This window comes from Ptychodera flava, chromosome 11 (genome assembly GCF_041260155.1).
Source record: "Ptychodera flava strain L36383 chromosome 11, AS_Pfla_20210202, whole genome shotgun sequence".
Classification (NCBI taxonomy): domain Eukaryota; kingdom Metazoa; phylum Hemichordata; class Enteropneusta; family Ptychoderidae; genus Ptychodera; species Ptychodera flava.
In genome coordinates, this window is record NC_091938.1 from 21,433,263 (window position 1) to 21,535,436 (window position 102,174).

At 37.7% G+C, this 102,174-nt stretch overlaps 2 protein-coding genes and 1 long non-coding RNA gene across 5 annotated transcripts; all 3 read right to left on the reverse strand.

Moving 5' to 3' along the window:
* Positions 1-31,679: 31,679 nt before the first annotated feature.
* On the reverse strand, positions 31,680-60,877 carry LOC139143806 (fibrillin-3-like). 3 transcript variants are annotated; one of them, XM_070714369.1, is made up of 19 exons: positions 60,795-60,877; positions 57,106-57,489; positions 56,074-56,196; positions 54,859-54,975; positions 54,531-54,653; positions 53,975-54,097; positions 53,349-53,471; positions 52,579-52,701; positions 51,287-51,412; positions 50,685-50,804; positions 50,303-50,413; positions 49,740-49,862; positions 49,133-49,252; positions 48,237-48,359; positions 47,833-47,955; positions 47,245-47,367; positions 42,861-44,229; positions 42,165-42,318; positions 39,231-39,904 (listed from the first exon to the last, which is right to left on the reverse strand). In XM_070714369.1, the coding sequence occupies exons 2-17, from the start codon at positions 57,452-57,454 to the stop codon at positions 43,121-43,123; spliced, it is 3,159 nt and encodes a 1,052-aa protein (XP_070570470.1). In that variant the 5' UTR covers positions 57,455-57,489; positions 60,795-60,877; the 3' UTR covers positions 39,231-39,904; positions 42,165-42,318; positions 42,861-43,120. The 3 variants fall into 3 exon arrangements, with proteins under 3 accessions (XP_070570469.1, XP_070570470.1, XP_070570471.1); XM_070714370.1 differs by lacking the exon at positions 60,795-60,877 and adding an exon at positions 58,371-58,392; XM_070714368.1 differs by lacking the exons at positions 47,245-47,367; positions 47,833-47,955; positions 48,237-48,359; ... (11 more) ...; positions 57,106-57,489; positions 60,795-60,877 and adding exons at positions 31,680-32,811; positions 33,895-33,944; positions 35,670-35,831 and having other exon boundaries at positions 36,041-39,904; positions 42,861-44,204.
* A 13,437-nt stretch (positions 60,878-74,314) lies between these two features.
* Positions 74,315-77,968, reverse strand: LOC139143807 (alpha-2,8-sialyltransferase 8B-like). Its single transcript, XM_070714371.1, has 5 exons — positions 77,713-77,968; positions 77,085-77,407; positions 76,247-76,357; positions 74,994-75,572; positions 74,315-74,647 (listed from the first exon to the last, which is right to left on the reverse strand). Exons 1-5 carry the CDS (start codon positions 77,728-77,730, stop codon positions 74,392-74,394), a joined length of 1,287 nt encoding a protein of 428 aa, XP_070570472.1. The 5' UTR covers positions 77,731-77,968; the 3' UTR covers positions 74,315-74,391.
* An 8,593-nt stretch (positions 77,969-86,561) lies between these two features.
* LOC139143077 (uncharacterized) lies at positions 86,562-90,311 on the reverse strand. Its single transcript, XR_011554518.1, has 4 exons — positions 90,048-90,311; positions 89,757-89,889; positions 88,899-89,007; positions 86,562-88,086 (listed from the first exon to the last, which is right to left on the reverse strand). It is a non-coding gene; the product is annotated as an uncharacterized lncRNA (long non-coding RNA).
* Between the last annotated feature and the right edge of the window lie 11,863 nt (positions 90,312-102,174).

Consider the following 102,174-nt stretch of genomic DNA (forward strand, 5'->3'; position numbering starts at 1 on the left):
GTAATGTTTTGTTTGTGTGGGGAAAGCTTATGGCGAGACGCAGCCGGACCTATGTTGTTACAAAAGTTGATAGAGTCGCCCTTTGACGCTTGCGTTTCGAAACCCGGTTGTGGTTTCTCATCAGTCGCGGTGTAGATTCTTTCCTTAGTTTGTGTTTGTGAAAATTTATTTTAATGCATTTTAGTGGTCTTGCTTTTCGATTAGCGAGGCAAGTATATTAATTTTTGGTCACGTTGTGAGTCCGTTTGGTGGTTCGGTTTGTTTGTTCTATGTTTCTTTACTTCGGTAAATTTTGTTTTGACTGGTGTGTCTTTTAGATTTTTGCGGAGGTTTGTGAATTTTTAGGCAATAAGTACCACTGGGGGTACGGATTTTATGTTTATTGGATCAAGATACTCACAAGTATCCTGGTTGATGTGCTTGTTCTCGTACATTTTGATTCATAGTTCGTTTACTTTGTTTACTGTTTGTTCTGGCTTGTTGTGTATAATACTGAGTGTTGCGTAATTGCCTTTCGCATTCGAGTACGTAATCGTTTGTGTTGACAATGACGAAAACCCGACCCTTGTCGAGGGTTTTTTTTTCCCGAAATTTGTCTATTGTTTGCAAGCTGGTTTATCGCGATTCTTTTAGCACGCGACATGTTTTGTTTCCTTGTTTGAAAGGGTATCTCTAGAAGTGCGAGTTTAGCAGCTTCAGATAGCTTTCAAGTTTTTGGTGTTTGTTGTTTGTGGAGCCCAATTTGACTTTTCTTTGAATTTGTGTTGTTGCGATTGTTTGTGTCTCACGATGTAGCGTAGTCACATTTTACGACTTTATTTGTTGAAATCCTGAGGTGGTTTTATTCTGTTTGGTTTTGTTGGCGTCCGAATTAATTTTAAGGCCTTTGCCTAGTACTATTTTTTCGGAGTTTCATAGTTTGAGCGATGATAGGTTGTTGTTGAATTTCATGTTGTTGTCGGCTTTTCTTTGGAAATAGCTGATTTATTTCCACGGCCATTTTTTCTGTCACGTTATTTTTATGTGTACGATTTTTGTTATTTCTTTTAAGTGTTTGTGTGTTCTATGTCATTTTATGGGGTTTTTTGGGTAGTTCTCTTTTTGGAGTGTTTGGTGGCCCTGAAAAGGGCCGCTTGGTATGGGTTTTTGTTAGCGCTTGGCGCGTTTGTTTTGGCGATGAGCCTATAGCTTTTTTATGCTTCTTTTCGCCGATTCGATGTGCTTGGTAAGTAGGTGTTTGCCGCCTTCTTGTCACTGTGTGTGCGTACATGGACAGTCTGCATAGCCCTTGAATGTGGTCTCGATTTTGATCAAACCAAGGAGGTACCTCCATGATCAAACTTACAATTTAGGAGTATATATCAAAACTGATAAATGATTTATGTTTTCACATGGGTTCACAAAAAGTTTCGTCCCGGTGTTCATTTTTGGCCCAGGAATTCCATCTACCCACCCTTTACAGAGTAGTAAGCTTATGGGGCAAGTAAATATGGATGCGCCGGTGCGATTCAACGATCAACCTGTATATCGCATCGAAAGTCAACAATTTTACGGCACGGACTATGATTTTATAAGTTTATACACAGTCCCTCGTGGATAGAGAGACTGTGGTTTATATAAAAATTATAAGGCGCGGGGTATTATATATTGACTGATTACTGTAGCTATAGATAGGCTACATTCAGGACGGGCAGCGACGGGCAGTAATTAGTAGGCAAAACCACGGTCCCTCCACAGAGGGACCGTGGCAAAACAGGTGGTTTTCACCGTGGCAGAACTCGGTGCAATGATACTGAACATTAATAGTTAGCCTGTCACCTTGAAGGTAATGCTGTAGGTGAAACAAGTAAGCTTACTTCAAACGCACGATGGTACAAACATTCCTACCTCCATGCACAGTCCGGACTGTGCTCCATGGTACAAACAACACCACAAGTGAAACGTACACATAGAAATACACGCGTTCCTACGTTGTGCCCACCCGGGCCACGCGATTAAAATATGACTGATACTGCTGGATAGTGTTAATTGGGTCGGTAAACAGTCAACTAATAGTTTAATTGACTACCTGGGTGATTGGCAGGTCGTGTCCAACGACGCATATGCAAAGCAGGCCAAAAGACAAAAGCCCCCAAAGTTATTGGCCAGGGGTCACCATGAATACGTAATGAAGCTTCACTACGCAGAAACTGCGTAGTCAAGCCCTTCTTAACCGGTCAAACTCTCTCGGCATTTTCCGGCATGTACTGTGCCAAGGTTTGGAAGTGTACATGCAGAGCTTTTCCAGATCTAGGCTGGCAAAGAATTGACTGGAGAAGAAGAAGGAGAACAAGAAAGAAGAAAGAAAACACCAACGAAACAAAATGGGGCGAAGCCGATAGGCATGAATCCCTAAAATGTTTAAATTACATAGGAAATCCCGTTTTTACTAAATTGTGCGTAAAGTACCTAACCGCATGACAGTGATTTGGTACATCAATGCGCCGTCGATGATGAAAGTGGTTCTACTTTTTTCAACAGATTTTCGTTTAATGTTGAAATAAATCATATGATTGTCACTTATACATGTATGTAAACCCAAATTTCTGAGTGAAAACTATATAATAGATGCATAGACCGAACAAAGGACTATGTACCCCAGAGGCAGGAGACCATTTGCCTGACGTAAAGAGGGCAAATGGTAACCTACCCTCCTGCACATAGTCCCTTGTTTCGGCTGTAATAGTAAAATGTTTTATCACAAATGAAAATATATGGATGGTGTTTAATTCATTTCAATTTTTTTAGTAAATTTAGTAGTATTGCGGCTACTACTATGCTGCCAAAATGTATTCTTCTCTTGCACTGCCATGTCGCATACGTATCGGTGAGCTGCATGCGGCAGACTTTGGCGGCCCATTGCTTGAGCTAATAATTATCTAATACGCAAATCGATGAAATTAAACAATACTAGGATGAAAAAAGAGAATCAGATTTGTAAATAATCAAGATAAATAAAATGCTAAAAGAACATGACAATTATAAAGTGTTAGGGAAAAGATCACAAGGAACACAACATACAGAACAGATTTCTATTGTAAAATTTACGATAGACATGCATCGGAGACTGCCATAAGTGATAAAGATAATTAGCGAAATTGTGTACGTATTCATGGTTACATCTACGATGAAGATTGCTAGCATATAGTCAAAATGCAAAGCAACTACACTACAAGTAGCATCCTTTTAACCGGTACTACGATAGTCTGGGAGCACATGGATTTTAGTACAAGTACCAGTAATTACATGTAATGTTACTGGGGAACATTGTTCGCGAAATCGCATGTCAGTACCGCTTTGATTGATATTATAATTAGGCGCACATCCTAAGGCCTTATCGCGGATATGTCATACGATAGCCTTTCTTCTGATGTTTCTCAATATTGAATGGAATCCTGTCACCATGTAAGTGCCTACATTGATAAACACACTATTTTACTTACCAGGCTGCTTCTCACATACGAATTTATGTTTTTCATCACAGTCTCTGTTAAACCAACGGCGAGTATTGGTTTCGTCCATACGTATTGCGACACATGTATCTAATATGAGCGTGTATCTTCTAACAGGCTGATTCACTCCCCAGAATGACGTCGTTGAAAGTGTCAATGAGTCAACCCATTGCCATTCCCATGTGATTCCGTGCTGTAATACAAGTTAAATTCAATTGTTCTTGTAGCAAAGACAAGCAGGCACAATATTTTGTGAGCAGAAGTAACTTTAGTGCACAGGGTAAATATTTTAATACCTGTTGACACCTATACAGTTAACTCTTTCCATACACACATAGACTGTCGAGAACGTTGCTCGACTGTCTATCATACACTGAACTCACATAATTAGTCATATATTCTATAATTCACCAACGGTTGCTGCAAATATCATACAGAAATGCGTACCCTTTGTCGGGATTGACAGTCATTGTAATAACATTGACTTCCCACTCGACGCAGGAGCCTGAAGACATTCGCCACTTACTTATAGTTGATAGTTATTACTGTAAATATATTATAATGTCATAATTATTATACTAGTTATTATAGTTATTGTAATAACTTTGACTTCCCACTCGACGCAGGGAGCCTCAAGACATTCGCCACTTACTTAGTATAGTTAATCGTACGAGTAGGTGTGCTGTTACAGTTCTAAATACCACACTTATGGTACCCGTTCTCGGGATTGATAGTTATTACTGTAAATATATTATAATATCATATACTAGTTATTATAGTTATTGTAATAACTTTGACTTCCCACTCGACGCAGGGAGCCTGAAGACATTCGCCACTGACTTTAGGAAAGCGGTAGGCTCATCTTTTTTTTCCACACTTAATGTACCCACCTTACATACAGCCACATCATACATCATTTGAAAGCTTATTATCTCTACTTCAAGAAAATTGACGATGTGGAGCTACCAAGAAGGGCAATAACCCCCTAATCTGCATAACTTACATGTGTACCCAATTCGCATTAATGTGATATAAAATTAGGAAATTAATTGTTAATACTCTAAACTCCTTTTAAATTATCGAGTGATATATCACATGAAGGTATTTGCATGTTGACTACAAAACGGATATCCAAAGAGATATTTAAATGATTTTACTAAAATATGTTCGTATTAATGTAGACCATTATATTTTTCCCTTTTGAATAACGATATTTTAATATTTTTAGCGCATAGAACCACATCATTCAACCACATCAAACGTCATTTGAAAGCCTATTATCTCTACTTTAAACACGATTGGAACTAATTTGAGATAATTGGATGTTGAAGTAATGTCGATTTAATCTGCAAATGTAACCTCATCTGCTTTTCTTTTTAAGTTACACACTTGTTTTCATGAGTAATTTGTAATATCGCAACATTCAGCTATTTTTAATAAAGATCCAATTATTCCAAATTAGATCCAATCGTATTTTTACGATGATTGACGATATGCAGCTGCCAAATAGGGCCGTAATTCTTTAATTTGTATAATGCATACGGTACCTAATTGCATAAATGCGATATAACATTACAAAAATACATCGTTAAGTACTATAAACTTATTTTTAAACTATGGAATGATATATCAAATGAAAGTCATTTGCATGTAGAATAGAACTATGAACTCCAACTGTGTATTCAAAATATTCCTATCGAATATTTTCATTTAAATCGTAAATATGTTGACTTATTTTTATATTTAGAAAATTGTATAGTAAATATGAATAATGCCAACATTATGGAGATAAATATCTGAATTTGTTTTGCAATTGATTTTTGTTTATTAAGGATACGCAGACTGGAACCTTTCCCTACCCAATTCTCATATAGCTGAACAACAAGAATATATAAAACCAATTGGAACTAATTTGATCCTCATATTTTTCAAATTTTACTCAAACGTATTTGATGCTCTATAGCTGAGTGTTGAAATATTACAAATTACTCTGAAAACAAATACGAAGAAAAGCAGGTGAGCTTAAATTTGTGTATGATATTGTGCACATTGTCAGTGTAGATTATGTTTGGCTGTTTCATATAAGGTTGCATTGATTAGCCATGGCGATTATTCCAGTTAACACCACTTTCAAGTAGGCAGCTCATACTAAAAATACAAGTGCACAAAATGCACCAGGAAATTAGTTCGTAGGCCGCCCATTATAAGAGGATGATGCTGTTCAACCTTTCGCAGATCAGAATTGCCTATTTTCTCAAACAAATCGTGGAGAGATAAACAATATACATCAAAGATACAACAAATTTTACACGAAAAATTGAGACATTAAAGTTCCGGCAAATGCGACTGTGCTGCGGCATTTTGTAACACTGACGTGTTTTGTAATAACTTACGCAAAATGTAATAGGGGGTATCAGCATTTTGTAATAAAAAATGTCTTCGCATAATGTAACAAGGTATCAGCATTTTGTAATACTTCACACTTCGTAATAACAGTTAACGCATTTTGTAATAATTTTAAAAACGTTTCCCAGTTTTAAAGCATTAACATATATTTTATTGACTTTGGAATGGTATTAAAAAGTGTGTGTATACTCGTTAAGTAAGTACAAAAATTGATCGCTCCCTGACTTCCATTTCAATTAGAAAGATTTAATTTTAGATAAACTTAGCTGTCAATCAATATTTTACTAACAGATCATCCGAGGCAGGTAACTACTAGATTTTGACAGGTTTATTATCATATATTTAAGAGAATCATTGGTATACACATTCAGTTGATTTATTAAATAGAGGATAACGACATTGCTTCTGATGTATTGCAGACAACCAGCAATTAACAGGTAGATATTCAGATAAAGTAAAATATAATAACATAAAATAAATTATTATACATCTGCCTTCGCAAACAATAGAATCGAGCTTCCGCAAAAACGGACACGTAACGGGCATGCAATAACCCCTTTACTTTCATATTTGATGATGAACATTGCGTCATTGAATGGCTGACATGGAGGAAACCCCTAGCGCGACGTCTGTCACCGGCAGGCACCGCCATGTTGTGAGCGAAACTCCATACTGTACTTTGAAATAACTTCTGATAAAAGAAACAGAAGTAAATGAATATCGACTGTTTGAAGGTGAAAAATGTTATGAGGTAATAACGACAGTGTTCACCTAGACGCACTGTACAAATATGACACGACATCGCTGCTTGGCTCGTACATCGAATGTTTGGAAGAGCGCGCGGTGTAAGCAAAGATGGTGCTTACCCTTAAAGTGTATGGACTAATGCATCGGAAATGGCGGGTGCATATATTCTTGATAAAATGTATAATAATAATTATTATAACATCTACCTTAGAGAACAATAGAATTTTGCGTGCCGAACGCCCGTTCCGTAACACATACGGTTTCAAGGCGCCCCATCCCCTGCAGCTGTATCTGCGCATTCACTGTTTAAACGGTTTCAAGGGATTCTTTGGACACGTGCCAGAACATGTCTTGCGAGCGCTCTGCATGTACGTGTGCAGTGCACACACACTATTCAGAACTTGCAGAAGCGCGTTCGAGATAACGTTCCACACTTGCGCTATAAATCGGAAGAAAATTATTGACATTGACACGGTCATTGCTCTGACAATTTGATGCCCCAGTCACAAATGTAAGATGTATAATAATAAGGTTATTAAGAAAATACCGCTAAGGATGCACTCGGACATTGGCTTCGCGTCGGGAGATACGCTAGGCCAATGTCCTTGTATTGTGCATGCTTTGCGGTATTTTCGTAATAACCTCATACTATACTGAAGTAATCTAAACTAAACTAAACTAAAATAAACTAAACTCAACTCAACTCAACTAAACTAAGCTAAACTAATTAAACTAAACTAAACTAAACTGATCTAAACTGAACTAAACTAAAACAGTCTGAATAATCTGATGTTTTAGTGATTTGACTTGTTAGCTACTAAAGCGGAAGCATATCTGACCTATTGAGTATATGCATGCATGTATGTATGTATGTATGTATGTATGTATGTATGTATGTATGTATGTATGTATGTATGTATGTATGTATGTATGTATGTATGTATGTATGTATGTATGTATGTATGTATGTATGTATGTATGTATGTATGTATGTATGTATGTATGTGTGTGTGTGTGTGTGTGTGTGTGTGTGTGTGTGTGCGCGCGCGCGTGGATGGATGGATGGATAGATGGAAGGATGGATGGATGGATGGATGTGCGTAGGCCTATGTATCTCAAACCCCCTTATCTGGCGTTATTATGATAGCACTGGTAGTGAGATATAATCTCGACATCATTATATGCATTTCTACGTATTCAGAATTCGCAAAGCATTTTGAAATACATACAATATCGGCCATGTTAAAACACCACAGAGTAACATTGACAGACTCGCAACGGGTATTGTTTAAGGCGTGAAGCAGTTACGTAACCCATCCATGTCCGCCTCGCGTCAGGTTGCTCTCGCCTCTCTTTTCCGAAGAGTACCGACCATGCATCCTTCGGTAATTTTCGGATTTTCGCCATTTGTTAAGCAAAAGTATGTTCGGCAAAGTTTGTGCTGTTGTTGTCGTGTGGTGCTGAGCGGACTTGGCGTGGCTCGCGAAAACGGGAGTGTTTTGAGCTTCAGTAAAAAGAGTTTTTACCGTCTTAAAAATTCCTCTCATATTTTACGAATATATAATGAGTGTGTTTGAACCAAATTTGAAAGTCTTTTATCGATACTGTCTGGTTTTACTCAATGGTTTACGGTCAGTCATACCGTCTTTTACACGTGCGTCAAGGAAGGACATGTTTATGAAACTGCTGGCGTGTTATGTTTTGATTGGCGTAAAGCAGTGTTTCTCGCCTGAGAGCTCACAAAGTAACTATGGTTGCTACGCAACTGGCAGTACGATGCCATCTCGTCGTATTTTTCGCATAATCTCGTGCAATTATCAACCTCAAACAAAGCCTCCAAAAAGTTTAACACCTTTGAAGCTCATTTTAATATGAAAAGCCAATAGTCTACCGAGACGACCATGGAACAAAAGGCATGCCGCGTTTTTTCCAGTCTGTCCATAATTGTCTGTGAAACAACTTAGGAGGATTATACACGCGCAAACTGCCCTATAAGAGAAGCCGCTTCTACGGAAGCTCATCAAATCCACGATGTGTAATTCAACTTATAACCAGATGTGAACTGATTGTGCTCACGTGTTTTACAACAGGTTCATTAAAGGTACACGGTCACCGTAAATTTGCATATTCCATATATGGTAAAGGGATGGACCTTAGCGTACGCACCGTCGAGTTATTGTTGTCAAGGACGCCATTTTCTTCACCGAAAAGTTTAAATGTTTTCGTCAATACGATGGACCATGGAGTAACCAACAGTCGGCTATAGCCCTCAGGGATCGAAATTAACTTTTTTCCCTGGTAGTCCCATTGGAAACCATTTTCTGAAGTTGGTAGCCCAGTGATAAGGTCTGATAGCCCATGCATGAATGAAGGTTTGTTTGTAAAGGATATTTATATATATATAGACAATGAAAGATTTATGTTGCATGATTCTATCCAGGAAGTGAATTTTCTCGTCATGTAACATCAATACCTCAGATCATAGCATTAGGGAGAACGGTATAGCATGTGTAGTGGACAACGGTGACGCCTCAAAGTTTGAGGACCTATTCACATACGCAGAGCTTATATGCAAATTTTGATGTTCGTCATGACAACGACTTTTCACTTAGCACGTGTAAACATAGCATGGCTAAAATAGATTGGCTATGAATTTCAGGATGACAACTTGGTACAGTCATGTTCCCAATACTTTCGTGGCAATTTTGGCTATATTTGGCTATATTTCTCCACCATAGTACACTATCATGGGATGATCTCGTAAACTTCGGAAAGCGTAATTTGTTGATGGCCCGATAGTTTTTTCTATGCAGTTGAATAATTTTGTGTTTAATTGTGATTGATACATTGTGATTAAATAACTATGAAAATGAATTTTCATTGGCCATCATTTCCCAAGCCTGTCATCCAAGTACATCAGTTCAGATAATGATATTTTATTGAAAGTTTGTCGCAACAAATTCGACTGCACTGTCGCCTTTTAACTTGCATAACAAAGTCATGGTCTTGACTTTCTGTGTCCAGCTGAATTGACTGTATGAGCGTCGGTCATCTCACAGCGATCAACATCATGTCGTCCACTAAGTAATTTCATGTCCCAGGCTTTGGTAGTCCGTGTGGGCTACCATTTCATGGGTTTTGGTAGCCCCAGGGAAAAGTTGATAGTCTGTGGACGCGGGACTACCTCTAATTTCAAGGCCCGGCCCTATTTAGTGCAATTGAAGCCAGTACGATCGACGTAAATGAGGGGGTAACGAGTTGTGACCCAAATGTGGCAGAAATCCAGTCTACTTGTAGATGCAAGGGAACTGTCGGTCCTCCATATTTCATACGTCAAAAGTCATGCAGACGACTCTGCTAAGTATGCCATGGCTGGTAGTGACGGGGCGCCCTTTTAAAAAGCGGCCACCAGCGTAAAATCTGTGATTGGCTATTAAAAACAGGTGACCGAATACCTTTAATACTAGTACGTTTCACAGAATAATCAGACATCTGTTATATCATTATATGTAGCAGGTTTCATCAACTTTTGCAAAGTACTCTCAGAGTTAAATCACTAAGTACAAGACTTTATATAATGTGCAAATGAGCTGTTTATTAACTTGACATTGATCTATGCTTCATGGGGCAATAGATATCTATCAGATCGACATATGTAGCACGTTTCATCAATTAAATACTTTGATTTTGCAGTAATATCACTAATTATAAAGTTTATTAAATGTGCAAATGAACCCTTAACTAACTCGACACTACTCAATGCTTCATAGGGTAATTAGATATCTATCAGATCAACATTTGTAGCACGTTTCATCAAATTAATGCTGTAATTTAAAAGTGATATCACTAATTCCCTTAATTAACTTGATACTGCTCATTGTTTCATAGCAAAATTAGGTATTTATCAGATCAATATCTGTAGCAGGTTTAACCAAATTTTGTGCCGTAATTTTAGAGCTATATACCTAATTACAAGGTTCATTAAATATGTAACAAAACCTTATCTTACTTTACACTACTAAATGCTTTACAACAAAGTCAGATATCTGTCGGATCCGAATTTGCAGCAGATTTAAATAACTTTGGTGCATTATTACGGAGTTATATGGCTAATTACAAAACTTCATAAAATATGCAAATGAGCTATTTATTTATTTATTTTTCTTTTGAAAAAAACAAACACAAAGACTACAGAAAAGACCAGAGGAAAAAGAAAGACAACATAGATAGAAGAAAAGCTAACCATCAAAAAAGTTCACAATATCTCCCCATTTTTCATGTATCCTTTGTCTATCTTTTGACATTGCTACATACTTATCTGTTTTATAAACAGAATTCACGTACAATTTAAACTGATAAACATTTGGCAGTGTGTACTGCGGCATTTGTAATACTGACGCATTTTGTAATAACTTACGCAAAATGTAATAAGGGGTATCAGCATTTTGTAATAACTGACGCATTTTGTAATAACGTCTGCAGTATTTTGTAATAAACCAGTATACGCATTTTGTAACAAGGGTATCAGCATTTTGTAATAAAAAATTGTCTACGCAAAATGTAACAAGGGTATCAGCATTTTGTAATAATTCGCACTTTGTAATAACACTTAACGCATTTTGTAATAATTTTAAAAACTTTTCCCAGTTTTAAAGCATTAACAGATATTTTTTGACTTTGGAATGGTATTACAAAGTGTGTGTTTACTCGTTAAGTAAGTACAAAAATTGATCGCTCCCTGACTCCTATTTCAAATTAGAATGACTTAATTTTAGATAGCTGTCAATCAGTATTTTTACCAACTGATCATCTGAGGCAGGTAACTACTAGATTTTGACTAGTTTATTATCATATATTTGAGAGAATAATTGGTATACACAGTCAGTTGATTTATTAAATAGAGGATAACAACATTCTTTCTGCTGTACATGTATTGCAGACAACCAGCAATCAACAGGTAGATACTCAGATAAAATAAAATATAATATCCGATGCATTATTCCATACACTTTAAACCATTTAAATTTACATTTATTTTTCGATACGATTCAATATGGCCGCAAGGTGGCCATATTTTTGCGATTTTTCATGTCTTTGAGCCATAACTCAAACATCCTTGAACCGATTCTGTTCGAACGCACAAAGGCATAACACTATAGCCTACATATGCATGTAGAATTATATTGCGATACGATCCAATATGGGCGTGAGGCGGCTATTTTGTTGCGATTTTTTCATGTCTTTGAACCATAACTCAAACATTCTTGAACCGAATTTGTTCAAACATTGCACAAAGGCAAAGCACTATGGCATACATATCCATGTATCAATTAACCTTGCGATAGGAGCCAATATGGCTGCAGAACTGCCATTTTGTTGGAATTTTGCATGTCTTTGAAGCTTAATTCAAAGGTCATAACACCGATTTTGTCCAAACTTGGCACAAAGATCATACACTATGGCATACATGTACATGTCAATGTACTTCGTGACATGTTCCAATATGGTTGCCAGATTGTCATTTTTTCCCCAATATCGCTGCTAGATGGTCATTTTTGGAATTTCGTCATGTCTTTGAGGCTTAATCATATGCAAATATTCCTTATCCAATGTTGTTGAGACTTGGTACAAAGATAAAGTACTATGGCATACATATGCATGTCTACTAATTTTATGCTATGATCCATATAGTCAATAGACAGTCATTTGATTTCAATTTTGGTGTGATTTTTTATGTCTTTAAAACATAAACATAGGTCACTGTCCTTCGATGGACTGATTTTGTTTAAACGTGATATGGCTGCATTCTTGTGCACATTAATTTGTTTCATTCTATGATCGAAATGGCTAATTACAACAGCATACCCGATCCCATACCATTTCTAAAATTCTCACCAAAACATGTGTATAGTATGTGCCATCATGACATTAGAGGCAGTGAGGGCATCGTTATGTGTGATATAATCAAAATTTCTTCAATGGTCATTACCGGCAGAGAGGGGTCAATTTTATTGAACGTTCCTCAGATTACTTTATTATGCAAGTCAGAGGCCTGATGCATCCCGCATCAATATCATTCCACAGCTACGTAGACCACAGCTGCCTAGACACCAAAGATTATAACAAAATGGACAAGCGGGGACTGTGTAATCAACGATGACTTGTTTAGCTACTAAAGCGGAAGTATATCTGACCTGTTGAGTATGTATGTATGTATGTATGTATGTATGTATGTATGTATGTATGTATGTATGTATGTATGTATGTATGTATGTATGTATGTATGTATGTATGTATGTATGTATGTATGTCTGTCTGTCTGTCTGTCTGTCTGTCTGTCTGTCTGTCTGTCTGTCTGTCTGTCTGTCTGTATGTATGTATGTATGTATGTATGTATGTATGTATGTATGTATGTATGTATGTATGTATGTATGTATGTATCTATGTATCTATGTATCTATGTATCTATGTATCTATGTATGTATCTATGTATGTATCTATGTATGTATGCATGCATCTTCGTGGGCAGGGAGGGAGGAAGGGAGGGAGAGAGGAAAGAGTGCCTGAGTATGCCTGTCTATCTATGTATCTATGTATCTATCTATCTACCTATCTGTCTGTCTGTCTGTCTGTCTGTCTGTCTGTCTGTCTGTCTGTCTGTCTGTCTATCTATCTTTCTATGGCTGTTATCATTTAATGATAATGGCAGATGGCAGGTATAACCAGTAGGATAGCGAATCAAATTTAGCTTAATCTTAGTATCGCAGGGCAGCTTATCCTAGCTCGTTGGCTAGACAAATTTTACCATAGGGCGATAGCATAGATTCAAAGGATGAAGACAACGGGAAAGAAATAGATCTATGAAAACAAAACCATGGCTCAGTAGATATGAATTGTCACCTTTTACATACAAGGAAAAGTGGCTGGTCTGTCGAGAGAGCTTTATTTTGTACTTGTTTATGGGATGATTAAAATAAATGATCATTCAGTATTTTAATTGACTGCTTCACGTCAGTGTTTATTTCAGTATATTTTGAAAAATATCAGCTGTCAGCATTGACATATTAACGTGCCCCTCCCATCTTATTACCGTAAATTATCGACAATCAACTTTAGAGAATCACATATCATACGTATAGAAGTTGCCTAGAATACTGCAATCTTTCGTACGTTATTTTCCACACCAAGGCCCTGTGGTGGAGTTGACATTTGGAAGTACCATCTAGCATGACGTCTGACTTCTTAAATTAACAAAGACTGTCCATCATACCATGATAATTTTTAAAATCACCTTAAAAGACTTGTCCAAAATATGCAAATTATGGTCACGTGACCTAATTAAGTATTCAAAACGGCCGCCAATATATAAAATATTGTTTTTTTTGAATATATTTCTTTATTTTCATAGGAATTCCTCATTTATTCATCATTTTCATCACGAAACCTTTTTCTATCACGTCAGCATGGACTGAAATGAAATTGTGACAAACATTTTGAAAAAACACTGATAATTTGTATCATTTTGACCTGCTAAGTGTAATGAAAACAAAGGCTCTGTATATTAAGTGTTAGGTCGGTCAAAGCATAACGTAACATAACATCCAGCAACTAATATTATGAAATATTTCGCCACAGTAAGTATGTATATTTTGAATGACAATGACACATTTGTCCAAAAATATGCTACTAATGGTCATGTGACCTGATTAAGTATTCAAAATGGCCGCCAACAATATAAATTTATCATTATTTTTACATGTTTTTCCAATATTCCAGTAAAAGATAATCGATATTGTATCATATCCCAATGCTTAATCACTATTTATAGTGCCATGACCATGGACTTTGATGTAAACTTTTATATATTATGAAAACTTTACACAGATTTGATAAAAACTTACACAAATTTTCTTGTCTTCACTCATAGTGAAGAATTACACACAGCGCCCTTGAATATGGGAACAGACAGGTCAAGGTATCCTATTTTATAACATCTGACTATTGAATTTATCAAACTTTGTCCACAATTACAAGATATTTTTGGAATGGTTCTACTCCGGAATAAAAAGGACGCGATGCGTACGCCGTTCTACATACTCAGTACGCCCAAATATAAATCACGTGATGCCGGTACAAACAAACCCACATGTGTTCTGAACGCGTATGGAAATACACGTACGTCTGTGCGCGTTTGCGCACATGGCTTTGTTTGTACCGTGGTCGATTCGAATTCCGGGTTTGGCCTATTGTTGTATTACAATTGCCCCAAAAATATGCAATACTGGTCACATGACCTCATTAAATATTCAAAATAGCCTCCAGTATTCTAAATTTACAATGATTTTCAGATATTGCTTCTCTTTCTGACGACATTCTAAAGAATTTATCCCTTCCTATTTCTCAATTATGTCTAAATGTATATTAGATTCCGTTGTCTACAACTGATGGTTCCAGGAAAATGTTTGTACACCGTCCCTCCACCCTACAGCGATTTTGCTGAATAAACTTGTCGATATTGTAACACAAACGTTTCGATATTGAGGTGGGAGCCTCAAGGTTCTTTCACATTTTTATACATAAAAATTCATTTCTTTTCAAAGCTTTTGCGTACTCTTTTGGCCTCCAAAACAAATTGAGCTTGCACGGATTCGCCGCTAGACAACTGTACGCGACCGTACCTCTAAGTCTTAAAACGGATAAACAAAGACACAAACAAAATCACTATCCCCAAAATCATCGTTTCGGCGAAAAAAACATCAAAATAGGAAGTGTCTCACCATTCGTAAAATATCGTATATTTAATGTTCAAAGATTGAAATATGCTGAGTTGAATTAGATTCAAACATGGAAGGGAGGAAAAAACTTCGTGACCGAAGAACCAACGTGCGCGATCAAAGTTTCAAAATGGCGTCGCGACAAACTCAACAGCATTCCGAAACATCGAAAGCATAAATTTCGAGTAATGTTAGAATGAAAATCGATTCTAGAAAATAAACTTTTAGGAAGGTATACACCTCGCAAGTCAAAATTCATGGGGAATTTTACGGGTTGATTGCAATTTTCGTTGTTCAAAAAACGCGTGGCCGACGTATGGTGGCCGCCATCTTGATTTTTAACAACAAATGCATCGTCGAAAACTCGGGCGTTTTCTGCAACAGAACAGAGTAAACGACAAAAAAAGCATACTACCAATTTTAAAATCCCCATCACTGATTGATCACGCCAAATTCGCTTCGATTTATTCTTATTTCTACAAGTGAAAGTGAAAATTTGGTGGGCGAAAATTCGACGGAAAAACACGAAAAATCATAGACAAAATCTAAAAAGAAATTACTCTCAATAAACACAGTTTCTCAGTTGTAGCAGAAATCCTGGCTATGTTAACAAAGTTACCTGAGGAGCAAAGACATGACAATAAATAAAAATACTCCGCACCGCAAGATGTTGCCAAACGCTACTGATGGCGTCCCAAGGCAAGCATTTACATCCGTAACGCGCTTCGTACCAACGGTAGAGCAATTATAACACCTTTAAACAATAGCGCACGTGTCGCGTTTCCAGACCGGTGGGTGGAGGGACGGTGGTTTGTAACATCATTTTTATGAACCCAATAAAAGCTTCGTTCAAATCACTGTGTACACTAATATTACAATCATTTTGCAAAACTCAGAATTTGATTATTCGAGTTTTGCAAACTTCATCCAATATACATGCAAAAACATAAGATACACAATTTTATTGTAACCAAAAAAATATTTGTTTTTCTTTTGTAAAAAAAATAAAAATAATGTAGCAACGCCCTAAAAATCAGACCGAAACCCTCAAAATGTCACAAGGGAACCATTTCTGGATAAGGTTGGTGTTGTTGCATGTACATCATTAGTATAATAACATTAGGTCGTAGTATAAAACACTGTCAATGTTGATGATGTCGCTGTCTTTTATCATATTCTGAGCTCTGCATGTCATCTTCAAGCCTTCCTCTTTCCATCCACCAACAGTAATATTGAATAAAAAATTCAGAAAGGTCTGCAGTATATTGTCTTTTCAAAGTACAGTACTGTATGTAAAACCAACAAAAACTTTCTCAGTTTGTTTTCTAAATTATAAATCGCATAATCTCATTCTGTCTTCAATTGCATTTTGAATGTCAACTCAGACCCCCTTATATGGCGTTAATATGATAACCTAGCACCGGTAGTGAGATATAATCTCGATATCATTATATGCTATCACATTTTTACGTATTCAGAAACCACAAAGCATTTTAAAATACATACAATATCAACGGATGTTTATAATTATTACAAAATGCGTTAACTAATGTTACAAAACGCGTTTTATTACAAAACGCTGATACCCTTATTACAAATCGCGTAAACAATAATTTATTACAAAATGCTGATACCCTTATTACAAAATGCGTAGACCATTTTATTACAAAATGCTGATACCCTTATTACATTTTGCGTAAGTTGTTACAAATGCGTCGTATTACAAAATGCCGCAGTACACAGTGAATTAGCATTTTTACATCTAAAATTATAAAAGCGTACCATAAGGAAGATGAGATTATTTATAAGTAAACTAGAACTCGAACACGAGTCACCAAGTATACAGTGCATAAAGCGTTATGGTATTTTGTGTAACCATTTGAAACCACTTCTTACTGAAATCCAAAACCTATTTACATAAATGCAATCCCAAGATAAATGATAATAATCCTCTTCAACCTCTTTGCAAAAATTACACATCGGTGAATTAATTAATCGCCATTTATAAAGTAATCGATTTGAGGGAAGAATCTTCATTATCAACTTATATTGACAATTCCATGGCTTAATATCACTAGTTAATTGGAATGGAAGCACTAACAAATTTTTCAGAAATATTATCTCATCAAATAAATCGTACCAGTAACCAACTATTGAATGTGTTAATGAGCTATTTATTAACACGACACCGCCCAATGCTTCTCGGTACAATCAGATCTATAACAGATCAATATCTGTAGCAGGTTTCACAGAATTGGGTGCTGTAATTTAAGAGTTATATACCTAATTATAAAGTTCATCAAATATGCAAATGAACTCTCCATTAGTATTACTTAACTAAATGCTTTACACCACATTTAGATATCGGTTGGATCAGTAGCTGCAGCATATTTCGTCAAATTCGGTGTAGTAATTTCGGAGTTATAAGAGTAATTACAAAACTTCATAAAATATGCAGTGAGCTATTTTTTACTTGACACCGACCAATGCTGCTAAGTGCAATGAGAATATATCAGATGAATATTTGTTGCATGCATCATCAAATTTGGTGCAGGAATTTCAGAGTTACGTCACTGATTACAAAAGTTCATTAACTATGCAATGAGCAGATAATTGACATGACACTCACAGTATCATCATAATGTTTTGAGATTGTCATCTGTTAAAAGTTTCATGAAATTTTGTGCAGTATTTCTTGATATACGTCGACATTGTCTTTACTGTCTCCATAGGAAACCATTACATGAAAAACCAGTTATGAACTGAAGGTGCTCACGTGTTTTACAACAGGTTCATTAATAGTAGTTCGCTTCACAGAATGTTGGATATCCAGTAAACAGACTCAACAGTACTCAACAGAACAACTTGACCTACTAATGTGACCCCTGAATGGAAGAATGACTTTGAGTTTGACAAAATTAAAAAATTAGTTATCAAGCATTGAAATTGACTTCTGATGACTCGACATGTAGTGACACTACTGGACGCATGAAATAATACAGTATGACAAGAATTACTGCATACTTTTTGACTGTTACGAAGTTGTGTAAAACAATTCTACCTTTGACATGTCTCATATTAAGTGACTGACAAACAACGAGGAGATGTTACGCAACATTTGCACACCTCAGGATAATCACTAACCAAAACACAAGAACAAAGACAGACATTCTGACAGCAGTTCAATTGAGCACACGACGCGGAGTAGAAGACAGACTTCTGATAAGACTAGACGTGTATACGGTCTACTGCCAGAGTAAGCATCTCTGACGAGGATTTATTGTATTATGTTTTTCAATATTCCTGTCAATAAAGCCAATTCATACCAATATAATCGACACTCGTGTGAGGCGGTAATAAGAACAATCAGATATCTGTTATAACATTATATGTAGCTGGTTTCATCAACTTTCGCAAAGTACTCTCAAAGCTAAATAACTAATTACAAAACTTTATTGAATATGTAAATGAGCTAATTATTAATTTGACACGCCCAATGCTTCTCAGTAAAATTAAATATTTATCAGATCGATATCTGTACCAGATTACACTGACTTGGGTTCCTTAATTTCATAGTTATATACATAATGACAAAGTTCATTAAATATGCAAATGACCCTTAATTAACTTGACACAACTAAGTGCTTTACACCACAGTTAGATGTCAGTCAGATCAGTATCTGCAGCAGAATTCATCAAATTTGGTGCAGTTATATCGGAGTTATGTGACTAATTATAAAACATCATAGAATATGCAAATGAGCTATTTATAAACTTGACACTGCCAAATGCTTCTAAGTACAATTAGATATATATCAGATCAACATTTGTTAAACGTATCATCAAGTTTAGTGCAGGGATTTCACAGTTATGTCACTAATAACAAAAGTTCATTAAATATGCAAATGAGCAGATAATTGACATGACACTCACAGTATCATTATAATGTTCTGAGATTGTCATCTGTGAAAAGTTTCATGACATTCGGTGCAGCATTTCTTGATATATGTCTACACTGTCATTACCGTCTCCATAGGGAAACCATTTTACGGAAAAAATGATATTGCATAACTTCATTAATATGCAAGCCACACTAACCAAAATCTAATCAGTTCTTGCAAGTAGCATATGGTACCTGTGTACCAAATCTGACTTGAGTCTGTTCAGGCGTTTTTGAGTTATCGTGTAAACAGACAGACAGACAGACACACACACACACACGGACAGACAGACAGATATCGCTATGACATTAGCTCACGTGTGTGAACACTTGAGCTAAAAATGAAGTTGGCGATGAACAAGACCGTAATATCGACTACTCTTACCAAGGGATAATCAAGTTCTCCACCCGGAAAGTAGGCATCTTTACCAGCGCAAATGTGCGACATGGCTTTGATAGAAGGCATCACACTGGACATTCTGGCAAGGTAATTTATTCTCTGACTTAGACATCTATACTTAATACGAATGCTGTACAGTTATAAAATTAATTTCATTGTTCACTATATTTTGTCGTGTGTGCGGCAATATCATAGAATTTCTTCGACTGCTCCATAGACGTAATAAAAGAGGCTGTACTTATTTTCATGCTATTTGTGACATATATTTTGTGTTTGACAATTCCAGGTGACTGCGGCAACATCTTTGTATAATCAGGGATTTGATGAGCAGCTTATAAAAGAAGGAACAGGTTACAGATAAGGTGACGGTTCAAGCGCCTCAAGGGCGTAAGTCTACAAATACATTACCACTTCAATGTAGTGTTAAATCAGATGAATCTGTAAGTAAACCAGTTTCGCTAGTTGCTGTAAAACAACATGACAAGCGAGAGTTGGTCTAACCCAAGAAGACACCGAAGGGAATCCGTAAAAACACAATTTGCCCTTTGAAGTGCATATGAATGAACCGCAAACAAGGACATGGTGTTCTCAAAATCTTGCCTTAATATAAAATGTACAGTGTTAGTTTCAGTTGCGTTACATGATACACTAGATTTCCTTGAGATAATTGCTCCGGCAGAATTATGTGGCCCAGTGCAGTGAGGTCGATATTTTAAGACTGTAATGGTGGCGAAGTCGTCGTATATTCACATCATATTGATATTTCATAACGGAAAAATATTGAAATGTCATTACAGAACACGGATATTTTGTGGATGTCAGTGAAACAGGAAATTTCTTGTGTACATGTGCTTTATTCTCAGGGAGACTTTGCCATAATATGACAGAACCCCATGGACTGTGAGTGCAAGCGCGCCGTACTAGCGGTATTTGTACGAGTGGTGTGGTGTATTCGGCGGCAGTCCTTTCACGAGCGAGACAGCCGGATACACCGCAGCACGGATGCTAATACCGCTAAGACTGCCCGCTTGCACTCACAGGCCAAGGGGTTCTGTTATTATTACATATGTTCAATATTTTATTTGTGTCATTCAGCGAGATATCCACGATTAGTCGTACTACTTGTATGTCAAATCCTAACGAACGTTACCTCGACCCGTGAGGAGTTACATTAAGTTGACATTACCGAAATGATGCATTGAGTCAGCTTTCACTTTAATTTCCATCGGTCAATGTCGCCACACCCACTTTTTTGATAGGCGAAAACCAGTGTTTACTTGATTACCAAGGATGACCTCAGAGGAACGTCGGAGAGCTCGCCTTGGTCTGCTCACACTCTACCCCACTCGTGCATCTATACGTAAGCCACAAACGAAATAACTTCGAATACGGAACACTTTTTCTCACATTCCTGGCTGCTGGGAGTGCGGGATCGAGAGTGTGGGATAAATCGATCCCACACTCTCAGAAACCGTCCCACACTCTGCAGTAAATATTACACGACCTCTGATTGGATGATAAGCAGTCTGTTTTGTTCCACTCCCAAAATGTTATCCAATGGCACGACGAGTAACACACGGACTAGAACTACAACGTAAGCAGGTCAAAGTACAGCGGCAGACGACAGAGTTGTCACGATTTTGATAATATTGTACGTGTCCAATATGAATTTAACGCATTTTGTGATCATGTGAGAAAAAGAATCTCACACACCAAGGACCTGGGATCAGATTTCTCACACTCGTGGGGATATTTGTCTCACACTCGCCTGCGGCTCGTGTGAGACAAAATATCCCCAACGAGTGTGAGAAATCTGATCCCAGGTCCTTGGGGTGTGAGATTCTATTATTCCCCTTTTGAGCTCGAAATCCTTCTAAATAGTCGATAGAAATCAACACTGAAAAGATTAGGTCATCCATTCATTATAAGGTAAATGATACCTTGCAACAGCCTCCGAACTGATATGAATAAAAACTTGCAGACGACAGGTTTGTTAACAAACAAAAATAGTACTGGGTCAAAATTGGTAAATACTTATTAACATAAAAAATGACATAATGTTTTTGGTATTGCACTGCCGTGCAAATAGCGGTAGTACGCGCGCGCTCCAGTGCAGGAAACCTGTGGTACATATGTAATAATATTCAAGCTAAGATTGTTAGAGTTTTAGGTATCCTTATGTTGTTATTTTTAAATTCGTCATTTTCGAAATATAAATTTGAACCTCATTCTCATAATATGGTATGAGGATTCTTTCTCTGAATGAGTTTCCATCCTTTTACAAAATGTGTGCGATCATTTTTCCACCTGTAAATATTCTTTGCTCCTGAACGTTATTTTATTCAGAATCTTTAAATTCAAATTAACCCTACTCGTTTCAAATTGTTTATACTATTAAATAGTTAACTGATATTTTATATGAATTACTAAAGATAGAAGTTCAATACTTACTTGACGTACGTACGATAATCCAATATACCAATCGCCCGTCTTCCCCTCTTCCTGCATGGCAATTTCTATCCCATTCTGGCTATGGAAATTGTTTAAGATTACCAAGTGCGATGACATTTCTATACAAGAATGTTTTGCTTCTTGCCATTTTTCACTTCCTTCACTGAAGAAGTAGCATGTGTCGTTTGTATCTGCCAATATCCAGTTATCTGAGCAACCTTCCCCCACAAAAAAAGATAATCAAAATTAACAAACAAAAAGGAAAATTACAGCAATTTACACGCAAAATACATCATACTATTACGATTATGAATGAGTAACAACAAATAATCTTCCCTCTGATTTTGCCTGTAGGGAGTAGATACTTAACGGCAATACAGGTTTGTCCGTATCAGGCAGGCATTACCTTAAGCCGCAGAATACGGTTGAGTTTGAGAAACTGTCTTTCTTGATTATTCATAGAGTGTTTCATATCTTTGGACCTGGCCAAAAACGTGAAAGGCATATATGGGAGGTTGGATTTGTCAACATACAAACTATTTTACATATGAGTTTTACGAGCGAGCTTGCTGAATTAAACATTTCAGACAGCATTCAACAGTCAGAAATATCTTCCCGGGGAAAGAGCGTTTACTAAAATATTCTATTCCCGATCGTATGATATGATGAAGGTGAGAATATATCACTCTGACACCAAACAACATATTAAGTATTGTGAGAAAGAAAACCACTTCAGACCATTCTTCCATTATCCATCACATCAGTGGTGATGTTCTTAGCAGAGGAGGATCTGAAAGAAGCCCGATAGATGGCTTGTATGAGATCTAACTGTTGAACGAAATCATTCCTATGAGAAGTCCTTGGCCATAGTGTAAATTCAGCTGCAAGGTTAAATTAGCCTCAATACTATAGAAAGCCCTGTCACTGAAATGCGTTATGTTGTAGATATACGTGCGCTCTCCGTGATGATCTTTTCGAGTTTGACTTAATCTTGAAGTTGCAAACCTGTAAACCTATAACTGACTAATAACTTGCCACGAACGTGTACATATCTTCAGGAGACGTGCTCTATTTGTGTTCCAAGCTGTTCGTTTGAGCTATGACTAATCTTGTCGCCAGAAGCATGATGCAAATTACAACACAGTCTATGGCGCTGTGAAAAGTCAAAGATAAAGTTAAGAACTGCAAATATTTTTAATCTATGCACCAAATCTACCCCTGGTAAATGGAAAATTCTGATAGCCTGCATGTTTTTACAGAATAATTCCAAATAGGATGAATGGTTTTCACAAGAGGCTCCTCATTCTTTGTTCATGTTTCAAGTGTGTTCAAGGTGACAGGAAATCGTTTGATTTGCTTGTCATCGAGGGCGCTGAATGCCCTTCCACATTGAGGCTCTCTTATGGTTTTAAAATGTGCAAGTTTACCGAACAGTTTGTCAATTGATAAGATCGACCATTGTCACACATCATTAATAAGTTGCTCTATTTAAAAAAGAGGGATTTCATCATCGAATTTTATATTGAAATCACTGTTATGCGGTTTATCAATTTTTTCGCTTAATTCTGTAAAATAGTATTTCTGAATAAAACATAATTTGACAATTTTTTTTAATTCATCAGTTGTCAAATAGAAAATAGTTCTGGTTCACTTTCAGTCAAGTGATGAGTATGCGGCCCGCGACGTCATCAATGGGTTACCATCGAATCATATGGAGCGAGCAAAGGTCGATATATGAGGCATGTAATAATGCTTCATGTCATTGTCAAATACTGCATTGTCAATGATATCTGGCCTTTCAAGCTCCGGCAACTGCATTCCTCATTGTTCCGTTGGGTTATGTCCTGCCTAGCTATCTGTAATTATATTAATTTAGATTATGACATCCTCTTGGTATGTTCTATGCGTCAGGAAAGACTGCATTACTTGCATGGTACCTGAAACCTGGGTCCTTGCCAACTCGGGTGACAAACAGAAGACTTTTAATCCCCAAGGTGTGAATGTTCCATTGCTGTTTATCTTATCCAGCTGGTGCCATTGTAGGGAAGGCAGGTCTGTGAAATTGATTCTATGATAATTAAGTAGGGAAGTAGGGTATTCCGAAGTTAATGGAGCTTTCCCGTGATGTTACCCCAAAACATTTATTTTTCTGCTACAATATATGATTTCGTCAGCTGTGCCATTAAACACTTTGCACGGGCAATATACGCAAGTCCGATGGATGCGCAGGTGGGATGCACACAGACTGATCAGCCGCAGCATTACTTTACCAACAGGTTGTACTATGAAAAATCGCTTCTTGTCCGCCTTTTGTTTAGTTTGTGTTAGTTGAATATTTTAATTTTTACCTACGATTAAAGGTAAACATACTCGAATGCATCCCATTCCCTAAGGAAAGTGCCAAACCTAGAGTGCTAATTGGACCCAGTCGGGCGGCACTTGCCTAAGTAGATCGTACATGACGAGCTCAGGTCCCATTGTTTCCAACAGTGTGCGGTGATATTTTGCAGGTTTTAAAGTAAACATAAAATGTTCATACATGTTAAATTATAGAGTTAACGATGATGTTGCAAATATGCACATAACAAGTGCAATGTTGAAGTAGTTCCCCTGGAGAAGTTCAGTACCGACTAACTTTAAGTAGGAAAGAAGGCAAAGGGGGATTGATTGAAAATCTTTTGGCTGGTCAATGGGGTGTGCAAAATGTTCTCTTATGACTTTCAAATTTGCAAGTTGACAGAACCGTTTGTCAATTGAGAGGTACGACCATTGTCACACATCATTAGTAAGTTGTTCTAATTACATACTGCTACTTAAGCAAAACAATTGACATTCTATCAAAAAAACGGAAACAAAATATTCACGATTTTTATCAAAACGATTAACTGCAGTAGAGTTATCCTCCTTACGCTCGATGTAGACATCATGCTTACGCTCAATGTAGTGACATCACAATTCATGTCATCGGGAAATATCGCATTGTTATTAATGTATGGCCTTTCAAGCTCTAACGACAACATACATCATTCTTCTATAGGGTTACGCCTAGTCAAACACATACTGTACCACCTACACACTGGACTAAATATCTGATATTCACCGAATATAAGAACGCGCAGATATCAGTCAAATGTTTTTGGATAAAAAAGGCTCAATGGTCAGCTCAGAATTTTAATCATCAGTGTTTATCGATACTGCACTGTTGAAAGGCAATATAAAAACACTCTTTAGGATGCAATGAAGTGCAATGATATACAAAGTCACCGAATCGAATGCTTTATAACAAGTCTCCGATTGGAGAGATAATATGCAAAACGTGTGCAATGAATGCATCGAGTTAAAAAAAGGAGCCTTAATTCTCGTTTCTCGCGTTGCTTGGTTCTCCTTAAAGTCTAAAACTCAGTGAATGTTCATCTTTTAAATGTAATACCGTTATTGAACAGATTGATGAACTTTATAAACATAACATTTACTACCTAAGTAGATCATAGATTATGAGCTCAGGTTCCATTCTTTGTAAAACCTGTAATGTTTACCTTCATTTCTAGTTTTGCTTGTAATTGTACAGAGAGCACTAATATTGTTTGTCGAGAAACTTATAATAGCCTAAACATCAATATTATATATATATAGCAAGTTTGGTAGCGGGAAAATATTTCATAACTAGCCCTTAGACTACCATGAGGGTAAATTAGTATTTTGGGTGAATTCCAATATCATATTAGTTATTCCCGTCTGCTCTTCCAAACACCCTCCAAAAATCAAATTTCTTATGCACACGATCATATATGAATGCAGAGTTATAGCTTGTTATGTAGAGGATTGTCGATAGTTTGCACTATAGTTCAAATGTATTGTGATTGGACAGTTTTGAGTGAAGCACTATATCGGCCAAATCTTTCCTTCGTACAGTTGCGATATTTGCGAAAAAATGATGACCCTCCCCAAAAGACATTCGTGAAATTTCATGACCCTTCAAAACTGCTTGCACAAAAACGGCGACAATACCCAAAAAACCGGCCCTAACCCCCCAAGTAATTTTTGTCCAGTCCCTCATTAATTAATCCAAAACACGTATGAGCACTTTTCCACCATTAGCCACAACCGTTTTGGACGGTAAGAAGGAGTACTTCGTGACTGAATGGTAAGAACAATCATCATCACAATGGATGTTTCTGATATTATATTATAATACCGCTGATAATTCAGAGATTGTGTGAATTTTAATGTTGCTGATCCTGATACGTAAATTGAGCAGAAAATCACCATGCGAGTATTACTTGACACGAGGATATTATAAGATATGGATGATAAAAACGTTTTTTGCATAGAAATTAATCTGTGTTGGTAGCTGATTACTGTCAAGTAAAAAGCGTTGTCAACGTTCTGCAAGTTTTTATAGTCGCACGAAGATTGGCTTCCCAGTCGACTCTTTTCTTCTGAACTATACCTTTCAAACTGTATCGAAGGAGTAAAGGCTCCACTTAGGTTCACAATATACAGCAGAAGAGGCTATTTTACATTTTCTATTGCTATTTACGAGTCAAATATGGAAATGTTTGGATAAGGAATAATTTTCAGTGACAGACATGTAACGAACTGCTCAAACAGTAAACTCGCATCGCGATCTTCTACCAAATTCATCCTCCAGGCGTTTCACGGCAACCGACGATGCGAAATGACCATCCGTTGTACCTTCTTCAAAATGTAAACTGGGATTAATCTTATACTTAGTCAAGCTTGAATCTACCAACAGGTGTTCATAGAATAGGGTTTTTCATCGAAAAGCAAGCATAAGGCGCAATCTTTGAAGTGTTTCGCGTAATGGCGTCGCCATGACATTGATCCTAGTATCCGGACTCTGCTTTTTAATGATTTTATAACGTTAATTTCTTGTCAAGACATAGTTTAAATTTTCGGTGGATGTCAATTAATGCTAAAGGGAGCGTTTTTATAATTTTGTAAACTCATAATATAATGTACATAATGTACGGATGATGTGTTGTTATTGGTCAACCAAAGAGAGTATTTTTACTCTCTATACCACAAAAAGTAGCGATCAACTCTACAGATTGTGCTTCACGTCAGTGAATTTCAGTACAACAGACGAAACCGTAGGCTACTGTAGCTTTGCTAATGTTGCATTGTATATCGTATTTATTCTGATTTATCATATCAGCATGACGTGAAATCGATATGTTACTGACAGGTAAACTAGCCCTACTGTAAGACCATATTCTCAACAGATATATTATTATGAAAGGAACGATTTATTAGGCACCAGCATTTAAACACATTACATGGGCAATTCGCTCCTATACAGATTTTAATTTAATGGGTACAGTTACAACTCTGTCAACACTGCTTCATCAACTCTCTGAGGTTTTGCACTTATTTTTGTTCGAGGGCAAAGACAACTTACGGCTGTTTGCAGCGCAGAGGGATGATGAACGCCTTGTTTTGTTTTCGACATGTCTTAACGGCGAGTGGAGCAAGGTAAATTCGTTCAAATTGAATAGCCTTAAACCTTCTTCATTGACGAAGTTCAAAACGTGTTTTCAGCTCAGAGTTGACAGTTGGTCTTTAGATGCAACACCAAATTTGCGAACGTTGGCCAGATTTTGCTCGGAGTTGTTCATCATGGGCTAAAATTTACAGTTGTTAAAAGAACATATGAATCCTTACATCAATATTTAGAATAGAATCCTCAAACTTACCGTAGTGTTGCAATTTTGACGAGTGAACCAGCATAAACACGCAATATGAAATCCGGATGATATTCATCGTGGGTACGAGTCGGTTACTAAGTTCGAATACGTGCAGCGCGAAGGTCTCACGGTAAGTAAAATGGAAGGCGTGGCTTACACAACTACATGACAGTCTGTCTGCATTATTAATGATATGAGTAATCAACTTAATTAGTTATCTCGATGAACGATCGTAAAATGCCACCTCAATTCCAATTTAATGACAATCGCATATAACCTTTTATCAAGTGTTGAATAGAGTTATATAAGTTTTTCTGCGGCGGCCTTACTTGTGACGTTTATCATCACTTTCCTTCTTCCTTTAACAATTCAATCTGCTCTGTACAATGCGATAGCGGAAGCATGATACATTTAGAATCTAACATGTGATCTGATGTACGGGCCATCATTGTTATGACTGCATTCAGACGGCCTGCAATCAATAATTTAAAATGAATAACCTATTCAATTAATTTAACGATTTCATATGCTCTATACCTCCTAAAATATTTTTCTGAGACAATATATGGTTGCGTCAATTGTATCAAAAGACAAGTTTTGCCGAATGAGCCGGGGAAATTTAAGCAGGATGCGCAGGTAGATGCACATAAACTCATCTGCTGCAACTGTACAAACAGGTTGCGCTGAAGTGTGAAATTTCATGGACTCGCTTTTTGTCCGCCTTTAATTTAAAGGTAAAGGCGGTCGAACGTATCTCATTTTCAAAGAAAATTGCCAAGCCTCCGTGCTAATTAGACCCAGTCGGGCGGCACTTGCCGAATATCGTCGAATATCGTCTCATAGTACGCAACAAATTAGGGTGTGGTCTGATGACTTTAAAAGTAAACATAAAATTCTCACAAAAATAGAGAATACACGACGGTGCTGCAAATATGCTCATAACAAGTGCGACGTTGAAATAATTCAGACTTGACCTACTTGAACAAGACCAAAAGCAGGAGGGTAAATCTGTTGCTACTGTAATAAATTGCTAAAAAGTATAATGCATGTACATCGATATATGGAAGCAGCATGGGGCATTTTAAAGCTCAGACCACAGGTAAAATAGGCCCCTTTTTAATAAGTTTACAGTGACGCGTCAAAAATATCTGCCGCTATTAATTCTGGCAAAAGCATACTTGTATCAATGAACTCGTCCTCCGGAGATGAGGTCATGATTGGTTAATTGAATGTGAAAACAGCTTTTTTCGACCTTTGGCAACAAGCTTAACAGCCGGAAGCACTTGTCATGAAACAATATGCGCCATAAATTGGTGTTGAGATGATGAGAATAATATATGTGTAAGTCTACCGAAAATGATAGCATTCCGCCAAGAATCTGGCATCTGGTTATAGTTATAGTAAAATTTTAGATTTCTACACGATGTGTTATGGCACAGACTTGCCAGTCGTGATGTACGTAACACATTCAACAAAAGGTGTACGATTGCGCTCCCCTTAATGAACAGAGTCACAACAGAACGGTACAAATACACCATTATCTTCTCTGTTAATATTTAACCACTTCTCCTCACAATATTGTCAACATTTTCCCAACGATTAAGGCACATAAAACTGTAAATACGGGGCCTCTTATCGTGCAACAATCCTTGGATATTGCTGATTTTAAGAAGGTGTGTTGTTTTCTCCCGACGCAAACAGTGTAAGAACAAAGCGCCTACCCATGGATGTTGTTGATTTTAAAACGATGTGTCATTTCCTCACAATGCAAACAATGCAAGAACAAAGCGACTTTCAATATCTCATTTTCCCTGATACATGCATGTGTTTACATTGCCCGCTAAAAGCATTAATTTCAGGGTTTTCTTAGCTCCGCAGTCAGCACAGGCGGCCAAGATACCATTGATAAGCTTATAATTGAGTTTTTCTCACTGTTTCTCTATCATTTTCTCTCCTTTTCTCATCACAGTCCCTCTATGGATAGAGCGACTGTGTCTTCATCGTCTGACTGATCGGAATCAATAAAATAAATGGTTATATTACCTAACCTAGCCTCTTGACTCTTTATTTGACACCCCATTACAAGGACGTTTATCTCTCATATACACATCTTTTAATTAATTAGTCAACACAACCAATTATGCTAATCCCTTGACTTATCAAGGGTTAGTCAACATAAGTAATGTAATGAAAAAGTTTTAGTAACTTTTCCTATCTTTCGCAATATTGACCAACCCATAAGTCCACTCAAATTGTGCGCAAATATGGAAATTTGTATGTTTCAGGCAATGTTTGTCATGTTTGGTCAAAAACTTTGTTTCACCAAACCGCTTGTCTGACAGCTGTGATATTTGGTACAAAGATTCATAGGGATGAGAAAATGTGATATATTCAAATTATGAGAAATCTACACATTTTTAATATTAAGGCATTTATTGCCAGTTTTGTTCAAAAAATTTGTTTCTCAAAAACTGCTCATCTTATAGCTTTGGTTGACATGTTCTTAGGGATAATCTTAATGACACATGTTCAAATTATGATGAAATCTTCAATTGTGTATTTTTGCAGCTATTTTTGCAATATTTTGTCAGGCCACTGAAATGAGCTATTAAAGATTTCCACCTTCTTTATCAACATGTGTCAAAAACAGTTAATTCTCCACATAACATAGCGCAACTATGTATCGGCCGCTAGGTCGCTTGTAATATTAAAGAGCTACGTGTTCAAGATTATCTGTCAGAGCATCACAATACTGGGGATTGATATGATATTGCGCATGTGCAGTTTCAGTGAACAGCAAACTATCCATGGTCGAAATCGAACAGCAATCAAACATTTTTACGTTTCTAAAGACAGTACCCTCGAGGACGCCGAATTTTTTTTGCGAATGCCTTCCTTTACATTATAAAATGAGAGCCGGTATTTGATAGCGGATGTAAGACTTCTCTTCGCACAAATTAGCAAGTTTGCGGTAAATACTGAGCGGGGCGAGGTCATCAATGACGCTAAATAGTATGCAAAGTGATTATTCAATCTCCTGGATGAGCGTCTCATATCCGCTACTAAATACTGTTATACTATACTAAATGCCGGGCGCAATGTTTGAAACACTGATATAATGACGAAATGTTAAAAGTTGGATAAGGGTGTAATTTCAAACAATGTCTTTCGAGACGATACATTATTGGCCAATTACCCCTCTTCAAATATCTTAAGTGTTACCAGTGATAAAAGCGATGGTAACGGGTAAACGTCTCTCTGTCGCTATACATACGTAACTGCATGGACAAGGTTTCCTAGCAGGTTTCATTGAGCAGTTCAAAGGTAAATACATCAAAACTGATCAAAGGCTATGAGTGTTCAAGTGTCCGAATTTCGATACCATGCTGAGACAATTTCCATCATGCTGCAGCAATGAAATTCTTAAATATTCATATTCGGTTTGTTACTCATCATTGTACACATACTGTGTCTATCAATATGATTGAGAGAAGTCAAGAGTTGATTTGCATAACCGGGAGACTCGGTTCTAACTTTAAAACTATCGTATCGTCATGTGGAGGAAAGCACGCAAGCCTAAATCTGAGAGACGTAACCATTCTAATGAATTTAAGCGGTCCAAATGTCATCGCAATTAGATTTGTAAATGCTTGAGATATTGTATAAACAAAACGCACGTCCTCATGCCCTAACACAAAGACATCTTTCAAACATGAAAGTACGTCCATGTGTCGATAAATGGTTGAAAAAGACTCAGCTGCATAAGGGTTCATTGATTTATTATTGTTTTATATCTCTTATGGCAATTTCAAAAAATCTAAAAGCAAATAAACAAAAACAAAACGACCGGTTGTATTAGTTTCAGTGTTCCAATTGACATTTCATGATAAGTAGAAAAATCCATTGGTAGATGCCTGAAAAACTAAAGCTTTTGCTTAAACTTTTGAAAGGAAACTTAAAAGCATAGTTATTTCAGATCAAGAATGGAAATCAGGGACTAATCATGCAAATTTGTAACCGGACAAAGAAATTATCCGACTTTGTCGGTATTTGGAATTCAAAACTGCCGCAATCTCCACGATAAACCTATGAGGAAATTTAAATTTTCTATCTTTATACAACTTAGAAAGTGGAAAATTTACTCCTAGAGCTTCAAAGTAAACCCCGCAAGCTGTAGGTCAGAAATGTTTTGGAATAATTTAACAGTCTAAATATATATCGCAAGGGTACATTCTTGCTCAAAGCATTTTTTTTCATATGACAATAAATGATGTAATATCATGTATACTGAATATTTTTGTGTATACTTTTTTGCCGAACTATTTTTTGTGCAATCGAGACGACCCAAACGTTCTTTTCCTTCTTCGGGATAATAATACAATCAAAAGGTGGTATTTTATTATTTGTTTAGATCTGTAGCTAACGCTGTGTTGCTGTGTTCAGAAGCACAGCAGAAGCTTCAGAATCACCTCTTATTGTGTACCTGTTATTTAGTCTAAATTGTAGACTATACAACAAATAAAATTACTATTCATTCACAAACAAATATTAAACTAACATCTAACTAAACAAGCTAAGATACGAACTGATGAGACTGGGGAATAATTACTCATTAAATCGTTAATTAGATTAAAATATTTGACAAGTACAGTAAAAAAACAATTCAACCGATGGCAGAGCTTTAGAAAATTCAAACAATAGTAAATTCTTTCTGCTGTTGCACTAGGATAAGGCGTATCAGCAAGAAATCTGTCATTTTGTGAGCAGCAATTACTGGTGGAAGCTCAGGCCGGTGCACCGTTTCTACATCCATGTTAAACATCTGACACATGTTGAGAAGCCACAGGTGGTCTTCCATGGTTGCAAGAATCACTTGCCCAGCATATGTCGGTTCCTGTATAAAATGGTAAATTGTAGAAAGGGATACGTTATCATTCACACATCCTGCCAATACGCCATTTCTGATATTCCTATTAGATCATACATCTTATCATATAAACTCTACCACAGAATATACAAGGGCCATAAACTCGCATATTAAGATTTCGCAATGTAAAAGGGACAGGTGCAATATTTCGGATCTGTTGCCTTACTCTCTTGTCATGTAAAAACAAAGACATGTATAAAATGACAGCGGACGGGAGGCTTAAATATTTGGCTAAGAATTTGTGTAGATTACTGACAATTTCAATTGACTTCAGTTCTCTTAATAAATGTTCTGAAAACCTCTTGCCTGCCCAATTATTAATATTTTCGCTTAGCTCTCAATTGCTCAGTGGTGACATACTATGTAGTTGTTTGTTCATTTTTCAATGTTGATCTAAGAACTCAATTCCCCTCCCCATTCTTCTTGAAGTTACTGGTTCTTTGACAAGATCTCATTCAGATTTGTTCAAACTGTTACAATATTATATAAATTCTGCACTTTTGTGCTATTTCAGGTTTAACTAACTCCAGAATTCTTGTGGCAAAGTACTGTGATATTTTGCTTGTAGTTCCCAAGGAAAAGCAAATTACGGCGGCAAAATCAGCGTTATCCCTTGTGACTCTTTTGGTCAACTTTTGGTTAGAAACTTTTCGAAAGCTTCTTTTTTACCTTTTGTAAAAACTTACTTCCACTGGGTCGGTGTTTGTTTTTTGGGGGTTTTTTTATCTTTTATTTTTGTTTTGTTTTTTTACACATGCAATTCAGAATGACTTTGAAGGATAATTACCATGGTGATCAATTTGCCAGAATAAAATCTTGCATTCATCTTGGATAAAATCGGCATATATCTTACTTTCGAGATTGAATCTGATATATTTAACAGGCTAGTGTCTGTAATAAGTTTTTATTGTCAGTTTGAAATATTACGTGACTCATAGTTCACACGTATTTCTGTGATGTGTATGTGGCGGGCAAGGGAGGAATGTTACCTCTACCCGTTTGACAGCTGAAATATGCGTGTAATACGCTTGTATTATGAAGTTTGCTCACCTGGCTTTCTGCTGTGTTTATTACACTCGGTTTAAGGATTGGTGATATATCTGTAAAAAAGGACAAGACATAACTTCTTCAATCGCATCATTTAAAATCCATGAACTTAAATCTATCGATGTATCTTTTTCAAACAATTAAAGCCGTCGATCTCAATTCTTGGTTCTCGCATAAGTTCTTGTTGCAGTGAAAACCATCTGAGAACGAGTGACATGCTTGATCTAAATGTGTCGCGCGTGTATAATTCCTCTGAGAACTTGTTTCTGGCTTTGCCAAAGTAGTGCCACTTAACTAAGGAATGTATATTGACCCGTAATAAAACGCACACCTGGGAGTATACTGCCTGGTACACTTTAGATTTAGGCAATATTATAACATTTAATTGCTATGCCGCCACATGTCAAATTATATAGCAGATGAGTCAGAGTCAAGCTGTGCTCTTGTCTTTGCCTTACATTTCTTGACGGCATTTGCGCCCTCCCCCTCCAAAAAAAACGTTCAAGTTAACATTGAAAAGGGACAAATTATTTAACCAATGGTCGAATAATTTTAACCATTAAGTTTCATTTTCCTCCAGGAGACTACAAAGTCACACACATTAATCAGTTCCTACCGGCTGACAGTATTCACTGCCATATCTAAATAATTATGAAAAAGCCTCAGAAACGACAGTATTATCCGTCAGTTGTTTGCCGCAAATTAACTGCAAATACTAGTCCTGTAGTAAAATTTGAAACATCTTTACAAACCAATTACACATATAAGATGCCGTTCGGATCAAATTCATATTGTACTAGCCCTTTGCTTACCTTCGACAGTTTTTAATTATCAGTTTAATCAATTTGCGATGAGGTTGACATTCAACCTACAGTTTTAAGTGGATGACTTCGCATACATGTATGTGTTATGTCCAGACAGCCATCAAAATACTCTACCCCATGATTAAACCGACCTCATGGGAGGTGTGAAGTTGGTTTAATTATGAGGCTTATTTGCTCTCTAGGCCTAAAACAAACATGTTTGCGAAGTCATCAACAAAAAAATTGGATTACTTCGCATACGTGTTGTGTAAGGTCAACAGGGGAATCAAAATACTATAGGGTGCCTTTGGGCGTACCGTTCTCAACATGAGAGTGATGATCGGAAATGCCGAGCGCGCTCGAATCTGTTCGGTATATTTTAGGAAAAGGCCGATCTTTGTTCCGAGAATGGAGAATACAATGCTTGTCTGATCTGGGAGCAGACGAGAACAAGATGGCGGAAATCAGCCGCGCCGAAATGGAAATGTTAGTATGATGACGATATTGAATGAAAAGCTTGTCTTGATACATGTCCAAATAAGAGACTTATTATTTTTACTTTGAGCTTTCGCTCATGTGATATTTTTTGACTGTTGTCGAGAATCTTCGAGAGTAAAATGTTATACAATACTGCAATGACTTCAACGTAATATTGTGTATTTGTGGTAAGTCTGTGTAAACGATAATTAAAATATTGCGCTAACACTAGTAAATAGGACCTCCTTCGTGATAGTCGCCTGTCGTCATCACTGTCGAATATGGATGTACAAAGTTCTGCCTAAGCTAGGCTGTGTCGTTTGTTGGTACAAGAACAGCCATCGGAAGCTTACCCTAGTCAGAAGTTCTCCTGACTGGAACGGTACTCTCAAACGCACCCATATGCACCATGATCAAACTAACCCCACGCGTCCTATGAAATCCGATACAACCGCGCAAAAGTGTCTTGTTCATTAAGTAAATTGGTTAAGTACTCACCTTTGTCGACATCACCTGATCCTGTCGGAATTGATGTCAGACCACAGGGGAATGGAATACAGGAGGAGCTGCACATGCTCGGTTGATAGGAACCAAATGGGCAAGGTAGACAAGTCGAAGAACTGACTGCAGCAGGTCTGTACTGTCCGGGGCCACAACAAACTATTCGTACCAATGAAATGAAGAAGATGCAGTTAACCACTACCACATGATAATTTTAGGATGTACAAAGTGTCAGATGAAAAATGTGAGGGCAGGTTTATTTTTCTTTTATTGCTCGTTATACTGATATCAATTAATATCAGTGCGGCTCGAGTACTGCTGTAACCATATACTCAAAAATGATTGCTATTTACAAGAATGAAACTTACCGCAGAGGAAGTTCTTTGTTTCGTGAACTCGATAACCAGCAGGGCATCTACCTGACGGCGCAGTTAAGTTCATAGTCCCACTCTTAAAACTGGCACTGCAGCCATCTTCTCCGAACAGCACTCTTTCTTGGAATGATGCTTCTTGTAAAATGGTACCGAGTAGTGACAGATCCTCTTTGCCGCTTCTGTAAAAAGACTCAATTCGTTCGTAGGAATTGTCGGCTGTAGAAGTGTTGGTAATGTTAGCAGCTATAATGCTTACACCAACTTCACCATGGATACCATCTCCCTGCGCAATATTTGTTACTCTCCAGTCAAGAAACCTATCAACACCAATGCCAAGAATATTTTGAAGTTCGCTACTTATTGTTTCTTTGAGATTATTGACAAATTCAGTGCTTCCTCGTGTGATTGTGTAACATCTTGTGATATTCATCTTGTGGTCTTCATATAGTACGCCATCATAGAATTCAAACGAGACCGTCAATTCAGGCACAGCAGCTGATGTTCCCACGATCGTTACTTTAATTTCCTTTGACGTATCCTTGCCAACAATGTTTGAGGCTTCACAGGTATACGAACCCGTTTGACTCACATGAGGTTTAACAAGGACTAAAGAGCCATCGTCAACATCAAGAGACGTGTTAGTAGACATCGTGGAGGTGAAGAACCACTGAGTGGATGGTAGAGGCCATCCTGTGCTATTGCAAGTCAAGACAACCGGTGGCTCCTCACCTTCCAGTACCAGTTTACTCTCTGACACATTTGTTATCACAGGAGCTGTGTGAACATCAACATATACCTCCACGGATGTCATATTAGCAACATGGTTGCCTGCCTGACAGAGATACCATCCTCTAGAAGATTCAGACACAGAACTGAGATATAGATCTCCCGTCACAGCCGGTGCGGAAATTAGGTGTCCGTCTTTATACCATGTGTATGAAGCCGGGGGATCCGCTGCTGCTTTGCAAAACAAAGTTATGTTATTATTTTCCACTGTCGTCAGATTTGATGGTTGAAGCGTGATGGACGGTGGAGTCGCACAGAATATTTTCATATCTCTTGACTCCTGCAGAAGATCCAAGACCCCAGCTGCCACAGCTTCGGCATCTGCTATCCGTAGACTATCGTTCCTTAAAACTGCGAAAAATTGCTGCTTTGCATCAGTTATCAAGGATCTCATTGCCGTGGTGTTTGGCAGATCAACATTCTCATACAGACCGTATATTTCATCAAATGTATAAAAAAGGCAATCTTCGAACGAGGCGCATTCGTCGTCTGCAAACACCTCAGTCGTGTAGTTCATCATCACTTGTTTCCATGGAGTAATGATGTGGTAGTCAGACGCGGCAGTGATTTCATCCAAAGTGATGTCCTTTACAGTGAAAAGGGCGTTAATAGATTCGTTAACAACCAGGTTTTCGGTGACATTCAAATCCATAACCGCCAGTGCAATATCTTGTTCTGTTAGATTGTAATTAAAGAATGCTTCAGTCATGTTGATACCAGTGTTGTTCTTCTCAATGTGTGTAATGTTGTATATCATATCATCGATACCGTTCAGCGCATCTGTTGCATTTCCCATTCCCGCGTTGGAATCAAACGCTATGTCGTAAAGGACTGTCATTGCTTCGATCAAGTAGTCGGCCAATTCTTCAAATCTGCTACACTTTTCGTCAAACATTCTTATCCTGAATTCCATTTCTTTGTCCTCGGAAACGACACTACTTCGATTACCGTCTTCAAATACGTCATTGAAGGGCACCTTTATATGTATAGTATCATTGTTGGAATTGCTCTCATTGTAGCTGTTACTGGTGTCATCAGGCCCACCTTCTATGGCACGCCTTCCTCGGATTGGGATCAGAGAGTAAGCGATGTTCTTTATGATAGCCGCAGCTGCGTTCGAGATGCTTTCTGGATAATTTTTAAAATTTATCATCACTGATAGTTCCCTCGACCCAAGCCGGAAAAAATCAACTTCCATGTAAACTTCAAATAAGAATACGTCAAATGTGGACACTTCGAGTTCAAACCAGGAACGCTTGACGTCAACAACGGCCCCTCGACCATGTCGCACGATAAAATTGAATACTTCGAGTCCACCGGCAACTAGGCGTGTAGTGGTTTCCATGGCAAGTTGAGCGCCTCTGGAAGCTTCTTGCATTGCTGTAAATGACCCTTTAGCTAAATCGAAGCCAACCTCTGCCGCTTCAAGCACAACTCGTGATTTGTCAACTACAACTTGCGCACCTTGGACAAGAAGTTGCGCCTGATCGAATGTAACCATTGTGATACCAATGGCTTCTTCTGCTAATTTTAGAGCCGTAAATGCCACAGCCCGGAGACCAGCACAGATCACATTTGCAGCGATGCATACAAGGTTCGGAACTTTTACCATGCATTTGGTGAACCCGCAACATGGGTAACGAACTTTTACACCCAACACCTTTTTACTACAAAGTCGGCATTTTATCCCAGGAATGCAAAGCTTCTTGCAAGTTTTTATTCTGCAAAGTTTATCGACATCCCGCTGTTTTTCCCGCAGCCAGTCCCTTGCCTGCTCAACTTGCTCTTGCATGGATTCTAGCGAATTTTCCACCCGGCTGAGGGCATTCACTGCAGAATCAAACAAGACCTCAGCCTTTTCAACGTCCGCTTTCTTTTTATCCAGCCAAGACTTAGCATCATCCAATTTTGCATTGTAAATTTCAAAAATGTCCTTAGCCATATTCAATCTCTTATTTGCCATTTGCCCAAGGTATTCGCTAGCCCGTGTCATTTCTCTATTCATCGCCGCTGGGAACGATCGCAGGTCAAATTCACCGGAGACCGTCCACCACTGCTGTCGCCAGGGGACCGATACACTTGCCCTAGCATTCACAGAGGCATAAGACACTCCCCAAATTTTCCCCTCCGCTTCAAAAAAGATGAATTTCGGATTGATGAAGAGATTAGGTTCGGAACTTATCAGTCCGAGAATTTTAATACGGGCTAGAAAACGAAAGATGAAATCATGCCTCTCCAACGATAGGGCAAACTCATGTCCGACTTGCTCAATCGTGATTCCTGGGTATCTGTAGTAGACAGGTAACACCACCAATCCCCTTACTGCAGTCTCATCACCTAGATGCTGATACACATCACTAAATCTACTGCATTGTCCCAATTTAGATGATGCAACTAATTCAACTTCCACAAGACCAAACTTTAATCCAAAAATGTTCAACTCTGAAGCAAATCGAAGACCTACACCTGAAAGACCGTTTTTAAGGCGTAAAATATGATCGATGAAATTCTTAACAAGATCATCGATGCTCTGTTTTGCCCTATTAATATACCTATCAATGTAAAGCGTTAGATCAGACTCTAGGTTACGTGTCTGTGAGATTATCTGGGCTTTCAAGTCACCCCAGTCTGTTTGAATGTCATTCATTGATGTCGTGATTGGCGTGACTACATCAGGTATATCTTTCAGCGTTCCTGTCGAAAGACCTAGAATGGCATTGTCGATTTTGTCGTGTAGCTCATTTACTCGCGTTTCTAAGTCAGAGAGTCTTTCAGATATTGCCTCGTCTATCAGAGTAAGCGTTGATGTGGTGAAGTTTGTGATCAAATCGGCTAGTTGGCGTATGTCTGGTTTCAGTGCATTTAACAGTGGCGTGATCACTGCGTCACCTGATGGCGTGCTTCTTAAAGCGTCTGAGACGTCATAGTTCAGGAATGCTGACACGATTATATCTGTACGCGGTTGGAAAAGTTTGGCAAATAAAGAATGACCAAAAGGTTGTCTCGCGAACACCAGGTTAACAAACACTCCTGGTGGATCAGCAGATGCTCCACACCATTGTCTTCCAAATCCTGCAATTTGAAAATGTGTAAGTGTGTCAATAGCATGACTGTATAAGTCAATATGTGTGACGCTTAACAAAGATCACAGTATGAGATCGCTCGTTTACGTATAGTGCCACCAATAATATGAACGGATGATCCATATAATGTTAGAGTGTGCCTGAAGGACAGATATTCCATTTCTCAAACTTCATAATATATTTTTGCTCCATCACTTGTCAGGGGTTCATTTTGAAATATTTGGAGTAAATAAACTTTCCATCGGTTTATCTTGGTGAAAATCGAAAATTTAATTTCGCCTATGGAGGGATTGTGGCCATTTTGAATTCCGAGCGACGTAAATATTAGACATTTTTTATTTTAGCTCACGTGTGTAAACACGTGGGCTATTGTCATAGCGATGTCTGTCTGTCTGTCCGTGTGTGTGTGTGTGTGTTAGTGTGTGTGTGTGTGTGTGTCTGTCTGTCTGTCTGTTTACACGATAACTCAAAAACGCCTGAACGGATTCAAGTCAGATTTGGTACACAGGTACCATATGCTACTTGCAAGAACTGATTAGATTTTGGTTAGTGTGGCTTGCATATTAATGAAGTTATGCAATATCATTTTTTTCCTTACAATGGTTTCCCTATGGAGACGGTAATTACAGTGTAGACATACATCAATAAATACTGCACAAAATTTCATGAAACTTTGTCACAGATGACAATCTAAGAAATTATGATGATACTGTGAGTGTCATGTCAATTATCTTCTCATTTGCATATTTAATGAACTTTTGTTATTAGTGAGATAACTCTGAATTTCCTTCGTTAAACTCGATGATACTTGCAACAAATATTGATCTGATATATATCTAATTATACTTAGAAGCATTAGGAATGTCAAGTTGATAAATAGCTCATTTGCATATTTTATGAAGGTCTGTAATTAGTCATATAACTCCGTTATAACTTCACCAAATGTGATGAAATCAGCTGCAGATACTATTCCGACTGATATCTAACTGTAGTGTAAAGCATTTAGTAGTGTGAAATTAATTAAGGGTTTATTTGCATATTTAATGAACTTTGTAATTATGTATATAACTTTGAAATTACGGCACCCAAGTCAGTGAAATTAGGTACAGATATTGATTTGATAAATATCTAATTGTACTGAGAAGCATTTGGCAGTGTCAAGTTAACAAATCAGTAATTTGCATATTTTATGAAGTTTTGTAATTAGTGATATAACTCCAAAATAACTGCACCAAATGTGATGAAATCTGCTGCAGAGACTGATCCGACAGATATCTAATTGTGGTGTAGAGCATTTAGTTGTGTGAAGTTAATTAAGGGTTCATTTGCATATTTAATGAACTTTGTAATTAGTGATATTACTCCAAAATTACAGAGTTAAATTTCATGACACTTGCTACAGATGTTGATCTGATAAATATCCAATTGTACTGAGAAGCATTGAGCAGTGTCAAGTTAATAATTAGCTCATTTGCATATTTCATGAAGTCTTATAATTAGTCATATAACTCCGAAATAACTGCATCAAATGTGATGAAAACTGCTGCACATACTGATACGACAGATATCTAACTGTGTTGTAAAGCATTTAGTAGTGTGAAGTTAATTAAGGTTCATTTGCATATTTAATAAACTTTGTAATTAGATATATAACTCTGAAATTTCGGCACCAAACTTTTGTGAAACGTGCTACAGATATTGATTTGATAAATATTTGATTGTGCTATGAATCATTGAACAGTATAAAGTTAATTTAGGGTTTATTTTCATATTTAATTTAACTTTGTAATAGTGACATTGCTCTAAAATTACAGCATTAAATTAAATAAAACGTGCTACAAATGTTGATCTGATGGATATCTAATTGTCCCATGAAGCATTGAGCAGTGTCAAGTTAATTAACAGCTCATTTGCATATTAAATAAAGTTTTGTAATTAGTGATTAAACTCTGAGAGTACTGTACGATGTTGAAAAAACCTGCCACATATAGTGATAACATCTTATTGTTCTGTGAAGCGTACTACTGTTGATGAACCTATTCGAAAACACGTGAGCATATTCCAGTTCATATCTTTTTTATTTTAGTACCAAATTTTGCACAATAACAACTGATTGTAGCGATTTATTTCATATTAAGTTTGTCGCTATATCTACTGATACTAACAGCATAACTATAATAGCATCCCTTAAAGGAATTCCTAATTCTAGAATATGTTTATACGCTTAATCAAAAGTAATTGGTTCTTACCGCCAAGTGACAGGTACCCAACGGCCTTTGCTCTAAGTTGTTCAAAATAAACACCAACTTGTTGCCCGAAAATCTTTAGTCGAAAGTCAAAGTTGAGTCCAGCCTCAAGTTGTAGAAATACGTCCCAGCGAGTCACATAGACATGAGTTAAGGCCTGGATAGATTTGCAAGTGAAAGATAAAGACTGATTATTATAATCACGATGGCAATTTATATAAAACGAGATAAATATTAAAGGGACAAAGTCGGGCATTTTTCATGAATTTTGTCTGATACGAGATACTGTTCATATTCAATTGATTGACATGTTGAAAGATACTGAATAAATGGATGACCATGCATATATTCGAACCTGGTTTTAGACACGATAAGTGAAACCATCGCGAAAATAAATTAATGGTCATGACCATTATTTCATTTTTGCGATGGTTTCATTTAATTTGTCTAAAGCCGGGGTCGCATATATGCATGGTCACCCGTTTATTCAGTAGCTTTCAACATGTCAGACAATATAATTAGTATCTCGTGTCAAAATTCATGAAAAATGGCCGACTTTGTCCCTTTAACTAATAAATAAGATTGTGGTAATGTCTACATAATTGAGGAGTCCATTCATTAATTGAAATCGCATTCTCTTTCTCATTTCCAAATTTTCATACAATTCTAGAACAATTTCTTTGAAAAACATAACGCTACCTTGTTCAGATCTTGAACCGACAACATCAAAGTCAGTTGGCCGTTTATAGAATATCCCATCGCACCGTCATTGTCATCGTCCTTCGCAATATATATTTTCATCCAAGCATTGTACCCGGGTGGTTGTTTATATGAGAACATATGGTCACCGTTCCACAGCTCAACATTGGTTTCAATCGGACTCAGCTTTCTGCTGAAGGAAAGGCCAAGACCCCCAAGCGTCATTCTCCAATTGTAATCGGCAAGGAAACTCAAGAAATTCAGTTCTGAGAGGTCAATCCTTGACCCTCTGGAAACATTAAAATTACAGTCCCGAGGAAGTCGTTGCAGGCATCTACGAGGACACAAAATTTCCTTCCAGCGAGAGGTTCGGGGAGTGGCACCGTGTCTCCAAAGATGGACACCATTGCGTTACTTTTGAACTGAAACGCGGTATACAGGTCATCTGCGTACACGGGAGCGCCTCGACAGGAACCAATCCTTTTCAGGTCCTTGCCTTGTCGGATTGTCGCAGAAATGTCACGAAATGACACATACTCTCCTCCACGGTCGTTTAGTTTAATCCAGTCTGGCAATTTTTCGTCCAACCCATCAAAAAACGTCCGTTGGAATGAATTTTTCTCGATGAAGTCATCAACATCATACTTGGTGACATTGACATTAGGACATTCGGTTTCATCACCTTGATCCCAGTCAATCATACGCCCGTCCCTTTTTCCTATCGTTGCCGGTAAACTCTGTATACTAAACAGCGATGTCTGAATTATTTGAATACCCTTTAAAGATATGGGTAGCTGGAAACCACTGATGTCGAGGAATACTACTCCAAGAGTGTACCTAACGTTTCTATTTCCTTTCCGCTGATACCACTCTGATGTCGAAGATAATGCCAGGGACAAAGAAGATGGGTCCGGACATTGGAAAAGAAACGCGCTATGGCAACCCTTAGGTAGTGAAAAGTCCGGAATATTAAGCTTTTCGAATGCCGAAAGCACGGAAATGTCTAATTGGGTCGGCTGGAATGCGTCAGCACTGGAGCCAAAGATTTGAAGTAGAGCTGATAATTCACCTGACTTCTGTGGTATTACAGTAGTCTGCACAGACGTTGCTTGTGACGTAAAGGTTAAGGTCGGTGGAATGAATTCTAAGTGGTCGCTAGTAGGAACAACTGTGAGGTCGCTGTCCGGTCGGGCTTCTATGGTGACGGGGTATGTTTCACCAGCGATCAGTGAAGGCATCTCTTGTACAGTAATCACTCCCATTTCACAATGTTCACCTTCATAGCCAGAATCTGAGCAGTCACACGCAGGGTTATTATCTTCTGATGGTACGCAGTTGCCATGGCGACAGGAATGAGTTGTACAAACATCTAGAGCGAAAAAGGAAACACTTGAAGTTGTAAACTATGGTAAGGAAAAAGTGATCGAACAGACCAGAACAATCATTTTTGTTTCAGGGTAATTTTTCACTTTCGAGGTGGGGGAACTCATTACGGTTGCAGTTCATTGAAATACATCCTCTCTCGCCCGTTATTTTTACCTTTCCTGCAGAATATTTCACATCGTGACTTGAACTAGTGACAAAAACATACTGAATAATTTTTATATGTAAGTCTTATATAATTGCCTTTTTTCCTCTGAAGAAGTAAAAACTGAGCTGCCTTAGCAGACTGTGTTGGCCCTGGCCAGCCAAGGCAATATTTGTTTTCCGAAGCCAGATATAACATTTGTTCATACAAGCGGTACACATCACTCCCTTCTATAACCTTTTGAAGCCCAAAACTTATGGCAATGATGATGATGATGATACTGATGATGATGATGATGGTGATGATGATGATGCTGATGATGATGATGATGATGATGATGATGATGATGATGATGATGATGATGATGATGATGATGATATTATTATTATTATTATTATTATTATTATTATTATTATTATTATTATTATTATTACAAGTTTAGGGGCTATAAGTATTATATAGAAATCTAATAACAGTTCATTGAAGCTGTGGAATTCTGAAAAGAGGTGTTGTTTATATTAATTTTGTCAATAGGGGTGATTCTAATTGTCGTACATATATTCTCTCCGCCCAATTGGTGTTTATAGGTGGCAGTCGTGGGCGTGCACAAAACAAGGCACAGCGACTGTGGAGAGTCTATGCCAGTGTAATTGGCCTTGTAAACGTATCTTCAGCGTGGCATTTGTAGTTGTGGCGAAAACCATATGCTGTCGTTGTTGGTTTTATTTTGTTCATGTGCATTAAATGAAAGCAATCAAGGAAGTTTTGGGATTGAAATAGAGCAAAGGCATGAGTTTCCGTGAGATCTGTCCTACAAATATAACTTTACGCATGCGCACTCTTGCCAGTTTAGTCTGCCAATATGAGCATGCGCAATTGAGTGAACGAGCGCGTGAATGTGTAGTCTGTACACTACGTCTTGTGCTATAATCATGTCGTTCAGCTTTGCATGTTGACAGAAACTGGAATTACTGCAGAGAATACTTTTTCAGGACATCACATGTGAGTCTCTAAGGTAACAAGTAGGACGTTTAGGAAATCCTTTCAGAAAGTTCACGCCGCCTGTGGCCATTTTGTGGCGTATAAGCTTACAGTTATACGTACCTGGAGCACATACAGTATTTCTACTGTACACAGTACAGTGTACATATTGCCGGATAATATGCGATGGAATTTTGCGTTTCACGTCGTTCAATCATTCAGATGGAAATGCCGCCCTTCTCCAAACTTTGAAAAAAACAGGGTGACAGATTTGGAATGCTAACTCTTGTATATCAAGAATGACGTAATTTAATGAGAAGACATTTGTATTCGAGCACGGCTACAGTTTTTGATTCGAGAACTCTCATCATGGACCGTGGTTGTATTCAACAATCGAGAGGGCTAGGGTGAGTCGAACTTTTTGCTAAATGCCTGTGGCACTTGTGCAAAAATAAGCGAATCCACAGGCCTTTGGCGAATCAATAAATGCGTTTTTCACCAAGCTGAAAGGTTGAAAGATCCGTCCGTCACTTTGGGACGAGCTAGATAAATGCAGTCAAACCCAGCTGGGCACATAATGTGACTTTGTTCTGGAAATTACAAAGACGACCGGCCGTGCGGTGGAACTTTGCAACAAAGTTTCAATATCTGAACTGACGTACTTGAATGACAGGCACAGGAAACGATGGCCAATAAAAACGCATTCTCGTTGCATTTTGATAATAATGTATCAATCACAATGACACAGAAATTATGCCTCCTCCCGGCAGAAGGGCCATGGCAAATTTTTAGCCCTGCTACAGTATGTCTCAGTGCTGAAAAGGCCATGTCGTTGTCAGGTTGTCATGGCGACATTTAAAATTTGCATACAACTCTGAGAGTGAAACGGGTTCATACGTCACAAAACTTTTGAGTCCCACTGTCGTCCATTATACCTGTTTCCTCAGGTATTAAAGGTGTGCAAGTATACACATCAAAAGACTAGAAAATTCGTTTCATGGGCAGAATCTCGTAAAATAGCCTTTTCTTGTCTGGTTAACGAAAAAAGATACCCCTGATCTAAAATATGCATGGTTTTAAATGAAAAAAACTGTGGTTACCTAAATGGTTACCATGGCAACATGAAACAAAAATGAACATGGAGTTCATGCTGTGATATATACACTTAGGAGAGCATAGTAACTGGGATTACTTTTAGTGGAATTTGGAAAAAAATTGAAATGTTAAAACGCAAATAGGTTACTATGGAAACACGGGGCAGTAAAAATGGATATCATATATCCCTTTGGTATAATATTTCTGTTGATTACTGGATTTTTACACTGGATATTTGGTCTTTCTAACCCAAAATATCCCTTTGATATAACATATTCTGTTGGTTACTGGATTTTAGGTGGAATCTTTGAAAAACTGGTAATTTTTACTCCTGAATGGTTACCATGGAAACATCTCACATTAAAATGAGTGTGATTTTTTTGGTGTGCTAACAAGAAAAAACCCTTATTATCAATTTTTTTACATCAATCAATAGTTCTTTAATAGGAATTAGGGAAAAAGTTACATTTTCATCCCAAAATAGTTACCATGGCAACTTAAAACAATAAAATAAGTCTGAGTTTTGTGTTCTCTGACCCGGACTCCCCCACTAGATGATGTTCATATCAATTAAAGTAACTTTACATGGGATATTAGAAAAACTGAAATTTTCAACCCCTAGAATGGTTACCATGGAAACATGGGACAGTGAAATCGATTTATTGTATTTGGTGTTTTCGACCCAAAATACCTTTATTGTGAAATTTTCACGGATATTTAACCTATAATTATTCGCATTATCATTTCTATAAAATACTGATATTAAATTTTATTTCTTACCTTGACACGTCTTGCCATCTTGTGATAAGATAAAGCCAAAGTTGCACGAACATGAGTAACTACCGATTGAGTTATGACAGGTTTGATCACACAGATTTGTGCCGTCTGTACATTCATCGATATCTGTCGTAGAGCGAAAATACAATTAAAATCGTCCACAAATGCAAGAACATTAATATTTAAACCAACAGAAACAATGTGTCAGAGAAAGCCATTTTTGTATGAAAGTTCGTTAATGCCGTCATAATATATTATGCAAGAATTCAAGACGTTCATTGAATCGTGTGTAGGTTTTCGGAAATTTCATTGGCATATTAAATTGAAGTCGATTTCCCTGTTTGATTTTTTTACCTTTCAGGTAAATTCATCGATTTACAGTATTCATAGGTATTAAGTTACAGCTGACGATATGCAAACTTTAAAACAGATTCTTCAAAATTAATTAAATTTGCATTGTTTTTCTGGTGCCAATTGTCAAGTCATTACTCATTGATCTAATTAAGAATATTTCTTAAAATGTTTACCGTTTGATCTTGAGCCTTGAAAGGCAATCCATAAACTATAGTATAATCACCATACAATACAAACCTGTACACGTCCGATTATCCTGTGTCAAGGAATACCCGGGGTTACAGGAACAGCGAGCTCGTCCGCGCAAACTTTGGCAAATATGTTCACATCCATGGCTACCATCTTCACAGGCATCATAATCTAAGAGAAAAGGACAAACATATGTATGTGAATGTGATTCTGATGTTATAGCATCCGAGCAAATGGGCTGAAGTAGAAATTACGCCAACCATCTCATGGCACCGTGTTTCATCAGTCTAGGCATTTATGGTCAATTTTATAAATAATGTAATATTGTATAATTATGTTGTTAAACATCACCAGTCACCGAAAGGGTAATGATGCATATTCATCATAAGCTAATAATTCTGATGTACAGTGATAGCAATACAGGACATAAAGTGAAGTTCTCTAATACATACCTGAGCATGTTCTGCCATCAGAATCCAGTTTGAAACCTTGTTGACAACTACACTGGAAGCTGCCTGGAGTGTTAACGCAGCCCTGTTCACAGGCAGATGTTCCATTGTGGCATTCGTCTACATCTAAACATAATTCAAAGTCTTTCTTAAAGGGACAGCAATTTGACATTATTTTCTGTTAATAGGACAGTCACAAAGTATTCGCCTTGCAAACAACAGTTGGTTCAAGTACAATATGTATTGATATTGTTTCAAGTTTGTATGAATTAGTTCAAAATGAGTCTGCATCGAAAAGCTGAACAAAAGGGACTTCAAAATAAGTATTGAAAGAAAAAAAGGAAGTGGTTTGTGCGATCAGAACGAAAAAAATGGAAAACACAAAAGGTATTGTAAGTTTTAAGATATTCCATTAAAATCAAAAACTTTTGGGAAATTATGTGCCTGGATGTGATGTTTTAATATTCTGATTATAACCGCATTTATATTTCGCTACAAGTGTTACGTTACAAAGAAAGTTGTCTTTTCGGAGCACATAGCATACTTTCTTAATGTATCTTTGTAAAGCATTGCATGTTCAACATATTCATAAATTAAAGGTATTAAAGGTTCCGTATGTACGCAAGTCAATAGACACGGACATTCAAGGAATTCTAGAAAACACATACAGGGAATTTTGCCCCCTTTGCATTCCACATTATATACACTTGTAAAATCTTTCATGATATTAGAAGTTGGTACTATCTTAGGTTACAATCTATAAATGTGAAATCACCATCATTGCGTAGGGTTTTTCTTTCTGGTTGTTTTTAAATAGATTTTCCTTATTATCACTTAAGCTTATTAATGTTCTTCTCACTAATGTCGCATGAACACTAGAAAACGTTTTCAACACATACCCTGACAGTCGACTAAAGGATCCCCTTGGTAACCAGGTAGACACTCGCATTTATATGTTCCAGGTAAGTTCACGCAATGTTGGACGCAGTCACTTTGACCGTCGGAACATTCATCAATATCTATTTCATGATAGAGAATATACATAAAATGTACAATGTGCGTTTGTCTAACACAAATATAGACCTCGGTCCTGAAATACAATTCAAAGCTGGTTCTATCTTCCTAAAAACTACATATACTATTACACATACCAATCTAATGATTTCATAAAACCACAAACTTTGATTTCGTAAACGATCTTAGAAGTACTCGTGAACAGTCCTAAGATTGATGATGTATACTAGATCAGGTCTGGAAACTGATATTACCATACAGGTTTGACGACCCATGTGAGCCCCATTCTAAGTCCAAGAAAAGTCTAGTTCTCGACCCTTGCTAACGAAGGTTTAATGAAAACAGAAACCATCGCATTTTTCTATGACAGAAGTCGCCAAGCTATGTAATTAAAAGTTAAATCGCAAAATTGTTACAGGACAAAATATGTCAGATTTTATGCATTTTCTTTGTTTGACCGATTGACTTATGCTCCATAGCTTCATTACATACCATTGCAGAGTTTTCCATCTTCTCCAAGAACATATCCACTTCTACAGGAACAGTTATGGCTACCAACTGTATTTTGGCAATCATGATCACATCCACCATTCGAATTTAAGCATTCGTTAATATCTATTGAGAAAAGTACACTTATTTATTTATTTATTTATTTATTTATTTATTTATTTATTTTAGATAATTTGTTCTTTTTGTTGGGTTTTGTTGTACATCATTATTAATCATTGAACAGAGACTAATGATCCTAGTCATTGAAAATCTCGCAAGAGAAGTTGGCAGAGTTCAAGAGAAAGGGCTGTTTACCCAAAATTCATCGCAGCTATATGATTGCATTCAATAACTGCATACGAGAGATAACCACATTACATACAATAGGAGGATTTGGGTCTTGTCACAGAAACTGACATGCGTCTGTGCTAAAAGTGATACAAATTTCTGTATATGCAGCTACACATAAAAAACGACCCACACAGACTCCCACGATGACACGGCACTCCAGGGTATTTGAGAAGGCAATTGAGTGACAACAATGATATAGTGACGCAATAACATACCCGAGCAGTTCTGTCCTTCCATGATGTATCCACTATCACAAGCACATAAGTATGAGCCCTGAGTGTTTACGCACACTTGTTCACAAACGCCAAAATTGCATTCATTGATATCTAGGTTGGGAAAGAGAAAAGTTCTATCAGGTGCTATTAATGTTCATTCCATGTGCAGCAGAGGTGATACCAATATTTGGCAAACATCGACGTTGACATCGACATTTTATGTCGATTTTTATATTAGGGAAACCAACAAACTAATACTTGTAACAGTCTACTAATCTAATGGTCGAACCATGAACCAATTGAAAACTTGCTAAGAGACTAAAATAGATTCTTATCAGTGACAAGACTCTCCTTCACACCTCAGCGATTCAGAGATAATTACCTTCACAGAAGTTCAGATCATCACCGAAGGAGTAACCGTCTTCACAGGAACAGAAGTAACTCCCTATCGTATTTGTACAGATCTGATTGCAACCATGTGCGTCAGAACATTCGTCGATATCTGCAATAATATACAAACGACAAACTACCAGTGAAGAACGTCAACCCATGCAGAGAAATGGTTTAAAGGTATACTGTCACCTGTTCCAATTTTGCCATACAGTTACCATGGAAAGAGAAAATCTGACCAATCACAAATCTTAAGCGGGTGGCTACTTTTTAAAAACAGCGCCCTCACATGGGCATTTTGAATACCAAGGAACGCCCCTTTGACCATATATGGGCATATTCAGATAATAGGTGACTGTATACCTTTAATCTGTTCATCCCCCATTCCCTCTAAACAGGACCACAATGCCCATTGGTAACAATGGTTTTGGGCCAAACCATGGCTATGAATGAAAGGTATACAGTCACATTACTTGTGTCACAGCCGTATGATAACATGTATGATTTACCACATTGTTTACACAGTTTTTACGTATCGAATTGCCGAATGCAGCAATAGATCCAATCTTTCGTAGAAGAAAGTCGGCAACTCACCCTGGCAAGACTTTCCGTCGTCGGGATCGATGATATAGCCAGCTTCACATGAACAAGAGAAACCACCTTCTGTGTTTTTGCATATATGTTGACACCCACCGTTGTCTGTGTCACACTCATTGATATCTGCATATAGATAAGCGAATAAATCTAAATCATGCAATTCGATACGGATATGAAAAGTCAAACGATAACTTCATTAGATGGACAGAACTGTTTGTCTTGGCGCTAATTTGGCAATAGATTCTACATAAAATCTCTTGTAGTCTGTTGCTCTCTGTCGTAGGTCTGAGAGAAGAATATTTCCTACTGATTGCTTGCTTTGCCTGCTCCCCATTATTGTCTGTAGACATTGCGGCAGCTCTACATGGATGTGCGACGGCTTGTTTACCCGATAGTACAGTGTTGGTAGAGTAAAGAGAATAGAGTCACATAGATAGTCTACATCGGGGAAAGTGTATGCCGATATACGTGACAAGTTTCAAACGAACTCCAAACATAATAAATACGAGGCACTTTCTGAAAAATAATATTCACAAACAACATAAACTCCCGTGTGCAAACACTGGAGCAAAAATAAGACGTCAAAAGAGCTCTTAGAACTCTTTTGGAATTGTCGCCAAACGACAAGAGAACGCATGGCGTCATGGTATAGGCCGATTGTAGCTCGCAGAAAGTGATGACTTAACCGTTCACATTTCGTTTCCCGTCATGCATCTCTTCAATGACGTACGCGTACACATTGAAACAGAAATATAACTTATCCGAGTAAAGGTGGGAGACAGTTCATACAGTGAATACATTCAAACGACCGATTCAAGTCATGATATCTATTGAGCCATAGTAAACGCCAAGCTATGAGAAAATGAGACTAGTATCTACCTTGTAGCTTTTACTTTAAGGTAGTATGCGTCTCGAAAGTGAAAGACTTCAACTTTTGCTCAAACTCTCTTCGAAGAATCTTTCAACAATTCTCTTTCAAAATCTAGAATTCTTTCAAAATTTTGAATAAAAATTGGGGATGACCGTGAAAATCGTGGTACTGGAGAAACAAATTACCCAAGATTTACCGATATTTGAAATTAAAAATGGCCGCCATCCCTCTGTTAATTCTATGGAGGAAAATAAAATTTTCGATTTTCGATAAGAAGACAGTAAAAATTTACACCAAGGGTGGTGGATTAGGAAAGGATTGGAACAGTTTGGGAGTCCAAATATTTGCCCCCAAGCCGCATACTACCTTAGTTTATTAATGTGTACTAGCTTGGAATAACTATAAAACCGAATATTACCTTCACATTCATTTGTGTCTGTGAGTAGTTGATATCCCGGAAAGCAAGAACACTTAAAACTGCCAAGTGTGTTCTGACAATCTTGAGCACATCCTCCGTTGTTAGTCATACATTCATTTTCATCTGTAGGAAAAAAAAAGAAACATAGATCCCCATTTGTTTCTAAAATGAAACATGCACCGGCAATCTTACATCGGATACGCTGAATCTTCGCAAAAAGTCATACATACGGCTTGCAAAGTCGAAGTGATACTAGTTTGGAGTTTCTAAGGATATATTTAAACAAGTTTTAACGATAGAATATGCAAAATAATTAACGAGGAGTAAATATATTTAAATATTCATAAAATCTTTGTAGAATCACGCAGTATTTAAATGAAAAAGATAAAGTTGTTCATTTTTGGCATTACATATTTGTGGTAATATGAGTGCGAATTAGCTGTTTTTATGTTTACAATAGACCCTCCCATCTTATAAAAATGTAAAGTCGACGAAATAATCCTTTACAGTCCCCACTTGAGATTACCAAAAACAAATCGGTGTCCCATCTCTACGGTAGGAGGGAGACATCGGGGTATTGCTGCTCATATGAAGGAAAGATATTGAAATAATGTTTTAAAGTATAAACATTTCCCCTAAGTCAAAAATATATTTGTGCGTAGCTTAGTCACAAATATTTGCGAATTTTTGTATGTTATAAGGGTGTTTGGACGCTATTTACAAATACAGGTTGATATAGTTTATTCGCATTGCAGAGTTGTCGACATTACCTTGGCAGCCTTTACCGTCCGGAGCAAGTTTGTATCCTGAATGACATGAACATAAATAGCTCCCAGCAGTGTTCCGACATACATGTGCACACCCACCATTTCCAGTACTGCATTCGTCAATGTCTATTGAGAGTGAAATTATAAATACATGTTAATTGGCAAGACAGAAATTGACTAATGACAGGGGATGATAACAATGCATTTTCAAGTTCATTGGCCGCAAGTTACAACAATTTTTCCATGTGACGATTCTGTGAATCAAGTGCTCTTTCCTTTGTAAATCCTTAAAGCGTTGTGAAATACCTAATATGTAATTCTTGAACATACATCATATGTCAGCGTGGTCATTGTCATTGTTCAAAATGTAATTAAAGACCCACAATTCACTTCCTAACAATATGGTCATAAAACACATAGCTCTGTTGAAAACTCGAACACTGAACAAGAAAATCTGGTTGCTTTCTAAAATGAAAACAATTGAAAAACAGTCACAACTTACAGCCGGATTTCACATACTGATTTGAAATTACCGCACACCCAACTAATTTAATATTTGCCGCAAACATGGTAGATAATATCTCTTGGTTCGTTTGAATATTCTGGATGTAGAACAACTAACTGATTACCTTGGCATGAACGTTTGTTCGACAGCAGCTGGTATCCATTATTGCAGTGACATACGTGACTTCCCATTGTATTCTCACAAGTGTGCTGACAACCACCATTCGAAGATTGGCATTCATTTATGTCTTTTGTGACAGAAAAAAAATATGATTCCTTATATATTGTTTGACAAGAAACGTGACGAGGCTGCACAAAATATCCAATCAAAACTATCTCGACACAATCTCAAGTCTGAGTATTAAATCAGCGATTAAAAAGGTCGAACTACTACACAGATCAAAGAGCATTTTCTTTATTTTGTGCCACGAAAAATTTGAACGTTCTCGATGTATATTCTATTTCAGACCTGTAAAACTAATATTTTAGCTATATATTTTAAAGTTGGGATACCAAGGGTCTACTCATATCTTGGTTCGCAAATCAGAATGCATCACAAGAAAGTTTGCTTTTCTCTGTCTTCTCGATTTAGAAAAACAACTTAATGCAATGCTACTTTTTTGTCTCCCTGAAAACATGGATTTGGTAATGTGTCATATAAATGGAAAAAAGATATCATACCTTCACAGGATCGCCTATCGGTTTGAAGACGATATCCAGCCGAGCAAAAGCACTGGAAACTACCACCAGTGTTGATGCACGTTTGCTGACAGCCTCCATTATTATTCTGACACTCATTTATATCTGCAATGCCAAGGTCATTTTATACTACATGTGATCGATCAACATATGATTTTTGGTTATGTACAGTATGTATCTCTCCTAGCGGATGAATTGACAAAGTAGTAAATAAAATTGATTAATGTTAAAAACTTTTTTATATAGAACTTGTCGATATGATACGTTGATACGGTACATTTCAAGATGATATCACAATGACACTCTTTACCTCGACACGCGTATCCATATATAAGCTGATAACCACTATTACATCTACATGTATAACTTCCAACCGTATTGACGCAGACGTGTTGGCACCTATTAGAAGATCGACACTCGTTGATATCTGTTGGGAAAACGCAGAAACATCCAGTCGACTAATTACTTCATAAATGCAAAAAAAACTTTTAGTCTTACATATGTGTTATGAATGCATTGAGTAATTGTCGGCTGTTTATTTTTTAGTCATTTGCTTTCTGGCGTCATAGTGGTTAAAACTCTTTTACTTATCTGTGTTACCTCAGCGCAATAATCCTTGTCTTGTTTTGTTTGTTAATATTGTTGTTTTTTCTGTATTTAGAATGTTTTGCTAAATAAATCAAATCAAATCAAAAAGAAAATTCCCTAGAGCCATTAGAAATGTGGCAGTCGATATCAGATTTTAACCTCCGTAAATTAAAGCCCCAATAGCTGCGAATGTGTAATAAACCGATCTCAAAATATCATCAGTTTTCCAAGGGTTTCCTTTGAATAAGACCCATTAAAGGCTGAAAAAGTGTTTAACGCTGTCACAAGTATTGAAAGTGGAATGTAAATTCATATTTTTCACATTATCTTTTAGATCTCTCGTCATTTTCAAAAACTAATCACGTGACAGATAAAATAAAGAATACTTCTACGAAATGTTTGTCATCATGTGTTGTGCATTCGAATTAATAGCATAATTTTTGTTTCCCTTTATGATCACGGTGTATATGTGCAGGAAATACTACATTTTTGTACTTTTCCGTGGGGGCGCCATTTTATGAGTGCGGCACCCGTTTATTATTTAACCAGGTACCTGTTAAAACGTGTAGGCATGGTCCAGATCAGGGAGCAGTGATACTTCTATACATGTCCTTCGGTTAGCACATTTGCGCAAACCAACTTTGGTTGAAAATAAAATCACAAAAATAATGCAAAAAATTCGCAGCTATTTGGGGCTTTAAAGCTTTGTGCCTCAGAAAAGCCACTGAAAAAGTTATCCTTTGCATTTTATTTTGGTTTTACTTATAGACTACATTTATAGACCCAGGATACACGATACATTATCTACTAACTTAGTCCCACATCTAATGACAAGCGTTCTTGGGTTAACTATTTCATATAGAAGCTGTCAGTCATTTCAACTTTGTAACTTATCACATTTTTAGGACCTAGAAAAAGCTGTGCAATTGATAAATACCTTGACATGATCTCCCGTTGGACGATAGTCGATATCCAGTTCGACATTGGCACCGAAAACTTCCCCATGTGTTCACACACACGTGGTGACATCCACCGTTGGAAGACTGGCATTCATTCTTGTCTGTATAGAAAAAATACAGAGACTCTTTTAAGGAACAGCAATGCAATATTTCACAAAATGTTTATTGCCTTTGTACGTTGTCTATCCCCCTAAAGTAAGTTGAAATACGCGGTATAAGCCTTACCAACTCAATGTACTATGAAAATATGAAATGATGTGTATCCTTGTTCGATTTAACATTCAATGCATACGTAAATGTCTTAATAGCTTAGACATTTCTACATAATTTGGGGAGTACTTAGGAAAAAAAGCTTTACTTTAGCTATTGAGACAAGACAACCTACCGAAGCATACTCCACAACTCACAGACAAGGGAATCTTAAATTCTATGCCATAATGAAATGCAAACAGAGTTTTACTCCACCGTTGAATAATTTCCTCAGTTTCTTTCTTAATAAGGGTGGTTTTATCCATAACTTTGTGTATTACACTAAAAATAAAAAATCGTGTACATTGCTTCTACCTCATGACAGAACACACATATTTTGGCATGCCAATCACGACGTGGGAAATCCGGTTATGAATATATTACACTCTATACGAACAGCTTTTATATCGATGTTGGTGAATTTTTTATAATCAGAATGACCCGCATGTGTTAATCAGAGCGGATGATAAAGATTACATTGAGTTTATATGGACTCTGCACTCAAACCAGATGATGGGCCCTCTGTTCGCTCTCAATCCCAGTGAAGCCCTCCATGTTGCGTTATCTTTCGGGCCCATTGTGATTTGCAAATGGTCCACCAATGTTAACGCTGTTGCTGTTTCCGTCATAGTTTTCGCACCATTAAAAGAAAGAGATTGCCATGCCATCCATCAATCAATCATTTAAATATGAATAGAAATGGTATCACTTCCTGGTAATCATTGACCTTACATGATAGTCTGAGGGACAACAAAACTCACCGGATTGACAGCAAGTTCCTTGCCAACCAGAAGAACACGAACAGGAGCGAGATAAAGGCGAACCATGGCCATTACATCCGGGCACGTTGCACGAGCGAGAACCGGACAAGCTGTAAGAGCAACTGCCCCCGCAACTGGCTTGTCTGGTAACGCGTCGACTTCTCGTCTGTCTTCCCGCAGTGCCACATTGTGTCGAACATGACGACCAGCTGCTCCAACTACTAACTTCGCAGTTGACTCTATTACAGCGCCGCCGACGTCGACGTTTCCAGAATGCGTTTGAAGAACACAACATCATCACCAATAATATACATGTCAGCACGATGACTCTTTGTCGTTTCCCCATCATGGTTGCATTTAATTTTCAATGTAGTCGTCGATACTCTTTTTTTCAAAAATGAGACAACGAGATCAAATGAAAGTAAATAATTCGAGATAAGAAAATATGTATCTTCACATATGTGTAAGACAAGCTTTTATTCAATGAGTTAACATTTGTTATTTTCAGTACACTGGAATAGAACAAATTTTGTATATATTTAGGTTTGGTACCAATCAAACAAACGTGCTTTGAAGAAGAGGAAGTACTCGGTGACAACGAAACCCTTTATTATTTCTGTCCAAGGGACTGGTCAGTTTCTTCAGCCTGGGGGTTGATTCATTATTTGGGGGTGTTCAGTGTGTTTTTGAATTATAACAGGGGCTCACACTTGCTTAAATACATCGTAGCAGCCAACGTTAAAAGAAAAGTTTCTCTCAGATACTGTGCACATCAAATTTGGCGACAGATTATAAAAATAGTTTTCTATGGCTATTCAGAATATAATTGGATGACTGGCAAATCTACCAACAGTAGTTTTCGACTTACTGCTGTTCTCTCTTTGATATTTATGTGCAACAGTTGTGGACATCCGGTTATGCATAGCAAGTGAAATACATTCACAGCTCGTTCTATTCAAACTTTAAAACTGACACTTTGAAATTCCTATCTTACGTTGACATGTCAACTTTCACAAAAACACAATGACTGAATGTTTCAAATCTACCAAAACAAATTATATATATATATATAATATATATATATACATATATTATATTATATTATATTATATTATATTATATTATATTATATTATATTATATTATATTATATTATATTATATTATATTATATTATATTATATTATATTATATTATATTATATTATATTATATTATATTATATATAAAGATATTATATACAAAGTATATTTCACATTTTGTTTTACCTTTGTCGCGGGGGTTACCCAGTTTTCGAAAGTTAGAATAGGAGGTCACCCTGTTTTCGAAAGTTGGAATAGAGGCTTAGCTACTTTTTCCACCTCCAGGCCGAAGAAAGTGACCAGTCCCTAAGTCCTTTACATGACAAAATCCATATAAGGCGAGAGAAAAAAATATCGTGTTCAACGGGTCGAATCAACCCGGATTTGGTCCATGTCAAAAATTATTTTTATCCCTTAAAATAGTTAATCAATATACTGCCCGTTTATCGCTGAAGACAGCAATAACAGTGCGCCAAATTCAATATTGCTCAGCTTCCGCCACATACTTGTACTAGTTTGTGACGGTTATTGAAGATCGATACAATATTTTGATTCCCGCAATTATAGGACTAAGCATCAAACAAAGAGATTAGGTGATGCTGAGAAAGTTTCATGCCAGTGGTGAATTACTGAAATTTCTGTGCAGTATAGCATAGCTTATATACGGATGTTAGTAGTCAACATGGGGGGAACATTCAATCCAAAAGGCATTTTGCAAATGAGCTCCGAAAAGCAAAGAAAAAATCTAAACGATTAAAAAAGTAGTACCGGCGACCTGCCTACCAAGTTTGAAAAATCTCGCCCGTTGAACAGATTTTTGCCCATCGCCTAAAGTATGGTTATCTTTTCGTTACAGTAAACCATCGCATTGTATTGTATTGTAATTAAATACCAGGCTAGACTTCTGATATTAGTACTGTATTGCAAACAATTTGCTGCTAATATACTTACAAAATCATTTTAAATTGTTATGAAAAGCTGGGCGGACAATGAACTTCACATCCTGTTACCAAAAACACGATAACAAAACCGGATGTCATCCGATTTTATTATATTCATCTATATTATCTCTTGAACTACAGTACTGTATCTGTCAAAGGGTAATATCAATATACATACATGTAGACACTGGGGTAAAATTGAAACACGTTGGGAGTTTTCTGATTCCGCTTTCCTGGTATAATATGTATCCTAATTGTTCGTCCCTACATGTCCTCGATGCGTTTTGCATATTTAACGTCTTGACCCCGGTGACCCTAGTTATTCAGTGCAGGCTACATATCAAAAACCAGAATGGTCGAATGAAATGAGCGCACCTCCCCAGAGTTTGCAAAGGATATCATTTACATGTGACGTCGATAACAAATGATGTCGTCATAGGTTTTGTCTATTAAATTTCTTTTGCGCACAGCTGGCCTTTCGCGAAGTTGAAGTTAGCATCGAAAACAAATAGGAAAAGTCTTGTGGGGTTTCGCTCCAGAGATTGCTCAAAAGATTGAGTTCCAATAACGTAGACATTTTGATCGTTGAATTTAGATTTCATATGGCAACAAACAAAGATGAAGTTACCCTGATTTTTTAAACTGTGGATATGTATTAATAAATCCTCCTTTTTACACTGAAGTTTTGTATCTTGGATGATGAACATAATCATTCACCAAGTTCGCTCCGTGGAAAAAAATGTTTTGGCACAGGCCTACCTTAGAAACTTACATCAGCCTGTTTGTAAACAACTTTCTCGTCTGCAACTACTGGACTGAAACTACAGAGTGATGCAATGGAATTAAAGCGGATCATAAAAAATCATTAGTGTAAATTTAAACAAGCTGTAGAATTTGGTGTTTGTTTCAACATACGTGCATTACTAATCCATTTTCAAAATTTGTATGGTGATGTAAAACTAATTGTCAATGGTCATTGTTTAGTAATATCAGTTTTTATCACTTCTGAATTAGCAGACGGTTTGAGAGGCTTCGTTCTCTAGATGTAACCGGGAAATTAAGTGACTGTCAATATTTCAATCCAGTCATATTATATCATGATACTACCATGCGCTACTATGATTGGACGACACATCATTCCACCGATACTAAAATATTGTTTATCACTGCTAACCAAAAACGTAGAGGGCATTTAGCTTGCAAGAACATTTTTGGCGTAATAAATAAAATGGATAAATGATGCGACGGTACAGAGTGAGAACAAATCTATTTCTGTGTGTATGTGTTGCCAACGTAATCCCAACTTTAAAACATGTTCGGTCTGGGCGCTGAATTTCCGAGGTCCGTTTTCTGCATTTTGGGCTTAAAGTGACGAGGATACTCCGATAAGACGATAGAGAAACATAAGTTGATATAATAATAATAGCAATAACCCCGCTGCAGTCGGGTATACACTCGATCGATTTTGGTACAATTTCATACATATAACACGACCCTATCGGCTCGTGCTATATATGTCACGAATTGTACCAAAATTTCGTGTATACCGCGCGCGGCGCGGGTTATTGCTTTAATAAATGTTGACAAACACAATGAATTTCGGCGAAACCTGTTGCAGATAAAACATTTTGATATACCAAATGCCGTCACTAAAACTGATTTTACTTACGGTATCGCGAACGATTGTGTTCAAAGCGGCCTTGACGATTCGTCTGATTCAGCACTGGACCTCAAATTGGAAAGCTGAAAAAAACGTCCCTAACTCATTAACTCCTCACCTTCAAGTAACTTTGAGACGATTCGCGTCGGCAGTTTATACTCCGTAAATTGTAATTCGACCCCTTTGGAAAGGCAATCTGATTGGTGGCCCGCCACGTCATTTAACCACTCATGTCGAATCAGAGGCCTGTAGACATTACTCTTGATGGACCAATGCCAACACTCGTCATGTACACATACGTAATGTCAAATTCGCCGAACGGCTAGCTGCTGCGTTGCCGCCCCTTTCCACCTTTCCTCATTGCTATACTATCAGATTAAAGGAACGTTTTGCTGACCACTAGTAAAGTTACTAGTTATCCTGTACGTCTGCTGATAATGCTGTTTGTGATATCATCTTTATAGCAGGAGGATGATATTATTTCCCGAATATACAAAACATCCCCCTCCGGCTGCGAAGCGGATACTATTCCCGGAAGTGACTCCAAAAATGCGAATTCAGCTACGGGAATATAATTGAAAATATTCCTTTTTGTGTGCGTTTTTAGGTTTTCATTGGTGATCTATATTCCCATTTTGTTGTCCTGTTACTTCAAGTTTGATTAAAAAACACCTTGAATTTGCCATGAATAAATTTGGATACGTTACAAGCACTTTTACAAGGCCTCGTACATGGGGGTATTAAATCGAGAAGGGGGACAATGGAATGAATCAGAATTACTTTCTTGTAGGAGCAAGCAGAACAGAATAAATAAAATATTCAAAAAGTGTTTGAAAGAGCCTTTTAGACGTAAGTACAAATGACACAAGATCAACGGGGTTTGCGTGACATCGTCGTATGGGGTTTTGGTGTAGGTGTTGCGGCTACCATCGTTATTCGACAGTTTTGAAGGGTTGCCAGAACATTCAGTAGCGTTACTCACTAGCATTTCCTTTGACACCAAGTCCTAATAGACAGGAAACAACACACCGACAGTAATTATCTAGATGTAAGACGAGCTGGGGTCACATCGCATACACCGGACACTTTTCAGCGAAACGTTCATTTCTCGGAATTGCAAGTGCCGTTGACCGATGTTGTGGTGCGATGTGATAAACACACGCACTGTCAAATAATCCGAGGTAACAATGAATACGATGTACATTTGACATCGGTATAACAACATTGGAACATATCCTTGCATAACAATATTCTGCATCGATTTCATTGACTCGATTTATGACTGACATTAAGTTGCCATATCTCAAGAAGGGGCGTGTCCGTCTGTTTCTGAGTTTCGTATATTTTGAACAAGCGTCGGGGTGGGGGCGATGTGTGTAGTTTACGAAGTAGTGTGACCTTCGACGGTTGGAAGTTAAACTCGGGTGAACCCGGTATTCCCTTGACCTGATAGAACTCCGCGCCTTGGAGTGCGACCTGTACTACTGCAATTTGTGGAAGTGCCATTGGTTTCTGTGGAAGCATGACGCTTGGGTATCTCAGGGGAATCGAATTTGAATTAAGTCTTTGGGCGGTGATATACATTCCTGTGTTCACGCTATGAGTAGAAATAAAATTGTCGATTTTCAAAAAAACTAAGACGGTGAAATTTTTTTTACACAAGAGCTTTTAAATTGAGCCCCCACAAGTGGTAGACCATAAAATTATTGACAAAAAATTGAGAGCCGGAATTTTGTACCCGAAGCGCGATCTCCCTCAGTGTGATATGATTTCTTTACATGACAAAAGCGAATTTGGAAAGATATGTACAGCAGCACAAAGTTGACATGTAACTTTAGCCTACTCTTCCAACATAGTTAGATACACGTGCCTACTTTGAGTCCGTCGATCGATTCCAACCGTCGAAGACTTTGTCGAAGTTACCAATTTGAAAGAATGATGTCACTGGGTCAGTGGTTGAATACAGCAAGTCATTAAGGTGTGACGATTTTTTGATGTGTAATCGTCATTGCTTGTGTTCTGAATTTTTAAAGTTAAATGCCTGTTAATTGTAATGATTTTTGCTCCGATAATGGAGCCAGGCAGAAGTTATTGTCCTTGAGATACACTTTTTCAGTAAACATATCCGATGGGGCGATGACTGTTAGACCTCGTGTTCCAGACCTCAAACACTTAACTCCTGTTCTTGACCTCAAACACTTAACTCCCTATCTTAATGCACTTGTAGCATCCGGATATGTTTGTTGTTAGGGACTTGTTTGAGGTCTTAACAGACGCTAAAGGCACTTAATGTCAGTGCAGTTTCATTTGAAATCCGTGAGTGCCAGAGTTACGTCAACAATCCTGTACATATATAAACTTACAGCATTGTACAAAGTATAATTTCAAGCGAAAGTCGAAGTCGTGTTTTCACCAAACAAAAATCAGATTATACTCTATTTCTTCCCAAAATGTCACTTCAGGACAGATTTAAACCTATTAAACGTCTTTAGTCTACATTTGACCTCATTGAAATAAGTGAGCACACTTTGACGTCATCGGTTCGCAGCTATTCCACTTATTGAATGTTGTCTGTTACTGTACACCATCTGACCTTTGATATCATGCGGGATGTGACCTTTGACGTCATCAGTTTACGGCTATACCACTTCTTTAATGTTGTAAAGGGTAGCAGGGAGGGGGATACCCCACTCCTAAGAAAGAATTCTTCTGAACATGTACCATATTTCGGAGCAATTCATTCACGGTTTAAAAACCGGGAAACTGCCAATAGGTCGTGGTAATCAATTGAATACAATCTTTCCATAAGGGCTGAAGGGGTAGAAAATACACGAGATTGACCATAAGAAAACATCGAAGGCACTTCAATCCGTAGAGCCTAGAAGGCAATTACAGCGAAGTAATCTTATGTAGGTACTAAAGCCCTGAAGAGAAGCAGGCGAATTGTTATTGATATCAGTCAATATATTGATGTCTGTCAATGGCAACTTGCTAAAAACGTACGAACATACTGGAATGTTGTGTAAATTGTCGAAGACAAATAAGGCGCCGTAAAATAATTCTTGAATTGTTTGCCGTCCACGTGCGGGTAGTTTTTTTTGCCGAAATCTGCAAAAAAACACAGATTGTCTGTTCGAAATACAGCGATGACACACTCAGAGTGCCATCATGCAGCAGTAAAAACGCAGATGTCGTGGGATCATTTCAATACAAATCAAACTGGCAACATTTTACAAGTGATATAGCCACAAACTGATGACGTCAAATATGTGCGTACTTATGGAAATGAGGTCAAAGGTTACGTTCTAAAAGGGGCGATAAATTATTTTGGGGGTTAGGAATAGGGGCTTGGAAACTTAGGGGGAAATGATTGAAAAGAAGGGTCCCAATGTTATACCATCTTCACTGCTTTCCCTCATTTTGTAGTATCCTATTACTCTATAATGATTTGAAAGTCTTTTACACATTTTCCTTCTTCTATTGAATTTATGCCTCTGCATTGATTGCTTTATTGCCTGTCTTTATTTTCCTTACATTGACGTGTCCGTTGTGCATATTTGTTATTGTTTGAATATTTTTTTTTTTCATATCATTGGTGTATTTGTACAGTTAACGCATAAAATTGTCACTTTTTAGGGTGTTCTATATGTTTAAAACTTTGTGTTTGATATTTATTATCGAGTTTTGTAATTTGCTGCTTTTTTTTACAATACGAAATGTGTGTGTTCTGTTTTTGACAGGATAAACTTTTATATAAAAGTGGTTCATCGATCAATATGTATGAAATGCAATATTTCATTGCTACTGTAGATGAAAACGTGAACAATAATTCGTTGGATATGCCACGGAAATAACATAAAAATTCCACCATCGACGAAGTGAATTAAGTAAAGAAGCAAACGAAATTCGCTGCCAATATAATGATTTAGGGTGCATATATTGTCACTAGCACGAACTTCGTCTGGTTTGTGCATTCCCAGTGTCACACATCAGCGGCAGTGGCCTCCTGAGTTGTAAACGTAGGCGTGATATTAGATTTTAGACCGTCTCAAAACATTTGGCATAATAGGATGTTATGTGCAGAGTTGCAATGAATCGATGAAGGGGACTGTAAACTTGAAGAACAGAGAATTGAAATATGTTGAACAAGTAAAATCCACGCCTTAGCTTTATCGCCGAAACGCCTCTGCTACATGAACTCATAAAAGTCTATAAAGACAAGAATAGTAAACAAGTTGAAAAAGTCTGAAGGTGTTAAGCCAATCCAAGTTCGCATGCATGGCATGCATCCACATGCCTTAAAAGGTGTTGGTTTGGGCGAAGGTTTGAGGATCCAAAAAATGAAGACAATGATTGGCGATGAAATGAGAGAACTGAGGAGACTTGGACAACGAAGAATAAGCCCCCTATCATTCATCGGAATAATATTGGAACCTGTAGGAACAAATCGATTGGCAGGATTGGCAATACGTACGCCCGTCAACAGACATTAAAAAAGCAAGCACAAATATCGCGACCTATGACTCCAATCACCAAATGTTGTCACTGTGTCGACTCAAGCTGTATTTAGATTTCCGGAGCTTGAATTCATTTTAGATGGGTTTTACATCCATGCATTCATAAATTTCCATATACAGCATTGCCAAAGTCTATTTGGAGGCATTATCGCAAAGACAAAGAAAACAAATTTGTGGACAAAAAATTAAACCAATCAATAACAGAGTTTGAACTAATGTACAGGTGTGATTTTCGGTCTGTAGAAGAAGTAATGCAAATGAAAACATACAAAGATTTTTGGCCGTCATATTGATTATTATTTGCATTTGAATGAACTCTGAATTCTGTTATGTAACTATGTGCCGTCTTTGGCAACGGCTATATTGAAAAGGGGTCAATATGGCCATTGCCGTCGGGGTCAGTTTGTACATGACAACAAATTTGATGAATAAAACGTTAGAGGGGACATATTGTACCCGGAATGAGACGGAATTATTACCGCGATCACATGAACTAACTAACCCTAACCCTAAAAAGTCTGTGATGGTCTTCATTTGCTTGATTTTGTGTTGGGTGAAGCACAGTGGGAGCCAGAAATTGGGGTTAGCTGACCAAATTGTCGGAACTCCGCTCGCTTCGCTCGATCCGTTCCGACAATTTGGTCAGCTAACCCCAATTCCTGGCCCCCACTGTACTTAAGCCAATACAAAAATAAGCAGTCGGAGATTGTGACAGTGATTTGAAGAAAGTGCAAATTTATATTATTTTAACCTTATTAGTTAGTCGGTGCCGCAATTACGGGGGCGTCTGTGTTTTGTGTACGGCGATTTTGACGCCATCAGTTTGTGGCTATACCACTTGTAAAATGATGCCAATACAAATCAAACTACAATCGTAAAAGGGCGCATCAGCTGCTGTACGTAGTGTACATCTGCACGTCCTGTTGTAGCGGACTAGTATCCCGACTAGTACCGTACGGTCGATCGACCGTTTCAAAAGTTGATTTCCCCCCCTCAAAGTTTTCATGTCGGCGAAAGGGCGTGAAATTGTTTTGGTCCCCATAAAAGATAGATCAAAAACAATTCTTGACTGATTTGGCTTCAATAAGGAACGGAACTGAATTTCCATCAGCTTATACGAGATTGATTACATCATAGTACAGTTGCTTTATTAGCTTTTAGGCACCGGCCCATTGCTTGGAACATATGACAGAAAATATTACATATCTTGATTACACCAAATGTTATCCAATGTAAGGAAAAGAAAAAAGAAAACAAGTCATCGAACGGTGCATTGATATATTGAAATCACTTTTATGCGGTTTGTCGAGTTTTTTCGCATAATTTTGTGAAAACAGTATTTCCTATGTAAAACAAATCTTCTTTTTTAAATCCCAAAGTTGTTAAGTTGAAAATAGTTCCGGTTCACTTTCAGTCAAATGATGACTATGCGGCCCACGGAGTCGCCGTCGAGTTACCATTGAATCCTATGGAGCGCGCGACTTTCGATATACGAGGCATGAAATAAATTATGTAGGACAACAAAAGCACTGGCGGCGCCTTTTAATGATTGCTACCGCTGGCGAAACTTTCCAAAATATCGCCCTTTCCATCATTCTTAACAAGCAAGATAACTGCTCTCCATTTGCAAAAACACACAATAAGGCAAAAATGTGTTTTAACTTGGCATATAAATGTGTCATTGCATTCCAAGAAAATCATGAAGTTGGTTTTCTAAAGCGAAGTTCACGCAAATCGATACGCTACATGCGAAAACATTCATGTCCCTTTCGTTCAGTCACTTTTGTAGTTACAGTAGGTTTAACTCTCTCCTACTTTTGGGTGTGGACTATATGTCAGTCAAACTTCTGAGACGCATTCTAATCATAATATGACTTTTGGGAGAGGGGATATTCGATACTGCCGCGGACTGAACAGCAACAGTGTATCAATGCCGACAGTTGGATGTCACTATATTTGTAATTCCTCGCACTGTTTATCCTGTACGTCCAAAGATAATGCTGTTTGTGATATCAAAATAAATGCTCTTGCAGGGGTGATATTATTTCCTCAATATAAAAGGCATCCTCTCCGGCTACGAAGCGTATATTGTTCCCAGACGTGACTCCAAAAACGCGAATTCAGCCATGGGAGAGATACATTCCTTGAAAATTATCCGTTTTATGTCTTCACTAGTGATCTGTATTCCTAGTTTGTAGTTGTCTTATTTCAATTTTGATTAAAGAACACCTTTAATATGCTAAAGAGTAATTCGGAAACGTTACAAACACTTTTACAAGACCTTGAACTAGTGTATTAAATTAAAGTTTAGAAAATAATTTATTGCATTGTCCCCGTTCTCGACTTAATAATCAAATCGAGAAAGGAGACATAGAAATAAATTGTTTTCTTGTACTAGAATAGGCACGAATTACAAAAAAAAACAAACAGAATTGTCAAAATGGAATCTTAAAAATATTGAAAAAGCTCTTAAAAGGGTCTTTTAGCCATAGACCGTTTTTAAGGTCTATGTTTAGACATAACTACAAATAACACATGAAATCAGCTGGAATTAATGTCATCGTCGTATGGGATCGTGGTGTGTTGTTGTTGTCATCGTTATTTGATAGTTGGGAGGGTTGCCAGAACACTCGCGTTACTCACTAGCATTTCCTTTAATACAAGTCCGTGTAGACAAGAAACAACATACTGACATTAATGATCTAGATGTAAGCCGACCTTGAATTTTATCGCATATACTAGTCACTTTTCAACGAAACGTTCATTTCTCGGAATTGCAAGTGTCCTTGACCGATGTTTTGGTGCGATGTGAAATACACACGCACTGTCAAATTATGCGAGGTAACAATATTAATGATACGATGTACATTTGACATCGGTATAACAACACTAGAACACATCCTTTCATAACAATATTCTGCATCGATGTTTTTACTCTATTTATGAGTGACATAAATTTGCCATATCTCAAGAAGGGGCATGTCCGTCTGTTTCGGAGTTGCGTATATTTGAAACAAGCGTCGGGGGGGGGGGGGGCGATGTGTGCAGTTTATGAAGTAATGTGAGCTCGACGGTTGCAATTTAAACTCGGGTGAACCCGGTATTCCCATGACCTAATAGAACTTCGCGCCTTTGAGTGTGACCTTTACTACCTCAATTTGTGGAAGTAGGATTGATTTCTGAGAAAGCGTGACGCTTGGGGATCTAAAGGGAATCGGACTTGAGTAAAGTTTTTATGCTGTATTGCGTTGGAAAAAAATGAAGAACTTGAGTTGAGAAGAACAGTGTTGTTACGGAGGAAATTTTCTCCACGCCATTAAAAACGATCTAAAGAAGGAATTTCCCTAGGCTTTCTGTGTCTAATCTTCCGTTTTTTCAAAGTCTGTTTCCAGGTTGTTGTTAATGTATGATTTTTGCTTTCTTTAAAATTGTCAATGGTTTATGAATTACAATCATGCGGGACGCATTGCTTGAAAGACGGAAAGTGTTGCGGAGAAAGTTTATCCCACACAAAGATTAATGAACCTAGCGACCATAGACACCAGCAAAATTATTAATTAAAACAACAAGATCTCAATTCATATTAGTCGATATGGATTCAAACGTTTTATGGGGATGTTTACGAAGCCCAGACGAAAGCATGAATATGTTTGAATTATTTTAACAATAATGAAAGTAGTCAACACTCAATAATATTAAGGAACAAGGGAATTTCATGTGATGGCTTTGCAACCTGTCACAGTGACGTTTGAATATTAATTGTGATAGGTAAATTTAACCAAGACCTGAATTGATGTTTATTATTAGATGTATGATCAAGCCACACCTTAAGATAACGTTATGTTTAAAATCCCATTCTAAAATAATACGGGAAGATGTGTACGGCAGACATAGAGGCAAAATAATACGAGAGGAATACAGCAAACAAAGTAAAAGTTACAACAGACAGGACAGAACGACCAACAAGGGATCCAAGACGTTAAGACCATAGGAGAAGCGTATCTTGGGCGATGGCACCTGTCAAGCTCATCTGTTGCGTCTATGTATAGTAACGAACTCTGACGTTTAGTCAATACTTTGAAGACTCTCTGAGTACCTCTCAACAGGCCAAGACGAGCCCACCAGAAAATAATCACAAAAACCCGAATAGTAACACCGTTTGAAATTTTTGCTGGGGTTTTGAAGATTGACTTTGGAGCATTATTCCGCCCCCTCCCTCTCCCCGCTTAACTTGGAATTATTTTTCAACTGTGCGAATTCTAGCATTTTTTGTGCGTGAACGAGCCTTTTTTTCTAGTGTACGCATGCCCGTGCTGAAATGTCTCCTTTTGGTTAAGGTAGGATGCACCTCAAACATGAAAGACTTACACTTTTGATCAAACTTTCCACGATGAAACTTTAAACTATCCTTTCACCAAATCAAGAACAAAATCAGAGGTCACCGTGCAAATTTAGGTACTAGAAATTATTCAACATTTACCGATCTTTGAAACTCAAAATGGCTGTAATCCCTGTGTTTATTCAATGAGGAGTAATATTTTTTTTTCGATAAACTTAGACGGTGAAAATTCTACAAAGAGCTTTAAATTGAATCCCCCACAATCGGTAGTCTAGAGAAGTATTGACAGAAATTTGACAACCCGAATATCTGTCCCCGAAGCGCATTCTGGGTAAAGATGATTTCTTTGCATGATGACAGGACAAACGTAAATTAGGAAAGAAATGTACAGCAGCACATAATTGACATTTCGATGTATAAATGCAACTAACATTAATGTAAGTGTACATACAACTGAACTGACAGCAATATAAGTAAGTGTACATGACACATACGTAGATTGTGTTTATAGGCTGAATGCTAAATATTTCAACATGGTGTAAAGCAGGAGATTGGAGATAATACAAAAAGGCAAAACTACTGGAAAGGATCAATTTTATGTGTGTAATAGTTTTGCTTGAGGATGTACGATCAGAAAAAATTGTAACCGTCAAGTTGTTGCACTTCTGAATTAGGGATATTTGAATTCTTGTATCTTAGAATAATCAAAAATTAAAGAAAACAGATAAGGTCACTATACTTGATTTTTCTGCACACATACGATGAAAAGTCGCCGTTTGTCACGAAGATCACTTAAACTCAATATATAACATCAAAACCATTCATTTCAAGTTCATGCAGTGAAGGTAGTGTCCACATTCTCATCGTACAATGATATGAAATTAAGACTTTGAACAGCAAAGATTCTAATTTAAATGAAGAAGTTTGTGAATAAATGATAGTTTTTTATTTTTTACTAAATTTGTCATTATTACACCCAAAATTTCAGAGATTAAAATTTTTATTTGATGGAATATTTCGACTTCCAGTATTTTCAATTGTTTAAAAATCAGCATCTAGGTCATTATGTCTTGAACTTTTTCTAATATGTTTTGGTAGGTCATCGTGCTCACATTTTCACTCGTAGGAAAAGTGTAGCCAGGAATTCACAATTTGCATATTCTCGCATGATCACCATTTTGAGTGCCCTTCAGCTACTTCCATTTTCTCGAGTCGGCTTAGACTGATAAATCCAAAATGTCTACTGATGCATTTAAAAGGAATCAATTTAAGAAGTATCCTCAGGAATATGGCTGTACAAACTGCTGACATTTGTATAACCACTACAGAATATTCATGTGTGCGTAAAAGAAGGTTGTGTCAAACATCTGGTAGCAGAGCTGCGCAATATATGTTTATGTTTTCTGCGCGTTCATCTCTAATAAATAGTCGACTATATGATACTTTGCGAGACTTGAATTTTTTTATTATATATTATACATATGGGTGATTTGAAATTTTGGGAGGGCATTGCCATTGAGGAGGGGTCGGAAAAAATAAGATTTCAATCGCGATTGCTCCAGCCCCTCTCACCCTTATAAGTGAATGTTGCCCCTAAGCTAACGTTTCTCAAAACAGGAAGAAGCGGGTCTCTACACCGGTCAGAGTTCAAATCTCTTGACATCACCCCAAGATCAGAGGCCGTCCTCGAATCGAATCGATCTTGAAATCCAAATCAAAAAGACAAACTCATCCTCAAACTGTTGTTCCAGTGTTACTGAACATTAATATGTACATTATTTCTGTTGAGAAATCTTGTGCAGAAATAGCTACTTCTTAATTCCTTGACAATAAAGACAGACTTTCATCTTGTCAGTTCCTTCCTAATATCCTGTGTTCGCTGGTCTCGGCGCCAAAATCAATGTGTGGCATTGTTAGGTGAAGTAGGTACGTGTACGTTTTATGGAGACAGAGGCGGTGGCTTTATTTATTTCTTCAAACTGTATCACTCTACATCTACGTTGAACTACTCTTACAATTACATAGTGTATCAGTAGTTGGGTATGAAACACCATGAGATACATATCGGTGAATAGCAACTATATTCTGTGATGTTACTGACAGCATACCTGAATTGTAAAAACGTGCACGAAAAAGAAAAAAAGAAAATCGACGGTTGGGGCGCTCGTCACTGAAGCGTAAATGTTAGCGCAAGCGCTCTGTGACAGCTTTACCTTGTTTGTATTTTGTATAGGGTCTGAATTTCGAAATTTAGTTCCGGTTGGGTTTCATGGGCACTCTTCGAGGTCATATTATAGTTTCAGGAGAAGACAGCAAGATCGCTGGCGGCGCCTTTTGTTTGCTGATTTTTGCTAGCATTTTTGACAAGCAAGATAACTGCTGTTCATTAACAAAAATACGCAAAATAAGACAAAATGTGTGTTTTCACTTGACACATTAGATGTGCATGCCAAGAAAATCGTGGACAAGGCTTTCTAACGCGAACGCAAATTGATGCGCTACGAGGCGAAAACATGTCCCTTTTGTTCAGTCACCTTCTGCAGTCACCGTATGATAAAGCAAGAAATTTACCTTTTTAAACTAACAATTCTCTAGTGCTTAATAAGCTCAGAACCCCCGTAAATTATACATTTTCGAAAAGCGTAGATATAGGGAAACATTTTGCTTACCATAGTGTCACCATTGTTTACATAACTATCACGTGACAGGTAATTTGCATAACCTTTCAAAAATCGGTTTTCCCTATGTTTTGTTTCAATTCTTTCAGATGATTAGCTGAAATTTGTATGAGTGCAAGCTGTCCTAAGGATCTTCCAAAGTATGTCTCAGAATTTCTTTAAACCTTCTTAAACAATTTTTATGCCAGAAAAACTTCCAGAGCAGTGAATATAACCATAGTTGATTTCTTTAAAATTGTTCTCCAAAAAAAACTAAGCAAGATATAAAAAATCTTAGACACGCTTTGGAAGAGCAATTTGACAGCTTGCATTCAGGCAAGTTTGAGTCAGATATTTTGAAGTATTGAGACAAAACATAGGGAAAACTGATTTTTGAAAGGTTATGCAAATTACCTCATGACAACTTTTCCCCACACAGACTTAGACGGGGTGGCTGAGACCAATCTCTATTGAAATTGGTCTTAGCCACCCGTCTATTAAAATTCATGAGTTTACTTTTCTTGTTTACGTACATACCTATATCAGATGGAAATCTGAGGATTTGCGATTACATCAGGTTGACAACCCCCCACACAAGAGCAATGAATGTAAAAAGTGTGAAAGAGGCTCCCACCTAACTATCCAAAATGTTTTTGTGTCGAGTCTGTGTTTGATTCGTTTCAAAAATGTGTTCCTACATTCTTATCCGATTGTTTGTGTTAACAAAAATGTTTGTTTCGCCTCGGATATTTGTAGGGAAGTTTGGGTCAGTGTGTACGGTAATGTTTTGTTTGTGTGGGGAAAGCTTATGGCGAGACGCATCGGACCTATTGTGTTACAGAGTTGATAGAGTGGCCCTTTGACGCTTGCGTTTCGAAACCCGAGAGTGGTTTCTCATCAGTCGCAGTGTAGATTCTTTCCTTAGTTTGTGTTTGTGAAAAATTATTTTAATGTATTTTAGTGGTCTTGCTCTTCGAGTAGCGAGGCAAGTATATTAATGTTTGGGTCTCGTTGTGAGTTCTCGTTGGTGGTTCAGTTTGTTTGTTCTATGTTTCTTTACTTCAGTTAATTTTGTTTTGAATAGTGTGTCTTTTAGAATTTTGCCGAGGTTTGTGAATTTTTAGGCAATAAGTACCACTGCGGGGTACGACTTTTATGTTTTCTTGATCAAGATACTTACAAGTATCATGATCGATGTGTTTGTTCTCGTACATTTTGTTTAATAGTTCGTGTACTTTGTTTACTGTTTGTTCTGTGTCGTCACTGGCTAGTTGTGTATAATACTTAGTGTTGCGTAATTGCCTTTCGCATTCGTGTACGTAATCTTTTGTGTTGACGAAGACAAAACCTGACCCTTGTCAAAGGTTTTTTATGGTAATTTGTCTACTGTTTGCAAGCTGGTTTATCGCGATTCTTGAAAGGGTATCTCTAGAAGTGCGAGTTTAGCAGCTTCAGATAGCTTTCAGGTTTTTGTAATTTTTGCTGTTCGTGGAGTCTAATTTGACTTTTCTTTGAATTGGTGTTGTTGCGATTGTTCGTGTCTCATGATGTCTCCGGTGTTTGGCTTAATTGCTAATGAAACTTTTAATGTTAATTGTTTTCCAAGTCAACTATCCAAGCATTTTAAGAGGGGTGATCAAAAGGCCAGAACAGCCAATTTGACCAACCGGGTTCAAGAACCCGGGAAAGGTGTTTAAAGTGTGCGATAGATGTGTTTACGACATAAACATTACGAACAGTAGGATTAAGATAGGTATGAATAATCCAAAGTGCCCAGTTTCTGTGTGGGGAAAAGTTGGAATGCTGTCACGTGATAAATATGTTGAAAATGGTGACACTATGGCTATCAAAATGTTCCCCTATATCTAGGCTTTCAGAAAATGTATACTTTACAGGGGTTCTGAGCTTATTAAGCATTAGAGAATTGTTAGATTAAAAAGATCAATTTCTTGTCTTGGAACCTTAACTTGTCTTCCTAGGATGTGGACTTTTGTGCTGGTCAAACATTTCAGTGCCATTCTTGTCATAATGTAACTGCGGGGAGAGGGTACATTTATATTCGATCCTGCCACCTACTGAACAGCAACAGGGAATCAATGTCGACAGTTGGATGTCACCATGTTTATGATTCCTCGATCGTTCAGCTCTCGCAGAATCTCGCTCTCTCTCGGCATGACAGCCTTTCTTGTATACCGAGATTTCTTGTCGTAGTAGTGATGACTGATATGCTTTCCCGCGGGACTGGAAGGAAACGGCCAGAAACCGTAGATGTTGATCTTCTCACAGAATAGAACTGCCACCGTGAAAGCAAGAAACCCTTCGCTAGTTCCTCTTGTCGTATTCCAGAACCTTTGAAGTTGGAAAATGAATTAATTGCTGTATAAATAGGGTTTTTGTGTGAACAAGTAGTGTAGATTAAGTACTATTCAAAAAAGACTTTCACTTAAATTTAACACAATCCGTTGAGTGACTTACTGCCGAATGACATGTTGAACAAAGGAGGCCCAGGCGTTACTGACGTCAAAACAATGATCGATCGACGTCATAAATTGCGAGTCGAGCTGATCGGCAAAATTTATCCAGTAAAAATATATATTTCTCCGATGAAAAAAATAAGAAAGACGGAAAGATAATATCAACACTTTCCTCGATGAAAGATGCTAGACTACTTATAAATTCAGAAATGCTTGTTTACCTTTTCACTATCCGAGGCCATACTGGCAACATGGAATAAGCAAGTGTGAAGTTCAAGTTCGTTTTATCTTTTGCGTGATCAAGGAGATATTTAACATCGGATTTTGCTTGATTCATGAGATAAACTCTCTCTGTAAAATTGTATCCAAACCATAGTATTGTGTTGTTAGCCGACAATAACGAATCGAAATAATACTTGTTCGACTGTATCTGCCATTGGTTTTCCGGGTGCTTCAAGTAAAGGACCAGGCCGTGGAGGGCGATGTTGTTGACGGCGGAAAAATCTGTTCTGTGGCCGACATCCTTCTCGTAGCCCTTGATGGGCGGCAAGTTGACACGGAGGACAAAATCGTGAGAGTCAATTTCCCGGCCGCATCTGCTGCGCAGTAGAATTCCGCTGCTACCAACTACTGCGCATGATCGAACGGGCTTGATAGTGTGGAAGTGTTCGTCGTAACGGGTGCCTGTAGGCACTTTCTTTTGGCGCCAGTTTTGGTGACAGCATTTACTACTAAGATTACGATCATCATTGAACATAACAACTGTTGACTCGAGCCTAATCACTTCTGAAAGTGTTTTTCTGAAACAAATGATCAAAACAAAATTAAAGAAATAATTGCTGAAGCTTCCGATTATATTTTATTATAAAATGTTATATGTATGTTGTATATTACAAATACTATTTTTGTGTTTGCTCTATTATGTTGAAAAAAATCCTCGTGTCACAAAAACTATATAAACTGCTGTTTTATTTTGTAAGTTTTCCCATTACAAACAATGAAAAGGCAGTCTCAAAATAGCGCAGTCACTCTCAGAACGAGTGGCTTCTTAATTTGTTACATTGGGATTGACAAGCGTTGGCAAAGAAATCTAAAATACACAACATTTTGAATTGCATCACTATTTTTCAAATCGGAAAGATATGGGACAGTTGTTTATCAGAAACAGAATCATCGATTCTATGAAATTCACCAAGAAAATATCGTACTTAAGTTTCAATTACAAACTCTTTGGAACTGTTTGGAACTGCCACCGAAATTAGAGCACTGGGACAGAGGATGACATTAGAGCGGGAAAGAGGTCCGGGCTAGATCGAGAGACGTGTCCGACAGTGACGCATACGAGAACTTCAGACACATAGACAGACAGATGAAGGGTAAACATTTAAATAGAAAGATGGGCAACAGGACGAATGATACTGAGAGGAAATGGCAAAATTACACCAAATATAACAAGGACATACTTTGCTTTTACCTTAAATCTTGTAAAGTCTGCACCATTTCTAAACGTTGAGGGCAGTATTCACAGGATGACAATCCAGTTCGCTCTTTCGCTACTGATTTTATACTGGATGAAATTTTAACCCTGGCAAACATAACGAGAAGTCGAATTTTCAAAACATGCCTAAAGCACGTGTAAAACAATCCTGAAGTCAAATCATTCTAAATATGTAATCAACAATGGAAGGCATGAATTCGTCAGTACTTTATTTGAGACGTACGCTTGATTCATGGAGGTCAGGTCAGGTCAGGTCAGGTCAGATCTATGTAAACCTCATCGCTGTCATCTCGGATGTTTAAACATCATGTCGAGTTCGTCTACTACGTCGGCGATAAGGAGAAACTATTCTACCACACTCTTGTCTTGTTTAAACCAAAGGGACGCGTCGTCTTTCCTGAAACTCCAGAGGTGCACGCAGAAACTGTACATAAATGCTATAGCGCGCTCGTGCTGGTCGAAGCTTGAAGGCACAAAGGTAGTATTGACATGAGGCTTCACCTTCCTATGTTTATAGAACACCGATGGTGTTTTATATAAATTGTGGGAAAAACTTACTTTTAAGAAAACGTTATTCTTACATGTATTTTATGGAAAGTCAATATTTCTAAAAATAAAACCAATTTTGTTCTTGACACCTATTGCGCTACATTCATGGGCCCACTATAAGATTGAATGTGTTAGTTTAAGTACCAAAATTTGTCATACAGCAGCTGCGTGTCGCGCAACAGGACATGCCTCTGTGGTTTAAACCTGCTTAAAAGCTGAAATAAATCTGTGATCACGTAACGTTGAATATATTACTAATCAGCACCTTGTCTTTCTGATTTCTTGTCGGCCTTTCTGATCATGAGTGGCATGGTGCATAATAGACGGCCCTGCTACGGGCTTAACATACGATCTTGTTTCGGTCCGGGAGTACAGGAACAAGCAAAAACCACAACAACGAGCATTATCCAGAATAGTTGATAAAATCGCGTTACTGTTGCCATAATTTAAGCGACGTAATCGACGAAGCTGTCTGTCTCTTTCTCTTTGACCTGCTGGCGACCCTAGGAGAGTCTTCAATGCGAACATACAATCTCGATATCTTGGACGTTCAACCCATTTGTCATCAGGACACCTGGTTAATGGACCCTAAGTGCAGGAAGGATGACGTAAAATAACAATTTACAAAAGATAGCGAAACGGTAAATAATCAAGTTAAGTTTATGAAGCAAAGGCAGAATTATTTATTCGGACAAGCTATAATCTCCGAGGCACGAAATCTATTTTTATGCAATACCTGTCGTTCGACGGTCACATGTCGGAGGGTGCTGTTCAGAGAAACTTTATCAGACTGTCGTTTTCTCTGATCATAATTCCCAAGTGACTGTTGAGAACTATGGAAACTATACACATGTTTAAAGCCAATGCAGTGTTTATCGTGCCGGCCTGCTTACCTTGCTCTGCTCCAGCATTCGCGAGTATTGCGTCGGCTTCGCACTTGTGACACAAATTCAAGCGATTGGGTGTAGCCTTTCTTTAGTGAAAATCGAACGCTTTACTGCTAACCAGCCGCTCAAGTATGGAATGAAATGCCGTAGGATTTGTCCATGCTCTTGAAGGTCGGCAAAAGACTTGCCAGAGGAGCTACACTAAGAAGAGAATTATATAACTCAAGTGGCACAGGGTTTAACCGTACAATAGAAAGTCAATGTTTGGCATCTTAGGGTTAAATACGGAAAGACGAAAGCCACATGGATTTGGCCTCATTACGTAACAATAGTTTAAAGTGAACTGCTGTGATTCGTATGATGTCGTCATGGCAGTTTCATCGCCTCATAAATCGCAAAACAGACCGACCATTCTCTGTAGGTTTCATACCGAAGCCGTACGATTTATCAGGTGCTGCCAACAAAGCTGTACGTGCAAAAAGGTGTTCGTGCGTAGTTTTTCAGCGGGCGGGCAGATTTAAAAACTAATCAGCGGGCGGGCGGGGACAAACAAAACGATATTTCCTATGGGCGGGGAAGATATTTCATTGTTCAGCAGTGGGCGGGGAGGAAAGTTTTGACAGTGGGTAACGAAAAATACGTAGAGGGAGAAGAATGCTGTGGTTGATAAAACTTGAGGGAGGGATTAAGCGGCTAACTTAGAGGGGAGCAATGTTCCAAGGGAATATGTTTATCTAGTGGGTAATGGGGAATTTCGGTAGTAGAGAGAGGGCAGTGGGGAGCATGAATTGTTCTGAGGAATGGGGAGTGGGCAGACCATGGATACTGGAGGGCAGTTGGCATCAAAATTCAGTGGGAGGGCATATTTTCCGTATGCAAGTGGGAGGGCAGTTACGAATAGCGCTACTTTCCCTCCAAATTTTCGGTCAAGGTAAAAAAAAGAAGTAAAATCGGTATATCAGATTTCAAAACATGTGTTGTGACGATTTTGCGAAATTGATGATATTTACCACTTGGCGGCACCTGACCGTTTCACTGAGTGTCCTGAATGGTCAGTTAGTCAAGAAACGAATCTCGTATTACCATATTTGGTTATTCAAACATCATCGTTCGTGACACATAGCTTGAAATGGAAGTGCACGTAGTCATGGAGGCAGTCCGGCTCTCTTTCTACCTCCATGTTGTAGAGAAATTCTTACCCACATGACACGCAATTCTCTTGCTAACCACAAAGACTGGAGAGATACTTTGCTTCTACACCGAGAGCCTTCGAGTCCATTTGATCGTAATATTGATTAGGTGTGACCTCACCTTCGGTTCAGGTATCAGCAAAATTACGGTCAAGAGCACTATTGGGCAACAAACCGTGTCGAGGGTAGCACGTTTTATTATTTATATTTAGTGTGTTTTTTTTAAAGAGATAACCCGATAGTGTTTGAACTCAGCGGTATAAATTTCACAATATACTGTAGATTTGAAATCTATTCACGCAAGCTTCTGATACCGGTCCGCAAACAAACAACTATTTCATGTAATTGGCTCCCACCAAGAAGCAACACGGCAGTGAGCACGCCACCCGGGGAGACATGCTGGTGCATCCAAAGGACAATTATTTTCATATTCTCGTTGTTGATATCGAGGGGTTTAAGCAGTTTATTCGTCCTCGTCCCCATGGCTCCCCACACCATCGCCTTGGCTTTACTTCCATGATAATGGCGTCGTTCACACACAGGCCATTAAAATGCCTCTGAAACGACTCTGGTCCAACGTTGGTTTAAGTTACGTTGTGACGCTCCCAAGTGGTTCTGAAACGTTTCAAATTTGAGACGGTTTAGACTGAAAAACCTGAGCCGTTGAAGGGGTTACTAGTAATTCTATCCGCAACTCGCTGTGTGGACCCACTGAGCCGCTTCAGAGTCGTCTTAAACGCCCTCATGCGACAGGTATTTGTATCTTATGACAAACAACAATCAACATTCAGTTTCCTTCCATGGCTGCCGAACAGAGTTCTTCATCTTGTGGCACTAATTGGTCTGACGATGAGATCAGTCTGCTTATCTCAGTCTGCGCATGGATGTACAAAATTTTTGTATATCCATGGTCTGGGCGGACGAAAGTACATAGGGAATGTTGGAACAGAACCTGTAGACACAGCCTCATTTTAAAAAAATTCTGCAAGGGCTCTACAAAAGGGTTTAAATATGACAGTTGATCAGTGTCACCGCAACATAAAGGCACAGAAACTGAAGTACAAAGAAGTTCTTGACAGCAACGGGTAGTACAATACTACGACATCAGTCATGTCAGCCATCTTGTTACAGACTTTCATCGTGTCAGTTCCTTCCTAATATCCAGTGTTCGCTGGTCTCAGCTCCAAAAACAATGTGTGGCATTGTTTGTGAAGTAGGTACTTTTTAGTAAATGTTCAGTTATAGAAACAGAGGCGGCTTTATTTATTTCTTCAAACTGTATCACTATCTCATTTACGTTGAACTACTCTTACAATTATATAGTGTATCAGTGGGTGAGTATGAGATACATATCGGTGAATAGCAACTACATTATGTGATGTTTACTGACAGCATACCTGAACTGTAAAAACGTGCACGAAAAAGAAAAACATCGACGGTGGCGGCGCTCGTCACTGAAGTGTAAATGTTAGCGCAATCGCTCTGTGACAGCTTTACCTTGTTTGTATTTTGTATAGGGTCAGAATTTCGAAATTTAATTCCGGTTGCGTCACGAGTATGATGATGTCATGGGCACTCTTCGAGGTCATATTATAGTCTCAGGAGAAGACTATATATACACAGCAAGATCACTGGCGGCGCCTTTTGGTGGCTGCCGCCCCTGGCAAAACTTTCCAAAATATCGTCATTTCTACTATCATTCTTAAGAAGCATGATAACTGCTGTTCATTTGCAAAAAAACACGCACTAAGGCAAAAATGTGCTTTAACTTAGTATATTTACATGTGTCATTGCATGCCAAGAAAACCGTGGAGTAGGTTTTCTAAAGTGAAGTTCACGCAAATCGATACGCAACACGCTGCGAAAACATGTCCCTTTCGTTCAGTCACTTTTTGTAGTTACAGTAGGTTTAACTCTCTTCTGCTTGGGGTGTGGACTATGTGTCAGTCAAACTTCTGAGACTCATTCTAATCATAATATGACTTTTGGGAGAGGGGATATTCGATACTGCCGCGGACTGAACAGCAACAGTGTATCAATGCCGACAGTTGGATGTCACTATATTTGTAATTCCTCGCACTGTTTATCCTGTACGTCCGAAGATACTGCTGTTTGTGATATCAAAATCAATTCTCTTGCAGGGGTGATATTATTTCCTCAATATAAAAAACATCCTTTCCGGCTACGAAGCGTATATTTTTCCCGGAAGTGACTCCAAAAAGCGAATTCAGCTACGGGAGAGATACATTCCTTGACAATTATCCGTTTTTAGTTTTCTTTAGTGATCCTTATTCCTATTTTGTAGTTGTCTTATTTCAATTCGGAAACATTACAAACACTTGTACAAGGCCTCGAACCGTTGTATTAATTAAAGTTTAGAAAATAATTGATTGCAATGTCCCCGTTCTCGATTTAATAATCAAATCGAGGAGAAAGGAGACATAGCAGTACATTATTTTCTTGTAGGAATAGGCATAAAAACAGAATTGTCAAAATGGAATCTTAAAAATATTGAAAAAGCTCTTAAAAGGGTCTTTTAGACATAACTAAAAATAATACATGAAATATGGAGGATTTAGGTGTCATCGTCGTATGGAGTTGTGGTGTATTGTTATTGTTATCGTTATTCGATTGTTGTGAGGGTTGCCAGAACACTCGCGTTACTCACTAGTATTTCCTTTGAAGCAAGTCCTAGTAGAGAGGAAACAACACACCGACAGTAGTTATCTAGATGTAAGCCGACGTGGAATTTTATCGCATATACTAGGCACTTTTCAACGAACGTTCATTTCTCGAAATTAAAAGTGCCCTTGACCGATGTTTTGGTGCGATGTGATAAACACACGCACTGTCAAATAATCCGAGGTAACAATGAATACGATGTACATTTGACATCGGTATAACAACATTGGAACATATCCTTGCATAACAATATTCTGCATCGATTTCATTGACTCGATTTATGACTGACATTAAGTTGCCATATCTCAAGAAGGGGCATGTCCGTCTGTTTCTGAGTTGCGTATATTTGGAACAAGCGTCGGGGGGGGGGGGGGCGATGTGCGCAGTTTACGAAGTAATGTGACCTCGACGGTTGCAAGTTAAACTCGGCTGATCCCGGTATTCCTTTGACCTAATAGAACTCCGGGCCTTGGAGTATGACCTTTACTACCTCAATTTGTGGAAGTGCGATTGGTTTCTGAGGAAGCATGACGCTTGGGGATCTAAAGGGAATCAAACTTGAGTAAAGTTTTGATGCTGTGTTGCCTTGGAAAACAATGAAGAACTTGAGTTGAGAAGAACACTGTTGTTACGGAGGAAATTTTCTCCACGCCATTATGACGCTGTAGAGTCATTCTAGTCATAAGCTTGGTTGCTACCGTATATCAGGAAACAACCGACTTTGACGTCTGTACATCGATCAGAAGATTTTGCGAAATTGCACCAATGTTCTTTTGGTGTCGCTAGACCTTTTTAAGGATATTGAAAAGGCCATGAAATAGCCATTCGTGCTCGATTATTGAACAAATTAGTCATTTAAAACTAGTATAACTTGGTATAAGAACAAACAAAACTGAACGAAATCGTGTAATTATGACAAAACTGAAATTAATACTAAACGACATACATGGAGAAATATCGTTATCGCAGATTATTTAACCCCGAAATTAGACATTTTGTCACAGATATGTTACTTGTTGCAACGATTTTTGTTCATATCGCAGAGGTTTTGCACTGAACAGTGCGGATGATAATGTCTTTACGAAACACAAAGGGTCCGAATTGCACTGATGGTTAAGGTAAAACCATAGACCCTCGAGAAAACGTTTTTCTCGAGGGTCTATGGTAAACCCAACCGTGTACTATACTTAATTTTAGCCACATCATGTTTTATCGGTGTAACCGCATCAAACATCCCGATCTTGCGACATTCACGACGAAGACGTAAAGCAAGCCCCAAAAGAGAATACCTGTAATAGTGTTTTGACAGTGATTCGCATAAAGTTACATGGAGATGAAGGCAAGCATGTTAATTTCACCTCTTTTCCTCGAAACCTCACTGGGAGGTTAGGTTGTAATAAACGTACAAACTGAAAACGAAGAACACAAGCCAAAGCAGGACATTGTAGTGACTGCATCCTGAGCAGACTGAAATACAAATGAAATGTAAATCTTTAGATCATTCTTACCAGCGCATATGGACTTACAAACAACTTAATTATAGACATTTCAATGCTTTTCATGCTAAATGCATGACATTTACGTAACAGATATAATTACTTTGTACTTGAAGTAATATTTGTTGTTATTTATAACGCCATGTTACTTTGGCATCGAGATTATATATATATATATATATATATATATATATATATATATATATATATATATATATATATATATATATATATATATATATCAAATTTACGGTTACAAGCGGCAATATATATCGTCATTTCATCAAATATCAATATCACAGAATACAACAAGATTAATTCCATCTATTGCCTGAATGCCCCTACTTGATGGGCATTATATAAAATCATTAACATACCACTTAACAACTTCATTTTCATGGCTTTTCGCTGTTTCTATTCGTTCAAGGCACGCTGTCTCGTCCTCTTCTCTCTGCATTGGCAACAGTGTAATGTTAACAAATCCAAAGACCAAATAGAAATGAGCTAGAAAATACACCATTTTGCTATGAAAGCGTATATAATGCCACATTTGCAAGGAAAAAAATTTTTTAAAAATCTCGTAGTTTTAAATCTAGTAATCTAGATTTTAACGAGCAATAAAATTTCGTAATTACGAAGATTAAAATCTCGTAATCACGAGGATTCAATCTTGTACTTACGAGATTCTTTTCTTACAACATTGGCAGGAAGACTCCGTAGTTTTCAGATACTAACACACATGAACGATGCAAAGAAAGGCTTTCCTTAACTGCTGGCGTATTAAAAGGGTGTAAACAGATTCTGCAGTTAGCAGGTTTACCACATGATGAACAACTTTCCAACTACTGTAAAATGTCAGCAGACTTTTGTTATGAATGCAAATTGGAACAATTCTGAAAGAAGCTTATGAGATTTGAACGACTGTACACAATTTTTCCCTAAGACTTGTTTTTGCCTGTCGCGGCTGCCTCTCGGTGAGCATACAATCTTATTACATGATTATCCAGTGCTGTATGGTGTGCGACATTCCTATGACTAACACTTGCCCCCTTTTTATTGTTGTATGGCAACGAATGGCAATTGATAGGCAGGTAGAGAGTTAATCGATTGAAAAAGACATCGGTCGCACCCAGGCAGGTCAATCGTTTGTGACCTAGCACCATTATAATAGAGTTAATATTTTAAGCCAGGAACAAATGGAGAACTTAACATGGCAAAAACGATAATAGAACGACCGACAATTGTCAGGCACCAATCCATTTGCCTTTATTACGGATGGATAAAAAGAACAGCCATTCTCGACAATGATGGAATTGACTGATGAGTAATAAAATGTAGTTTCACTTGAGCAAAGTTTTCGACCCGACTTCAAAAAAGTATCTGACAGTCATTCCACTGTCACTACTTTCGAAGAACTTTGACACCACTGCTTGAGAGCAAAAATCACGGTACCGTCTGACTTGTGTGTCAGTATGAGTCAACAGTTTTCACTGCTTAATTAGATGGTAGACAAGGCCTATTAGCTGAGACGTCAATACAACTTAAAAAATACTCTCCATACATGCAAGCTGCTTTAATTCATAACAGTTTATTAATACATTATGGAGTCGCTGTAGTTTCAAACACATTGTACGTATCCCACAAATGATCGGTAACACGATTTTAAAGGATCGCACCTCGAGGACACATATTCGGACTCTCAAATTGTTCCAATTCTTTTCTTGTTAACTGCTTGTGTGGGCTTATTTGAAAGCTTTTGGAGTCAAAAGTATTTTCATTGCCATAGATTTTTGAAAATTGAAAACTGTTGTTCCCGCCCCATAGAATAAATACAAGGATGGCAGCCATTCAAATATCGATAAATATCGAGTAATTTGTTCCTCCTGTGTTTCCTGATTTTTCTTCTTGATTTGGTAAGAGAATGGTCTAAAGTTTCATTTGGGGATGTTTGAGCAAAACTTTGAGTCAAGCAGTAACAAAGTAATTATCACGGAAACTATAATAAACCACAGGGGTTTATTCAGGGACGATAAATACTAATATGATAAAAACCAAATAAGTTTCGTTGACTAAAAATTTTTATTTTCTTTCTACCTTGTTTCTCTTACCTATATGCTCTGCTCGATTGAGAAATGTGTGTGTAGGTGTGTGTGTAAGTGCGTAGTAGGATGCGCCCTCTTTCGTTGAACTCTTGCTTCCGCGCGTGACCCAAATGTTTTGTTGGTATATCGAGCGGTCGTCTCAGGATTATAGAGTATGATTCCCCACAACGAATACAGGTCATGCGCGGAAGCAAGAGTTTACCGAAAGAGGGCGCATTTTACTACGCATATCTATCACAGTGCGCAGTCCATGACATCTCAAGCGAGGAGAGCCAAAATGTTCAAAGTTTGAAAATGGCGTCGCACAAACTCCACACAATTCCGAAACAGCGAAAGAATTTTTTTTGTATTAATATTACAATAAAAATCAAGTCTAGACAATAAACTTTTAGGAAGGTATACACCTCGCAAGCCATAATTTACCTAATATTTTACCGGTTGATTGGCAATTTTCGTTGTTTAAAAACCGCATGGCCGATCTATTGCGGCCGCCATCTTGATTTTAAACAACAAATGCATCGTCGAAAACGCGGGCGTTTTATAACACAGGATAGAGTTAACGACATAAAAAACGGATACTAGCAATTTTCATAACCATATGGCTGATCGATTACGCAAAAATCATTCCGATTTCAGTTTATTTTTGCAAATGAAAAGGGGGGGACGTCTCGTACCACAAGCTGCCTTTTCCTACATATCACTGTCAAATTTGGTGGGTAAGAATTCGACGGAAAAACACGGAAAATCGTAGACGAAAATCTGAAAAGAAAAATACTCTCCATAAACACAGTTAAATAGTCTTATCAGAAATTCTGACTATGGCAAAAAAAAGTTATCGGAGAAGCGAAGAAAATGACAATCAATAAAAATTCTCCGCCCAGCAAGATGTCGCCAAATGCTACTCATGGCGTCCCCAAGCGAACGTTTACATCCGCAACGCGCTCAGTACATACGGCAGGGGCAATAGACCATGTTCCGAACAACGCGAGACATTCCGAGATATCGCGAGAATATGTGGTTCGCAGTGGACGTGTTTCTCGCAACACAGGACAAACTGCGTAAAACAGGACAAGTCGCTAATTACGTTAAACACTGCATAAAATATATGAAGTTGCAATATTTGCTCAGTTCTGCACTTTTTCTAGTTCCATACAAAGTTTGACTTCTATTACTAAGCTGGAATCATGTTTCTACGGGCATGTATTAAAGTCTCGCGAGATCTCGCAATCAGCGGAAAATCGTCAATTAACACCTCTAAACATTAGCGCACGTGTCGCGTTTTCGGACCAGTGGGTGGAAGGACTGTGTCCTAAAGTAATGATATGGCCAACAGTTTACATATTACAGTCACTTATTCAGAACTCTCACATTACAACACTAACATGCTGGAATTGTGTATTCAGTTTATTACATTCCAAAACAATTAATAACAGAATGTGATATCTTCACTGCTCTTAACGCAATTTAAACATTCAACCGCCGTTTATCGATGCTATGTCTACTTTAACTGATAATTAACAGCTAGATGTCTTGATTTTTAACGTCGCTCAATGGGGTGAAAAATGCAATACTCGGAATGATTACCTCCGCAACGAGACAAATGCACCTTTTGAATTTTTTAGCATTCCTATTGATCATAATTCCATTCGTTAATTTTGATGTACAAACTGACAGTTTTGCGAAGCAAATTACAATACAGGTAAGATTTATATGCATTACGGTATAACCGTTTCTATACAAATGTTTGCTTAATATAATGCATTTACAAATTTCGAAATATTAATGAAACATTTGATTTAATGATTTTCCAGAAAGGTAAGGAGCTTCCATAAGTATAAGCACTATATTTAATAAGCTAGAATTCTGCTAGTTCATGTATGGTAGGATCAAATACTGACTTTAACACATCCATTTTGCTTGCTGATCGCGCACTATCTGTGCCAGGTCTTTCACGTCCCTCTGTAAATTTCTGCAATAGTCACTGCGTTCACCAGCTTCACATTTGCCCGTGGCCGCTTTCTGAACTGATCGAAATTCTTCGAGGTCAGCTTCGAAGTCGCCGTCGTAGTTCTTCACTTTTTCCCAGAATGTCCTGTTGAAATAGTCATAAAGCCTTATGTTTGCACGAGACACTTTTGTAATGATATCTCGCATTGCGTCAGTGGTCGGTGGTTGATAATATTCTTGCACCTTGCATGAGTAATAGACAATATCGTCAAAGTCCCAGCACATTAGCTTTTTCAGTAAGACGAGCGACTCGTCCATGTATTCCATTATCATCACCAAAGCGATCTCATCGTCGAACCGTCTGAAGTCTTCCAATGCAGACGATGTGTTCTCGGTGATTTTGACACCAAACCGAAAATGAAAAGTATTAATTTGCTTCTCTTTGCAGTTGCTCATCCTTCATCGCTTTTTTCTCGATCTCTTTGAGGTGAATCGCAAAAGGGTCGGGTGACATCAACAGATTCTGCATTCGCCTGCTGTAGTAAAATTTGAATTTGAGATGTGTGTACGGAGATCGAATTATTGTCGTATATTTGGCATCGTGGACGATGCTGTCCAATTCAGCTCGGTCGAAAGTCTGGATATGTTGACACAAATAATTATACCCTGGGAAATCACTGCAGTTGTAATAAACGATATCCAGTCTGCCTTTCTCTTTATCCATTTTAATAACGTAGCCTTTTGTCTCTTTTGATGTCAGAGCAGCCATCCACTAGATTGTTTTTCATGCCATACCGCAACAAGAGGGAGGAAACTGTACTCCCGCCAGTCTTTTCAGGTTTGATGAAAAGAAAGTTATTCACTGGTCGGCAACTGTATGGCTTCTTCCTATCATTTTATCGTAGGACGTCTACTCCCACTTGTTGTTCTCTGTTTAATTCTCCACTGTTTATGACTGCATCACTGTGGACAAACAGTAAACACCTAACCTAGAACCATTACCAGTAATAAGGAAGGCACGTATTGCTAAACTAAATTTCCATTATCCTGCAATGTTGAACCCTACGGTTTCTCCATCCTTACATCTGATAAGCATATATTTATGAACAAATTTAATATTGAAGCTCACTTATCAGAAAGGCAATGTACATCGATCAGAAGATTTTGCGAAATTGCACCAACGTTTTTGGTGTCGCTAGACCTTTTTAAGGATATTGAATTAGCCATGAAATAGTCATTCGTGCTCGATTATTGAACTGATTAATCATTTAAAACTAGTATAACTTGGTATATGAACAAACAAAACTGAACCGTAATTATGACAAAAATGAAATCAATACTAAACGACATACATGGAGAAATATGGTTATGGGAGATCATTTAACCCCGAAATTAGACATTTTGTCACAGATATGTTACTTGTTGCATCGATTTTTGTTCACATCCTAGAGGTTTTGCACTGAGCAGTGCGGATGATAATCACTTTACGAAACACAAAGGGTCCAAATTGCACTGACGGTTTAGGTAAAACCATAGACCCTCGAGAAAAACGTTTTTCTCGAGGGTCTATGATAAAACCAACAGTGTACTATACTTAATTTTAGCCGCATCATGTTTTATCGGACCGGGTGTAACCGCATGAAACATCCCGATCTTGCGACATCCACGAAGGAAAAGTGTAGCAACCCCCATAAGAGAATACCTGTAATAGTTTTTTGACAGTGATTCGCATAAAGTTACATGAAGATGAAGGCGAAAAAAAATATTAATTTCACCTCTTTTCCTCGAAACCTCACTGGGAGGTTAGGTTGTAATAAACGTACAAACTGAAAACGAAGAACACAAGCCAAAGCAGGACATTGTAGTGACTGCATCCTGAGCAGACTGAAATACAAATGAAATGTAAATCTTTAGATCATTCTTACCAGCTCATATTGAATTGACTGATGAGTAATAAAATGTAGTTTCACTTGAGCAACGTTTTTGACCCGACTTCAAAAAGTATCTGCAATGCAATGCTTTTCATGCTAAATGCATGACATTTACGTAACAGATATAATTACTTTGTACTTGAAGTAATATTTAAGCAACAAGGCACACCCAGCGATGGTGTACAACGAGATTTTGACCAGTTCACGACATATATGCACGAGCGATAGCGAGTGCATATATGATGTGAAATGGTCAAAATCGAGTGGTATACCGTCGCTGGGTGTGATTTATTGCTATTATATCATGACAGTATATTGAAATTCTGGCATGGAATGTCATAAAAGGACTTTTCCTCAAGCCTAGAGCCAGTGCGCATGCCATCCATGGTATATCGCCAATATACCACGGTTCTCTTCGTGACCCGACCAATCAGATCGCTGTATTTGCACCATCAATATACTGGTATGATATAAATGTTGTTATTTATAACGCCATGTTTCTTTAGCATCGAGAGTTGTAACTTCCCACAACTATATATATATATATATATATATATATATATATATATATATAAAATTTACGGTTACAAACTTACATCGCGATTTCATCAAATATCAATATCACAGAATACAACAAGATTAATCCCATCTATTGCCTGAATGCCCCTACTTGATAGGCATTATATAAAATCATGAACATACCGCTTAAAAACTTCATTTTCATGGCTTTTAGCTGTTTCTATTCGTTCAAGTCACACTCTCTCGTCCTCTTCTCTCTGCATTGGCAGCAGACTGAGTGTAATGTTAACAAATCCAAAGGCCAAATAGAAATGAGCTGGAAAATAAAATATACCATTTTGCTACGAAAGCGTATATATGCCACATATGCAAGAAAAACTTTTTTAAAAATCCCGCAGTTTCAAACGAACATAAAATTTCGTAATTACGACAGTTTAAAATTTCGTAACTACGAGGATTCCATCTTGTACTTACGAGATTCTTTTCTTACAAAATTTGCAGGAAGACGATCCGTAGTTTTCAGATACTAACACGCGAAAACGATGCAAAGAAAGGCTTCCCTTAACTGCTGGCATAAAAAGGGTGTACACAGGTTCTGCAATAAGCATGGTTTACCACGTGATGACCAACTTTCCATACTCTTGTAAAATGTCAGCAGACTTTTGCTGTGTGTGCAAACTGGAACAATTCTGAAAGAAGCTTATGTGATTTGAACGACTGTCGACGATTTTTCCCTATGACTTGTTTTGGCCTGTCGCGGCTGCCTCTCTGTGAGCATACAATCTTATTACATGATTATCCAGTGCTGTATGGTGTGCGACATTCCTATGACTAACACTTGCCCCCTTTTTATTGTTGTATGGCAACGAATGGCAATTGATAGGCAGGTAGAGAGTTAATCGATCGAAAAAGACATCGGTCGCACCCAGGCAGGTCAATCGTTTGTGACCTAGCACCATTATAATAGAGTTAATATTTTAAGCCAGGAACAAATGGAGAACTTAACATGGCAAAAACGATAATAGAACGACCGACGATTGCCAGGCATCAATCCATTTGCCGTAACTACGGATGGATAAAAAGAACAGCCATTCTCGACAATGATGGAATTGACTGATGAGTAATAAAATGTAGTTTCACTTGAGCAAAGTTTTCGACCCGACTTCAAAAAAGTATCTGACAGTCATTCCACTGTCACTACTTTCGAAGAACTTTGACACCACTGCTTGAGAGCAAAAATCACGGTACCGTCTGACTTGTGTGTCAGTATGAGTCAACAGTTTTCACTGCTTAATTAGATGGTAGACAAGGCCTATTAGCTGAGACGTCAATACAACTTAAAAAATACTCTCCATACATGCAAGCTGCTTTAATTCATAACAGTTTATTAATACATTATGGAGTCGCTGTAGTTTCAAACACATTGTACGTATCCCACAAATGATCGGTAACACGATTTTAAGGATCGCACCTCGAGGACACATATTCGGACTCTCAAATTGTTCCAATTCTTTTCTGGTTAACTGCTTGTGTGGGCTTATTTGAAAGCCCTTGTAGTCAAAAATATTTTCATTGCCATAGATTTTTGAAAATTAAACATTTTTGTTCCCACCCCATAGAATAAATACAAAGATGGCGGCCATTTTGAATTTCAAATATCGATAAATGTCGAGTAATTTGTTCCTCCTGTGTTTCCTGATTTTTCTTCTTCATTTGGTAAGAGAATGGTCTAAAGTTTCATTTGGGGATGTTTGAGCAAAAGTTGAGTCAAGCAGTAAATCAATGATAAATAAAGTAAACCATCACGGAAACTATAATAAAGCACAGGGATTTATTCAGGGACAATAATATAAGGTTATTCCCAAAATACCGAGATTTATGTCCGAGTACATCGTGCAGCGGAGGTATTGTCAGAGACGCGTAGCGTCGAGGACAATACCGAAGCGTACAATGTACGAGGACATAAATTCCGGTATTGTGGGAATAATCTTATTATTATACACCTTTATTAGTCCAATTTTACGGGAAAATCAAATTAAAGCTTTTTTTAGATGCCCGTCACGCAGTGCACTGCAGCTGAGCGGTCGCCAGCAGACTGGGGACGCGTTGAGCGCGTCCGCTAAGCGTACAAAACGAAATTTCAACCCGCACAGCAGCGCAATGCGCGCGGTAGAAATTGTAGAGCAGCAGCATAATTTCACTCAAGTTCACAGGTTTTTGACTGACCACTATTAACTTCTTGAAGAACTGAATATTTAGAAAAAAATTGTAGAATAAAACAAATTACCTCTCCTTTTCCCCGTGTTAACGTATAGGTGTTTTGAGGTCAAAGGTCAAAAGCGTCTAATAACACCTAAAGTTATTGTACTCCGCGTCCTTTGATACCTAAACTTACTGTACGACGAAACTCCATACGTTACAGACGCGGGTGTGTGATAAATGCTAATATGATAAAAACCAAATAAGTTTCATTGACTACAGGATTTTTTCTTTCTACCTTGTTTCTCTTACCTATACGCTCTGCTCGCTTGAGACGTGTGTGTGTGTGTGTGTGTGTGTGTGTGTGTAAGTGCGTAGTAGAATGCGCCCTCTTTCGGTGAACTCTTGCTTCCGCGCGTGACCTAATTTTTTTGTACGTTTATCGAGTCGGCGTCTGCAGGATTATCGGATTATCGAGTATGATTCCCCACAACGGATAAAGGTCATGCGCGGAAGCAAGAGTTTACCGAAAGAGGGCGCATTTACTACGCATATCTATCACAGTGCGCAGTCCGTGACATCTCAAGCGAGCAGAGCCAAAATGTTCAAAGTTTGAAAATGGCGTCGTGACAAACTCAACACCCTTCCGAAATAGCGAAAGAATTATTTTTTGATTAATATTAGAATAAAACATAGTCTAGACAATAAACTTTTGGGAAGGTATAAATCTCGCAAGCCATACTTTACATAACATTTTACCGGTTGATTGGCAATTTTCGTTGTTTATTAAAAAACCGCATGGCCAATCTATGGCGGCCGCCATCTTGATTTTAACACAAATGCATCGTCAAAAACTCAGGCGTTTTATAACACAGGATAGCGTAAACGACAAAAAACAGATACTAGCAATTTTCATAACCATGTGGCAGATTGATTACGCAAAAATCATTTCGATTTCAGTTTATTTCTGCGAATGAAAGGGGGAGGACGTTTCGTACAACAAGTTGCCTTTCCTACATAGCACTGTCAAATATGATCGGTGAAAATTCGACTGAAAAACACGGAAAATCATAGACTAAAATCTAAAAAGAAAATACTCTCCATAAACACAGTTGCTTAGTCTTATCAGAAATTCTGACTATGGCAAAAAAAAGTTATCGGAGAAGCGAAGAAAATGACAATCAATAAAAATTCTCCGCCCAGCAAGATGTCGCCAAATGCTACTCATGGCGTCCCCAAGCGAACGTTTACATCCGCAACGCGCTCAGTACATACGGCAGGGGCAATTAACACCTCTAAACATTAGCGCACGTGTCGCGTTTTCAGACCTGTGGGTGGAAGGACTGTGTCCTAAAGTAATGATATGGCCAACAGTTTACATATTACAGTCACTTATTCAGAACTCTCACATTACAACACTAACATGCTGGAATTGTGTATTCAGTTTATTACATTCCAAAACAATTAATAACAGAATGTGATATCTTCACTGCTCTTAACGCAATTTAAACATTCAACCGCCGTTTATCGATGCTATGTCTACTTTAACTGATAATTAACAGCCAGATGTCTTGATTTTTAACGTCGCTCAATGGGGTGAAAAATGCAATACTCGGAATGATTACCTCCGCAACGAGACAAATGAACCATTTGAATTTTTTTAGCATTCCTATTGATCATATTCCATTCGTTAATTTTGATGAACAAACTGATAGTTTTGCGAAGCAAATCTAAATACAGCTTAGATTTATATGCATTACGGTATATCCGTTTCTATAGAAATGTTTGCCTAATGCATTTACAAATTTCGAAATATTAATGAAACATTTGATTTAATGATTTTCCAGAAAGGTAAGAAGCTTCATAAGTATAAGCACTATATGTAATAAGCTAAAATGCGGCTAGTTAATGTATGGTAGGATAAACTACTGACTTTAACACATCCATTTTGCTTGCTGATCGTTCACTATCTGTACCAGGTCTTTCACGTCCCCTGTAAATTTCTGCAATAGTCACTGCGTTCACCAGCTTCTCATTTGCCCGTGGCCGCTTTCTGAACCGATCGAAATTCTTCGAGGTCAGCTTCGAAGTCGCCGTCGTAGTTCTTCACTTTTTCCCAGAATGTCCTGTTGAAATAGTCATAAAGCCTTATGTCTGCACGGGACACTTTTGTAATGATATCTCGCATTGCGTCAGTGGTCGGTGGTTGATAATATTCATGCACCTTGCATGAGCGATAGACAATATCGTCAAAGTCCCAGCACATTTGCTTTTTCAGTAAAACGAGCGACTCGTCCATATATTCCATTATCATCACCAAATCGATCTCATCGTCGAACTGTCTGAAGTCTTCAAAAGCAGACGATGTGTTCTCGGTGATTTTGAGACCAAACCGAAAATGAAAAGACTTTGTTTCTTTTCGCAGTTGCTCGTCCTTCATCGCTGTTTTCTCAATCTCTTTGAGGTGAATTCAAGAGGGTCGGTTGACATCGACAGGTTCAGAATTCGCCTGCTGTAGTAAAATTTGGATTTGAGATGTGTGAACGGAGATCGAATAATTGTCGTGTATTTGGCATCGTGGACGATGCTGTGCAATTCAGCTCTGTCGAAAGTCTGGATATGTTGACACAAATAATTATACCCTGGGAAATCACTGCAGTTGTAATAAACGATATCCAGTCTGCCTTTTTCTTTATCCATTTTTAATAATAACGCAGCCTTTTGTCTGTCTTGGTTTCAGAGCAGCCACTAGGTTGTTTTTCATGCCATACCGCAAGAAGAGGGAGGAAACTGTACTCCCGCCAGTCTTTTCAGGTTTGATGAAAACAAAGTTATTCACTGGTCGGCGACTGTATGGCTTCTTCCTATCATTGTATCGTAGGACGTCTACTCCCACTTGTTGTTCCCTGTTTAAGTCTCCACTTTTTATGACTGCATAACTGCGGACAAACAGTAAACACCTAATATAGAAACATTACCAGTAATAGGGAAGACAGGTATTGCTAAACTAAATTTCCATTATCCTGCAATGTTGAATAGCAAGGTTTCTCCATCTTAACAGCCGATAAGCATATATATTTATGAACAGATTTAATATTGAAGCCCACTTATCAGAAATATCAATTTATATAGATCAGAAGATTTTGTGAAATTGCACCAATGTTCTTTTGGTGGCGCTAGGCCTTTTTAAGGATATTGAGAAAGCCATGAAATAGCCATTTGTGCTCGAATATTGAATTGATTAATCATTGAAATCTAGTATAACTTGGTATATGAACAGACAAAACTGAACGAAATCGTGTAATTATGACAAAAATGAAATTAAAACTAAACGACATACATGGAGAAATATGATTATCGGAGATCATTAAACCTGAAATTAGACATTTTGTCACCGATATGTTACTTGTTGCAACGATTTTTTAACATTGCAGAGGTTTTGCACTGAGCAGTGCGGATATTAATCTCAATTTACGAAACACAAAGAGTCCCAATTGCACTGACGGTTTAGGTAAAACCAACCGTGTACTATACTTAATTTTAGCCACATCATGTTTTATCGATGTAACCGCATGACACAACCCGATCTTATGACATTCATGACGGAAAAGCGTAGCAAGCCTCAAAACAGAATACCTGTGATAGTTTTTCGACAGTGATTCGCATAAAGTTACATGAAGATGATGGCGAACAAAATATTAATTTCACCTCTTTTCCTCGAAAACCTCGCTGGGAAGTTAGGTTGTAATAAAAGTGCAAACCGGAAACGAAGAACACAAGCCAAAGCAGGACATTGTAGTGACTGCATCCTGAGCAGACTGAAATAAAAATGAAATGTAAACCTTTAGATCAAACTAACCAGCGGATATGGACTGACAAACAACTTAGTTATCTTCTATATTAAAGACATTTCAATGCTTTTCATGCTAAATGAAGTAAATTTAAGTAACAGATATAATTACTTTGTACTTGAAGTAATATATATATATATATATATATATATATATATATATATATATATATATATATATATATATATATATATATATATAAACTTCAAGCACTATATCGCGATTCCGTCAATATCAATATCAAAGAATACAACAAGATTAATTCGATCTATTGCCTGAATGCACCTTATGCCCCAAATGCCTTGGCATTGAAAAATTCATTGACATACCGCTTAATAACTTCATGTTCATGGCTCTGAGCTGTTTCTATTCGTTCAAGGCCCACTCTCTCGTCCTCTTCTCTCTGTACAACTTTGGCAGTGTAATGTTAAAAAATCCCAAGATCAAATGAAAATGAGGTAGAAAATGTACCAGTTTGCTATGAAAGCGTATACGTGCCACATTTTGCAAGGAAAACATTTTTTTAAATCTCGCAGTTTTAAATCTAGTAGGATTTTAACGAGCATTAAAATTTCTCAATTACGAGGATTAAAATCTCGTAATTACGAGGATTAAATCTCGTAATTACGAGATTCTTTTCCTACAAATTGTAGGAAGATGCTTCCTTAGATTTCAGATACTAACACGCGCAAACGATGCGAAGAAAGGCTTTTCTTAACTGCTGGCATATTAAAAGGGTGTACAGAGATCCGCAGTTAGCGAGTTTACCACATGATGAACAGATTTCATACTACTGTAAAATGTCAGCAGACTTTTGTTATGAATGCAAATTGGAACAATTCTGAAAGAAGCTTATGTGATTTGCACAACTGTAGACGAGTTTTCCCTAAGACTTGTTTTTGCCTGTCGCGGCTGCCTCTCGGTGAGCATACACGCAAAATGCTTTTGATTCATAAAAGTTGCTTGTTATATTATGTAGTCGCTGTATATTCAAAAACATTGTATGTAACCTATCTAATGATCAGTAACACTATTATTAAAGATCGCGCCTGGGGGACAGATATTCGGACTCTCAAACTGTTCCAATACTTCTCTGGTTAAGTGCGGGCTCATTTGAAAGCTCTTTGGGTCAGAAATATTTTCATTGCCATAGAATTTTGAAAATAGAAAAAATGTTTTCCCTTGCCCATCCCCCAAAGAATTAACACAGGGATGGCGCTCATTTTGAATTTCAAATATCGGTAAATGTTGAGTAATTTGTTCCACCTGTGATTTCTGATTTACCTTTTTGATTTGGTAACATAATGGTTTAAAGTTTCATTTAGGAGTTTTTGAGCAAAAGTTTTGAGTCTTATGCAAAATATGTTCATGCAGAGTCCATAAATAATTTGTCGATCCAAATTAGGGATACTGAAGATTAGCTGGAATTATCGAGTTTACTGAATATTCGCCTTGATTTTTCTCTTTAATATCTCTGCCAATCTTCAGTGCATGTTACTAAAATTCGACGTGGCAATGTGGTTAACAAGGCGAACTCACAATATCACAGTGCCTGCCTCTCGCCAGACAACGTGGAGGGGTAGTCGTCATTGAAAATATCGTATGTTACAATACCACGGCTAAGTTTCATTATTACAGTCAATAGGTCCAATGTGATGTTTCGGAATACACGGTGGCCAATATTCATTCACCCTTACACTTTAACTTTGACTTGCATCGGATAACTCACTCGAACACCTAAAGGGCGATTGCCCGAATTATTCAACATAATAAATAATGGGTAGCACATTGAGTTAGAAACATTTTCGAAAGAAATAAGTTCCCATTCTTTTCCTTCTTGCAATTTTCACACAATTCATGATAAATTTGCATAACAGTTGAATTTTCATCAGAGTTTGACGGACAGATAGATGGACATACAAACGGTCAAAGTTTGATGGGGATACATGTGCAGATAAATGGCGATTTAAAGCAGACGACAGGAACGGAAATATACGTTCTTGCATACTTGAAATAAATGACTTTATAGAAATCAGAATTTTAGTCACAAATCGGAAGGGACAAATATTCCTGATTATTATGAAAAAAGGAGAAATATTTATGGTCGAGGCAAAAGAACGAAAATTGTGGATTGGAATTAATCTTACTTACCTGCTTTCAGTGCCCTACCGCTTTTACCGATCACGAAGAGACTGAATTGACAAGCTACAATGAATAGAACGCTGGGGTCGCCACGTTTTGCCAAACATCGCATCAGTCGCACTTTTGGATTGCACACTTTAGATTGCAATATAGTATGTCAATTTTCTGCGAATACTGGAATCCCCGGCCCACATTAGGTCTAAATCTACACTTACAACACTGTCAGTGTCTTGCGAGGTACTCTCTCGTTAAGAAAGTGAACGAGTAGAGTATCAAAATACGAGAGTAGAATTGACTTTTGAGAGCAACCTGTGTCAGAGACGGGAGAGAGGACAGATATGAGAGATCCCTGAGCTGATATCTTAGATGCAAAATCTCAGAGGCCTCTGATCTCACAGCGTGGCTGCAAACTGCAAACATCAAAGAATATTATTCAAAACTGGCTACCATGTGTTAGACAGTAGCAGATTCCATTCTCAAATATGTTTGCAAAATGTCTTCAAAAGATCGTACATTATAATTTTCGTATCGTACCGATTCGAAATATATGCTATTTGGTTGAAATCCAAACGTTAACTCAATATGCATTCTGAATCCACTTCCAATTCAATCCCCAAGTAGGTCATTGGCCGTACCACACAGCTGAACTTTGCACTTATCACACTTGTTGACCTGTAAGCTTATCCTTTTCTACGATAAAGCATTGCAGTGTGCTCCATTCCAGTCAACTTCAATTTATCTTAAAGTTGCTAAACCGGGGGCAACAAGTTTGTTTCCCAATTTCCGCTCGGATGCTGGCATTAATCTAAGTCCGAAATTAACAACTCTGGACGCTAGTATGGTTGTTTTTTTCAAGATGGCGGCAAAATGCTTTACGGAGTATTTCAAGGCTAGGTGTGTGTGCATGTAAACTTTAAGCTATTAAAGCTCCATAAGCTGTATCTTTTTTCTATTTTTTCAGAACTTTTATATTGTGGTTTCCCTACACTTTCTGCATTGAATTCCATGACTGTAATTTAAAGCCAAGTATTTAGCATATCAACAAAACCTATAAGAGGATAATCTACATTGTTATTGTTGAAAATTGTATTCAAGTCAGGACTAGAATTTATTTATAAACAATAAACAATGATCACTACACACATACAAGCTGTGCTGACAAAAAGAATACTGGAAATTTCAGCATGGTAGACATGCTTATGTTCCTTTAACATATTTTTTATAATAATACAGTTTTCTGCATTTTGGATATCCCTTGTCATTTGTGTCTGCGTAGTTTTGCCCGCTAAATTTTGCCCAACACAGTACAAATTTTGACGGCCAGCATGACATTACACCTTCATCTTCGTTTAATATATTACTTTTCGGTTATATATTTCACGCCACCGGTAATTTCGGTTTATATTAGTGGCTCTGAAGATGCCTGCTCATAGAAATCTATATAAGAGACCCTCTGAGATATCAACTTAGAGATCCCTGTGAGATCTACCCTCTGACCCCTCCCCTTCCTTCAACTCTACCAAATCTAGCAAAATGCGGTTCTTTTTTCCACGAAACGAAGATCTAAATTAATAACATAATGGTGTTTAACTAAGTTTTAAGCGTGCGGCATTTCCTCTCGACAATTTACACGACTGTTTTTCATTTGAGTTGCATACGACAGACATCATCATTGAACGCCTTTATGACTCGCCCTATTGTACTCATATAATTCTAACATGACGTTATAACAAGTCATTGTCGATGACACAGTCCCCAGTTGTTTACGAGTACATGGACTACAAGTTCTCAAGGAGGACAGAGTACTGTCATTAATTGCAACACAGATGGGGCTTAATGACCGAGAATGAGATTGTAGCACAGTTATGGTTTAACTATTGAATTGAACAAGACATATCTGAAGACAATATTGATGGGAAATTATGCAATAGTAATGACAGTGATAACCATACAAAACCGAATACTCAGTGCAATTGAGTTGTTTAACGTACCACATACAATCATGTATGTTGTTTTGTCATTCACGTTGTTTTTAAAATTATGACTAGAGTACAAGCAGCAGATGATAACGTGCTGTTAATATACTAAGAAAACATTGCCACCTATAAGCTCGGTGTTGCTGACTGCGGAGCTAAAAAAAGTAGCCACGCATTTGTGGGACAATAACTTGGATAGAGTTTGTGCAAGGTACCAAGTATGTACCAAAGATCAAGGCAATCTGGCTGAAGGTTTTTAATTATAGCATTTTGACAGAGTTGGCCTTTAACCTCATTTGAATGTTTTTGATACAAACATTTGTTTGAAAATGTTCACATGTCCAACCTGTAATGCATCAACACATAAAATATTGAGACGGTAGCAAGCTAGTGTGGGATGACTCTGGGTGAAAAATATGTGCATCTTTGACGGCCATTGATGGCCATATTGGATGATATCATAAAACAAATTAATTAGCCACTGTATGACATAGATTAGGGTTCTTGTACCAACTTTAAATGAAAGTGGTTAATACACGATGTTTGAGTTATGGCTCTGAACATAAAAAAATGTTACAAAATGGCCCCAAGGCAGCCACATCGGGTCATATCACCAAAAAAATGATGTGCACATGTATGACATAGGACAATGTCCTTGTACCAACTTTTAATAAAATCGGTGCAGACATATCTCAGTTATGGCTCCGGACATGAAAACATCGTTTAAAATGACCGACAGGCGGCCATAATGGATCGTATCGCGAAACAAATCGACGTGCATATGTATGATATAGGTCAATGTACTTGCACCAACTTTGAATGATATTGGTTGAAAATGGCAAAGTTACGACTCCAGGCATGGAAAAATCGTTATAAAATGGGCGCCAGGCATCAATATTGCATTACATTGTGAAAATAATTGACGTGCATATGTATGACATAGATCAAAGCCCTTGTACCAACTTTGAATAAAATCGGTTAAGATATGTCTGAGTTATAGCTCCAGACATGAAAAATCGTAAGAAAATGGTGGTCATGCAGCCATATTGGATTGTATCGTGAAACAAATCGTGGTGCATATGTATTACTAAGTCATGTTCTTGTACCAAGTTTGATGATGATGATGATGATTGTGATGTTGTTGTTGGTGGTGGTGGGGTGGTGGTGATGATGGTGATGAAGAGACGGGGACGAAGAGAAGGTAGAAGAAACGAGAAAAGGGGAACGAGCATTGTGATGATGAACAGGATGATGTTGATGGTGATGATGATGATGATGATGATGATGATGATGATGATGATGATTACAACGGTGGCGCGGCTATAAGTGATGTGCTGGTGACGATAGAGACGACAGAGATACAGGCTGACACTTTCTTTTTTAAGTTGATTTTCTGTTCATTAATTGCAGCTGTGAAATTGATAGACTTACTCAGTAACTTAAATTGATTGTCGTCACAGAGACTCATTCAGTACTTCATCGGGGTCTTTTCGTTCACCGAAATATACTTTCAGTGTTTTTCAGATTACATTGTTCAGTACAGTATGGCGTAAGGTTTGTATATTGGCATAGAACAAAGTGTATAATTTTCTTTTTCACAAGTCATCGTCGACGATTCCATTTATGTAACGTTCAAGTTGGACAATAGTTTACGGAGGTGCCGTTTGGCAGAGGCTAGGGTACCGGACTCACTATCAGAAGATGGATTTTTCGAGACTTGCTTTGTCCAGAGTAACGGATGTCGAAGGATTGTGACTTCGAGATTCTAACGCCGTGCTGTGCCCTCTGGCAAGGCACTCTACTCCTCATTGCTCCATTGAGTATGGGTCATGGGTACCTTATCCTGTAAACGGGATTTCGCCTGTTGGGTGATGGATTGAATGAAAACATTGTTTGGCCTGTTCAAGTTATATTTATTCTTTTCAAAGGTCATGTGAATGTTGACATTAAGTCAGAAGTCATCTCGGACAATATATTGCACAAGAGTATTTTAAAGCAGATTAGTTAGATAATTAATGTTATTATACAACTATATTTTTCCATAGGGATACCCACAAATGACTCTTAGCCATATGTTGAAATTTTTGACCCTTTGTCAATAAACGAGCATATTTTAATTCTAAAAAAATCATAACTCTGGAAGTAGACAAGATAGAACCATCATTCAAACAGTTTTTTGAATCCTGAGACAAGATCTTTAAGAAAAAATACAATTCAAGTAAGTTCAACCAAGAACAAAAGGGGGCCTGGCATCCCTACGTATAGCAGCCTCGTCTAAAACAAAATGCCGACTCGCGATGGACATAACGTGTACTCAATTTCGTTTCGCAAATGCGATCATTGCGAAGAAAGGTCGATTTTGTCATCTGTTAAACAGAACTGAACATTCGAAGAAATTTTGGAGGAACACCATCCAGGTTTTTCTTAATGTAA

Coding starts and splice junctions, on each gene's coding strand:
- LOC139143806 (XM_070714368.1), bottom strand. CDS start 43,085: ATGACGCTTGGGGGTCTTGGCCTTTCCTTCAGCAGAAAGCTGAGTCCG. Junction 33,945..35,669: donor ATCAGGTGATGTCGACAAAG/GTGAGTACTTAA, acceptor CCTTTTTTACAG/ATATATCACCAATCCTTAAA. Junction 32,812..33,894: donor TAAACACAGCAGAAAGCCAG/GTGAGCAAACTT, acceptor CATTTTATACAG/GAACCGACATATGCTGGGCA.
- LOC139143807 (XM_070714371.1), bottom strand. Junction 75,573..76,246: donor CAGACTTTACAAGATTTAAG/GTAAAAGCAAAG, acceptor CATTTGTTTCAG/AAAAACACTTTCAGAAGTGA. Junction 74,648..74,993: donor TGGCCTCGGATAGTGAAAAG/GTAAACAAGCAT, acceptor CCAACTTCAAAG/GTTCTGGAATACGACAAGAG.